This window comes from Barbatula barbatula, assembly GCF_947034865.1.
Source record: "Barbatula barbatula genome assembly, chromosome: 16".
Lineage (NCBI taxonomy): Eukaryota > Metazoa > Chordata > Actinopteri > Cypriniformes > Nemacheilidae > Barbatula > Barbatula barbatula.
In genome coordinates this window covers 4,191,256-4,294,001 of record NC_136779.1, presented here as the reverse complement: position 1 = coordinate 4,294,001, position 102,746 = coordinate 4,191,256, and the positions used below count along the sequence as shown (strand labels likewise).

General features: G+C 38.8%; 2 protein-coding genes across 2 annotated transcripts; both read left to right on the top strand.

Moving 5' to 3' along the window:
• Positions 1 to 37,726: 37,726 nt before the first annotated feature.
• cox10 (cytochrome c oxidase assembly factor heme A:farnesyltransferase COX10) lies at positions 37,727 to 73,901 on the top strand. Its single transcript, XM_079475940.1, has 7 exons — positions 37,727 to 37,891; positions 39,087 to 39,229; positions 39,478 to 39,766; positions 39,862 to 39,986; positions 66,509 to 66,579; positions 70,572 to 70,804; positions 72,567 to 73,901. The coding sequence occupies exons 1-7, from the start codon at positions 37,828 to 37,830 to the stop codon at positions 72,989 to 72,991; spliced, it is 1,350 nt and encodes a 449-aa protein (XP_079332066.1). The 5' UTR covers positions 37,727 to 37,827; the 3' UTR covers positions 72,992 to 73,901.
• A 3,066-nt stretch (positions 73,902 to 76,967) lies between these two features.
• Positions 76,968 to 95,738, top strand: hs3st3b1b (heparan sulfate (glucosamine) 3-O-sulfotransferase 3B1b). The gene is made up of 2 exons (XM_079476692.1): positions 76,968 to 77,872; positions 92,730 to 95,738. Exons 1-2 carry the CDS (start codon positions 77,283 to 77,285, stop codon positions 93,346 to 93,348), a joined length of 1,209 nt encoding a protein of 402 aa, XP_079332818.1. The 5' UTR covers positions 76,968 to 77,282; the 3' UTR covers positions 93,349 to 95,738.
• Positions 95,739 to 102,746: the final 7,008 nt, after the last annotated feature.

The following is a 102,746-nucleotide window of genomic DNA, read 5'->3' as shown; positions in this document are numbered from 1 at the left end:
TTCTTTGCTTTTTTGTGATAGTTCTGAGGTAATGCTCTTTGGGTTTTGGAAAAAGTTAACCAATAAAAATGTATTGCATGTCATCCTTGACAATACAATGTTCAATTTTGCAATGTTTTAATTTTCTGAAAAGTAGCAGTTTTGGAGATACAAGATTTTCACCTTACAGTGATTTATTTTTATTTTGTTCACATAGAATAGTAAAGAGCGCACAGGAGAACAGGAATGAGGGACCAAGACAGACTCGAACCCAGGTCCGCGTAAGCCAATGGCTTAAACACATAACCAGAGCTTGTGTACCGACCACTACACCACAGCTCCAAACCCAACATGCTTCTTGCATGTTCACACAACACACACTGTGTTGGTTATTTTTCCACGTACACGTTTGACCTCTGTCTTTTTCCTGTATTTATAATCACACTCCTTTAAACACATATTTGAATGTTTCATTTCCCTCCTGCCACTCTCGAAGTTTCCTCTGTACTGAGACCGGTGATGTCATGAGCGGCGAACACCTGGGAGTCTCTTGAGCTCATGTCACATTGTGTTTAGATGATACGTATATAGGTGTGTTGGCTGAAAGCCCTCGGCGTAGCAGGAGATGACCTATTTGTTGGAGCTGATTAATGTCCGCTCCCGCTGAAGTCGGGTTTAAATGTGCTGGTTGGTATTGCTGCCTGCTGATAAGTACCGCTCTGCTCTTTTCAAACGACATTAACGTGCCTTCGGTTGACAAATGTTATCCATTGGAAGCAAAACGAGCACAAGATTTTGATCTGCGGGGCATTGGTAATCTGCCTTGATACAATTATTTTGTTAAAGTTTTGCCCCCTGAGTCACCCATAATGGTTGCTTTCACCTTCCCAGTTTTGACAGCTATGTCAAACCACATTGCATAGGATTGTTTCTGAGCAAGAGTGTTGGGTCCTCGTGTCAATCAACCTTAATTGTTGCCGTGACGGGGTCAGAGACCCCCTGCCACGTGGAGGCAGTCAGACTGGTCTGCAAAGACTCCAGCTGAGCAAGAACAACATTAGCTTCATACAAGCACGCTTTCTGTAATACATACCTGTAGCTATGTAGCTTCTAAAGGTGAAATCTCTCTTTTACCTTTATAATGACTTGTCTACTATCTAAACTAGCAGCTAATGCTGTTTATTTATTAAACACGCTCCTTTACACAAATGATAAATGCATGAAATTATCTTACATATTTGCAAACTAGTCACCTACATCTCAAGTTGCACTTTGTTTTTATTCTTATGCATTTAAACCTACAAATAAACTCCTTCTCAGCAAAGCTTTCCATTAAGCGGTCCACCAGACTGTCCCATTCAAGAAAGTCCTGGACTAGCGAGGCCTTTGGAGCACACCCATATCCCAGCTGTCACAGGGTCTTAGTTTTATTTAATGCCCTGTCTGGAGGTATATGGGCCGCCATAATGCCTGGCACTGAAACTTTGGAACAGAAGAGGTGTTATATTGGGGGTCTGGCACAGTCAGGCTGGATTGAAAGCCGTCACCTGCAGCGTGCTCGACTTGTCCATAAAGTAAGTGATGATTGGGTTTTGGATTGGTTGAGCTAGCTGCCAGAGCGGTTTAAGGGGTGGGTTTGGTTTTTATGCCGATTTGAGGTTGCGTTGAAGTGGTTAATACTGGCGTTTTTTTGGGTTGCACTGTTCTTGACATTTTACCGTTACTAGGTGACCGCCGTGCTAACCTGTATAAATATTATACACTCTTAAAAAGAAGGTGCTTCATGATGCCATAGAAGAACCTTATTGGTCTAAATGGTTCCATAACGAACCTTTTACATCCGAAGAACCTTTCTGTTTCACCAACGGTTATTTGGAAATTAAAGATTAGGAAAGAACGAGATGGATCTTAATAAAACCTTTGGGTTAATGGCTCTTGGTGACACCAAAATGGTTCTTCTTTGGGATCGCTGTGAAGAATCTTTTGACCATTTTAATTTTGGAGAGTGTAGGGAGTAGAAGAACAGTTCACAAAGCTTGATATGTGTCAGTGTCAAAGAACCAGAGGCGCGTCTTTGTTTTTCAAATAAGGCATGTTAGCTCCGTAGCCAAACCTTTCTGGTTAGCAGAACCCTGCAATGGTGCCCGATCTGCAATACAAAACTTGTCTTCGAACATTTAAGAACCGTGGCGTTTGAAGTAACGAAAAGCAAAAACAACGCTGGATTGTGAATTCAACAGAGCATAAATCACACCATGAAAGGTAATTTAGAGAACTATACCTAACAATGCCAACTAAAGCACGAGCAGTGACAGGGACACTTTGTTCTGTGGCTTTGAGAAAGTTACGACCGTCATGGATATTGAAGGCACATGTGGTTACTGTAAGTGCTTCTTACCATTGTTAAGCTTGAGGAGGGGAGGGTTGGGACGCATGGCCTTAGATGACCCTTCTTGAGCTTCTCTACCAGGCATTGTGTTAAACATAAAGTCCATGTTTAATACAAACCATTTGTTTGTTTTTTGTTAAGGATTAAAATGATCTTGACAAACATTTTCTTAAATGACATTAACATGTATGTGGATGTCCGTAGATTTTCCTTGTTAGCGTATGCTCTTGTATGAAAAGCGTTCACACCTGTGTTTACATTCGCAATTCGCCTCTTTTGATCTGAGCATAAATGAATGCAGTCATAGACTGATGTGTTTGTATATGAACAAGGCTTTTTTGTTCCCTTGTTTTCTTTAGTTTCTTAAGGAGGGCAGGAGCATTGTATGTTTTAGATTTGGACGCCTTGGAAACTAAGAACCTTTTGTGTGTGTAGGTGAGTATGTTTTTTTGTTAGTACATGTCAGTTTTTAAATGTATAATAGCTTAATCTTGTTGTGCTAAATGACGTATTCCCTTTCCAAAATTTCCACTCCACTACTCTACTTTATCTCCTTTCTTGAGCATCTATGCACTCAGCCAACACCATTCCATGTGTTATGGCACTGGGAAACTTTGATGTCAGCTATTCCTAAACAAAAGTAAAAGCTTTTCCATCACAGGCTTTGTGTTGGGTCCAGCTCTCCTTCATCGCTGTCACTGATAGGAAGACATCTGTCTTCAGAGACTGTAAAAGTATTTTATCGCATAAGCTCATTTATATAGGACACAGACAAAATGAATAGTATTGGCACTTTATGTATTTAATCAGGACAGTTTTTTATTAATTAATGTCTAATACTAGGGAATGGGTTCCGCCGTTGTTGGGTTACCAACATTCTTCAAAATATCTTGTGTAGGTCATGCAGTCATGCAGATTTTACATGACAAGTGGGTGAGTAAATAATGACAGAATATTCATTTTTGGGTGAACTACTGCATCTCTTAAATGACAAACTCATGTGCTTGCAGCTCTATGGCTTATGTCAAAGCACGCAATGCAACATTTGCTGCTCAAGTACAACATAATGAGCTCTAACAATCATCACTCCATCTAATCTCATGCTTTTAAGTATAGTAAGAAATTTGGCAAGAACATATGGAGCCTTTAGTTCTTTCAGAGGTTTCCAAGTCTAAGGTGCATTCTGTCAAATCCAACTGCAACCAAGGAGAGCACGGGTGACCTATCCATCTCTCCATCAGCTCTTAAAACACTTTCCAATTACTACATCACTGTCTTTGATCCGTTGCTGTACTGTAAATTACATTCGTACACCACGTCCAAACCAGCTAATCTCAGACATGTGAATCAGTTCATGTGTTGTTGACCTTCGATCTGTCTGGTTGGGACCCAAACAGCCCTGGTTACATCTGGAGCCCTTTATGACAGGGTGACAACTTGGTCTTTCAATTAGAGACCTGCATTTTATGTTTCCACTAACATGGGAGTTAAAGTAGAGATATGGAAGGATTAATGGCGGGGAAAAATATTGACATTCATCATGGTGAAGGAGAGATCTGGAACACACCTCACGTATTTGTCTGGTGCTGTCATAACTTTTTTACGGTGTTATGATGTTTTTTTTGGACAGCGTGTGGAGGATAGTGTCACAAAGAATGCTTGGTGGGATTGTATGACATTTTGTAGCATAAAGGGATGATTGTAATTCACATGCCATTTTGCTCAAGATGGTTAAAGAGACACAAACAGTTACACACCAGACAAGTCATCCTGATCAGGTCTGGTTCAGCAGATTGGTATTTTTTTTTCTTCGCACTTAGCCTTCCAGAAACAGTAGCTTATTTATCATGCAAGATCCAATTCTGCACACCAATCTCTGGCACACAGTGGCATATCTGGTCGTTATAAGAAGAGATGAGAATAATTTATAAACGCTTGATGAATATGGAAGAGGGGGAGAGGCCTGTCGGTAGAGGATAAATGTTCAACCGTGGCTCAGTCGCAGGGACAGAGAAAGCAATATGAAACCCCTTGAACTCTCTGTTCAGAAAGACAAACTGCCTTCAACCAGGCACATGCTTAGAGATTAACACGCACGCTGCAGATCCAAAGCAACAATTTCATTTCAAAACTCCATCCGCCTGCTTGAGGATTTGCATGGCTAATTAGAGACACTGCCGTTCATTTTCAGTTTCTCATCGTTACAGTTTCTTCTCTTTACTCCTTCATCTTTCCAATTGGGAGATATCCGTTATTGTGACAACACATTGAAAGAGAGACGCGCACTGAATTAAACCTGCATGTTAGATGTGTAAATGATCACATTATGTACTTAACTTACAGGTTCAGGCCCTTCAATGAATGTATTATGCAAAAGTGATGTAAATGGGAAGAGTAGTAGTTATATTCAATTTAATATATTAATAACGGGGACACACAGATTACATCCATTTAGTTAACTTAGCGTAGTCTTTTATTTAAAAGAATTTAATTCATTTTGAGACACATGGATGTTATTTCAAATTAAATAGTTTTGCACTGTTAGTTTGTAAAATGGCATCTTAAGAATGGTACTGTTTAAAATGCTGGTCTTGTGAGGCTTCAGATCTGATGTTTGGCTAGGTTTAAGTCTATTTGTAGCTTCACACTCATCTGTTAGAAGCAACGGTTTAAATCCTGATGCTATAGAAAACTTCCAGACAAATATTTTATTTAATAGGAACACTTGCAACGTGACATCAATATCTTTTCTTTTTGCTCTTTATAAAACTATGGCCACATTTTCCACAATAATGTACTAAAAATGTTGTCCTCAAAGTTTTGTGTACAGAATATTACATTGTCAAATAAAAATGTTAAAACATGTGTGGTAAAACGTGTTTATTTGTTTTATCTGCATTTTTTTATAAGTTATTACTCAAAAAATAATCAAAACAACCCAACTGCAGTTCGATTGATATTACTTTATAAATGCGTATTAAAAATAATGATTTATTTAAACAGACGTAGGCCATGTTCATGTTTCAAGTTTTTTTACTGAAAATGCGCCATTGTCAACTTTTTCTGGTCAAAAAAAGAAGTCAAGTGTGAACACGGCCTTATCTGTTTTACATTTACATTTAGGCATTTCATCCAATTTTATCCAAAGCGACTTACATAGCATTATCCTATACATTTTACAGAGGTATCTGCAATCCCCTCTGATCCAATCCACCTTGAGCTCAAACCACTGAGCTACAGGAAAGCTATTTTATGACCAGAGACTGAACACATAATTTGCGTGCATGATATCATTGCTTTTACAAATTTGTGAGGCAATTACTGTATCATTCTTCAATGCTTGTACTTTGAAACCTTCAAAAGTTTGCATTTGTAGGCCCCCAAATCAACTTTGTCACGTACACGAGAGGCCAAACGTATAGGCTGAGAACTTCTGTTTGGTTCTGTTCTGATGACAAAACTTAAAATGTTTTCGGTTGTATAGTTGAAAATGGTGGAAAAGTGGATAATTCTTTACTTTGAATACATTGTAACGTCAAGCACCACAAGAACCAAGTCTTTTGTTTTTAAGAGTGTAGGCTTTAAAATGGACTTCTCTTTTATATGATCTTCTTTTAAAAAGGGAGAGACATGGTGAGCAAAAGCTCCAGAGACTTGCACCAAAATTACAGTGAGTTTGCATTTACAGTACATACAGTATAACTCTGTAGATAGGATTACCCTCGTACCCTGTCGTCCAATTACATCAGCAATTCACCCTAACCCACCGTTGCAGAATAATGAGTGAGATAATGCTGCAGTATCTCGGGCACAGATGTAATTTATTGCGGAGAGATCAGCGTTTATAGAGAATGTGATTTTCTAGAGGCGAATAATGAGAGTTCGGGAGTTCACTGCAAATGTTACAGGCCCGATGCTTTTGGATGTGCAAACTGTTGCTATATGCCTCGTAAATGCTTTTAGATTAGATTGGCTTTAAAATTGGTTTATTGAAGGAAGGTAATTGCTCAGATCAATCTGGTTGATACAATTCTATTGGACTGAATTTAAATGACCACAGTTGTTAACAAAGTAATTTGCCCTGTTTGTGAAATTATAAGGTCTTGCACGTGCAAGTAAAATATTTTTTGCAAAACACTTATGGTTTGGTAAGAATTCACTATAGTGAGATGGTGTTTGGTGCTCTTATGTGGCTCTTTTTGGCTCATTCTGTCTTTCTTTCTTCCCCTGTCTTTTCTCTTCTTGTCCACTCCTGCTTTCCCGATGTCCTTGGCCGTCTGGCTCCTCCTATAAACAGTGCCGGAATCAAATCTTGGCATTCCTGAATCAACTCTGGATTTGATTTTACAACCCAATTAATGTCGAGCTGTAAATCAGTGAGGCAGTGGAGCCTTTTCCTTTCGTTCTCTTTTTCCTTTTTTCTCTTCCTTTCGCTTAGCACCTCCAGCAGAATTTAGTGTCCCTGAAGGCTGCGAACCAATATGAGGACAGCTTATAAAAGCAACAGGGATGAGAACTGAAGCAGGACTGATGAGGGCGTTTACAGGGCAGCCAAGGATGCCACCCTTGAGGTTCCTAAATCACACAACTGTGATGGCTAGCAAGTGGTTGCATGGCTCTCATCCATGGAGACCTGTATTCTGTCAGTTTTTAGCACTAAATCTTTAGTGGATGCTTGAAACTACATGTAGAAGCACCTAAGCAAAATCCTAAGGAATACCTTTTTCGGGTCTAAGCATTCATTTCAAGCGGGGGCTACAGCTTAAAGTCACCGTGAAACGGAAGCGGCAATTTACTTCTTTTCCATATGGTGACGTTTATCCGAGTGAAACGGCTTTGAAAAATGTAGGGTGGGGCTTTAATTACTTTTTTGTTGTTAGTTGGGTCTATAGGGGAGGGCTAAAAATGCCTGGCCATTGGACAGTCAGTATATACCTATTTATTTTTGCTGAAGTCATGTGGTGAAGAGTTGTTATTGAGGGTGGAGAGGAGGATGTTTTTGATTAAAGATTACAAGTGCAAAAGAATATAGAAAAAATAATGGTGTGTACGAATAAATCGTTTATAATAATCACTGCAACACTGTTATGTAATGTAAAACACATCAAATTTTCCTATTTGATTTCATGGTGACTTTAAACAGCTCTTTATGAGCACTGTTTACTCATATTGCATATTTAAGCGAAACCTGTATTCACTCAAAGCATACACTACTGTCACAAGGCTCACAGAAAATAAAATCGCTGCTTGGCCGATAGTTGTATGCTGACGCAATGACGCTCTCTGTCACGAGAGAGACGAAAGCCAATGATATTTCACTATTAAGGCTGACTCAGTGCCAGATTTGAAAATAGAGAAACACAGCAGAAACCGGAAGTTTGACCTTGGGACACTTGGAATATTTGTACTTTTTAAACATTTGAACTGTTTTGTATCTGTATCATGTGTTTCGTGTGAAATGTGTCATGTTACTTGATAAAAATGCCTGAATATGCGTGTATGTGAAATGTAATACAGCTATCACAACATTTTGAAATTAAAATCAAACCACAACACCTGCTATTATTGTTAAATCATACCCCAAAATGTAAATTTTTTAATGACCGTAGGCGATTGTTTTGAGTGCAGTCGGGAGTGTTTGTCGTATTTGAGGACGGGACAAACGTATGTAAAAATATGTAGATTATTAGCCACTAACCAGACCGATCAACAAACACAGACCAGAAATTAAATTCGGGGCAGGTGTGTGCGTCCAATGAAACACTGTACTCATGTGTATTGTTGATGTGCAGTTTTCTCTAGCACACATCCGTTGGCAGATTAAAACGTCTCACTGTGTGGCAGTTGACTTGACTTTGTTTCCACAACATTTACCACAGTGACAGTAATTGCTTGCCGTAATAAATCAAACAGCGATGTTGGCGATTGTCATTTTTCATAAGCGTGACAACAGGTCAATGCGAGCTCTCGGCTATTAGTCAGAAATTTCCTCTAATGGCATATCAATAATTCTGCGACGCCCCGCACACCCGACTGACTGCATGATTACATTCACTCTTTTTTTTAGTCATTGTCAAGCTTTAAAACTCAGTGTGACATTCGTTCCTGTCAAAAATAAGGCGTGACATGCAGTAAAGGGTTGGAGATGAAAATGTCTTCCTGGCATGCACTTAATTGCAGAGTTTATATAACAGACACAGAAACAAAGGGTGGAATTTAAATTGCTTGAGGTCTGTTTGGGCACCATGTCCTTTATACAATAAGACAAGCACATTTAACTGAAGTTTGGTTATTTTCATGTGGTCATCAATCTTCCACTTGTCATCATAACACACGCATTCACAAACACTCTCATTATGAATCCGCATCTGGTGGATTGTTATTTGTGACGAATGTGAGGTACACCTCAGAGAGACAGAGTGACAAAGTCAATTTGCCTCTAGCAGACGTTCGAGAGAAATTTGGCCAATACAGTCATTCTGTCCACAGTGTTTGTCTTTGAAGCTCAATGAATAGAACCTTGCAGCACTTTTTGGGAGGTTTTGGGTTTTTGTCATGTCATTAGAAGGCCTGCAGATTGAGATATTAGGAAAGACAGCTCTCAGTTCTACTCGCAGTGCCAAGAAACAGCTTTGAGGCTTGGCAAGAAATTATTACAATCCTGCAGATACAGTGGCGGTCTGTCAAGGGAGGAGAGACTCCTTAAAATGTTTTCAAAAATAAAATAGCTTAAATGCTAAAAGTTTCACGCAACAATAATATTCATATATTGTCAAATTGAATGTAAGAATGTCTTGGTGGTAAAATAACTGAATGGATAACGGAATGGATAGTCAAATGATACAGCAATCATGTTATGTTGTAATACCAAGTTAGTCATTTTGTGTCCGTGACTAAACCTGTAGTTTAAAGAAATAGCATCCTTTGTAAAATAATCCATAACTAGCACAATAAAGCTCCAGACAGCACATATGTCCATTATAAAAACATTACTTAAACTACTCTGATGGATTAATGTCTTCTGAAATGAAACAAATGTGTGTGAGATTTTTTAAATTTATTCTACGAACTTTAAGCAAAACTATAGCGCTAAATAAAAATATGGCGGCATGTCAATAACTAAATGGTTCTTGCATGTCTTTGGAAATACAGCCACAAATGTTTTCTGAATTTACAATTTATGTGTTTGTTAAAAAAGTAAAATTATAATTTTTGTTTAATCTGTAGTACTTTGTGTAATACTAACAAGTTTGTCCCGGATTCCGCCCAAAAATATTGGATCTACTTGCATTTATTTTCAAAAATATGAAGAAAATAATGCTCTGTATTTTTTCAGAACTCAAATACTGCAAAGAGAACAAGTTCATATTCACTTTTAAGCAATTCAACAGTAATATGTGTACGTGTACTTAAGAGAAGTTAAAAGAAAGTTAAGTGCTAACCTTGATTTTCATCACAGTTTTCATGTGTGTTGTCTTGCTGTCAGTCTTTCACATTGCTGTTGGATGACTTAATGTCACTCTTGAGGTTTGATCTTCTTAAAATTTAAGAGACACTTGACTTAAAATTTAAATGGCCACAATACATTTTGAATAAATGAACATTTGAAATGGTCTTTTATTTTTTCCGCGGCTGTATATGACATCTAGTCACGAGGCAAGAACCAATAAGATTTGAAGTTATTGATGTGCCACTGATAAATTTTTGAATTAGCGCTACATTTCATTCTTCACTGTTTAGCAGCAACAGGATATATTGGAATGCAGATCAAAATCACACATGATGTCATTCACAATTAACTCCTATTACTTTCTTTTTCCAATCTTCTGTTTAGTAACTTAAGTCATTTAAATTCAAGCACTACTTTATTTATGAGTCACATTCTGGCATTGTTTTTTTCTTAGTTTAACTCTTGATTTGATGTCTTTCACAGACTGACTTAAGCGTGCTCCATCATCAAGTCCTACGTATGACGCTTACTGCTGAAAATCTGCAAATTAGATTTCTGTTATTTCTGACTTGAGTGGACAACTATTGATTGAGGTCTTCTGGGAACTGTAAGTATAACATGTGCACCGTGTCTTTGGTCTCAATCAAGCAACGATTTGCACTTGGCACACCAGGTGAGCTTATTTCGTGTTTAAAAAACGACGACTGTGATTATGGACAAAAGTTGAAAGCAGTCAGCCTCTGCGACCTTTTGGTCCGAATATGACTCCACATTCCTGAGGCTGGAGTTCGAGACCACCTCTCTGGTTGTCTTTCTATAGGTCTGCAGCAGAGATCTCCACACCTGGGTACTGCATACTCGTGACATGTTTATGCAGCTGTGGTTTTGGCGTAGAGTTTTGGATGGCAGGAACACCGCAGTGAACTTCCACCTGTGGGATTGTGGGTAGATGTTCAATCTGTATTCAGAGCCTTTGACAGCTGGTCTATATTCCACTATATTCTGCTCCTGGTTCCGATGTCAAAAGCTGTTGTTGTCAAATGCCACGGGTTTTCCCCCCATACAGTATGTTTAAATGAAACTATGAATACATTAAAATGAATAGTGCACTCTATGCGCTTTCTATGTTTTTTTGGGCAAAGTTAGGGGAGTGGGATCGACAAAGGACCCCTGAGACGTGAATCTAACCCGGGTTGCCATGAGCAAGTTGGTGCTATCGGTGCCAACTATCCATTTTCTATGGTAAAATGCCTACAGTAAAACTTTTATGCATTCAACAGCAACTTACTTCGCATTCAGACAAATAGAAATAATACTGTATTGGAATGATAGTAAAAATATGTTTACTTATGAGATAGGAGTCAATGAAATTCATGTGTTGAGAGCATATGACCAATCACGCCCTGCACTACCAGTACACTGGGAAAAAAAGCATTTTTGTCTTGTTTTCTAAATATCTACAAATTCTTAAATCAAGATGCATTTACTAGACAAGGAAAGTCACCAAAGATGTTTAGTCTTTTTTTATGAAAAAAAAACGCTAGCCAACATAAAGACAAACTTGCTGAGTGCGCTTGTAAAGAGGAAACGGAAAGTTGTTTTGCTCAGAAATTGCTATTTTAAAAACTAAAAACATTAATTAAATCTCCATTATGATGACCCATGAATATGATGGCTCAAAATACAAAATTCAACCAACTCACACCTTTCCTTCTCACTGCTTCAGAGGCCCTGCTAAAGGGATCAGTTCTTAACTGATCTCAGAACAGTAATAACTAAGCAGTGGGGAGGAGGGGAGGTCAGCCCTGAACCCAACAGGAACAAGGCTGATAATGCAGGTACATAAATCACCAAAGCTTTATGCAGGCTCTATGTGAACACATGCTTCCAGTCGCCGGAGCCTCCTGGGATATTGTGATTTGTTCCTCAGCTGTGGCCCTGTACCTGCTGGGTGGCAGGACTCTTTAGCAAATCACGTCGGGGCGATGAGTCATTAGTGGGTGCTTTTCCTCTGTTGCCTACATTATGGGATATTAAACACAGCTACTCCCCTCAGTGGGCGGAGAGGCTGTGCACAACACTGCATTCTCCTGTCATTATGGGCGGTAATGACTCTGCAGCGTTGTGGCATTTTATGGTGTGGCGATATGAAGCAAAGCGCAGACGCTGTTGAGGCGTGTAGATTGATGTGGGCAGGAACGCTGGGATGTGAAGGGTTTTCCAGATTTTGAGAATAAAACTGAAAATGGCATTTTGCCATTACAGGAGTATGTGCAAATTAAATGACAAACTTTAGATTAGTTGTACTAAAATGCGATTTAAAGTATTTTCAAAATAGGTTACAAATTTGAGTCACGCACAGCATACATTAAAAGATGTTTGTCTCTACGCCTTTTTTGGGACTAGTAAAAGATCATTTATTCACCTTTACGTTGTTCAAAACCTGTATTTGACTCTTTATGCTGTGCAACACAAAAGAAGATATTTTGAGAAATGTCTCTGTGGTTTTGTGTCCGTACAATGGAAGTCAATGGTCCGAATGTTAAATGGTCATCAACGTTCTTCAAAATATCTTCTTTTGTGCTCTTCAGAAGAAGGAAGGTCATACATGTTTGGATTTACATGAAGATGGGTAGCTAAATGATGCAAGATATTTAATTTGTGGGTGAACTGTCTCTTTAAAAGTTTACAGTTTTGCAACATCTAAAGTAAAGTATACAATATAGAGAAAATACATTTCCGAAGCTGAGGAATTTATTTAATCAGATAAAGGATAACAAAAATGTTTTTATGGAATATCGTAAGCTATGGTAATGGTCGCAGGGACATGTATTCAGAAAGAGTCTATTTAGATTTCATTTTCTGTTGATTTTAAGTAGACCCCAGAGAATAGAAAGTGACACCACACGTTGGAATCAGGATGCCATCTGTTCCCTGGTCTTCATCTGTGGCAGAGTTTTGTGTTTACTGCAATACAGAACAAAAGCGTTTATGCACTCGTCAATAATGCAGATCTGGGGTCAAGGAGCAATTGGCCTCTAATAAGCCAGATGAGAATCACTGTGACGTCTTCCCCCCTCAGAGAATTAAACAAGCATACTGTGGAGCATGCTTCTCGCTGAATGACATATGTTTGAGAGTCTTTTAAATGTTTATTAAATATAAATTGTGCTCTAAATATTGTTCCCTAGAATTATGCTGTTAGTTTTATTCCTGTTATATATGATGGGACGGCAAATTCCCGCCACCTCAAACTTAACTAAGTTGTGTTGTGTTGTGTTGTGACAGGCAACCCACAGCAAAAGGAGGAAATTAAGCAGAAACACACTGAACTTCTGAGTCTCGTTAAGCTTTGTTTTTACACAGTGCCAGTTTTCTTTGGTCAAAACAGGATTCCTTCTGAGGTTCACCACAGATGCCAGTCTGTGCAGGTCAGCTGCATAAATGACAAAAACGGATGAAAACAATGTGTTTTTCTCCCTGTAATAAATGTTTTGGAGTAAACAGAAAAACAGTTTGTGCTGTAGAGTATGAGGTAAAATGACCATGACTTGAGAAGGATAATAATATAAATAATATGAAACATTGTTCTAATAGTAATCCGATGCTTAGAAAACAGTAGCCCAACATAATCTGTAAGTATTTTCAGAGGTGGCTAATTCGTATGAATTCATACGATCTCATTCATGCATTTTGTACGATTTGCTTTTGCGTTTAGTGATGTCAGGTTTAGGGGCTCCAGTATTACTTTCTCTAGTAATCGTATGTTTTTGTACGATTCACAACGTATGAAGCCACCTGGTTAAATAGTTACAAATTCCTGTGAGATCAGGTTTAGTGTTGTACCATTATTTGAAGTCATTGCTCTGTGCACACATTTATCTAACAAACTAAATTGTAAAAACGTATAAATCATAGGGAGATGAAGAGAAAATTTAGGTTTTTTCATTAGAAAGGATCACCAGTAATTTCACTTAAGTTTAAAAAAATATTCAGAAAATGTCCTACATTGAATTATTTGAGCGATTCCATTCACATTTTTTTAAACTATATTATAAGGATTTCAAAAATAAAGTTGATACTTAAATTTAAATGACTTAAAAATGATAACGCAAAAGGCGTGACCTGTAACATTTTCCCTCGAATGCGCAAAACTGTGTGATGTAAAGCAATATAAAGTGCTGTATTAATACAAGTTTCTGTCTATTAGTGGCATTTACCCTCCAGATTTACGACTAGTCGGCTGCTTTTCATCCTGAAGGTAAATGCAGTGTAGCAGACATGAAAATACCCACTAGGGACATATAAAGTTCCTCAGTCGCAGGGACGTTTGCCAACACACTCACATCCACATGGACAGAGCTGTCCTCCTTGACCACACCCTTGTCCAAGGACACATCTTAAAAGATACAAAAACAACCAACTCCTTCTTGTTCTGTTCTTTGTGCGTCGTCTCCTCTCTTTATCTCTTGTGGTACGGTGCTCTTCTGAGGATAAAGATGAATGTGTTTGCTCTAATTAATATGCGCTAGACAATTAAGAACAAGGAGGTACAGTCCTGTTGGGATTGGGGTTTGTAGGCTAGGAGGGGCACGTGTGCGTGCGTTAGACAGGTGGTGTTGACGGCGATGCCTGATTCAGTGTGCACCTTATTTGCATACACTAGCAGACAGCCATCTGTGCTAATAGCTTCTGAGATGTCTCTATTAGGCTCAGCGCCACGTGCCAGTGCCAGTAGTACCACACCCGGGTCGTGCCAATGTTAAACCGCCACTGAAACCCCTGCAGGGACCATGTGATGTCATAGTGTGAGGCGATGGGTGGAGCTGACATAGACGTCTCATGACAACAACAAATATTTTCGTTCCAAAGTTCGATGGAAATCTGTTCTCAAATTTATAGCAGAAGCTATGGTGGGTATCAACTGTACCCTAAACTGTCTCTTAAACTCAGATTTGGGAAAAAAAAATTCAAGGATTCGTCAGCTATTGCAGGTATACAAAGGTTGCCAAGTATCTCTCAAACTCCCCCATGGAATCATTATTGTTACATAATTTATGATTGGGTCATTTAACTGAAAGGCAGGGCTTCTGTCACTTTTCCCCATTCGTTCTGTTAGACGGTGGCATACTGCTAATATCTACAGTCTTTGATAATATGCAAATCTGAATTTATTTTCTTATTTTAAAGCATTTAAAGAGCCAACATTTTGTAGTTTATTTACTCCTGTTGTATGTTTCGTAGATTTAAGACACTAACTTAAACAATACATTAAAAATATAGTCTTATCTCAACATCCTTTTGGAATAATCTCTATCAACACAGCAAAGAAAACGGTGTTCATCGACCCGGTTCATTGTGACTTCACGTTTAAATAAATGTTAGCCTGGACAGAAAGCCTCTGCCAGACCTTAAAGGGGCCCTCTATCCCTCTCTTTTTGCTAAGGATAGAAAGAAATACCAGTTTCACCACAGAGTTCTTTCTTTTAGTTCATCAAGCAGTAATTAAACCACGTTCATCTTCCCAACTCATAGCATATAGTCCGTTTTGGTCTAATGCATTTCAAAACAATGCAGTCCAGCCAAGAGGAAATTCTTGAAGCCACACCAAACTACAGGAAATTATTCTTATATTTTACAAACATTCTTCCAGTTTCACATGCAATTTGTCAGATGTCACCAGTAGCATGCAGACAGCTTATGTGAACCCATTCAAATGTTGCTCAGAAGTGCATCTGTGCTGCAGTGCCAGCTGTACATTGGCAAGCATCTTTACCTGAGCGACATCTCAGAAATTGTTCAATTAGGTGCAATTATGAACCTGTAAAAACAGAATATGCTGCGAATAAGCTATCCAAATAAATAATGAATCCTGAACAGGAAATGAAGGTTATTAGATGTAATGATGTTTTGAACACTTCTTGGGTCCATTCGTGAATGACAACAACAGTAAGACATGTGGTTGGAAAAAGCGTATTAGTCAGGTGATCGTTTAAATGAGATTAAAGATCTTGTTGTCAAAGTTGTGTTGCTCAAACAGGTCTGAGCACCAAATCTGAAATTTTAAAATAAATTCTAGGACCAAGTTTTCTGAGCTCTGCTATCATTATGTAATTATTTTAATGTATCTGCTTCTATTTTTCCATGTTACATTTAAGATGCTTCAAAAGGCACATCTGAGTCTTAGTTTATTAAATTGGACAAACGTGTAATGGTCATAAAGGACATTTAATGAAATAAAAAGAGGCAAGGCAAGGAGGACTCAAACCAATGTACTGAGCATCATAAATACAATAGTTTAACCCATAAACCACAGTGAGTTTGGATGGGGCCTGCTTTAAGGCTATATTTTGCAAATTATAGCAACGGTATAATGGGAACAGTATCTATCAGCTGAGAATCTTGCTGTCAGATACTGTTCCCCTGAGTTCCATTATATATAAAAGTCATATGTGTCTCAAATTTACTCTGCTGATTTTGAACACCACGAAAACAAGGTTCTCAAAGTTTCGACTGATAATATTTCCAAAGAAAGTAGGAGAACATACAGTATCCTGACTATTAAGAATGTTGCTGTCAGATAAGGTTCCCCTGAGTTTAACAGGACACTGTGCGGAAACCAGTGAATTAATGGAAAACAAAAATGTCTTACGCTTATAAGATTGTTTGTTATAATGTGAAGAGAGTGCAAAAAAGAGATGTTCTGTGAGGGAAGCTTGCCAATATCAGCACAATACTTATCTCTGTATCTGCTTTGTATCTTGGAACAACATTAGAGTTTTAGTACTTAGAGAAGTCTGCAAGTGAGCTTTTCTGTGATTTCAAGCAATCTGATCGTGTATTATCAAAAGAATGTGAACCAGTTTTAGAAAAAGAATTTTAGGCATCCAATTTTCTGTAATTGTTTTTAGGAAATCTTAACTTCTCTGTAGTAGAATCTTGAAAAAAGCAAGCTAAGCTAGCCATTCTGTAAACCAATAATAAAGCTTTCCAGCTTTCTTCCCTTTCTTCTCCTTCATTCCAGCTTTGGGGAAATGTTCTATTGTCTTCTTTTGTCTTGCACTTTCATTTGCAGAGGGGACAGAATGAAAAATGATGGTCAAACACAGAGAGGACACGGGAGAGACAGTCAGCTAAAAGCAATTTCCTGTCACAATCTGTCTGTCAGTTACAGTCAGCTGAAGGGCAAGTCCACAATAAAGCATTAACATTAAACAGACAAGTGGCACTCTGATTAATCTGAGTTCATCCTCTTCACAGGCAGAAGGAATCGCACTGACAAAGCTTGAGATGGCTCAGATGGCTCCAAAAGTGAGGTGAGATTTTAAGGTATTCTAAATTAAGGACAGGAGGTAACATATTTGGAAATACACGAATGACAAATACTGTAAATATATTCATTCAGTATTCAGTTTTTACTCAAATAAAAGCATTGATGTCTAAGTCAATAATTCAACTCTTTTACCAAATATTTTTCATTTGATCAGACATATGTTTTCAAAGTACAAACCAATATTGGTCCCAAACTAACCCAACACTAACATGTGACCAAAGTTTTTCCTCTGTGTCTGAATGTTTGTGTTAGCAAGAATAAACTTCACAGACTCTTCCTTTGTCCATTTCACATAGTCTGAGGTCTGATAGAGTGAATAAACAGCCGTGTCACCAGAGAGAATTCAAACAAAAGAGAAAAGCGTGAGGGTTTCAAGGACAAGAGCTGTTTAATTTTTCAGATGATAATCATCCACCCATTTAGCATATGTCACACAGACCTTTAATCATCAATCACCTTTTAATGAACTTCGCCACATTTCCTCCACTATATAATCCTTATTTATTTCACAAAGCATTGGCTCTTTATTGTTTTTGTGAGTGATATTTAGTGTGTGTATATATGCGTGTGACTGTTGCGAGCCCATGGAGAACAGATCTACCGAGTGTTTAGATTAATTAGACATTGTGGTCCTTCAGTGTCCTCCAAGAGGACGCCTTTTTCCCTTGAAGAATAAGCAATTTAGCTCGAATTAAGAAAGTATGTGAAGGTTGATTTTTTCTCTCTCTTTCTCTTTTCAAGTCATCAAGAGTGCACACTAGAGGTCTTCACGGGTCCACTTAGATCCGAAAAGCCGAGGTCCGGCCCAAGACCCGAGCGGGTTCGGGTCTAAAAGATTCACGGGAGCTTCGGACACGGGTCGGGTATATTATTAGTGTCTTCGGGTCTCGGGTAATATAAAGTAAAAATTATTTTTGCTTAATTAACCCGAGGAAGACCCGAACTATCCTGTACAATAACAGCATGTCGCTTGTGTGTGCGCGTGTAGTTACCAACTCTCCTCCAACCCTCAGCCGATCGGTTGAAAGCCACGCAAGTCTTCCGAAAGTTGCGGTGATCTGAAATCACCTTAGAATTGAAATCCCGAAATTTCCAACGCTGCAGGGGTTTGCACTCGATGTAGTTAACATCGTATTCAGGAAAAACACACTTCCACCAGCCGCAGCAAAACAAGAGGATCAACGTGTTCATTGCCATGTCAATTTCATTAATACACGTCAGTTTACATTCAGGTCTAGTCGGGTTTAAAAAATATATACGATGGGTCGGACTCGGGTCTAACGTTATCGGGTCTGTCTCAGGTCGGGGCTTTAAAATAAAAACGTTATTGGGTCTGTCTCGGGTTCAGGTAAAAAGTGATTCGGGTCATTTCAGGTCGGGTAAAGATCTTTGGACCCGAGAAGACCTCTAGTGCACACTAAAGTAATGAACAATAAAGACCGATTGATTGATTTATTACAGAGGAACAAGGGAAAAGCGGATGCATTAAATGAGAATGAATCTTGGGATTTGGATGTTGAATCTGTACAGAAGCTGATGTAGTGAGAGAACTGACGAGGCTTCATATTATAGTTTGATATGGGAGATTTACTTCATTAAAAAGTAGTTTAACATTTTGGCTCGTATATAAGTATTTTTTTTCTACATTGCAGATTGTCTTTGGCGATAATGCACCAAAAAAACATAATTTCTTACAATAATGACGTTCTTACAAATATAATGTATGGACTTAAATATGGACACACCCAGCCATTAGTTTTATTTAACCAATTGATCCAATTTCAACCAATATTTTCCTCAGGTCAAAGGTCAGTACCACTCATTTTTTATGACCAAGACCAATCAAAGTGACCCCTACTTGTAAAATTCAGGCTAGAAAATCTAATTGTGAGATAACAAGCTCAAAATTGGATTTCAACCATTATTCTTTACTATGATTAAATTTTTACATGATCTTTGACATGACCTTACTCAATCTTACAACAATATTAAATATATCAAGGATATAAATTCACAGAATTATCTTTACATTCTGTAGGATGATTCTATGTAGAAAGCATTAAATCACAAAAATAGCTAGTTTTTCACAGGCAGGGACACATATGAGGTGGTACAGTTACTGTGTTTGCTTTATGGTGTCCAGACCCATAAAGGAGCATCAGAGTCCTCCACCTCTCCTTGCCATCCTGTATGGCATTCATCCTGTTTTATTCGCTCGCATTCATCTTGATATATAGCAGACATTAAACAAGACACCTATGCTGAACGAGCAGTGCTCCACTGTGACGTTTAACCAAAGTCAACCACATTTCTGTTATTCCGTGTTCGTTTAAAGCAGCTGTGATGCCGAGATTACTTTCAGTATGATGTCTCCACATAGGCCATATTCTTAACTCCAGCTAGTTCAAACCATGGAACAAATATTATTATTAACAAGAATACAGTATGACAAAAACTCAAGGATGCTCATTATGATATTCTGAAACAAAACGATTTTATAGTGAGCCGGTAGATATCCAAACATTTTGGCTAAGAACGTTTTATGTTTCAGCTTAGACCACAATTTAAGTTTTTAATAATGGTTTTTGCTTGTTAGTTATGGTTTTGTGGTGGTTTTGCAAAGCCATGTTTTTGATCAGCAAAATTTAGCTGGTGAAGCCGGTTGGCCAGCATCTACAGCTTATTGCTGCTGTCATTATGAAACCTCGTATCTCCATATTTTTGTAATCATATTTTACATAAATCATTAATATTAGTCCCCCTTTATGTCTGTCATTGGGTTTTGCAAATATCTAACCAATAAAAAGTATTCAAAAGTGCTCAATGTTGACAACACAGTTGTGAAGAGTACAGTGTATTTTTCATTTTTGGAAAACTGGGAATTTGGAGATATGTGGTTTCAGAAGGACAGCGACTATATTCAAATAACTAGCTATGCTATTTTCTATGAAGTTATGTATTTATTGTAATAATATTGAAAATCGTTCATATGTTTGTCTTCAGATTTGGTAAGGTAGCAAAGGAGGTACTGATTTTGACTGAGTCTTCCTTTGAACAGAAGACGGCTCCACAGAAATTCCTATGAAGTATCTGACTCAGATCTCTCCTAAGGTCTCTCCAGGATTTCCATGGGAATTCTGGCTGTCAGAAGCATGAAACTCTCGGATTGTCTTGGTGCCACATATGAGTTTCTCACATGGTGCTGTCAACAGAAATCCACCCTCAGACTCCACAGCATCTCTCGTCTGATATCAGCTCAAAGCGTTAAAATAGAAACCACTCTCGTCAGACAGGGAAAGGCTAATCTTACTTTTTTTTATAACTCTCAAAGCTGTCTGCCAGATGCATGTAGTCTCCAGTTTCTATGTAAAGTGTCTCAACATAAGGATGGAATCACCTGTCTGTAACCATGCGGGTACTGTTGGGAATGTCAGGTCACAGTTTGATTATGCTCAAAGAAGCCATTGTTTTTTAGAAAATAAATCCCAGAACATGATGGGTCGTGTCAGGATGGTGGAAATTGGGCATGCAGCTTTTGGGTTTGCTTAGGCATTGTGCCACGCTCCCGGTCCATGCTTTAAAACACTGTGCACGCTATCAATGTTATTCATTCACTCCTCTTGAAAAGCTCTCAAAAGAGTTTTGAAAAAAGCCAGCCCACACAATACTCAGAGAATTCCAGCTCGTCTTTGGAGGAAGAGTTCAGGGGCCAGTGGCCAGTGAGGAGGTGCCATTCACTGTAATCCTTAACCAAAGCAATGTAAGTTTTCAGAAATACTGGTTCTTTGTTTCCTTTCATCATCACCATGTTAACCTTTTATTAAGTTTCTTAAGAGACCCTATTGATGGTAGGTATTTTAAACAAAGAGAGCTTATCAAAGAATGGTCAAGCAGTTTATTGCAAAAGTATAATTGATGTCTTACCCCATAAGAATAAGAAAAATGTATCAATTATTTTTACATGACATCAATGAGATTAAATGGAGAGCAAATGGAACCTTTTACCTTTTTTGACTTCTTTGTCTCCTGCAAAAGATCCAAAAGTATTGGAGACAAATGTCTCCATTGGAGTTTCAGAAAAGATCTCAACAATGTCTCAAACTTATCTCAGATTTGCAATCAAAAGTCAAGATCATTGAAGATTTCAGTATGAATTTAAACATCTCTCATATCCAAACCCAAATTATCTAACTAATTTACATACTGTATATCATATAGTCCAATTTTTATTTCTCCTTTGCCATTTTTGGGAGAAAAAGTTGGAAATAAGTTGATACTTAAAAGAAACACCACAGAAAAGTCTATCAAATCTCCTGATCTCCTGCAATATTTTCCTTCCAAAAACAGTGGACAAAAAGATTTGTTTCATTTGACTTTCTGAAGCTCCTCTTTGCATAAAATTCTATTCTTGCCAAAAACCTCCCACTTCAACAGCAAGAGGCCATTTCTCTTGAATTGTATTTTATTGCATGTATGTATTTATTATATTGATTGATATCCACATACATCAAACTCCTACTTCAGGAACAGATTCCCACTTCAAAATTAACAATTTGCACGATTTATGTGTTCCAAGAAGCAATAAAGCAATTCAAAATCCATAAAAGAAAGTAGCCAAGCATGCAACATTAAACAGTACAGTCTTAAGAATATATGGCTTGTTATATATCCAGAAGTCCCCCAGAGAGAGGAACTGGAAAATGAAGCCTTGGGTGAAGATGTCTTCAGCTCGGAGCGGTGAGCACGTCTCCAGGAATGATTGATACCATCACTCAGAGCAAATGCCAAAAATATAAACTTCGGAGGTGCGAGAAGAGCATTCCTGAAGCTGGAGAAATCAAACAGAGGGACGGCCGGTTGACAGACAGACCTCGTGCAAGCAAGGAGGTAGGAAATGTGTAGGAGTTGGCAGTTATGATTCATTGAATTGTAAACTTTGCTTTAGATGTTTCTCTTAAAATTCATTAGGAGATATTAAAATAGACATAAATGAGGTAATTGACTACGCTATAGTGGAACAAAATCACAATGGTATCAAAAGTGCCCAGAACTGCATATATTCTTCAAAATATCTTCTTTTGTGTTCAACAAAACAGAACTTTAGGTTGATTTTGGGGTGAACTGTTCCTTTAAGAAAAAGTTTATCTTTGGTCTTCATTTAATCTCATAGTCCTATAGAAACGAATCAGATATTCAAAATGTCTTGTATGTGTTCCATTGCGTGGAACTTAGTCCTTTGGGAATGGATAGGCAGAGTAGACTCAACCCTCAGAGAGTGATTTCCCATACACGCCTGTGATGTGTGTCTGTATGGACCACACAGACGGCTAAAAAGCTTGAGTGACTCAAAAAGCCCTTCTCTATTACTGGGAAATTTTCTTGCAGTTCATTTACTTTCATGGTAACATAGGCCACATTTAACCCTTATAGAGAAAAGCTGAATTACAATAATGAGAAAATAAAAAAAATGTGAAAATATTTCGCCACATAGATATTCACAGGTGTCTACCAGGCCTGGCTGCCAGCCGTTTGTAATTTAAGGGTCACAGCATGTTTCCATTTCTGCCTAAATCAAATGAACCCACAGCTATTTATAGCTGCCTCCTTTTGTGAACACGCTGGAAAGAAAAATCTGATCAGCAGAATAACAGCGGACAAGACCAGAACCTGGCAGATGAGGGGAGATAAAGGGATAGTTCACACAAAAATGATTCATTTGATGATCATTTCTTGACTTTATTTCTTCTGCAGACCACAAAAGAAATTTTGAACAATGTTGGTAACCGAGCAGCTGCGGTACCCATTGACTTTATTGTATGGATACAAACCCAATGCAAGTCAATGGGGATCGCCGTGGTTCGGTTACCAACTATTCTTCAAAACATCTTTTGCTTCAAAATATAATGTTTCTTTGGATTTCAGATTTTGCCTCCATTACTGTCTGTGATCAAAGTCAGATACAAATATGAACTTTTCTTTGGAATAAAAGTTATATCTGTGTTCATTTTATGGCTAATACTATTGACTGCGTTTTTAACAATTGTCTTTCGTTTTGGTTTAATCTCTCCTATTTGAGACAAATACTGGATTTCTATTATGTCTCCATGAGCTATTAGAGAGCAACCTCAGAGAGATAAAATCTTTCTCAGAATTGTGGAGAGGCAAAATGAGAGCTCCTCCAGGATTCTAAATGGAAAAGAAGAATGAAAGATGCTAATATTGCCCTTAATCCTAAAGACTGCTTTTGATGCCAGAATGTGTTTTATCACTTCAAAGACTTTCAAAACAATTATCAAAGTCTATATTTTATTATGGGGTTTATCGGGTTTGGGGCTTAAATTATTTTACTTTTCAAGTGATCAAAGTCAAGCAGAAACGTCTGGAATCTAAGCATATAAGAAATGTTTGACTTCACATCACGGTTTTATTTGATTCCAAAGCACTCTTGTGTAGTTTAAACGCCATTAAACGTCAATCTGTACCTTTTTAACAAGAGGTAATAGTTTATCCAACCAGCACAAGATAGTTCTCGGCCACAGGCCAGTTTTCAGGCGTGTAAGTGGGGCACCTATTCATTCACACAGCCTTGCTCTGATACCTTCTGCGTTCACACACTCACACACACTTTCCACGGGCTTGTTTAATATTCTTAAGTTGTAGATAAACACTTGGCATAAGGAAGCTTTTCACTTAACTTGAGAGAAGTAACACTTAATTTCAAGCAAACAGACAGAGGTATGAAAAAGATCCTTCATGAGGATTCTTACGGCTGCCGTATTGAGTTTCAATGCTGACCTCTGACCTCATGCTCTCTCCCTCGCAGCCCGACACACAGTTAAACCGAGTCATGTAAAAATGTTTGACTTCCCGGAGGGGTGCGTCTCTGACAGACTTTGTTTATTATAACAACTGCTGGAATGCAGTCTAATGAAGGTTTTTATTATCTATAAATTAGGTCAACTGGAGCCAAAGCTCAGAGAGGACAACCGACATATGACTGACAGGCGCTGCCGGCTTTCTGACTGTTGTTTTAATGTCTCTGTGTAAGGGCGGGACGACAACCTTCTCTCACAGTTTACTTACCATAGTAATCATAGTGTGATTGTGAATATGTTTTTGACAATTATCTCGATTTATCGCCGTGATTTTATGTTTGCGTGACTAGTTTGACACTTGACACGAAAACATTGCTTTAAAAAATGCACTGTTGAGGTGTCACACATGGTGTTATTATACAGGTTTTGTATTCAACATTAAATGAATGTTCCCTGTTTTTATTTATGTGTCATTCTGGTTTGGAATACCCACATTCCACATTTTCTTGTTGAATGTCATTTTATGTTTAAATTACATGTCTGAATATTAAGCATTGAATATGGATTACGTCTGTCTTAGTTCAAGCATCATTTAATGATACAAATCTTCAGACAAGGTGTTCAAAGTGTTCACACTGCGTGCATCCTTGCATCTAAAACAAGACCACGCAAGACGCAACTCTAAGGAATGTTTTTTAAACACGCAGAGGGTCTCCAGCAAGCTTTTGATAACAAAAATTGCAATGCCAACTTGCTTATGTAAACAAAGGACCGCATCGATTGCTCCGCTTCGGTGTCTTCTGATTGGTCGACTGCTCTGCAAATGACACAGATGAGCTGCTCTGCACATAAAACTAAAATTCTTTAGCTACATATGTTCACACTTGGCGTCTTTTTTGAAGCGGTCAGTGCCTTGTTTACATTATAATTCTATGGAGTAAATATGTTTTAAACGCCCTCCACTGCAACATGTAACCAAAACACTGCTTGCTTTTTTTAACCCAAAAACTGCCCTTGTCAAATGTTTCTTGTCAAAAAAGGCGATAAGTATTACACAGCATGTTAAAAATGCGATGCATATGCGGGAGACGCTGCAAAAGACGTGAACAGCGGTTGTAATGGTCAAATACGTCCATCTAGCGCGTTAACATAGAAAAACAACGGAAGTGTAGTGCACCATCCATATAAAGTTGACGTGTACCTCGGAATCTTATGCTGCATTCAATACACCTCGGATTTACGATATTGTCCATGCCAACAAGGAAATAATTTCAGAAATGGTACTGTTTTAATGTTAATGAATATTTGTAATGTTAAAATGCTACTAATTTATTCAAGACATTAGGATTACGAAATACTTATGAAAATCTAAATCCAGACGTTACTTCCGGGTTTGTGGTGGTAAATATCCCAATTGAGGTGTCTTAAAGCCAGCATTACTACAATAGTATTGCTATTATATTACTCTAGAGTATATTCTAGAAGAAACCTGGTTAACAGCATTTTTCGTTCTTTAAAGACATCACAGGTTTATTCCTCTTGTTAGGAACACTGGGGAGTAGCTGTACTGCCACACTGATATCCATTAGATTCAAAGAGCGACAGTAAGCACAAGATAAATGAGAAAGCAACTTAAAACCATAAGGTCTAATTTCAGCCACCTGTGCCGAGCACATTTTTTCAGTGTGACACGGCGTGTGCAGATAATTCCGGTTATGCAAATGTTTTTTGTTAAAAGGAAATGATTGGGCATGCTTGAGAGAAATGAGACGTAGAACAAAAAGGAGGGAGAGAAGTTTAAATGAGAAAAAGTTGAATGAATTATGCAAGTCTTTTGCATATCCACCTTTTTCCCATTATGCCCGACCGGTGGCCCGATAATTGAAGTCATGCACTGACGGGATTGGTGCGTTCTGTGCCACTGTGCTTCCTTATTGTACTCTGTCATTCTGGCACTTTTTTGACAGGAAGGGGGGCTGGACAAATGAGCGCGGGTCTAGCGAATAGAAAGCGGTAAATAACACAGACCACCAACAATGGCGCTTTCGTGATAGATGGGAATTGTTCTGCTCCTGGTTCAAATAGAGCCCCTGTCTGTGATGATCATTTAGACAGACGTGCTTGGCAATTATTGTGTTTGGATCTTGTGATACTGGCGATTATGGGATAGAGTTATGTTTGCATAAGTATTAGACCATTTCTTTACCAGGCCTTTCCAACTAAAGTTACATTTTCAATGCAAGTTTGTCTCAACCACAACCAGCAGTATTTCTGTCATGCTTTTCTCCCCTTAGATTTATCTTTTGCTTCTCTTTTTACATATTGCTTTTCAAGTATTTTGGATGTTTAGATACACTATTCATTTCTGTAAGCAAACATCTTCTACAGCATATAATGATATTTTAGAGAACTTTTTATTTTATAGCGACAGTTGAGGAGCGTTTTTCTGTTCCAGCGTCACAATGACACTGTGAACAAAGCAAGATTCAGAAAGAAATGATTGATTCAGTCTAGTGTGGAAGAACTTGACTGGTCTGAATAAAACCCAAAGGACTTGTACACAGTGCTACAGTCGATTTAGAACGGAAAAAAGCTCTTTCTAAACAGTTGCAACAAAGATGGAAACTAAATTATTGAATATGGTATTGTATGGTAAACCAATATTGATTGGAATTACTGGAATAGATGTTTATTAGAAATTCCTTTTTTATCCTGTGATTATCATCTTTACTTTATTGTGTCGAATACATTACAAAGTGTCGGAATCTTGGCACAACCTGATTTGTCTAATCAGGGCATGTTCCAGGTTCCTTTGTTGGTCCTGAAACAACTTTCCTATCAGACCCTCTTGGGACAAAGTCTGTATTTAACTCACAGCCTATCTTATATCTTTAAAGGGCTGATGCAACGGTGTGTCATGCATTCTGACTTCTTTACAATGTTAAACGTGCTGTTTTTTCATGCTTAACATGGTCAACTTGTCAAAAAACAAGTTGGACGTATTGCGTAGTGTTTCTGTGTTTTTTTTAAACATGAAAAATCGTTACATAACAACTTTTCTTAGTCCTTTATTGGACAATTCTCCCGGAAAAGCATGCGGCACGCCCACGCATCATCCATGGAGAGCGGGAGATGGAGCATGCGCAGAAGTCCCTTGCCTACTGGGAATTCCTCGTTTGTGGGAAACCGTCTTGATCACAAACGGGGTTCAGTGGTTTACCCACCCATTGTGGCGCGCGTGCAGCCCTAAGGGCATCACAGACCTGTGAATCTGTGTTTTCTTGGCAATGTGTGCGCACGTGCTTTAGGTCCGCTTCCTCTCCCCACGCACGTGTCACATGGTTTCGGAAATATCGTACAGCTGTATCTAAATGTGATGAAACTAAAGACTCTGCAGATATTCGAAGGGTGCGATACTATTCTGTAAGTACTCAAGATTAACATAAGATATACAGAAAGAGATCTTGTCTGAGATCGGCCACTTTAAGATCAAAGGGAAATTATAGGTTGATACGGATGTTGTTATCCCTAATCCTTAAATCTCATTGGCTGATAGAAATGTTATTCTAAGACCAACAAGAACGTTGATCCTACACATTGAAATCACATTATTTCGAGCTTTTAGCTAAGTAGTATCCTTATAAAAGGTTAAAATAAAACATCTAGGCTATTAAAGGGGATGTTAAGGAGAAGAACTGTGTATTTAGTATGCCTGCAAGCCATCACTGTGAGACACATTGTTTAATGTATCCCAGCTGCTGGGAATCACTCCTCACGCACGACAGATAGTGACCTTGATGTCTCATTAGTACACTTGTGTAATGGTCTCAGTCTGTGCGATGATAAACTGTTCTTCGGGGGCCCTTCTGTTCTGTGGATTCATCCAGGATGTTGACTGGATCTAAAAAACACAAGGAACAGTGAGATGAACCTGTCTAGTATGAGACCAACATTACTGAAATGTTTGAGGCTGCTAGAATTTTAAAGTTTTATTTAATTAACATCGCATATAGGAATTTATAGTCTGTCTGATATTTGACCTGTGTTTTGACTTGCATAACCTTATATGTTTTGCTTATAGTCAATGTTTTCTTGTACAGCTGCTTTGTAACAATGAAAATTGTCAAAAGCACTATATAAATAAAGCTGACTGAAATGAGCAAACAGATTATTTAATTTAAAGGTCCAGTGTGTAATTTGTTGGAGGATCTATTGACAGAAATGCAATGTAATATACACAACTATATCTTCAAAGGTGTATAAAGACCTTACATGATGGAGCGTTATGTTACCTTAGAATGAGCTATTTCTATCTGCATACACCGCAGGTCCATGGAATTCGCCATGTTGTTTCTTCAGTAGCCCTAAACGGACAAACTGCTGTACAGAGCGTGTTTCGTAACTACGTTATCTCCTTCAGCAAAGAAGCAAACGCTACGAAATCTTTGTCCTGTGAGGGGCGTAGTGCTTAAAAAGGGAGGGTTGAAGTAAGCCATTGGTTGCAATTCGCAACTTCACCACTAGAGACCAGTAAAATCTACACAAATCTGCTAAGTTTTTTAACTTTTTAAGCGAAACAGACTGAACTATGTCTGTACAAGTTGTAATTGTAATATTTACGTGACAAAAATAAAAACTTAACAGAAAAAAAATGTCTTAGTGATAAGAAAGTTTATTGTCTGTTTTTATTGACAGGAAATTCAAAAGTCATGCGCGTATTTTAAACAGCAGATTTGAGGTTTAAATCTGTGATGATTGCTTTTCAATGTACTTACCATACTGTTACTTGATTCATGACCGGCAACATATGTTTTTCTGCCATGCAATTGAGTAATATTTTAGTTTTCATGCACTTCCTGCTATGCTTGTCATGCTATGTGTCTTTCAGGCGGGTCATTTCCCCAGGACGGGGCATACGAGGAAGTTTATTGGAACATAAACAGGATTATTTTTGGATCCATTTTTTCAAGCTGATTCATTCTAAAGCTTTGTGAATCAGAGCTGCGCTTTGAAAGAAAGTGAGGAGTGAAAAAGAGAGATAATTTACTTTTATCTCCCCACAGGAATATAGATGTGGCACACTTTGCAGCTTGACATCGAAGTCTACAGTTCTGCACTCTTTCTGAATCCACCTGCCCCTCACTTTGAGAAATGCACAGCTGAACTCAAGATTCTACAAGGATGGTTGAGGATTTATGTTGTAGAGGGATATATCCCTATCTGGGACTATGGCCGCTGCCGGACGAGAGATTTACGGGTGCAATGACACCCCTGATTACTTCTGGACACTTAGAACAAAAAATGGACAGTTTGTTTTTCACCCTTTTTATTTTTAAGCACCTGACTAGACCGAAGCTGATCAGCATCGAGTCTCCGTCCCCAGGCGATGGCACAGGGGTGGGCTTATGGACACACACTGGCCAACTTGGACAAGTTCAAGTCAATACATAACATTCGCAGACTGATGGGAAAGCCATACTGTATCTCTGTGGAAGAGAAACATGGAGACGTTGTCGTGACCCCAGAAACCACACTCTCCGTAAGAGCTGCTTGACTCCATCCCTCTCATTCTGACAAATTTGTGAGTCTTCCTGTGCGTTCTGTGGAGGCCAAACCGTGGACATCCAGAGTTCAGCCAAACCCAACACTCTGAAAACCAATGGCAGGGTTCAGGTGACCTCACGATGGACTAAATGAGATCATGTTTTACGGCATTGCACTTTAAAATATTTAGCTGAATTTTTAAAGGGACAGTTAACCCAAAAACTTTTATTCTGTCATAGTTTACTCACTGTCTTGTCTTTTTTAAGCTTTACGAATTTCTTTTGCAGAAAAAATTAAGATATTTTGAAGGACGTTTCGTAACGGAACGGCAATTCACATTGCATTGGTTTTGTTTCCAAACATTATAAGTGAATAGGTTCTACAGAACAAAGAATGTCACACAGGTTTGAAATGACAAAAGGTTTTTATCCCTTTAAGTAGTCGAATTAGCTTTACAAGTCATTTTAACTTAATATTTAAACTTTTGAACAGTTGCTTTAACTTATGGAATAATTTAATTTATTTTGATGTGAAACATTAAACAATATAAAATACAAAGTTGAAATGACTTGTAAAGCCAAGTTGATTGTGCTTTTAGTTTTGTCAGCTATTAAAACAAGTTTTTCTGGCTCCCAACAAATGAGATGCATTTTCGTTTACCAACAAGTTCGCTGAATGCAATAAAGAATCAAGAATAGCTAAATTAGTCAATAAATCTGGCAGAATCACGGAGTGAAAATCAGAAACGTGGACTTGATTGAAGACAGACGGACAGTCGTTTTTCTACACGTGGGAATTCCTAAGACATTTCCAATTTCACGCAGGGCATGGAAACCGTACTAAAGACGTCTGTGTAATATAAGGAGGCAGGAACTCTTTTGATGATGGCACAGGTCTTAGAATACAGTATGTCTGCGTTACACCCAGCTCTTTGCAAACAATGTGCCTGCCTGTCCATCTGCCATACATCCTCAAAGGGACACAAAGTGTCTCATATATTTCTGACACAAAAGAGCTGATTATGTGACATAAACCAGATGGACTTTTCAGTAGGACTCGACATTGTGGTTTCTCACAGACCACAGGCTCACTCGATCGCTCCACCCTATGGCCTGCTCGCTGGCAACTGAGAGGAGGTTTACTTCCATTCATCTTCTCACAACGTAGGGTGAAAGGGGAAGCTTTGTGAGATTGATGAGCCGTGGCCAATTACTGGCTTAGCCTGCGAGTTTCACATCGAAGGCAAGAGCTCGCGATGTAAACATGCGGAAGAAAGACAAGGGGGCTGGGAATACCTGTGGCTTGACAATGTGTAAGTCTTCCTTTCAAAAACATCTATCTAGTCTGCTGAGGTTTAAGCTTTCAGCAGTTCCAAATCTCAGATGAACGTTCCTCTTTTATCTGCATCTCTAAAGATGAGGCTTCTCTTAAAATAATTCCATTCCAGTGACTGATCCTGGTATTTATGGATGATGCCATCCGAGGAAAAAACACAGACGGTCGCATGGTTGACAAGCACCAGGGCGCCAGGCGAAAGCTTGTTAGACAAACTCTTGACAACAAGATGTTGCCCTTGAAAATCAATTATAAACACGAGGGCTTCTTGTATCTGTTTCTGCTCGCAGTTTTGCGGGGCTGTCTGTCTTGGATTTAGATATTATCCTCCCTCTTCGTGTGGATTCCACGGCAGTTCAAACGGCCATGCCGGAAGAGTTTTAAACCAACTGGACAGAGTGTGTAAATCGTGAATTGGTGAGCTGAAGTGTTGACAGGCCATGGCACCCTCCTCTTATTGGGATGACCGGTTTATGGGAGCAGTTGGGATGTTTTCATTGCCATTTGCTTCGCACGACCCCCTGTGCCGAACATGTAAACATTCATAAAAAATGACTTTGACGGGCTAAAAAGGGGTGCAGAAAAGTTGTGGGTTCTCACTCTTTAATGTCCTCTAATGGCCCTTTAGGGTTCGACTTACACAACCCGGGGCCCGTGATTGTTCACAATCGTTTCAGCATGTCACCATTTGGTTGCACCAATACAGCCCTGTGTTTATATTCACAAAAAAGGTGAAGGAGCTACACAACATTAGTTTCAAAGGAAATCTCAGATTACATCCTTCATGACATCAGTTTTGCTAATGACTGTTTTTCCTATTCAGACAAAATCAACGCAGTAATAGTTCATCCAAAAATGAAAATTCTTCCACCACTTACTCATGGTAAAACATCCCCATACGAATCTATTTCTGTGATGTCACAAGACATGTTCTGATTGTTTTGTAGTGCTGTTTTTAATACAATAAGAGGTGAAAGATGTAACAAAAGTCAGGTCCACACTCTAAAAAATGAAGGTCCTTAAACTGAATGGAGCTCTTTGTGGAACCATAAATAGTTCTTCTATGGCATCCCTACGAAGAAGCATTTATTTTTAAGGATGCATATGACAACTTTTATGAACTTTAAGAATTCACTTTCATAGATTCCCTGCATATTAAATGCACCATAAAAACACTTTTACTGCTTTTCATTCTTGATTCTTCCTAAATGAAACCCTATAGACCATTTAGCAATATCTAGAAGCACTTCCTGTTTCGTTTTTGAACGCTACACAAACATTAAAACAAAATACAACCAAAAAAACATTTATAACTAAACAATAATGTAAAAACGAACATATAAATGTGAGAAACAAAACTTAGTGCTTGTGATGTCAAGAAAAAACTTTTTTGTTTAAAAAACCTGTTTAAAAAAAAAAAAAATTATGATCAAAATATTTTTTTACATTACAAAGAACCTTTCATAAAACAAAGTTTCATGTTGGATGTTAAAGGTTCTTTATGCAACCATTCGACCAAAAATGTTTCTTCTTTAGCATCATGAAGAAACTTTTACAATATTTTGCTTGCATCTTGCGTGTCCCAGACACAAACCCTTCAATATATTTAAGTTACAATCTTTTTGTTCCTCATTCCCCTATTCTTTCTTCTTGTCTTGAAAGAATGCTTACAGCCTATCTCAAGATGTTACATTCTGACATGATAAAAGACCACCGCAGAGGATGAGACCTCTGTTTGTGCGTTTTGAAAAGCACCGTGTGTTAAGCAGATCCTCCTAATCAAGCTGTATTGTTCTGAAGGACTTCAGACCATCTGCCGCTCAGATTGGTCAATGCTAAAAACCTCATGGTGAACAGGATGTGGAGGCATGTCTAGCTTTATGACCTCTCCATATCTTTAGTGGTTACCCCGCGAAGCATCTAATTCAATTATCACACGAGTTTTGTATGACAATAGTCACTCTAGGTGTCTATTCTGAAGGTTGAGGGCGGCCCTCAAGGAAAGTCTAAAAGCACAAAGGGCCAGAGCATTCTTCATTAGCATCCCTGGTTACAAATTGACACTTCAGAAGACAAACAGAACCATCACCACATGTTAACCACACTGTCTTGTGTTATTTCATTTATATTGTAACTAACTGCAAATGCGACTTTGAAATGTGAACAAAAAGCATTTTATAGTTAAGTTACATAAAAATATGCCTTTGGACGAAATTATGTATAATAACAAAATGATTTCCTGATCTTATTTTCACCATCCTTGGTTTTCTATTCAATGTATTGTCAACAAGCAGGCAAATTGTGTTATTCTTAGGGAATGAGATTAGTTTAACTGGCGTAAACAGTTGAAGATAAACAACAATTAACATTTCTGTCTTTCATCAAAACCGTTTTTAAATATGTTTGCGAACTCCTGCAAATAGTCTTATGTGCAAAAACACAAAATAAGGCATGATCGTGTTGGCAAAAAATAAAACACTGCATACAGGACTACAAAAACAAGCAATCACACCTAAAAAATAAAACACCTCAGTATTTCCATCTTCCATTTCCGTTTTCCATTAAGCAGATCTAACAATCCCATCTGTATTAGAGTCAAGTCAACTTTTAAAAACACGCTGTTTTTTATTAAAACCTAATGAACATTACTTATGTAATTTTACTTCAAGTAAATATAATTTTTTAGGAATAAGGATTTGGGCAGAGCATTTGGCAAAGCAGGCTCATTCGAAATTCACATACAATGTGATCAGAGGTCAGACAAAACGCATAAACACAAAAGCACCTCAAGTCAAACCTCCCTCAAACATATCACTGCCAAAGCTGAAATCCAGTTATTGCACAACTCCTCATGTCCGTGTGAACTGAAAAAGTCCAGTATCTGTGGCTGTTAGTACATACCGGCAGGCATTGTTGACATTCATCAGGGCTGCATCTGGATAGGGGGGGAGATTAGATCATGTAATCTGCCAGAGGATGGGAGGGCTGGCCAGGAAGCGACCGTAATGTATGAGATGAATCAGGGAAATGGGTTCGGATACCTGGTTAAGAGCATCAGGCCTTTAATACAGGAGGAAGATGTGCGCCTGTGTGCATTTACTGAGGAAGGGAAAATTGATCTGCTCAGATGACATGAGGGGTTATCACATGTGTTGTTGTTTTCATATGCATATTCTCTGTGCGATCCTGGAAAACAAACACAAAAACTTTAGTTTGCTTCTGCACCAGTGGACCCTTAATAGCATGAATGTGAGTTATCAGGTATTGCATGTTACAGTATCAGTAAGTTATGAATCAAGCATCAGCAGATCAATGACAAAGAAGCTCATCGCAGCTCTGGCCATCAGAGTGATTCACAAACATAAATAACAGAGGCTGCGCAGAGGACAGAGAAGGGCATAGATGCAAAGAAGACACTGTGAATCAGATGATAATTCAGAGTTGACAGAATCCCATCTGTCTACCCATTTATTGGTATCAGGTAGTCATTTACAGCATTACAAGATAAGGTAAAGTAAAAAAAAACGTAAGAGTTCAAAATAAAGGGTTAGTGTATATACAGTATATTTGAGTGTGCAATCGTGTCTTTAAAGTTCAGATGCTCATTGTAAACAGTGGAAATTGTGTGTTCAAAGTATGTATTCAAATGTAAGGGACGTAAACAGTGAAAATAAGGAGACACCATAACGTTTTTATTATAAATAAAGCTGTTTATTGTAAGCATATAAATATTGAATTGTTATGGCTCAAGACGGAGGTCACTAAACTCATAAACTTGTGTGACAACATGCCCCAATAGCTTGTCACAATAGAAACTTGTCATTACTCATTACAAGATCTTCAGTGAAATTATGCAACACAACCGATTCAGGAAAAGAAAACGATAGAAATACACAATGTATACATTTTCCTCCATTATTTTGGCAAATACATTTTAAATTATGAATTCTGAAAAATGACACTTTAAAACACACACACATATATACAAGCCCGTAGGCAGGGGGGGTTCGGGTGGTTCGAACGAACCCCCCCTCACTGCCAAAGGTCCAGAATTTAAGTCGTTTTTTTCATGTGATTATTGTCATCATTGTTTTAATCAATGCTTGTGACAAATTTCTGGGTTGCTGTTTCAAATTAATACGATTATTATTGCAGGACGCGTGTATGTGCGTGCACAGACAGAGAGAGTTCTCGCATACACTTTTCAAAGCAACGTGAAGAAGCATCGCCTCTGAATGATGCGAGGGGAGGGGTATATATGAATGTGGTCCGCCCACAGATTTGGACCGGCCCTCTGAACAATGCCTTATAGCGCGAGTGATCTAAGTCAATAGGCTTGTTTGAGATGATCAAAATCTGCGCAGAACGGATCACCGGTGATCACCGCGAGCTGCATGCCGGTTAGAAAAGTGTCCGAGTTACGTCCGCCTTGCTCTGACCTCATGCTGACGTGTGCCCAAAAACTCTCGCGACAGCGAGGCGGCTGTGTCAGATTGAGCAGTGGAGCGCAGTTGCTCTCCACCGACTGCGCTACTCAAAAGCATGATGGGAAACGACTGACTGACGACACAGCTTCGTGCTCATTGGCTGAGAATGTCAGCTGATATTTTTTTCCCCTTAATTCTAAGAAGTCCATTACCTATAGCCTAATACGATTTACTTTTTCTATAGTACTTAGTAATTAGGACATGTTTTATTTTCTTGGTTTGAAGTGAAGTCCTGTTTGTTTTTTATTTTCTCTTTATTGAGAGATGTGTATTCTCTTTATACATTGACATTTTTGTACAACATTATTCCATTAAATAAATGAGTCAATCCATCAATACATGCATACATCTAATGTGACTGTTTTACTATTAGGCCTCATGTTTGTGTTTTATCCGATATCTTTATTTGGATATGTCTGATTCCAGGAGTGCAATAAACAAAACCCACACATGCTCATTTCTTAATTTAGAATGTGTTGTTGTTTCATATTATTTTTTAAGAATAATTTGCAGCACACACTTTTCCTAATCATTAAACATGAATTGAAACTTACATTAAGGTGACAAACAATTGTGTAATATATTTATATGGAATATTTGTCATGTAAAAAAGGGATAGTTCACCCAAATAACTTTAATAATAATAAAAACAATTTTCTTTGGTGCTGAATTATCTGCAGTCAGGACTGTTTATTTTTTACTCGACATTAATTTCATTAGATGCAAGTTGCAATACCACTCTAGATCAGATAGATTTATATCCCTACCATTTACTGAATAAGCCATTATATAAGTAATGAGCACTGTTCACCTTCGGTGATTCTCCTCATCATAACCATCTTCGTGTAAAAACAGTGGTATTTCAACTGCATCAACTTCGTCTGCGATATAGAACGCGAACGCGATCTCTTCCATTGTTGACGTTTGCAGTCCACAACACAGCGAGATTCAGGAAGTGTCCGGCTTGCCTGCACTTTTTTTCACTCCTCCCCTCACTGCAGCCGCCTACTCTCGCCTATATTTCAGGCGAGGCAAGGCGCATCTCAAACAAGCCTAATGCAAAGATGCGATGACCTACTTGCGGCGCGATTCACGCGAATGACGCGCATTGAGCGTTCGCGTGATTCGCGCGAGTTTAAAATCTGAACTTTGGTGAAAATTTGCGCAGCGTTAACCAGTCAGGAGATTGCGCTAGTAGGGCCGTGAGCGAGCGTCAGAATATTGGCTTTCAGACCCAAATTTCTCTAAATTACTCACATAGCCTAATAATTTGTTAAATTCATAACATACCAATGCGATAGAACTGACGCGCGAACCATCGGAAAATTTCAAAGAGACGACAAAATGGCCAAGCGGTTGGGAAAGAGAAAGGTTAATTAATATGCAAAAGAAAATGTTTTGAATTTGAGTAGCACTAAACTATATACTATTAATAAACTATTCTACCATTAGGAGGCATAATAAATACATTTCAAATCATAATTAAATCTCCACAATAATTCAAGTACCTCCGGCCCATGTAATTTTCTGTTACAAACCGACCCGGCCCCCCATTAAAGACAGGGAGAATTATGTGGCCCTTGCAGAAAAAAGTTTGGGGACCCCTGGTCTACAATATAATAGCCATATAAACTTAGCGTAATTATAATAATAAAACATAACAAAGAGGCATTGACAGAGAGTCAAGAAATTATGATGAGTGGAATTATTATTAATATTTCAGTAAAGTTCATTAAATCTGTTCTGTTGTTAGTGTGGTTTTTAAACTTATGAACTGTGTATGGACTGACAAAAGTGTTACTTGAGGAAGCAATTTGACAACAATGCAATAAATATTTTAGGTACATCAAAAAGCGTGCTGGTTAAGATACCAGCAGACAAACTAATCCAGCAGAAATTAGTGCATAAAGGTATTTGAACCTCATAATTAAATACAAAAGGAGGAGAAAAACTGCAAAAAAGGTCCACTTTAAAAAAAAAGAACCTCCCCTTTCAACTGGCTGGCTACGGACCTGATATATATATATATATATATATATATATATATATATATATAAATATGATAATTTATATATATAATGTTCTCTTTTATATCAAACGGCCAACAGTATAAGAGTACAACATCAAGAAATAAAGAAGATTTAAACAGTTTGAAACCAATGCTTTTGACTTCATAAAACCCAGTAGGCTTTTAGAAAGTAATGTTATAGATATACATATATAATAATAAGCATGCCATGTTACGAGCCTACAGGGTAAACGCATATGTGTTTTATTTATTTTTTTGCACTTAATTGTGTTTATTCGTTAACACAACAAGTTCATCTAATCGAAAATGTTGCAGTTCTATGATTAGCTTGCATTACATTGCGGACGCTTCTGCGTGTGATGCAACACACGTGACCGGAAGTATTTCCTTACTCCGGTGAGGTCAAGATGGCGCGCCGCAGCATGTGAAGGGGACTTAATAGTAGCCGGTCGTTCGCCTGAAGAACATGTTTAGAACTTCATGTAACGTTAGCAGGCTGCAGGGAGTTTGGAAATGCCTTCCGCACGATGGTATCATAGATTGTGATATGTTTCATGTATTATGTCGTGACATTTTAAAGGAATGCTAGCCGGTTAGCCTAGCTCCTGATCCGCTACTGCTCAAGAATGACCTTAAAATAGCATGTTACTTAACCCGATTGTCAATAACATGAAACGATGCAATACACCGATATAATAGTACTAGTTTATGTGAATGTAAAGTAATGTAGCATTTTGCTTGTGAATGAGTTATGCGAATGATCTTCTTTGTAACGTTATTTACATTCACCTCCGTGTGATTTGTATTTATAATAAAGAGGAGGCTGGAGGTAACTTAAAGTTAGCTGTCGCATATGTTTTTATAGGCACACTACAAGAAATTTAGTGATTTTAAACGCAATTGAACAGTTTTGCAATTGTTGTGCGGGAATAAAGTTCATTTACAGAAGTTCACTAGCAGGTCTTGTTGTCACATTGCACGGGATGAGCTGTCACACTGTAAACTGACATTAAAGAGGCTATTTTGGCCACTCGGATGTTTTTAAAGTATTCAACGTTTGAGGTTTTAAAAGGATAGACACAAGAGAAGTCAGAAAGATGTTTTTTTGCTTACATTTAACCAGTAAACTAAATATATTAACACAAAACAGCAGAACTCCAAAAGACTAGCGTACATACAAAAACATCAAACCATTGTTTAGTCACAAACACATTCATTATTAAATACAAAGTCAGATTTATGTATACACATTTACACTACTTAAATACTTTCGGCAGCTTCCTGTGACATCATATATACATTGAACTTCACTTAAAGATGATACAATAGACAGCCACAGACAGTTAGTAGTTAATTCAAGCTATTTAAATCGCTTTTATTAAAATACCGTAGCAAAAAAAACATTTATGATGTACGTCTTGAAACAAAACAATGTCACTGACATATTTTAGGAAATGTCAGGTCAAGTTATTTACTGTTAAGACGGCTCAAAATTGAGTTTAGTCTGTGACTAGTCTTAAGCCTTGTCTGTGAAACCGGGGCGATGCGTACTATATTTCGTATTGGTAACTAACATTCAAACATAGGTGGATGATGTGATGACATGCTATGTCTCATAAACAAGAATTAATCTTGTGTGAATATGGTGTTGTGAGGACGTCTTGCCAAATCTTGTTAGGTTGATCTGCTTAAAGAGAGATTGAGTAATGTCTTTTCTTGTTGAAGGTTTGGTTGGTGCCAGCGTGCCGCATAAGCTCACCACAAATGCATCCAGGAGTCACTTGAGTGCCAGAAGTCTGATTCAGCTTTGCAAGAAAAATCGAGCAGAATGGATGACGTTCCAACATCTCTGCTTTCTGAAGAGACAGGTACAAAGAGCAACGTGATGCTGCATAATGTAGAAAATAACCGGTACTGCTGAGATGAGCAAAACGTCATCTCACGGAGAGATGGATTGTTCAGGTCTTTTCTAGCTTTGTGCACCAGAAGTTTGTTAAGCTGCATGTATAAACAGGAGATTTTTAGGTGTGCATTGAATAGCAAAATACTTTCAACCCATTTTATTTATGTGAGCTGGTTTCATGATTACAAATACATGCTTGTATTTCTCTATCAGTATGTGACACACAGCAGTGCTCTCTGTCAAAGAGCAAGACCCAAGCAGGAGACTGTTACCTCTGTCTTGGATGACCGAGAAGATTCGGTGCTCAGACGAGTTGATCAAATTCCAAACATCAAGTCTGAGTCTGGTACCGCAGTGCCGGCATGTGACCCGCAGAACATCCAGAGTGAACCAGAGGCAGTGAGGGCAGCCCGCTTGGAGGCCAGACAGTGGAAAGAGCTGAAGGTCGAGTACAATGATTTACCAGGGATTTACGCACGACTCTCCAAAATTAAACTGACAGGTATGACACAGGAGTGAGGCGATCAAAAAAATTTTTTCTTAATCAATGGACATTGATTGATGCCTTTTGTTCCTTTACTTTTCTTTCCTCCATAGCTCTTGTGGTTACTACAGCAGCTGCTGGCTATGCCATGGCTCCAGTGCCCTTCGACCCTGTCACCTTTATTATGGCTACAGTTGGAACAGGTCTCTCTTCCTGTACAGCAAATTCCATTAATCAGGTCAGTCACCTCATGCAATTTCACAAAACATCTACACTAGAGGTCTTCACGGGTCCACTTAGATCCGAAAACCCGAGGTCCGGCCCGAGACCCGAGCGGGTTCGGGTCTAAAAGATTCACGGGAGCTTCGGACACGGGTCGGGTATATTATTAGTGTCTTCGGGTCTAGGGTAATATAAATGAAAAAATTGTTTTGCTTAATTGACCCGAGGAAGACCCGAACTATCCTGTACAATAACAGCACGTCGCTTGTGTGTGTGCGTGTAGTTACCAACTCTCCTCCAACCCTCAGCCGATCGGTTGAAAGCCAAGCAAATCGAGTGCAAAGGGGTTTGCACTCGATGTAGTTACCATCATATTCAGGAAAAACATACTTCCACCAGGCGACCAGAAGTAGATATTAAAAGACACGCACATTTCAGTACTACGCGGTTTGGAACACATTGTTGAGACAGAATGTCCGCGCGAGTGGTTGCCATGTCGTCATACCTACTTATTTAGATTTGATTCAGATAAAACTGGCACAACCCATTTAGCCTCAGTTTGCGCAATTTGCCAGAGCAAAAAAAGAGGATCAACGTGTTCATTGCCATATCAATTTCATTAATAAACGTCGGTTTACATTCAGGTCTAGTCGGGTTTAAAAAATATATACGATGGGTCGGACTCGGGTCTAATGTTATCGGGTCTGTCTCAGGTCGGGGCTTTAAAATAAAAACGTTATCGGGTCTGTCTCGGGTCGGGGCTTTAAAATAAAAACGTTATCGGGTCTGTCTCTGGTTCGGGTAAAAAGTGATTCGGGTCATTTCAGGTCGGGGAAAGATCTTTGGACCCGACAAGACCTCTAATCTACACACTCAGCTCAATGTGACCGGACCGAGCACATTAGATAATCCAGGCAGTCTGACACCCGGCTGGAAGTGTTAGACTATTTCACTGTTTGTGTATTTGAAGTGGCAAACACTTAAATGTTTCTCGAGATATTTAATAATTAGTTTTTACATTTGTTTTGAAGTTTAAAGTGATTTGGTGATCACCCACTATAACTATTTGTACCATTCACTTGTAGGTCATTTGAAATGTATTACTTTTTTTACGAAACCTCTGCAAAAGCATTCCAGCCGGAGTAACTGCTTGCTTGGCGGTTTGTTGATTTTTCTTTTGTTTTGGATGTGTACAGCTAGATAGATGAAGTCTCATTGCACCGTTGGCTTGACTTCAGATGGCCCCGCAATGCCCAGCAGAGTTTCATTGTGCATTTCACAAATGCGAACACACACTCGCTATACGGGCTCTCATGGTGCGCTTTCTCATTCTTTTAGAGAGCAAAAATAAATTAGCACTAAAGTGAGCCAATTGTATGTCACTGATTCTTTGCATTCCGCTCCTGCTGTGTGTTTTATAAAATACATTAGGACAGATTAGCTTTGCTGCTCTGATGTTTTTGCCAAGTTACAGTTTATAAAGAAACAAAGAGCGAAAGATGCACTTTGTGCACGCTCCGGTTTACTCAGCTAATGGTTTCTGTGCAGGAGTTCCGTTTGTTGTGTACAATAATAGTCAAATTGGTGGCTGTTTGGACTTGAGCTTGACTAAAACGCAGGTGCGGCTTGTAATTTGGAAAAGGTCACGATCACACGCTGTATCAAGCTCCGATTGGCTGTAAGCTCATCTGCCGACCTGTTTTTAAAGATGCACCCAACGTTCTCATACTGTGGCTGCGAGTGCTGTCTAGTACTAATTACTGTGGTTTAAATCGTTCACTTGACCATGTTGTTTCTTGAGGTGGAGTCCTGGATGGTGCAGTAATGAATAAGCAAATATTTGCTTCGCAGGTTGGGCATAAATTACATCATTTATTGTTGGCTATTGGTTCATGACTCAAGGCTGAACTTTCTGTTACGTGCCCAGTTCCACTTGCTTTCCAAGCGTGTGAGGTTGATATGAACCTGTTTAGACATTAGTGCTAAGGTCTTTGGTAAAGTCTTAAGGTTAAAATACGCTTGCTCAGATTTTGCCCGGGTTTTCAGTCTGTACTTGTTGCAAAAAGTCTTTGCCAGTCTGCAGATTTGATCAGTTTCTATCTGAAACTTTGTGTATGATGTTTTTGTAGGAAGTGTATGATGTCTTGTTCAAAAAAAAGTTTTTTAAAAGTTTTGTGTTGTGTTCCAGCCATTAAACAGTAATAAAAGGTAAGGGAATACAATAGCTGCGATTGTGCACTTTTCTTGTCAATCTGCCGTTGACTAGAAATTGCTCTTTCTGACAGAAATCTATGAAATTATTTTAAAAGATCCTTATCCAATTTTATGAATGACAGAATTAAACATTAAACAATACATAGATCAAATTGAGAATGCTGTTGACAGGTTTGCTGTCCATGTATCTACATATTTCATGATTTTTATTTTTGTCATAAATCATTATTATTATTCAGCCTTTATGTTTGTCACTGGGTTTTGCAAATAGTCACATTGGAATTAAAAGGTTCTATCTGCATTCTAAGCAGTTTGAGAGATTGAGCTTCGAAGTTTTTGTTCCATGTGACTCCATTGATTAAATCTTTTTGTTTTCTAAAAAAAAGCCCCACAGAATAAAAATAAATTAACTCAATTTTGACAAATGACACATAGAACCTTTTAATTCCAAGGTGATTCAATATATTGTTAACAATAAGAAGTATTAAAAAGGGCTTGAAAAGCAGTGAATTATTATTTGTTTATTTTTTGTTATAATAATCACAACTTTTGCATGTTTTAGAATAAGCTCTCACCTGCACTCGAAGAGTTTCTAACCCTATTAATACGAGGTCGCTCCATACGGCGCATATGAAGGCGGACAGATGGGTTCTTTGTAAATTTGTTGTTTGAAGTGCTGTCTTTTGATGTTCTAATTGAGCAGAAACAGAGGAGCCATGGAGTACTCGCACCAAGCCCATCAATCACGTGTGCTCCTTTATAGGCCAAAGAAGATGTTGGGCTGCAAATATCAGGCGTTATTCTTATGTAAATCAGTCGTTACAATTGACTTTTGGATGTGTTGAAGTATTTTTATGGAACTTGGTATTTGTGAAGCACACTGCGGCTTGCATCGCAGTGCCGTTTAGATGGCCTTGTGACTTCCGCACGCACTTCTGGAGGATCCGTCTGAAACTAATAGGCTTTCTGTGGCTTCAGAGGACATTTAATCCATATGCTGTGGTACTTGCTTTCTTGTGGCAAGCAGTTGACATTTGGAGGGAAGCTTCACTCCACACATACAGTATGGAAAGAGACCGTCTGCCATCTCTGTCTCGCCCTCTTCTTTATGCTGTTGTTAGATTTTTAGGTGTATTTGTGCACGCTTAGAAATGTAAGGGCAGCGTAAGACCAGAACTTCAATGTTTTGAACAATATAAAACTGATAGTTTGATAGTAACAATACTGATTTGCTGTAAACAGTTGCTATATATACACACCTGCGACTAGATCATAATAAAGTGTTTTGTTTTCCATTTTTTTAAGTTTTATAAATATTTTGTTATTTATGTTTTTAGTTTTCATGTTATTTTTTGTACAAATTTTCTCTCTTTAATTATGTGCCTTTGTGATTATATATTTGTTTATTTAATATATTGCTTTGTAAGTTAAGTCTTTTGCCAAAATATTTATGCCAAAATGTGTTAAACCTGTCCAAATAAACTAGGAACGTGTGCTAGGACTAATTTGACAGTCGTTTAAATGAACGTTTTGTAACCGTGTAGTCGACTAGTCTTAAATGGCCCAGAAGCCAGTCCAAAATGGGAGAAATTTGAGAGCAGATTTTTTCAGAAGTCTTCCCCAGATCTGTGTCTTGACAAAATCTTGTCTCCGGGCTCTACTGTCAGTTCTTTTGACCTTGTGTTGGTTTTTTCTTTGATATGCACTTTCAGCTGTTGCACCTTTTATTGAGAGGTAGGTGCTGCTCCAAATCATACTTATTCAATTGAATTTGCCACAGGTTAACTCCATTTGAAGTGTAGAAACATCAACAAGCACAACTAATGCTTCTGAGCTCAATTTCAAGTGTCCCAGAAAAGGGTATGCATACTACAATATACTTATTTCAGTTTTTAATACATTTGCAAAGTTGTCGTGCATGGAGTGTATATTCATGTAATTTAAAAGTAGTTTAAGATTAGGCAGCATCATAACAAAATGTGATTAAAATGAAGGGGGATCAACCCTTTAACAAGGCCCTGTATAGTGTCTCAAACTTATTTCAGTTCATTTCCGACACCACATTTCAATTTTTATTTAGTTTACGTTTTTTCAATAATTTGTAGGCCAACATTTTATTTATTTTCAAAGTTAAAATTTTGGTAAACTATAAGAGCCTTGGCACTGCGGTATAAAACATTGTTACTTGATGCATTTGTTCTGTTGCTGTATATAAACCATTATACCACCCAGACCCAGTAGCCTGAGGTCACTGGAAAAATGAGCTAATTTGGCAGGACATGCAAAGTTTAATGATGTAACTCGGGTCCTGTAGCTAGTAGACTACACGCAAATGTGATGCCAAGGTCATGGGTTTGATTCACATAGTACATACCCTTTGAATCACTTTTGAGTAAATATTCCAGCAAAAGATGTAAATGAAATGTGAATGTAGAGTGTGTTGTTAAAATTGCAGTTTCTGAATGTACATTGTACTAAGTACTTGAAGGTGGATTTGTTTACGTTAAGACTGTACAAACAATAGACCGTCCAAATCCAGCGCGATACAATAACAGAGACTTTGTGTACAGTCCATCTCTTTGTTCTTGAGGCCTCGAGTGCTTTTTGAAGCTTTAGACGTCTGTGTGCATACAAATACAGTGACGTGATTGTCACTGTATCTGATAGCGGCATGAAGGCAAATTCCTCGTGCACGTACCCTACTGACACAGTTCTCAGGACACATGGCTATCGAAAGTCAATACGCTTGTTTTGTGTTTGTTTACGTTGCCATATGTGCAGATTGGAGTCGTTTTGCAGGACTCTTTGCTAATATTGTCACTTTTAATTTTGAACGTCAATTAAACTAAGTGAATGGAGCGACTGGTTGGGCGATGCCAAAATCACAGCGCGGTCGTCGCAGCAACTCTCTGATCTCATTCTCCAAGTCCTGACTCATCTCGTGTAATGTGACGGCTCTTGGCCGCACCCATACCTGCTAGTTATAGATCCCCACTCTTAACTCATTCTTTTGGTTTTTATAACACCAAAGAGGAAAATAAAAGGCAGGAATGACATCCTTAGATGTGGTGCCAGTTGTTTTTTGCCTTTTTAAAGCTCTCTGTCGCATCTGTGCGGTTTGCCAGGATCAAAGATGAACCTTTTGAAGAGGCCACTAAACATACAACTAAGAATCAAAGTCGAGGTGGATCCTGTTAAGCTTTGCTTTCAGTGGACTGAGCATCAAACGTTGTAAAATGGTTGGTTTATGTAATCGCAGGAGCCAGTCAAGTTCATCGTTGTTTGTTTGTTTGTGACCATGATGGTTTACCTAAAAGCAGACTGGGCAGGGAATCGGTTGCTGTATACGGTCTTCGTGCCTTGGATTATTTCCTGAAGTCACATTGCAATTTTGTGGCTTCTTATTTCAGAGGAAGCTTGTTTGGAAACTGTCAGGAATGTTGCAAAAACTCAGAGCCCATAACAATGGCCAGCCGAAGTTGATACTGCGTTCCACCAAATCCCATCTCTCGATCTCATGTAAAGTCACTTTTTTCGTGAGATTTTGATCACAAACAGATTTGCAAATATTTGACACCAGTACTCTAGGGTGTTTGTGTATGGTTGCTCAAAAAGGTTTTGTTAGCATCATACAAATTACACGCACTTCACTTTTAAAAGGTTGTTTTTTTGTATTCCAGTTTTTTGAAGAAACATTAACCTGTGACGACGAGTCTGGTGTTACGAAAAAGTCTTTTTTTACGGTTCATTTGAAGTCAAGTGCTCAATAGGTCTTGCGTTGATTGCAATCCAAACTTTACCCTGAATTCCACTTAATGAGATAATTGGATCCAACAAGTATTTTTCTCAAGCTGAAGAATGAAAATCAACACTCGGGTTAAAGGGCCAAGGCAAAGAAAACACATTTTACCCAGCTTCTTTTCAACAAGACCACCAGTCACATTTTCCCATCATTTCTCTTTTCATTTTTTTCATTTTTTGTTTAACCAGTTGTCAAATGTGAAGCACACACAGTGTTGTTTTATAAATCCTGTCTTGGTATTCCTGGGGTGATTTTGTGTCATGTCTCCTGATGAGAAAGACAGGCGTGAGTGCTGTTTTCTGCGGTGGGCCGCCTGAGGATGGCATGCGCGTGTGAGCTTAAGCAGCCACTGTCAAACCCAACCAAAATACATCGCGTTTACTTTCCCCCTCTCTACACTTTACCTTTTTAACCTCTCTTTTTTGTGTATTTGCAAAAAATCTTTTTCTATCAAACAGTTGGTCTTGCGCGATCGATTTTTGGTCACGTCCACCAGACTTGTTCCTAATGCAGTGTTTACATTGCACATGTTCGTGATGTAGGGAATGGAACAGAGCGTTTATGTGTGTGCCAAACAAAACATTTTTTTGCAGGCCTTCGGTAATTGTCTTAAAGTTTATATAGTATGCTGACAATGGGTCGATGCTAATACAATATCAGATTTCAGTATTATGATTTGTTTGGACTGTGATTTGATTGCTTAGATCCTTGTATAGATATTTAAAGGTCCAGTCTTTGAAATTTAGCGACATATAGTGCCGATGTTGCGAATTGCAACCCACGGCACACTGCACCGCTCTCCCTTCCCTTTTGAAACACTACGGAGGTTGACACAGAAATAATACAAATACACACCTGACAGCGTGAAATGGCGCACACGCAAGGATAGCGTAACTCAGTATTTCTTTCTCGGAATCTGCCTGACAAATTAATTTGCAGATATGGCCTGTTGAGGCATCTGTGCCTCTGTGAGACACTTTAAAAGTCTAAACCGACTTTGTTAAACATGTAACTTTGTTCTGTTCTAGTTTTCGTTATCTGCTCTGCACTTTTTTTTAACAAGTGTGTATTAATTATCATTTATTTGTTTTTCTTTAATTAAGATTTTTAGACAATGTCTAAATATTCGTAAGAATAAAATGTCCATGTTGAAACAACATGGCAAATTCTATGTAAGGGGAACCGCGGTGTATGTGGATAGAAATAGCTAAGGTAATAAAAACAGAACGCTTCATAATGTTAAATCTTTATACACCTCTGAAGACATTGTTATGTACGTATATTATTTTGCATTTCTGTCAAAAGATCCTTCAAAAAATTACATATTGGACCTTATTGTGTTCACAAACCACCCAGAGAAAGCTCAAACGACTGTTTAAGAATTAGTTTCCTTTAACAGTAACAACGATAATGATGCTTAATTGTCTCATCCTTCTGTCAAACAGGTTGTTGCTTTTGTGAACTTGATGTGAACAGAATGAAACTCGAGTATAATTACATTTAATTATTTCATCTTCATAATGCGCGACTGTTTCATAAAAGCGGTTTACATTTTTGATCTTGAAACTTTAAAAGCATTCAACCATGCGTTTCTGAGTTGTTTCTGTGTTGATGCGATCTTGGAAAGTCTCCACTGGTGCATGGTGATTTAAAACCCTCAGGAGCTTCTTCTCCTTGCATTCATTCCAATGGCGCACGGTATTCAGATGCAAATTTACTAGAGAAGAAGAAGAAGCATATCGGATCACCCTTTGAAGTAATTTACGGCACTGTACGACACATAATTCCTGGTTTGCCATGCTTTTGATCACGGCCGAGCACGTCTCTGTTTCTACTTACCTTAATTTCACAATGTTAATTGTAGTAGTTGGCACGTGGTTGCTGCGTTTTAAATAGAAACAGACTTTATCCATCTGTAATGGTGGTTTTCATCAACATGTCAGTGGGAAATGTTTTTGTACCCGTTCAGACTGATTTCACTTTTCTTAATGATGCATGCTATGAAATTTTAATGTCTAGCGTATGAAGAACACGTCCTGGTTTGGGGGCGATCTAGTGTCATAAATAGGACCCATCACAAGGAGAGCAAGTAATCAGATCTCCATGTCTGACAGCACAGAATGGGGAGTTTCTGGAATTGAAGTTTTCCTCGATCCCATGAGGCTTCTCTTTCTGGCTGCAGGCATCTTACCCTTAATCTTTTTTGACATAGACAGTAGAATTGATTGCAACTTGCTTGTAGCTTCCATGCATTTTTAAAATCCATATTTGCATGCATATGGCGGACGCTTCTGAAGCAGTGTACTCTAACAGAGCAAAAGAGAGTCAATTGAAGGGATTTGTTACAAACATAAAACTTGATTTGCAAGATGAATGAGCAGGTTTATTTATGTTTTGATGACAATCGTTAAAATCGAACAACGTTGCTGTGCATGTCGGAATGAAACCTTATGTGATATTAATAATGTATGATGCCACGTTTTCTCCATCGCCATTACAAAAACGTTTCGTCAAGAATGTGTTTGGTGTGAATATTCCAAAAGAGCAAATATTAAAATACATTTATATTTTAGAAATAAACAATAAATATGTGTCTTTGTTATAAATAAGCAGTTTTTGTCCGTGAAAATGGTTCGTTGACGAATATTTTTCGTCATAGTCTTCGTAAGTGAAATTGACACTGGTGCATAACAATAGAATTTATTGGGTACCGCGGTTTTTTTGGCTGCAACATTCTTCAAAAGATGTTATTTTGTGTTCTGGAGAAGAAAGAAAGTCACGAAAGGACAAGAAATTGAGTAAACGAGGACACAATTGAAAATTTTGGGTGATCTCTCCCTTTAACAGTTGAAGTACGTCTATTGTTTGCCGCCACCTTTCAAATCTTAATTCGGGCCACATGTCTAAAACTGCACCCCTGTGCTGTAATCTCTCCTCAGCACCCATCTGTTAAAGCTCTGGAATCCCTCTCTCTGTCTCTCTGGATGAATGTTAGGGTCCCCCGCTGCTGCAAACAACCTCTGGAGGAGTCATAAGCTGTAACCAGATGCCCCACAAGACACACCGACTCTTCTCATTCTGAAGCCCCATCCTCCAGTTTTATCTGTTCCTCCGTGAGATGCGGTGACAGGTGATACATTTTCAAACGGCTTGGAAATTCCACCAGCATGACGGCATTGTGGTCTGTAGTTTAACAGGGTTGCATCTTGAAAGCAAGACCGGCTGGCGTTCTTTGAAGGCGCCCTTTGCGATCTTTATTCTTTTGTCGCTTTTTGCCTGTCCGATAAGAGCCCAGAGAGACAATGACCGATTTGTTAAGATTGCTCCAAAAAGTGTCAATGGTTTCCGCTAAGGGGTCCCTACTGTACCTTATGATGCCTTTATTGCTGTCAGTAATCACATTAGTTCCACTTCAGTGTGACTGGTGTCCTGAACGTGTTTCGTTACCATCAAAGCGGACGAGTGCTCGAGGCGAGCGTTTCTTGAGGAAGGTATTAACACCAAAGGTGATCCCTCCATTTTGTAGATGCTAAAAAGAAAGCCTGTTTAAGACTTCTACCCTAACAACAGAGATGAATTGCGAGTCGGGAGGGTGGAATGAAAATACTTTTCATCTGGAAAATACTTTCAGCAGGTGATCTCTGATCGTCTGGCACGGTGGCGCACGGGCTGTTCAATGGCCTTTTTCACGGTGTTCATAATAAGAATGAATTTTTAATCAGAGGGAGTCGTTTAATAGTTAATTCCCTCAGTCGTCGCGATCCTCGCGGGTCTCAATCTATGTCAAACTGTACGTGATGGAATATTTCGCTGGAGGCTTCATATGGACTCGTGCAGCTGTATTGTTCTAATAAATGTCAACCACAACACTTGCTATTGTTGAGGTATAATAAAGGGAATTTGATACAGATAAGTATTTGCCGGTTGGGTTTCGTTTCATTTTGTTGTACGTTGTAATTAGTAAACCATACAAAATTGTTCCATCATATTTTTATATTAGTTTTTGACCTTTCCCACTAGTGTTGTTCTGAAAGTAAACAAACAGTACTAGGGCTGGGCAATTAATTGTAATTAAAAAGTAAGGATCTTTTACGTGGATAGTAAGGATCTTTTACTAATAATATTTAACATATATTCACCTGAATGTTCATAAATGCAAAACAAATATGCAAAGTGCATATATTACTACATAAAACAAACTTTTATTCTGGATACGAATAATCATGATTAATCCTTACACAGCCCTACCTACACGCTCAGATGTTGCATCGTATTGGCATCTTGCGTCATGTCATATGATGTTTTTGTGGCATTATGAATATCATAAAATTGTGGTTGGACAGAGGTGCCAAATGAGGGATATGCAACTCGTGAGATCTTTACCATCACTGTTTTTCTGTGGCAATGTGCCAAAGGGTAATCTGCTCCACCGCTGTCAGTTTTGATATCACTTGACCTTATTTAAAGTCGTGGTCAGGTTAAAAAATGATCCTCTACTTGTAGGGTTTTTCTTTTGGTTGTATTGTGTAAAACCTATAGCCTTTCACCTTCAGGCATGTTTGGTTTATGCAGGGTTTTTCTTGCATTCTGATGAAGTGCTAGTCATAGTTGGTTTTGTTTGCTTGAGCAATGAGCAATTTGTGGTCTTTAAGATCTCAAAAGCCCCTTTGGTCACCCTTGGGCTACCTTGTATTTATTTCGAATTTCAACAGATTGTGGCTTCTCTGAGAGCTTTGGTGCTCTTGTGGTTCATGGCTTCTCTCATGGTTTTTGTATTTGTGGTTCAGTCGTTCACCCTTGCGAGACTTCGTTGCATGTCTGTGAGGCTTCATTGACTTCAGATTTCACCAGCCGCGCAGGCAGGTTAAAAACCACACGGTATCAGACAAAGGAAAGCAAACAAACCTTCCCCAGGGGTTTCGCTCCTTGAGGTGGAGTAGCACGGCGTCGGGACGATTGATCAAAGGTGTTTTCACGCTGGGACGGCACTCTTGCACGCGAGGAGTCTTTCTGTGCTCTCATCACTTTATTATCCCTGTATTTACAGTGATCAGATGAGTTCACATCAACACAGATGAGCTTGGCAGGCGGTTTGTGTTCGCGTATTAGCGGAGGGTACAGGTACTAATGTGTTGTCTAGGGGATGCACCGAAATTGAAATTCTTGGCCAAAGCCGAACATGAAGTGAAACACTGAACATGATTTTTGCATTTCTTCTATTTATTTAGCCATTTTTTTCACTATTGCCTAAACTGAATGGTCAAAATGTGCTTTTTATAATTTGTCCTGCTTTTCAATAAAATACAACTTAAAAATAAAATTGACCAAAAGAAAGTAAATTAAAACAAAAAAATGTAGTATTCTCCCTGCGAAAATAATGTAATGTAAGTTACTCTGTACCCCGACAACAAAACAGTTCATTCAAAAGTGCCATTCAACATTAGGCCTATAGGCTAAAAATACGAATAAACGAAAAATTTATTTCTTTAAGATTATTATAGTCTACATTGCAAAATGATTTTAAGAAAAAACAACATCCAATGCAAGCAATTCTGACTGATGCTGACTGAGAACCATATCAGCTATGTCTCTCCTCCAAACCTCGCACACAAAAGATAACTGTTCTCTCAGAAGATGCACTCGTGGTCGAGATTCACAGAACATACTTTGACAAGTTGTTTAGTACAGAGAACTGAGTACACGCGACCACTGTACGATGTCAAAGGATGTCGTGAGCGGCGGGGCTAATGCCAGACCGCCCGTTCCAGTCTAAAGTAAAGTTACCGACCGGTAAAGACACTTTCATTTGGAAATTTACTCCCGCACGCTCAGCTCTCTGACGCTTAAAAATGCTTAACACACTGCCAAAGCCATTTTCACATATTCGGCCGAACATGCCTTTTTGATATTTTCCGCCGCACATGTTCGGATGCCGAACATCCAGTGTATCCCTAGTGTTGACCAATTTCTCATTCATTCAGGCTGTTCAGAGGAAATCAAAATGTATCGCAGTGATCTGTGTCTGGCACCTAGCTAATGCTTTCATTAGTTTTCATTTTTGTATATGATAATAACACTAGAGATTTGACTGTGTTTGATGCTTACTGCATCCTTCCTTTATTTCTTATTGAAAAGTTCTGGTGAATAGTTCAGTGTTAATGGCAGACTTGTCTGGTTTAAATTGTCAATACCGTTCAGATCAATTGGGGGCTGGTTTCATATCGTGTTTGCCATAGAAAACACTATTTGGCCATAGAGTTACAGAACCAAATAACCTTTTTGTTGCATTGAAGTTTCTTTTTAGTGGAAACATTTCTTTAGCCTATAATAAGTAAGAAAGAAGTGGTTATTCTAAGAACATTTAAGTGAATATATCTTAACAGGAACCATAATGGCATTGTTGTAAATATCCTTTTGTAGTACCTTTATTTTTAAAAGGACAGTTCATCCAAAAATAAAAATTCTGGAATTATTTAGATCGTTCCAAAGGATATTAGGAAGAATGTCCGTAACCAAACCGATCTCATCCTGCATTAACTACCATAGTAGGGAAAATGAATACTGTGGGAGTCAATGTGGGATGAGATCTGTTTGGTTACTGACATTCTTCAAAATATCTTCCATTGTCTTTAGCAGAACAAAGAAATGTATACAGGTTTGGAACAATCTGAGGTTGTGTAAATGTTGAGAGAATTTCATTTTTGGGTGAAATATCCCTTTAAGAGTGTAGATGAGTCAGAAACGTTTACTGCATCTGTAAATACAGTCTTTGTGTTCTGGGTGATTCCATGAGTTCTGACTTTAAAAAAAAAAAGAAGAATCCTGTAGTTTGTCAAAGGATCATTCATCCAAAATGTTGTGTCGTTTCATCCCATTACTTTCTTTTGAGTATTGCGAGAAGAACGAAACCAACTTCAGTCTTGAGGGTTTATTAGAACACCATTTGTTTTGTTAGGTGGACTGTCCCTTTCAAGATTTTACACTGCCGTTTGGCTATATGCTCTTGATTCTGTCTGCTGTCCTGTAATATGGAAGATGTTTGAGAGATTCAGATTAGCCACTGCTATTTTTGTCATTTTCATTTGGTGCCAATGTTCTTGGTAAGAACAAAATAATTGTGCAAATAAGTTATTTGTAGGCGTTTCATTTGTAGGCTTTATGTTGGTCTAACCACCTAAACAGAACCACACAAATGACATAATTTAATGTAATAGGCTGCAAAAAAGATTGGAGCGTAGGAAATTAAAGTAGGAATGTCATTTGGGGAATAATGTGTTATTTTAGCAGTCATTTGCCTGTTTACTTTATTGGAGGGTTTATAATGAAACAGTCTTATGTTCTGGTGTGAGATTCTGTTTCTTGTCTTTTCCAATGAAAAGTGGTTTGAAAGTGATGCATTAACAGGAAAGGCAATGCAAACAAAGACGACTTTATAAAGTGTAGATATAACATTCTATAAAAAAACTCATATAGATTATTTTAGTTTATTTCATTTATATTCATGGATATCTTCTGCTTGGTGAACTGGTAAACAGAATGTTTTGGTCTTTTTCAAAATAATACTCAATGTTAGTTGGTTAAAGGTAGATGTAAGTGTACTTTTGTATGAAGGTACCAGTAATGGGGAGACTTTGTTTAGTACTGAAATGCGTAACTAATTAACAAAAGCAGTCCTGTTAGCACCGTGCTGGAGTTGAATGCTAATTTTAACGCCTAAGAGTTAGTTATTTATGAGAAAATCGCCAATGCTGCAGAATTGGAGTGTCCACTACTGTTGGAACACACAAAATAAAGATATTTGGACAAATCTGTGCAACCAGTTCTGGGGCACTATTGATTACTATATTAGGGAAAAGATTTTGCAAGTCAATGGTGCCCCTAAACTTGACTTATTTCCTAAAGGTCCAGTGTATGAAATTTGGCGGCATCTATCGGTGAGGTTGTGAATTGCAACCAACAGCCGACTCCACCCCTCCTTTTCAAAGCACTACAGTGGCTGACACAGAAACTAAGAAGTCATCACGTTTTCACGTCTTTGCTGATGGAGATTTCTCTGTAGAGCAGTTTGTCTGTTTAGGGCTACTGTAGAAACAACATGGCGAATTCTATGCAGGGGGACCCGCAGTATGTGTTGAAATAGCTCTTTCTAAGTAATAAAAACACAACGCTTCATTATGTAAGGTTTTTATACACCTCTGAAGACATAGTTTATTATATTGCACCCTTGTCTATAGATCCGCCAATTTTTTTTTACTTTTATTAAAAAGCAACTACTACAACAGATGTGTGAGATGAGTTTTTTGTGTTCCCCTGGGCGTCCATCTTTTTATCAGAACATTATTGTTATCTGTTGTAATAGTGGATTTAAATGGAAGTTTTAAAAGCAGTTACGTGCCCAAAGAACAAGTGCTTTGATCCTACTCCAATCTTTCATTCAAGGATATTGCATGTTTCGTTGTTAATGGCAGCCTTTTATTACACTTTCTGCACTAGGCAGGTGCCCTCCTTATTCTCGGGTGCATATAAATGTCTAGTGCCTTTTATATACAGGATTGGTAGACTTTGAAGAGCTGTTTGTGTGATGAGCTGTTGGCCTTGAAGTACGAGATGAAAATCAGCTTACATTGGCGTAATTGCACTTTGCTGTCTCTTACGGTTCTGGGCATGTTCTTCAGCACACTCTTTAACAAAAGCATTACTTTTTGACTAATAGCTGCTCTCGACGGTAGGGAGGAACCCGGCCCGCTAATCTTGACCCTATTTTAGAGCCAAGCCATTCATTTATCCTCCCTTAAGAATGGGAATCGTTTTAAAAGTTCTGCTTTAGTTTAAAGTCAAAGTAAGATTCTGTACACTGTTTGGTTAAAAGGCTAAGACTACCTGTATTGCATCCAGTCACGTCTCCCTCACTTCCTCGGCATCTGCTGTTACGTCTCTGGCGATTTGTTGTCATCTCATGTTCCGTCATGAAAGCATGACAGCTTTGATAGCCTGGAATAGTGTAATTGTGGATTACTGTCCGTGTAAGTGGCTTAAATGGAGGGGTTGTGGTTTGTCAGTGCGAAAAGGCCATATTGGTGTAGCGTGTTTGTAACAGCGCATGACTCCGCGGCGGCCCTGTCTGTTGTGGCAATGCTTTGTGAGTCAATGTCTACATCTCGCATGCCACTCTGCTGTATTATTAGCAAGGTTAAATAAGACATTTTAAAGGAAACAAGAACCTTATTCAGGTTATAAGGGATGTGACACTATATTGGGTTTACTGTAATACAAAACATGTAAGCTGTGATGTCGAGAGTTTAGAGCAAATACTTTTTTTCCTATTGGTTGAATTGCTAACATGTGACCTGCGTCAACATATTGAATACGTATAACATTTTTTGACTTTTTTGTTAAGATTCAGTTTGTTTTTATAGTGACAGACCTTAAGATAAAACCTTGAATGTTGCGACAACAAATAATGATTGTACAAACAAAACGTTCTGACAACAAGTCTGTTATTTGAATTTCACTTTTTGTGAATTATGAACTGGGTTTGCTTGTAAAAATTGTGTATCAATGCACTTATTGGTGGAAATGGCCATAGATGCTAACAAAGCCACTATATTTCTGCGTGAAATTTCCATAAAGGCAATTTGAAATTCACTTGCTGCACTTCCCTGGGATTTACAGATCTGCTTGACTGAATATAAAATCATATCATTGACATATTCAACAGGTTATCATGCTATGGACATTGAATTTAAGCGGACAGTGTCTGTGTTATCTAAAGATGTGAAACGTGCCTGCAAGAGTGTTTTTCTTCCACTTTGTTCAACTCTTAGCTGACTTATAGATGTACTAATTCCTTCCTCTGATCTTTGCAGATGTGACATCATGAATCATCTTTGGGATTAAAGGGTGACAGCAGGCTGGATCGGCTTTGTCCTGCTGTATTTGCTGGAAAGTTTGCAGATGTCTTTGCTTTCTTTAGTGGTGTGATAGTGGTCGTTGTGCATTTGTTGTTTTGGAAATTGCCATGTTTTGATCCTATTTTGATTCCCAATTGGTTAAAGGGATTGATGAACCCATCTGTCTTCTATTCTAAGATTACGCTATGGAACCGCCGAACGCTTTTTGCCACATTTTTCAATTACCTGCTTTAGATTCAAGATTCATCTGGTGACTTAAAGGTTTCTTTAGAGTTTAATTAGTTTCACAGCTGTCTTCCTTCCCAAATAAAGGACAGGTTTGGAGCGTTGAGACATTTGTTTTATTTGCTAGTTTTAAAGGATTTCCCGTCGATATGTGTTGTCTGGCTGAATGCAGGGAACACAAAAGCAGTAAACAGGCAGCTGTTGTTGGGCTCAGAGCGCTGCTCTCATTACAGACAGGTGATGAATGCAATGTCTGTTTCTTTATCCATGGAGAGCATCTCTCTTGCAACACTTGCATCTTTGGGATCCCCCAACTGGCATTTCTTCAGCAACATCTCATTGATTTCATGACACTGGTGTGCCCATAGACAACCTAATGTCTGATGAAAATCAGATTGTTGCATAAGACTACAATGCAGATTTCTAGTGTGCAACGATTGGCTAACCATCATTGAAGTTGACGAGTTACTCAGTGTCTTTTCGGTTCATGCTACAATGTTGTTTTTGAGAATATAGTCTGTTCGGCTCATGATATGGCGATTAGCCATTTCCTGTACGTGGTAGAGCTTTCGAGGTTTATGGAGCATGAATTCCTGTCCCAGACCCATTAATTGAGTTCCAGAATAACCCTCAAACGTGGCTAACCTCAGAGCATGTGGGAAGGATGAGCGCTTCCGTTTAGGGTTCATTGTTACAAATCCAATAGCCAATAGTTTATGAATTGTGGTCTGTGTTTGTCATGCATGATTTGTCTGTTCATTTTTAACAGTGTGTTATAACTGGATTTTTATTTATTTTACGTTTTTTGTTTTCATTCTTTCGTCTTTTTGTTCTTTCACTTGTAATATGGACCACAAAACCAGTCAGAAGTCGCATGGGTATATTTGTTGCCAACAATACATTGTACATGTCAAAGATATCTATTATTTTATGGCACAAATCATTAAGATATTAAGTTAAGATCTGGTTCCATTAAGTTTTTTTTGTAAATGTAAACTTTATTTTTGTCAGTGGATGCATCAAAATCCTGAACAATCTTTTTTAATTTTGGCCAGCGTTCCCTTTGCTGGTCCGTTTTCCATTCGTAGCCCTCGAACGCGGCGCCATTCTGTCATCCCCGCTAACCTGCTTTGGCAGGAACCATTTTGCTGCTTTTAATCGCGGCAGATGGTTGAAGACTCACTCTGAGGACCTGACAGAGGAGCTAACAGCCTGACATCGCTCTCGACAAGCCTGACTGGGGGAGGCAAAGAGAAGCGGAAGAGGTCTCGAGGGCCGAAGGCATGAAGCGAGAGAGAACAGGGGTTGTCAGGAACTCTTTACACATAGTCAGGCTCTTCAAAACCATCCTGCTTCCATCGGTTAAAGTGGATGGCACAGTCATGAATAATTCAGTTTTTCCAGCGGTGCCTTGATGGTTTCAGAGTTTCAGAGTTTTTCTTTTTTTACTGAGGTTAATCTGAGGCCCCCATTAAAACAAGACTCGCATCTTTAACTCAATCCATGCTCCATCTGTCAGAAACCTTCAGGCTAATAATAGGCTTGGCTCTCATAGATGCTGTGGCTCGGCACCCTGTCATATAGATTTGAAAAACCACAATTAGTGTCTGCTTTGTAATTACCAACTTTAATGTTGGAGAGGATGCCGATCAGACCCATGTTTGTTCGAGCCAGAGCTTCCCTCTTTACGTGTCCAGATCTGAAGTTTCTATGAGTTTTTATAATGTAGATCGGTGTTGACAGAATACGTGTGTTCTGCTTTCATTTTTTGTCATTTACAGTTTCTTGACCTGTTTTTCTTGTCTACATGCATTAGATCAGACGGGCAAGACAGTGTTGAGCAAGGATTTGTCAAACTTTCCTATCAAAATACAGTAAATTGCTAGTGCTGGAAGCTATAGATGCTTTTATAAGTATACAACGTTTACACTGTTTTTGGCTTGTCTTGTTGTTAAATTAACAAAAAATGTGAACAGAGAAAATTATATTAAGAAGACTTAAATATTTACTTCGGAGGCAGTACTTTATAAGCTATGCATACTTTTCAGAGAATATTTAAATGGGAGTATTTTGTCTTATTACACTGTCTCAATACCCTTTCACTTATTCAACACTTTCTTTTTTTTGTTAAAAAAAAATTCAAACTTCACCCACCATTATTTCGCACCAAACCTTTTTTTCTTCTGTAGAACGCCAAAGAAAGATATTTTGAAGCATGTTGGTAACCAAACAGCATCGGACCGCATTGACTTCCATTGTATGGACAAGAAACCAATGAGACATTTCTCAAAATATCTTCTTTACACTTCCACTTAAGAAAGAATCGTACAATGACATCATGGTGAATAAAAAATGACAGAATGTTTATTTTTGGGTGAACGGTACCTTTAAAGAGTGGGAAAACCTTACATCCTTTGAAAAGTCTGAATTTAATGCAGTGTTGCTTGTCAATTAAATCGATCTTACTTTAAGAATTTTGAGATATATTACTGAAAATAAAAAAACAAAGATTTCTTGTCTGCAATCAGCTCATCCCTTCATCTTCCCTTCCTAGTGTCCCATCTAAGACATGCAGGTAGACAGAAGGATAGGGATGTGAAAAGACATCTTAATTACGGAATGCAAACAGCGTTCAGGGCGTCAGCGTTAGCGGCAGCTTTTGTGGTTTCATAGAGAGACAGATGCGGTTGAGACAGAGAAAACAGACAGCAGGTTCCTGTGACCCGTGCCCTGGCATGTCTCGGGCGCTCACCGCAAACTGTTGATAGAGAAAAGAGGATAAATCAAGCAGATTAGACATTGAAAAGGCTTTCAGGTGAAGTGCCACTAGGAATGCTTGTGTCTGTGGGGCATGTTCAGCGAGTCTTGTATTAATGTGCGTGCGGCTGCGGACGGTGTGAGGTTCAAGTCTTCTAAATAGACGATTGAAAGATTAATCGAGAAACACGTGCAGACTGTTTGTGTATTACAACGACAATATCCGACCTCTCGAGCATGCCGTCTTTGTAAAAAAAACACTTCTACTTAAAAACTATCTTCCTCACGGTTGGACGTAGATGAAGTGGGTGCTGACATTGAAAGACGAGGTTTTATCATCAAAAAGTCAGAGTTTGTTTTTTGAAGAATGTTTAGCCTGATGTCTTCCCACTTACTATGAGGTGGAATGTTAAAAGTTCAATAGCCTGACAAGCAAACCGTGTCCATCTGAAGTGAGCCGGCCTCTTGGGAAGTAAACGTAGACTTGAGTTGGCAGTGTTTAGAGGAAAAGTGCATTTTGCCACAGGTTGTTGATGGCAACATTTTCAACACAATGGAGTTAAGGCGTGGAGTGGAGTTTAACTTATGTGAAGCCATAAACTATAAGTCTGAACGTAAACATTTTAGGATAGTGCATTTACAAGAGTGCTGTTCCCCATGAGCCTTGTGCTGTCACACACAGCTGGAGTCAGCAGATATAATCTAAACACACACTCATGAGATCTTGCATAAACACACTGGCTTACTTGACATCTCTTCTTAGAAGGAAGTTGCACAAACAGTTTTTTTAGGGTCATCCTGCTCTTTTGGCGACATTGTCTTTGCCACCCATGGGGAGAGTTTTGTAATATACAGACTTGGAACAAAATTATGAGACCGCTTTAGTTTTGCCTTTAATAAGTATTTTTTCACGTACAGTATTGTGTACATTACAGTCAAGCGTGTGTTGAATTCCAACTGAAACAAACCTCAGAAGTGACAACGTTACCCAACAGCAACCCAAAAGATCCTAAAGTAAGTGTAAAAACATTAGTTTTATGTGTTCTTTAAAATGGAATACAAACTTCTTTGGGGTATTTGAGATCTGCAAGGCAAGCATAATATTTTTGTCGTCTTGTCCACTTTGTCCTGTTTCGAATTTCTGCAAATACAGCTGTGGAAAAATGTAAGAGACCATTCCAAATATTAATTTAATCATCATTTCTAGATGTATGTGGACATTCCAGTCCAGTGTCTGTTAAATTTCAACAAAATCAAGCCTCGGGAGTGACAAAGCCATCCAACGGAAATGTGAAAGACAATGACAAGACACGTGTAAACTTGAATCCACATGTATGACTTATCGCTTATTGCTCTCCAAACTATTTGTAAGTCGCTATGTAATAAAAGCGTCTGCTAAAAGACTAAATGTAAATTGTGATACAAATCAAGGTTATCGCATAAAAAAATGTGTATTGGAACTTTTTCTAAATACAAATATGACGCTTATACATGACTTGTTTTCTTTGCAGTATTTGAGGTCTTAAAAAGTAAAGAGCATCTTTTCTGTTATTTTGACCAGTTTCTACAGTTTTTATGTCTTCAAATGAATGCGATTAGAAAAATACTTTATTTGAGATTTGGGAGAAACATTGTTGGTAGTTAACAGAAAGAAACAAAAATGATAATTTCACCTAAACACATCCCTATAAAAATAGTCAATAAAAAATATATTTTGTCTTTTCTGCGGCTGTACATGCAATGTAGGGGAAATGTGGGGAAAATGTTGTTCACAAATGAAGCAAAAATAATTTAACTTAAAACATAGCATAAAATTGTTAAGGAGTGTTATGTATGAAACACCAAATATGACCAATATTGAAAGGGTTTCATATTCAGTCCATCAAAAATGCCTTCTGTTTAACTGTAATGTGAAACTTTGATGCAGTAGGAGGCACTTCGTTGTGGAATCCCTCAGATTACAAAACTGTAAACTACAAGCTTACCTTAGTGACGGCTTGGGTTATGTGAACTGACATCAGGCCAAAGATGATGAACTTGCTCCCCTTTCCAACAGGAGGTTCCTGACATCTAGAACAACTAACGTAGCCCCTGTCTTAAACTCCCAACCGACCCAGACAGCGGTCATCTGTCTTATGCCATTGCCATGAAATTCTTTGTAACGTGCACCGTAACTGCCACAAACGTTGCAAAAACATCTGCAAATGGTAGAGATGGAAACAATTAGCGGTGATTGTGGTGCTTTTGTCTTATCTTGGGTGCGAGGAGTAGCTGATCTCATATCCCCCAAAAGTGATTAACAAGGCTGCTTTTAAAACCAAATCTTTGGGTCTTCATGGTTCAGTTCGACTGATCACGCACAGATTTTCTCGTGCTATACCCCTTGTCTTCAGCCTGGGGTAAGAGCATCTAATAGACTAACTATTCCTAGGTTTTCATCTCTTTTTGCACCCGTTGGCGAAAGAACATAATGCATTGATTTGCAGTGAGCCAACGCTCGCGTAGAGCAGAACATTTGTAATTGGCTGATTAGCATGTGGACATTTTAGCACTAAATTTCGCTTCCTACAAGCCGTTCATCATCGTGTCTCCATGCCAGCTGAGCTCCTGCCAGCTCCCTTCGGTGCTCTGTGTCCAGAGAGGCCAAACGAACACATCTCACATACCAGGATAAGACTGAGGTACCGGCATAAATTCCTTGCTCTCTTTTGTCGAGAGAGAAGTGCGTGTGGATGTGAATGTTAATGTAATGCTTGGAATGGATGTGCAGGCACTTATGGCCTTTGTGTGATATTGGCACTGGCGTACGGTCTGATAATATATGATTATCAATTCTGTATCATCGACTCTTATACATTTACATATACATTGAGTCATTATGAAGTCAAAATGCATCCAGATTACTTGAATTAAAAAGGTCGAGTCTTGTTATGATTGTGAGTAGTAAAGCTGTGTTTGTTATTCCAAGGCAAAGTATTTTTTTTATTTCAAGAGATAACGATTTTCACCCAAAAATCATAAACTTACCACCATTAGTCATTCTAAACCAGTTCTTCTTCTGTAGAACACAAAAGATGATATTTTGAAGAAAGTTGATAACTTTCAAAATTGGTTTCCATTGACTTCCATTGTATGGACTCAAAAGACATTTCTCAAATTATCTACTTTTGTGTTTCACAGAAGAAAGAGTCATAAACGGGTTTTAAAGGACATGAGGATAAATAAAAGACAGAATTTGTATTCAATAAAAATCTAATATATATTTAATATATTATGATGTTCAGAATTTCTGTCAGCGTTGAAAAACATCCGATCAATGTTATGTATTGTGTCCAAGGAAGAGTCCGTACACACATTTGAGTTGTGCACCAAACTGTGAAAAAACACAAATATATGCTGCATGTCAAAAGATGGTAAAAACATCATGTTTTTTAAGAAGCCTTCAACCTGTATTTCTGAGATTTACGTCTGGGACATCAAAGTGGTATTCCAATCCTTGTCTGTAAGATTGTTTGTCGGATGTCTTCTACAGGTGCAGCAGTAAGATAAGATGCAGTTTAGTACACCAACATGACTTTATAATTTAAATGATCAGTCAAAACATTCAAAGGTCCATCCTGGAGGAGATGATGTGTTTTTGTAGAAAAGTGGAATGAGGAGGCCTTCCAAAAGGTTCAGAATTCAAGCTTTTGTCCAGTTGTGATGTGGTTGTGTAATCGTGTTGTACGCATTCAATGTGTGCTGAATACTGTGGATTAGGGAACAGATTCTGCAGGTCCCACCAAAACTCAGGTTGAACTTGAACCGCAACAATTTGAGGGTCTCTGTCACTAAAGATTAATCTAGCTCCAACTTCATCCACAAACGCTCGGGATGAATTACAGCTGATGTTCTCTGCTGCTGTTCTTCCACGTTTGGCAGGTAGTTTTGTTTAAATAGATGCGATTATACCATTTCAACTCCCGAACTCTGCTCCTTGCACCTGGACATTGACAGCGTGGAGATTTATCATCCCAAGTGTGTGCTGACAATGTGCATTTGCTGATTGAAAGCTTGGATCGTACCTTTATGTTTTAGACGTGGAGGATAAAAACACAAAGTTGCCAAGGAGATGTTTGCGCAGGTGTTGTTGACTTTAACCTGCTTGAAGGGATCGACGCCAACGTCCTTCTCGTATACAGCAGCTGAACTGTAAACATGTCCAGTATATTTACTGTACATTTGAGTCTTTGTGAGAATTAGTAAAGTACTTTATATCTGAATTTTTTGCTATATAATTTTTTTAGCATGCTATTCTTTTGCATTTTAAAACTAAAAGGTTCAGTCTTTAGATTCATCCTCTTTTGATAACAGCCACACAATTGTAAAGTCAGGTCTAATGCTGTGTTCACACCAAATGGGAATAAAGCAATTTGCGCACTTAAATTACATATTAAGTCAATACAAAGACGTCAATAGACGCGCTCTAGCACAGGGTGACACAATTGACACGAATCGGGTGCTTGCGCAAAAATAGGGGGCTTTCGAAAAATTCAGCTTTAGTAAGAAATCCGTCGCTTATCCGAAGAGCTTATTGACACCTGTTTGTGCGAAGACACTTCCTGTCGCGTGATGTTTTTCGCCTCACTCGTGCAAATATATCCTGCAAGTAATAAAGAGCAAGGAATTCAATGATTCAGGTTTGGTGTGAACACAGCATTACACATTTCGTCTTAGGATTCTGCCACAAAAATGTCATTTTTACTGTTTACCTGTCGTAATAATCCTGTGCATACATACGAGCGGTTTTTAAAGACTTTGCAAGCGGTTTACTAGTCGGTTTCGAAAAGAAAATCTCTAGTTTATTTGTTTACATATTTATGTGTACATGTGTTTGGACTCGAATGCATTTCCCCTTTAGAGTAAATACAGTCAGTGCTGAGAGATCTCAGCTACAGTACAAGTTTCACATCCGTGGTGGTTTGTATGGTCTCATAGTCCAGAGTTTGTTTGTCATGCCGGTGAGACTTTCTACTGACTCCCTCACTGAGTGAACCCAGAGCTTTGCTGCTACGCGTACAGTGAATCTTCAGTATCGCTCAAGAGCCGAGCAAATGAATACGCTTTGTTGAGAAGCACGATTTAGGGGTTAAGTCAATGATTCCTTACACACAATGCAATGCAACTTTGCAGTACACTCGTTGCTTTAGTAATTTTATTTTATACATTACAATATACATAATTTTATTTTATAACAGTTTTGAATTTGCTTTGGGTTGGATTTCAGTCATCAGTTTTCTGAACTAAATGCAAACCAGCACAAAACTGATCTTTAAGTATAACTGTTTTTAAGCCTGCTGTATTTGTTTTGAACAGAATGATAAATGTGTTCTTTCACACAATCCTCGTTTCAAAGCGAAATCAAACAATGCAACACGGAAAAAATATATATATGTACCTTTCAATATTTTCATTTAATAAGCATTTCTAGTGGCCATTCCTGAACAATGTCTGTTGAATTTCAACAAAATCCAACCACAGGAGGGTCACAGTCATCCAACAGAAACGTGACAGACAAGACCAAAACTATCACATAAAAAATTGTGTTTGAACATTTCTTGAATACATTTACAACATACATTTAAATTATTCTGCAAATAAACGCAAAATACAAACCATATTTTATCATAAATCTTTGGAGTTATATTGTTAGTATTTCACAGGATAAAACAAAAATATTTGACCTCAACACATACCTATAAATAGTAAATTCTGAAAAAACTGAAAATGGTCTCTTAATTTGCTTCTCCTGCTGCGGTATATTGTGTATAATGTTATAAGTAATGTGCAATATGTCTATGTAATTTTATGAGTTCCCGTAATTTTCTTCCTTATAATGGTTCTGTCTGAAGTCTCTTAAAATTGAAAGCAGGTTTTCCCTTGCCGTGTTTTGATTCTACAATAGGACAACCCTGAAACCAGTTTATTAAAGAAACAATTTTAACTTGATCCGAGTAATGCAAGTTCTCCAGTGAAACAAAGTATCTGAAGTGGAGATGTGACTGCCCATAATATGTCGATTCCCCATTATAATATTTTATACTCGCTCCTTTTTGTGTGAAGAATGATCTCCACCAGCAATAAACGCACTGAAGCAGAAATGGCAGGGGTCTCTGGGTGTTGATGTGAACCAGATGATGTACCAGTCTGAAAAGGGGAAAAATGTATAAGGATGGACAGACTGTGAAATGAGACGACGGCTAAAAGCCGAAAGCTTCTGACAGGCACTCGAAACATCATGAGAACACGTTTGAATGCCGTTACAGAGCACTGGAAACACTTTCCTCTGGATTTACGATGATGTATTCTGCCCAGACACACTGGGAATCTTTGCTTGCAAACTGGTTTCAAAGATCCACTCTGAAATGGTCTTGTTAGCATCTGGCTGCTGCTTTAGAAACCAGAAAATTTGCTCTGGGTCTCTCTGTGGCCCTCTGACGCGTTTCCTGACCCAGGAAATAGAATTAACACCTCGGCCCTAAAACTGCAGGGCCTCGCTCGAAACCACATCTGTGGCCCTATATCTCATGTGTAATAATGCTGAGGGCAGAGAAAATAAATTTGAGATTTAACAGACGGTCTACTTAACTTTATACAACACACTTTGGGCTTAAACTTCCCCTGCTCTGCGTCGCGCTACTTCATCACTTCGGATGACATTGATCTGAGTGTAAAAACGCTGCCAAAAATTACTGCAACAAAATGAAAAAGTATCAATCTACCATGTTGACCCCCGTTGTCCTCGTGAAGTGGTATTGCCCCTTCTCCAAGGTATCTAACAAAATTTTAATGTACTCTGCGGGAAATGGATTACCCACCACAAGAGCGTTTTAAAGAAGGGACCACTTTCCGATGTCAAATGGACAGTAAATTAAGAAAGGAATAGAAGAAGGGATTATCTGTTTATTAGTTATTTTATGGGGGCCATATTTTAGGAGAAATGGGTCCTGAAATTCTTGGGTTGAAAAGTGAGTTGTCTGTTTTCTTCATTAGACGCACGCATGTGCTCGCTCGCAGACTGAAGAACGGGTTCCTGGCTTTAAATGCTTCACGTGTTTGTATTTTAGTCTCACATTGTGGATTCCCCGGTGAGTTTTGAACAGACTCGCAGAAGGCCATAAAACTACGTTTTTTAAAACCTTAATCGTCCCGTTGCACCTAAGCAACCTCTGCGGTACTTTCTCACACACATGCATGCATATCGATTCGTCTAAGGGTTGGGACGCATTTGTGGATATTGAGCAGATGTTCCTGAGAAAATGTTTGAGAAACCCGTCTTGGAATTTGCAGCATGTTGTAAACAATGCTTTGGTGCCGTTGTTGATCTTCCAAGTGGTTAGAAAACTATTCTGGATGGCACATTTGTACTGGATATAGTTTTAGTGTGTGTTTGTGTGCTGGGAATTAAAATCTAGTCATGCAACATTTTATTTTGTTAAAATTTTAATTAAGATTTGTACCCATGCTTTTCTTTTATTCTTCCTTTTAACAAAATCTCCCTCTCTCTCTCTCTCTCTCTCTCTCTCTCTCTTAAAAAATTAACTTAAAAGGTTGCATTTTGTTAATTTTTATCGTCTCTTTCCTCTACAGTACTTTGAGGTGCCCTTCGACTCGAACATGAATCGTACCAAAAACAGACCTCTGGTCAGAGGACAAATAAGGTGAGCTTCTTCAAAACCATTCTTACACTCTCTGTTTTTGTATTTCCTTTTGATTCTGTTTGAAGCTTCTTAGTACATGTCCCGTCAGTCATTGATTTAACAACATTTTCCTCCGAAAGAAATTGATTATATGCTTCCAAAACCCTTTAAAGGACCTTGCGGTGAGGTCGTGGATTGCAACCAACGGCTCTCTCCACCCCTCCCTTTCGAAGCATTTCGGAGGCTGAGAGAGGACTAGGGTGACATTTTTTATAAAAATGTGTTTGCAAACGCACATTGTAGAGCAGTTTGTCCGTTAAGGGCTGTAGAAACAACATGGTGAATTCCATGTTATGTAGATGGAAAGGTAATAAAAACATAACGCTTCTATATGTAATGTCTTTATACACCTCTATAGACGTAGTTATGTCTATTAAATTACATTACATTACAAATTACACACTGGACCTTTAATGTCACATCTTATGATCAAATCTGATTATCAAAAAACAAATGTTTGTCCATACACTTTTAAACACATCCGTATTGATGTCGGTAAAAAGTCACTGCAGATTAAAATGGCTTCTCTACTCTTGTTATGTAACGTCATTTACTCGACATTGTTCTCAAATAGCCCAGTGTTTGTGTATAGTCGAGCCTGCTGGTATCAGAAACTATACGCCATTGTCTGATATCTGTAGCTCTGGCCAGCCGCTCCCGCACCTGTCCTGCGTAACCTGATCCAGGTGGATGAAGGCGTGTCTTTTTTTTTTACTTCGACCATATTTCTGCTCCTCTCGTCTCATCCTGACGCTCTTACCCTAGCCATGTTTTTGTTTTCATTTGTCAGGCTTTTAGCTTTATTAAATAGATAGGTTGCAGGCTGGGTTCAAACTCAAAAGGTTTTTACTGCTGCACCAAAGCACCAACTTAAATTTGAACGTTTTAGGCCCATTTAATACATCTATTTGTCGTTTACATGCATGTTTTAAAGTCATTGATGTTTGACCTACACCATATTTTTGTGGTCTGTCATCACTTATGTACTCGTAAGTCATTGTCAAGAACAACAGAAACATCATGGCAGCATAGATTTGAATTATAAAGCATTAAATTGGTCTCACAAAAATGCATCATAAGATAATTGTGATCTCTACCTTGGTCAAACCATAATTTAGCTTTTTCTGCTGAAATTCTCATAACCGTAACTCGTCCCGATTTGTCTGAGTGCATTATATGATGTAATTTAAACACAGTTAAATTAAAATATTGTGAAATAAAACAATTGGACTTTCTGTTAGATGTTCCCAAATGACAAAAAATGATTGACAGAATATTCATGTATAAATAAAATTGAGAAATAGTGGAAGTGTCCAGGGCTGAAATTCTCTTTAAAGTCTGTTTAAACACACACAAATATGTTTACATTGAGTTAGATTTTATGCGAAGAAACACATTTACTAGTTCCTTATAAATGAGTAACAAGTGAACAAATTACTTTGTTTTTATAACTTATGAATTTTTTACTTACAACTTAAAAACTTAATATTCTCTTGTCACGCTGTGTACACAACTTTTTCCCTTCTCATTACCGCTACAGGTAGTCTTCCTCATTTAAATTTTACATGTATAATACTCTATTCAAATATAATTCATTACTGTCTTCTTTTTATGTACGATTAGTAAAAACCTGCTTGGGCATTTTAGCAAAACATGTTATGAGATTGACGGTTGTAATGGTTTCGGTAATGAGAATTTTTAAGGCCTTTTTTAAATTGTGTTGAACTGTCAGTCATTTTGAAACGAATGCCTTTAAACATGTCATATCTTGGTTTGTTCATATTTGACATCTTAAAACCAAGATTTCGTGAGAATCACCCTTGCGCTTTTGTGTCCAAACGATTGAAGTCAATGGGGAGCAATGTTGTTTGGTTACTAACATTCTTCAAAATATCATCTTTTGTGTTGTGCAGAAAAAAGAAAGGTCATACAGGTTTGAAATGACACGAGGATGAGTAAATGATGAAAGAATGTTCCCTTGAACATCACTGTAACGCGGTATCAATTCAGCTTTATTTTAGGAGATCTGGGCAGGGGAATTTTAAAGAGCACAGTTCTGAACAGAATTGTTTTTCTGTACATTGACAAACCTTGTGTTAATGACAGGGGGGATCTGTTTGTTGTTTTTGCGTCGTCATAGCATATCTTCACCTGTTCACCTCTAGACCTGTACACAAATACACAGCGTACAAACGCCAGTGTCATCTACCACAACATATCATTACACCCATTAGGTGCATCCCAGTGGAACACGTTTACACCCACACACACACTCGCTTCTGACAGTGTGTTATTACACTCTTTGATGTTTGCGTGCGTGTGGCTGTATTACATCATAAGAATGTGACCGAGGTGTGCGTTGAAAACTGACACGACAAAATCTGTCACGAAACAACCCACAAGCCGTGCAACAAGCATATTTCTTTTCATTTCGTTTCATTATTTTTGCAATAATTATTTTCTTTGAGCTAAATTAGTTGAGCGTTGGGTTAGCATTGCTAATATTGTTTATTAAACATATTTATAAAATAATATGTGATACCAATTTTGAATGCGCTTTAAAGTAATAGTCAGTTCAAACCCGTATAACGTTTTTGCCACAGAACACAAAATAAGATATTTTGAGGAATGCTAGCCGGCGCCTGTTCACTTGCATTGGTTTTATGTCCTTGCAATAGAAGCGAATGGGTGCCGACGCTGTTCGGTTAACAACATTCTTCAACAATCTTCTTTTGTTCTCTGCGGAAGAAAGTAAGTCACACGGGTTTGAAAAGACAAGAGTAGAGAAGAGTAAATGATGACGCAATATTCAATTTTGGGTGAACTGTCGCGAAGTCACTTTGGAAAAAGTTGTCTGCCAAATGCATACATTTAATTGTCGTATATCTATTATCCATTATACTTTATATATACAGTACCTGTTTCATCTTGGGTCTAGACTGGGAAAAATTCATTTCAACTGTCATGGTTTAAGCGTTTTTTTTCTCTTTTGGAAACCCGCCACTCGAGAGCATCACGTCAGACGAGCGTTTGTTTTTATTGCATTACGGAAAATTATTTAGACTTCACTGTATGAATGAACAATAACCTGGAGCCATACCTGGTGTATTTGTGACAGAGTTGTGGAAATTCCAGCGGTTTTGCTCCTAACATTAATAGCTTCAACACCCAAACAGCTGATCTCATGCTTTAAGTTATGGAACACATATAGACTGTAAAACCCCTTAACCACATAAAACAGTCATAACAATGATAATAGCATTTGAATGGAATCTCCTGCTGTCGGCAGAAAATGTACCCCTTTTTTCCTCTCAGCTTTGGTCTCTGTCTCTACCCTCCTCTAATTTATGGAGCAGTTAGCTGTGAATTTGAACCAGACGCCTGCGCAGGACTGGAGGACTGCGTTTAATAAACGGTAAAGGAAGTGGTTGTACGATGGAAGCGTCTGTGGCGAGGAGAGACCTAATCAATAGCAGAGAGGCAGAACGCTTTTGTTTTGATGTGATACTCACAGAACCGCACAACAGCTTATCTTAGAAGCTATTTTACAAGATCTTTATTCCTGCTTTTTTCTTTGTCGCCTTTGTCTTTTTATTGTTATGTTTTGGTTCCATTATAATGTTTTTCATGTCGGTTGTCATTTTATCGGAAAATAAATTCTGGGCCAGTGTTTGGTTTATTTCTACAGGGTTTATATCATGAAACAAAACATTCCTTGATCTTTAGAGGTCATGTGCTATGCAAACATGCTGTAAGTTTTATAACTCATATCCCTTTAAGTACAAGAGATACTGTATCACTCCAAAACTTCAGAAAAGTAAATTGCGTAGCTTAAGTTGATTCAAGTTTGAATGGATCTCATTGCAAAAATAACTCATATTACCACTTTGAACCCCACTTAGAAAAATCTTTATTCATGTTGTGCTTGCCTTCTGCTTTTCTGTTTCTCTCAGCCCACTTCACGCAGTGTCGTTCGCACTGGCGTGTGGGATCCCAGGTGTGGCCCTGTTGACCCTGGCTGTCAATCCTCTAACCGGCTTCCTGGGGGCTCTGAACATCTTCCTGTACACGTGCTGCTACACTCCCCTGAAACGCATCAGCATCACCAACACATGGGTGGGCGCGGTGGTGGGCGCCATCCCACCTGTAATGGGCTGGACTGCAGCCACTGGCTCTCTCGATCCAGGTACAATATACACCCTAACACAATCACACGCGCCAACTAAAGCATGAGGGCTCAAACGGCATCCATTATAATTTATACATAGATTCTATATATTGTGCGTACACGCTGTGTCAGCGTGGGTTTCTTCCAGTTTACTCCAAAGACATAGATGCTGGTATGGCGTTAAGAATGAAACAATACATAAATATACATATTGTGCAGCAAACATTGTGATGTTTTTACAATATATTGTCTGTTGAACCCTATTGGATGAGCTTCAACACAAGTTTTAATGTTTAGTTTTTTTTTTGTGGCCTACTTTGTTCTTTTAATGTTTATGCTTAAAAGTCTGTGACACACATATTCAAGGTTTATACATTTACATGCAAAAGATTCAGTTAAACCTTGTATTTAAAACAAAAATATATGTTTTAATGGTTTATAGTAAACAGCTTTCCTGTAGTTCAGTGGTTAGAGCATGGCGCTAACAACGGCAAGGTCATGGGTTCGATCCCAGGGATTTGCACATACTTGGAAACAAATGTATAGTACAATGCAATGTAAGTAGCTTTGGATAAAAGCGTCTGCCAAATGCATAAATTTAAATGTTTTTTATTTAGTTCGAAATATGATCATCATACTATAAACGTAGTGTAGTGTAGCGTATTGTATGGAATCATGAGCTGAGTTTATTGTTTTACCTATAGTTCACATTCTTAGATTCTCACTTCTCAGACCTTTTCTGACTTCTTTATTGTTTTCCTTATAGCACTATATATATATATATATATATATATATATATATATATATATATATATATATAGCATTGTCCGTGTTGTAGGCCATTTTCACATTTCTTGTTAAGCTAATGTAGGGTACACTTTTATTGAGGTCAATTTTTTCACTCCCGTTTGCTCCAACGATGAATCAAAAGATCCACTGTTGCATTCCCTCGAAGGTCATGTGAGATCTTCCCCGTTGCCACTGAATCGGATGTTTGTGATTTGAGCAGGACCTTCATATCAGGCTCATTCTGAAATGTGTCCTTGGTCCTAACAGCCCTCTGGTTTCAGCACTATTACAGTCTGTTGGTTAAACTTGGTTATGCAGTCACCGTCCACTTACGAGTGTTGTAGTTACATATACACTCAACATCCTGTGTTATTCCAAAGATACTTCTTGCATGAAATCAAGTGTTTGTAGAACTCAGCAAGGGGTCTGTGGCTTGTTTTGCAATCTTATAACAGTGTGTTGTTGAGACAACCATGAGATCTGTTTTTCAAAGCGACTGTGAGTGAACTATAAATCTAAGTGCTGGTTATTAAGTGTCCTAGCGGCAGGAAAGACAACCTAAAAGTTTCAGATTTTCGTCATGCCGTTGCGTGCTGCGTTTCCAAGAGGATCGTAAGATCACTCGCGCAAAGGGAGCGCGACTTGTCATGCTCCGTTACCCCTGCACGGGCCACTGTTTGTGCGATATCAACTTTCCACTCTTCCTCCGAGTTCTGAACCCAAGTGAACAAAGTTTGTTTTCTGCCCAGCAGGATGGGACAGATCTTCTGTGATGGGAGGGAAAGCACATAAAATGTTCGGCTGATTTTAATCACTAAATAGGCTAAGAAACTTTTACTTTCACAAACTGTCCCGGTTTATTGTTAAAGACAGTTGTTTTTTTCAAAGTAGAATATTATATATTTTTTGGTTTTTGCTTGTACACATGCACATCCTTCCTCCAGTTGTTTGTTCATTCACTTCTTTCGCTCTCTCTCTCTTCCTCTCCAGGAGCAATCTTGTTGGGAGCGTTCCTGTTCTGTTGGCAGTTTCCTCACTTTAACGCTCTGAGCTGGAACCTGAAGGAGGACTACTCGCGCGGCGGGTACCGAATGATGTCCGTCACCCATCCCGCCCTTTGTAAGCGCGTGGCCCTCCGCCACAGCGTGGGCCTGATCGGGCTCTCTGCCTTGGGTCCTGTCCTGGACGTCACCACGTGGACTTTCCCCTTAGTCTCACTGCCCATTAACCTTTACATCAGCTACCTGGCCTTTCGGTTCTATCGCCATGGTGACAGGCAGAATGCCCGCAAGCTGTTTTTCTGTAGCCTCTGGCATCTGCCCATGCTGCTTCTGTTGGCACTCACCTGCAAGAAGAGCCGTATGACACGGGACGAGGGAGATGTAGCCGCCGGTATGACATCTTTGGCTGTGTAGAGCAAACACAAACACCTGTATGGCCGTGGTTGATCCTGACTTGATGTCAGCCTCAATATCTTGGAGTTAAGAAAGGATACCAAAGGTTATTCAACTTGGAAAGGGAACGACAAAATTGAAAACACGCATATCGGACATAAGCTCTGCATCCATCAGGGAAGAATTCTGATTCATCTGTGAATGAACAGCAGTCATTTAAAAATCAGATTTCACTCAGGTGCACAAATCAAATATCGTGTGTGTAAATATATAATATATTTATTGGATGTAGTCCTGTTGTTGTCTATAAACATTGACACTAGCCAATATGATTATAGACAATTAATATACAAAACGAATGACTAACTTCATGGTGTATAAACAAAGAATCAACCCATCACATGTTGGCAATTTGGTGTGATGTGCTCTTTGCTCTGGACATTTTGGTTTGATGCAATATAGGCTTTATAAAGAACGGTTTGTTATAATGCAAATAGAAACACAGGAATGCTGGGAGTAAGAAAGTTATTCGTTTGTCTATTTACTTGTTAAATATAAATTATAATATTGACAAAAAAAACGAATTTAATATATAAATTTGGTCTGCCTGTTAGCCAAGTCCATATTTTGTCTACTTGTTTAAAACTTAATCTAAGTTCATTGAATAATCACTTTGAAGAGCCCTTTTTCCAATATTGCTGTATTTCAGTGTATCAAACTCTGTTAGCTCGGTCAGAACTATTTGTTGTACCCAGGATTTTATTGTGAATAAACATAACAAAGGAACGAGTTTGCTCAGACCGAATAATGCAGTGCCCGACGTGTTCATTCTGCATTCAGCACCTTCATGGTTTACCCAAATCTTGACCTCACTGTTCAAATGACTTTGAATGAAAATTGTTCTTTTAAATAAAAAGTCATGTGATCAGACGTTCGTGTTTTGAATTGAAATGTTCAATATATAATTCAATAACAGGTTGCATTGTTCTTTCACAGTTCCAGAAGAAGCTGAATCGCTCGGAGTTTACAGGGTTAGGATTCTTTGGGGTAGTTATATACATTTTAGCTGTTTGATAATGCTTTTTTGTTCACGAATTTCAGCTTAATTTAGTCGTTTTGCTGTAATTGCTGCAATTTTTGCTGCAGATACTGCAGTTGATTCACAGCAGCAATGAGATGCATGGCTAAATTCGCTTTCAGAATTCCGCGTATCTCCACGGTACGCCTGCAAACAAATGTCTGGCGACTCTGGACACATTTGGCTAAGATATCCTTCCATATAATCTCTTAAGTATCGACCTCTGCACCTGTCCGGCTGCAACACTTGATACCTCTTTGCCGTTTCCTTCCCAGTTGTGCTCTGTGGTTCCACTTCTCTCACCACCTTCATTAGACGCCTGTGCACTGCTATCCAACCGGGGAGATTTAGCCAGCGCGGCAGGGCAAGGCATTCCACCCTCGTAAAGGTCCGGTCTGGATGCGGCCAGTGCTAGTGCATTTCACATCAGAGGGGGGAAAAGAGAAACAGCTGTTCCCAACATGTCAATAGATTAAATAGCAGTTTCAGCCCTCCAGGGGTCCGTAGACTCGCCCACCATGATTTTACAGCTTCCGCCGTGTAGGCTTGTGGAGGTGGGCACCCTGTGTGGGATGGAGGATAGACGTCCCATAGCCGAGCTTTATAATAGACAGGTATAGTTGTATTTATTCATATTTTACTTTTTCTTTCAGGGTGTTTTGCTCATTTAGTTGGCCAGACAGAGAGCAGTCTTGATTAATGCAGTATAGAGGATATGGAGGAATCATTTTTTTCATGACAAATAATGTTTGACTCAGTCATGGAGAGTTTCTCACCGTGCGTTCATTCATTATGAGCTCTGTGAACCCTCAGGACATTTCACATAATGATCTTTGGCTTTCTGTGGTTTTTCTCATCCAGCTTGGATTCTCATTACAGCTTTAACAGCCTCTCAGACCTTCATTTGTTACAACGACAACAGGTGGATTTCTCCTCTCTTTTCATTCACAGTCAACAAAATGCTTTGAATTTGAAAACTGAGATGCAGGATGATTTCAGTTTTTAATAGCTGGAAAAGTTAACTTCAGTTAGTTTGGATATCAAAGATAATAAGGTTCGAATATTTATTCTCTTTGCTTTTATAGTTTCTATAAAACAACATTTTTAAGAGTGTCTAAAATACTCCTAAATGCCCTCTTTGCATGTTAGGCAGGAGGGCAACATTTTGACAAACCTGGCACTTCATCACGTCTAGGTTTCTTGGCATAAATGCAGACAGGTATAAGGCTTTTGTAATTGATTTATACTCGCCACTTGCTTGAGATCAGTCATGGGGTGGACTGTTTCTTAAGCAAAATACTCTTTAAAGCTCACACTGATATATTTTTCTTAAGGGAGTCGCTCGTTCTCTAACCCACGAAGTGACATCAATCTTAGAAATGCGGTCTACTTGATACATTATAGTCGCGAAACGCGACAGCAGAGTTGAAGGTTTGTGCCAAAGTCAATAGTGATGTAGAAATATGCATTATTATACGTGGAAAATACTGCACTGGTTTTAAAGATTTTAGCATGTTTTTCTTTTCTTTCCACCTTGTTTAATATCGGTTAGTAAGGGAAAGGGCTCAATTTAATGTAGAATTCTGCCTTTAAAATTTCGGGACTGTAGTTTGTGCTCATTCAAATTCTGGAAAATTTCACATACTAATTTTTAAATGCAAAAAATGGGTTTTAATGTTTTGTGGTCTTTTTAACATTAAGACAGCAATAAATCACTTGCATATACGATTTATTTTCCTTTCAAACGTTTTTTTTTCTGTGGGCCGTCCAATATAAATCATAATGAAGTTTGCTTTCAATACCTCATATGGCCAAGTTTAGAAACACTTTCTAATATTCAGTGATAACGCTGACATAATAAAATTGCGTTTTAAAATGCCGTGAAATATAGCACGTGTCAAGGATTTTTTTAGGCTTTATTCAATTTACGTTATCCGACATGGGGTGTCGCTTTTAATTGTGAAGCATAATCTTCTTAAACAATATCACACGCGGGTTGCATTTTAACTCTTATTGTGGCAAAGAAAATATCAGATTGCTGTGAAAGCTTCGTGAGATTTAAGCTGTTTTTTTTCCCTTAAACATCCTTTAGTAATGGGCAGATAAAATAAATAAACTATTGATTGATTGATTGAACCGTTAGGCTAAACTTGCACATGCCAGTAAAATAACTGTACATTAATATAGACCAGTAAGTTAGGTAATACAAATAAAAAGTGTAGGATTCATTATATTAAATCCCGTTTTTAAAGCAGCTTGCTTTATTTTAAAAGATTTGATAAATCGACACATTGAAAAAGCCATGCTCATGCTCAAAACTATTTATTTATTACATTTTTTTGAAATATTGTAACTTTTCCTGAACTTATTCTTTTACTTTTTAAAGCCTACTAAGTTTAATCGCAAATGAATCAAACCTCTGAACTAAATTCACATAATAAGTAGGCTACACAGCAGTTTTACTCACGTATAAGCCATCTTAATCTTACTCTTTTTATTTCACCTAAGTCCACCAAAAGTGAATTAATTGTAAACTTTTATACCCTTTTTAAATACAAATAATATCAAGTCATTCAAACCTGTCTTTAGGATATCTGACGTTGGTTTGTGTTATTTAAACTATGTTAGTGGTCTATAATTAATAATAAACACATTAACGTTGACCTTTTTAATTAAGTTACTTTTCTTAAGTGTTCACGTGTGCACAACGTTGATCAAACTTTAAAAAATATTCCCGTCTACCAAATAAGAGAGTTCCGTCAACTCCGCGTCGGAATGTCTTTTCTAAAATAATGTCGCTTTCTGATTGGCAGACTGCTCCGCCATTATTCAAATCGCTGTGCGTTGGTAGGCTGGCCCAGTTGTCACTCACCCGCATCAGCGCTCTATAAGGTCTAGTACTCCGTTCAGTGCGCTCATACTCTCTCACGGAGGAGGACGGGACGGGGATGCGACCGGGAGCTGCTTCCGCGGCTCGGTATCGAACAGGGAATCGGTCGCTCTCGCCAGTTTCTCGTTTATATACGTAACTATGACAGAGCATCACAAAACGAATTCCTAGACGTTCCGTCCACTTTGGGGTAGTTTACTCAATTTCCGTGGATTGGTGTTTATTTTACTGTGCGCTCATGGCTCGTAAAGACAGCGGGGATTCCTGAAGCCGGACCTTGACAGAATCGTGCGCACCCGTCAATATGTCCAGCTGGAGCGCGAAGGTCTTTACGCACAGGGCTTATGGAATATAGCCCGTTCTGTCACCATCTTTACGCGCTCTCCGTCAGTCCCGTGAAGAAGAAACTCGGGCTCTTGTTCATCATGCTGCTCCTTTGGGTTTACATGCTGTACTCCTGCGTGGGCTTCTGTGCCACCGTGCCACGAAGTTTACTCGCGGACAATAGTGACAATAATCGAGCGAGGGAGACCGAGTTCGTCGGGAAATACGCAGAAGCCGAAAGTGGCCGACCGGACCCGGTGATGTCCAAACTGCTGCCCAGGGCGCAGAGCTCGTGGACGGACATAGAGTCAGATTATGATGAACCTACTTTTAGAAGGGCTCCCAGAGGCTTCTCCAAAAATGACGTGGAAGTGGACCGAGCGGACGACTGGGAGGACGGGCAAGGAGGAGACCCGAGAGTCTCTTCGCTGTCGAGTTTCTCCAACGGCTCGGGCAGTAAGAAGCTGCCGCAGGCGATCATCATCGGCGTAAAGAAGGGAGGCACGCGCGCGTTGCTGGAGTTTCTACGCGTGCATCCAGATATCCGCGCTGTCGGAGCGGAGCCGCACTTCTTCGACCGCAACTATGACAACGGACTGGACTGGTACAGGTAAAAACTCCAATGATTTTCCTAGGAAACTTGAATACTTTCCATTGTTGTTAACTGATTGAATTATTCACCAAATCTCTCTCTAAAACTAAAAGACAAAATAACTGTGCCGCTTTTGTTTAGCTTATAAGTCATTTAAAATATTTAGGTTCGTTTGAAAGCTTTTGTAAAAACGTGAAATGGGTCTTTGCAAGTATAACGAAGCGAGCTACACACACACTCGCACAGAAGTTAGTTTTCACCAAAAAAAACAAGATTGTCTATTAAACTGGCTTAGAATCGTTTAGAAAAATATTGTGAATTGTATATTCTTATTAGCACCCTGTCTTTGAGTTTTATCCTTCTGTACGGTATTTTGTGATTTCATCTACGGGAGGTTTAATTTTTAAAGCCTAATAATTGTATCTCATTTGCCATAAAAAGTCAAAATGTTCAACAAATATTTTCTTATTTCCTCGTCGCTTTTTTGTCTGGCAGATATCTTCCTTGCATGCTGAATTCTGGCTTGATCTCAAGCGTTGTTTTTATTGGAGCCTATGCTTTATGTGTTACCTTTCCACACCAAATTGAATAATGTGCGACGATTAAACGATCAGGTGGAATGGTCTGGAAACCCTCTGGAAAAGCATCGACTCAAAAAGTTACAGTCAGTTGCTGGTTTTCACAATCCAGCTTATTAAACGTTTACTTTGGTTTGGTCGTTGCTGCTGTCAAAGTATTAGACTTTGCCCGGTTATTCGAATTGGAGAATGCTCGGAAATGTTGAACACGGTCCTTTAAATACACATTAATTCATATCGATATTATTCAAATAAACACACCGGGTCTTGAACGGTCGGTGGTTATAGATTTTGTGATTGTAGCAGTTTGAGAGACGAAGCGTATCCGACCACAGATGTTGCGCAGTGGTCTCTGTTGGACACACCGGATCATTGCAGGTTAACGGACCTGTACTTTTCCTTTCGCTTTTATAACTTTTTAAATGTATTGTCTGTCGTGTGTTTTATGTGATATAGGCCTATTAGCCTTGCTCTTTAATTTCCGAAATACCAAACAAAATCAAAGCAATTCAATATAATGTATTCGACGTGTTGGGTTCGTTTGGTTATAATAGTTTGGTTAGTTATCGACGACGTGGTTTCTACTAAAGTTTTTATGGTCGTTGGAATTGAGAGAAATAAATAAATAATACAGAATACACGGGATGGGTCAATAAAACGAGCGCCTTGTGAATTGAACGCTCGTTTATAATGTTCTCATTTCAAGTTTAGCTTCACGGATGCCGTTGTTTTCATCTTTTTGGAGTGTTTCAAACTATAAAATTTTGCAGTAAAATGTGTTAAATCAATTCTTTTTCTTTATTCTGCTTTATTTGGGATACAGCGTATTTTAAGCGTTTATTGGGTAAGTTTAAAAAACTATTAATGTGCTTATTCGTTTTATCTAGGTTATAGTTTTAGGACGCGTAACAGAATAGCACTTAATAGCACTTATTTCACAAAGACCTTCTTGTGCATTTCAAACGAACCTAAGATCGAGGAAAAAAAATCGAAGTTTTGACTTCCTATTAAAATGTGATGATATTTTGATCATCTTCATGTTCGAATTCGACAAATAATAAAACATTTAATGTTCCACGGTAAAATGTGATGATATGAATCGATTGTTTTAAAATGAAACTGAAGAGCGAAAGGGGGATTTATTGGCCGGGTGTCTGTGTACGGTTACCCCGGGCCCCGAGCGAAAAACTTCTGAACTGAACGCCTGTCTCTCTAAAAGGATATGCAAAGCTTTAAAAACGCTTTAAAATACATGCGACGTTAGAAAAAAGGACAGATTAGAGAATGGCGATTTAGTGAAAGCTCGGTTCTTCAGTTTTTATAATAAAGACAATTATGTTCACGCATGTTGAGACAAACTGTTTATTTCATTAATTATTTAAATGTCAAGGAGTCAGTGTAATAAAATTCATCCATATATATATATATATCTCACTGTACGATATACCGCGATATAAAGTCCACGGTAACATTTAAAATTATAAATTATGATTTGGAAAAGCGCCATAAGGATCCTCTTTTCTCTATCCTTTAATCATAACTGTTGCTTATAGTTATGAGATATAGTATGAGATGGGTCAAATTGCCTTAAATTCCCTTTTAAAGAATAAAATAATTATGTCAGACCATGCCAAAGGTAACATCTATTATTTTTTCTAACATTCTCTATGTTAGGCCCAGAAGACCTATCTTTCATAAAGTCATGTGAACATGATATTGAGATTGTTTGCTGTTGGATAACATGATATATCGATCATTTTGCTACATCCCTACTTGTTAGTTTTAAACCTGGACTGTGGGCAAGTGTTTTGAAGACTCATCTCCAAAGTTTTATCCTCGAGCAATGTAAATGTCAGTTATGCAGTTGATCGAAAGTGACTTCTCAAAGACCAATTAGCAGATTCATTGCATACAAAAAGTGAAATGAAAGTGATAGGGTAGAATGTAGGTTTCCACTCATCATAAGATTTTCTGCGTCTCGGATTTGACGAGATTCGCATATAATAGCATTGCTGCTGGTTTTAGTTGCACATGGGATGCCACAACGAAATTCTATATCTGGGCACTGCTGTTTGGGATACGGATACTGCACAAATGCAGACTTTTTATTGTTTCTGTGTGTCTAACTCAAGTGACCTGTTTACAGAGAATTAAATGTAGTTTTCGAGTCAGTGTGTTGTTTAAGCTGGTTGGCTCTTACAAAAACTGTATGGAAGGGAAAATGCCTGTGCATGGAAAGCATGCAAGCTGTCTTAAATGAGGTCAGGTCAAGTTACATTTATTTGTACACATTTGATCACAATATGCATTGTTAAAAGCGGTTTCACAGGAAACGGTGCCTTAATGCTCTCAATGTGCAAGACAACTGTGACAAAGAAAAAATGAGCAACGTGTCGTCTGCGTTTAACAAACGAATGGTGATAGATCTTCAAAAGATAGATGTCGGATATTGTGCAACAGGTGGGGTGATAGTGAAAAAGTGATGGCAGATAAGCTTTTGTTCTAGAATACATGTTCAGCTGGTTCGTACAGAGTTAGATACTATATAAAATTAATATACATCTATGAACCAGTATTATCTGCAGATATGACACTTTTCCATTTACATTGTTTTATTGTAATGAGCTTTTCCCAAGAACACCTGGTCTGAGTTAATCGCAGCTGTTGGTAAATTCATAAAATATATTACTGTACGAACAAACTGAAAGCTTTCCAAGAAACAATTTTTCAGATTTTTGAGGTCTCACAAAAGTCTTTGGTTTTGCTGCTTTAAGTTTATTTAATTTTAAGGGGCTCTAATGATTTCATAAGTGGTTCAGTTGGCTTCTCAAAAATCCCACCCACCCAGGCAGACAGGGTCGGACCGGCGAGCGTTGCGGAAGCTCTGGTGTTGTGTGTGACTTGTAGTTACGTAACATTTAAACCTACCAGCAGTTTAGAAAGCCAAACATCTCTTCCAAGAATGGAACATTGGAGTATGCAACCTTTTCAGTGTGTTACTGGAGGTTACTTATTCTTGCTTCTGGGGTGTAGTTGTGAATAATGCTATTCTTTATTCTACACTTCATGCTCTTTAGTGTGCAATCCCCGAGTCCATCCTGAGATTACAGGCAAGTTTTTTGATTAGCAGTTCTTGACACAATCCGTAACCGCAGACTTACAAAGAGCAAAGCGGAGCATTGTTCCATGAGAGGGAAAGGCTCCACTAAAAAACAATCCTGTTCCGAGAATGCTCTCGGAGGTCTGTCACTTGAAAGTTCTTATCTTTGAAGCTGCTACGACCCCCTGCCACCTCGTCCAGATGAGGACTCCCATCCGTGGAATGGTCAGTTCTGGATGGATGCACCTGCTTTTGTACCCACACTCCAGGGGAGTTTACGCTACCATGTAGGTGACCCATACGGACGCTGTGGCCAGTGACCTCCTCTTTCCGGCTTCTACAAAGCATCTTAAGTGGCACTGTGAGAGATCAAACCAAAGATCAAAGTTTAGCTGTGCCTATTGGGTGTGTTGGAAAACAGAAAGCTCTATATGACTGGGATGGGTGTATGGGTGGATTTTGTTTTTGTAATGAGTGTGTAGCGGTGGTAGTTGGTTGGCTGGTTGACTGAAACATTCACTCTCACACATAGATAAGCACAAAGAAATTACTAATGCCAGTTCAGATCCTGTGGGACTGGATGTATCGATTAGTTTACGCTGTGTCGGGTTCTGTGTGGTGTAGGGTTAAAGGTCTTTGTGGCTTGGGTTATCTAAGAATCTGTTGGGCAACATTGCCTATGATAAGACCATCTGCACTGCAGGTGAGACCCGATCAACCCCTCTTCGTTCCTAAAACACATGCGCGCACACATACACACACACACACACACACACACACACACACACACACACAGTGTACAATACGGTACTCGTGGTACAATACACTTTCTCTGCTTAGCTGATTCTGAACTTTAACCAGTCATCGATTCAGCAGTCAGCACGTTCACGTCCTCTGTTGAGAGTCTGATCAGTCCCGGCTGAGGATGTTCAAAGGGCCGCCTCCAAACGGTGCTTTGGTGTTGTATAAACTGCACAGCGTCCTTTAGGCCAAAGGTTCAGTGTTCATCCACAGCTCCATTTCCTTCACCTCTCCCAAACTTATTTCAAAAACGAGCAACTCTGCTGATCTGTGGTCTATTTTTCCATTCACTGTGCTCCTCTTGTTTCCCCTAAACTGCAATTAACAGGTGAACTCACTCAACCGATGCGTCATTGTGTCTCGAATATAATGGTGAGAGTTTATTGGAATTGTGGCTACAAGATCGAATCTAACGTACACTGCCTGAATTGTTTTCGCATGGTTTAAAAATAGAAACATGCTTCAATGTTTGAATGCTTTAATATTGATGAATTGTTAAAATATGGATAAAATGCCAAAGGCACATTTTTGCCAATTCTGGGCAAAGCATTTTCTTTAAAGTGATAGTGACACCCCAAACATTTTACTCATTCAAACCTGTATGACTTTCTTTCTTCTGCTGAACACAAAATAAAATATTTTAAAGAATGTTGGTAATCGAACAACGATGTATCCATTGACGTCTATTGTACAGACACAAAACCAATGCAAGTCAATGGGTACTGCATTTTGGTTACCAACATTCTTCAAAATTCCTACTTTTATATTCTGCAGAAGAAAGTCACACAGGTTTGAAATGACAAGAGGTTGAGTAAATGATGACAGAACTGTCAGTTTTGGGTGAACTATCACACTTCAATTTCTGTAATTCTATAATAAATTTGTGTTAAATAAAGAAATAACTGATCCAGAACTTTTGACCGGTAGTGTACCTCTCATAACAACATACCCATGTATGTGTCTAATACTCTTTGCACGCCAGGCCCCACATCAAGCTCCGCTTCACCCGGTCAGAGGCGGGGCGTTTGTAGGCCTCAGTGCCCACAAGAAGCCACCCCAACCAGGCACATTGGTCAGGACAGAGAGGAAGAGAGCAGGGGCCTCCAGTGTCCCCCGCTTGAGCTGGCATGGCTTTACCAGTGGGATAAACCAAGCAGGGAGGGTCTGAGAATAAAGAAAGGGGCTTTCATTCACCAAATTATCACTGGCTAATTGTGAAAGGGGTGGCCTGGGGAGAGGCAGACAGTAGAGGGCCATTGTGGTGGTCTTCCATTCATACTACCGTCCCCCTCGGAGAAAGAAAAATAACATGGCCACCTTATGCAGGATCCTCCTATTGGATGATAGAATAGAGGCGGACAGTGGCCAACAGGAACTTGATGGCACCCACTTGTGTTTCTGACCTTCAAATTGCCATAGTTAGATGCAATGTATACGAACAATGAATGAGGGCAGGGGGCGTTGTATATGCAGATAAAGCGTAGAAACAGACAATAGTTTTCTTCTGCTACATCCTGAACCAAGATGCATTGAAATATCATTTGCGTATTCCCGACTGCCAAAAACAAGAGATTTGACCTCTTTAATTTAGTTGCCTCCATCTGAGCTTGCCATGAATTAGTCCTTTTTTAAACGAGGTGATAATTTGGATGTTGGATGTCAGAATAATGCTAGCCTTTCTCCTTCAGCCAGTAAATGCTCATTTACTGTAGATAAATAAACAGTCTTTGCAACGTACAAGGAAGCCTTTGGGCTACAGAACTCTGTGGTTCAGTAATCGCTGTCTCATGTCTCCAACATGCTCTGTCCTCTACAGTGTGAGATCATCAAACTCATTCCGTAAAAGTCTGACACCCTAAGGAGGATTATTAGTAGATGGAGTGACATGTGAGAAAGCAGGGAGCGCTGGGAAGGAATGTGACTCACATTTACGGTATAATAGAAAACATTGAGTGTAGATGATTTTTAGGGGCACCGTGTTTGTGTGTCTGTCTGTCTCTCAGTGTAGAAAGTGAAAGCACAGCATTAGGGGAAGTAGAGACCCCCGAGGTTTCCATTAACCTCAGCCCGAAAAGAGCAGACAATTAAAGGAACACACACTCTGCTGATGTGCCCACAGGAGCACAGCGTGAACCGAGCTCCAGGGCAACAGAGCCTGTGTCTCCAGCGTCCAGTAGCTGTCACCTCTTTTGTCCTCACACTTTCTCTTGTAGCTTTTCATATTGTTGTCTTTCTCACTTTTCGAAGGAGAGGGACCGGCTATTAGGGAGAGTAAAATCACTTTTTTTATTTTATATAGACCACTTTCGGAAGACGTAAACAATGCTGATGTAGAAGAACTTCCTGGCTTCAGTTTTTTAACACTCTTTAAACAAAACCAACATTTATAACCGAATCAAACTTATTATAGTATGTTTCTCAAACGTCAAATCTCAATTGTGATTTCAAAGGCATTTTCTGTTGAAATGGAGTACCTTGATTTTTTTCTTGCAGAATTGGAACGCAAACAGAAAGCAAAAACATCTCAATCTACCTGAAAATCCCTGAAATCATAACTGCACCTGACATCCGCACTCGGCTGTTTACCGTCAGCAGAAAGGTTCAACAGTGATCTCTCTGTTTTTCACGGCAGTTATCATTTTCTCAATGGGCCTTGTGATACTAAAGCTAGGCCGTCGTCCAAAAGGTTTCTCAGGGTCTTTCCATAGAAGGAGCCAGGCTGTCCTTATAGTCTTCCTGTATCTGTGCAGTTTTATCCACATGGGTTCTATCACCACATAATAAAGCTAATTACAGGTTAGCGATGGAGAATAGTCGACAGGAATTTGTAAACCATTACCTGCAGCGTCAAAGTAATGCAGCTGTGTTGTAGGCCTCTGATGTAACGGCTTGACAGACACGGAGGAAATTCCCAGACCTTAAAGCTCACCTGTCTTCAAAAGCTTCTCCGTTAGAGAGGACCGTGTGCCAAGCAAAACAGGATGTAATGGTGCTTGCCTGTGTGTGCTTGTGTCTCTGTTTAGGCTTTGAAAAGTGGAAAAGCATTGACTTTGAAGGTCTTTGAAGACTGTCTGTGCCAGTTGTATAACAATTCAGTAAGATATCATATTCTCTACAGAGATGATCTTTATGGCACTCCAGAATATTTTTAAGACACTGCCCATTCTTGTTAGTTATAGAATATTTAATTTACTTTTATATTGAAATATTGTATAAATAAGACATATTTTTCTAAGTATAAGTTTACCAGTGGCATTATTGACATCACGTGTTCACGATCCCATTGCTGATCTACAGTACAAACGGTTTGTTTTTTGTAGCTTCTTGCAAATGCTAAGCCTTGGTCAACAAGCTCATCATCAGTAGTGACACTAAACACATCACAGTCTATAGACCGGTTGTGTTATTGAGTGAAAATGTAAATGAAGTGTGAGACCGCCTTAACAAACATCCAAGGTAAACAAGCTTATCACTAAGGATTAACAACAGCAAGTCAAACATTGGGGTGCAAGCATGATCGGTGCTTATAACTCAAGAGAGGATTAAATGAAAGAGCTAATGTTTGTGGAACGTACATGGGTCACTCAGCATATGAATACTGTTAAACGTTTATAGTAATATGCAGTGAGGTGAGCTACTTTATTAGGGACAGAGATGTTTTTATAACATACAAATTGTTTGGATATTTGGGTTTGCATTTCTCAGAGTTCTGTGTGCAGAATGGTTTTAAACATTTTCACGTTTGAATAATGTATTAAATGACCTTAAGCATTACATAAATTTGACCCAATCTGTGAAAACTCAGCTAAAGTCATTATATGTGATTACTGTTGTCTACATAATATCATTGTACATCATGCAAAAGATCCGTAAAAAAATAACGAAGTAAAACCATGTCAAAAACTGAAATCAATCTTTATCTCTTATGATCATTATCTCATAGCTCGCATTTACAGACCGGGTCACAAATGAATATCTGGTTCTTGCCAAAGCAAGAAATACTAACTTAAAGTATATCACCTTGTAACTTGGCTTGGATAAATTGTATTATGAATGGATTCATTTGTGAAAAGTGTACTGTACTTTTCGAATATTGGCAAGCAGAAAGTGAATCTTTTTTCAGAAAGTGAATTGTAGTTTCTACCACAAAAAAATCTGTTTTGCATATAAAAAGGCATCCTACATTATTTAAATATGGCCCAAATGGCAGAAATTGTAGGTACAGTATGCCACCAGTCTAGTCAAAGTGTCCAGTTCTGTTGTACACCCTGAAAACCTCTCTTTTCATCAGTAAGCACTATAGCTCTTTAAAATGCACAAGCGAGCAAGAAAGAGAGCGACACACTTTATTACCTCCCTTCATGCCTCCATCTTTTATTCAGGGCTGATGGAAGCCTCTTCACGCACAGTCTGGTTGCTAACGCAGAGTAATTCCACTCAGCTGGCACGACTGTGTGGCTGTAATTCAATGTGCAACTCAGAGCAGCGGACAGACACCCAAGTCTTGATTTAAAGAGATTTTGGTAGCCGTTGAATGGCAGCAAATAATGCTTAAACGGAGTCTGGGCAGATTGCGACTTACATAGACTGAGTTCTCAGTGATTTATGGGTGTTCTGCCCTTTTCAGAGGCCACTGTGGTTTAGAATGAGTTTGAGGGCGAGACGGTGCGCAAGAAAAGAAGAAAGAAAACGGGGCTGAAATTGTGGTTGGCAAAGTACAGTCTATGATTTTTCAGCAGATACCCTCTCCTCTCTCACGACACAGATGTTGAACGTCTTTATAAATACAGCGCTGCTGGGAGGTTTAGATATATTTTTCTGCCCTTGACACCCTAAAGAAGCCAATCTTCAACCCAAAACCAAAGCCCCCCACTCTGAGAGAAAACATACAGAAACATTTCTTTTTAGTGTTTTCGGGGGGTACTTTTTGACCACTCAAGGTCTATTTCATGTAGCTGTTTTAACCTCAAACCAACGATGAAGTATTTTTCCGAATGTCTGCCTGACTGCAGGCTCGGACATAATAATTTAATGAGCAACTAGATCAGCATTAAGGTGTAACCGTCTTTAGAGACGTCTCTGAAGGAAAAGCGTGTCTATTCTCAGAGAAAGGCAGGTCACAAGTGTCTGCAATCCTCCCCGTTCCTTCATTATTAATCTGCGGTCGCTTCACGTGAGAGCCTTTCTCTCCCCGTCTAATACAGATCCAGTGACGGCATCTGTCAACGAGAACGTCGGGACGTCAAGCTAAGACGCACTAACACCTTACACGGGTCCTGCGGAGACGGACGTTTACACCTCTTTATGTTCACGTCAAGGTTACATGGCGAAGATCTAAGGCTGAGGAGAAACCTGAGAAACTTAGACAGAATTAGAGAGGTTAGGTGGGGAAAGGTAAAACAAAGCAGTTGCGTTCATAAAACACACTTGTCTGTGGTATCTACGGTCCCTTCACTTTAAACTGTTAAGACCTCTGGCAATTCTCATTTAGGAAATAAACTGTCAGGAGTCTCTAAGTGGCTCTCAAAATACAGCAGTGAGCTTCTACACACATCCTCATCTTGGCGCTGTGTCGTGCTATTTTTCTTGTAGTTTCTCCTCTTGCCATCACATTACCATTCTCCCGTTGCCTGTGCTATAAAAGCCAGTTTTGCTCCCTAGATTTACGGCTGCAGTTTTGCTCTGCGGTTAAATATAATGTCAAGGTTCCTGCAGGGCGCATTTGAAATCTACAGCTTCACTTGGGTCTCTATGATGACAACGCTCAGAAAATATTGTGTAGGCTGTGAGGTGGCTGGACGACCAGATGTATCCGCAGAGTGCCCCGTCTATCCATATTTCTTCGTAGGCTTTCCAGACGCAGTAAAGAACAGACCCTTATCTCACAAAGATATGTCATAATTTACATAATTTAAGCATCCAATGAATACTTTTAAACCATAAGTAGTTCAAGAATGCAATTGATAAAACACCAATGTGTGACCAAGAAGACCAAAGCAGTGCCATGTGAACTGATGGCGATCGCTCAGTCAAACAAGAAGATCTATATTATTTGTGAGTATTAGCCCTTTGTTAGTTCATGAATGTCACATCTGTTTTTCCGCTCTCCTCTTCTGATAGTTAGCAGTGCATGGGGGTGAGAGTGACCCTGCCGGAAAGGCGGCCCTGTAGCCTTTGGTCGGGTGAAGTGTCACTCAAACGCTTAGATCACTATGACACCGGTAGTATGGGGTTCAAGCATTGTAATCAATAGTCTGACTATGAAAAACTAGAGTGTGTTTTACAGAACATTTACTATATAGTGTAGAAGAAAAACAATGAGGTTTATAGTAACAGTGTTGAGTAAAAGTAAAATGTTTCTTTTTGGGGAAACTATACCTTTAAGAGCCACACATTACATGCCCAGGCTTTAAACTTGCCCTCACACAACCACTTCAGCATGGGTACTGCCGTTTTACATCAACGTAAGTGCTGTAAGCCTGGACTTTGTCTTTTTGGCTTTCTGAGTGCCAAGCTGTTAAACTCATTGGCAATTCATTAAGGTTTATTTGACTGCTGAGACTTTATTATACTGCAGCTTATTTAAACAGCTTCTCAACTCTCTGTGAAGCAGCGGCGAGGCTCAGGAGATGTCCATCAAAGATACACGCGTGCACATGCAGGTGCTCAGAGATTGGGTCTGTTTTGACTCTCTCTTCAAAACCAACCTGCAGGTATGTCTGTGCGTTTCTGATCCTTGCGAGACTTTAAAGCTTTGGATGCGTGTTTCTACTTCATATCAGTTTGCACATACAGAAAAAAAGAAAGAGAAAAAGAACAAAAGTGAGCCAAAACATAACCCAAAACAATACTAGAGCTGAAAGACAGATATACTGTGGCTTTTGACTTGAAAGCTGTAAGATTATAGATACGGCAGGCTTGGGGGATTTTTGGGGGCTACTGTGTCTGTAGTAAGCCAAACAGGCTCTTCTCAACCCTGTTTGATGGGAAGAACAAAGCATATCTATTAAAAAGTCCTTCCTCTTGTTCGTTGTCCTTTTCTTATCTTTCTGTCTCTTCCTTGCTGTTTTTTTCTCTACTAAGACAAAACTTGTTTTATCATAGCCCACTTTTTTAGCAGCATTTTATATTTCCTGTTTTGGAGATTTCCAAAAGTTGCTTCACAACAGCGATGTCCACTAGCAAGCCAGGCCATATAGCTCTTTTAGAAAACTTTGGCCAGAAGGTCCCAGGCTCATCACTTGAGAGTACTTGCTCTTTTTATCAGCAGAATCTTTCATAGCACTCATCTCCACTTTCTAATGGCAGCTTCAATAATTAACACGAGCGTATCTTTACCTGTAACAGCGTGTGCCGCGTGTTGTAGAGGCACTCGAGGCACACGTTCAACTCAAGGGCTCTCCACAACCTGCTCTTGTCCAGCCCTGAGAGAGCCACAGAAGTGCTCTCCACTCATCCTTCAATAATGTCCCTCCCCCTTACTCCATGCCCCTTCACGGCCCTTGCTCTTTAAGATCAGTGAAGGACAATGATCCGTTTTCAAAGAAAAGAGGAAAAAAGAGGGCTTGGGTGTCAAAGCATTGGCTGTTTGCTGGCGGAATGTCTAAAAAGAAGCGCCTCATAAATCAAAACGGGCAAGAAAGCCTATTGTTCCTCCAAGAGCTTGCCTACTTGTCTTTTTTAACCCCCTTTTCCCTGCCTTTCTGATCGTGGATGGCTTCTTTTGCAAGTTTCTCACAACTGTTTTATTTTCACTCTTTCAGGATTCCTTCCCCCACATCTTTGAAACAAAATGAAGACCCTTTTCACACTTTGTTGTATTGTTTAGTCTGAACCTGATTATCTTTTTACACTATTATTTAAGATGTTTTTGCATCATTACTGTAGGTGGCAGCACAAAGGGATACTCCACCCAAAAATTCTGTCATCATTTACTTACCCTAAAGTTGTCTCAAACATGTATAATTTTCTTTGCTCTGGTGAACACAAAGAAATATATTTGGAAATACTGACATTTCTGGGACATCAGTTGGAAAGATTGTTGTTTAATATCATTTATTTTGTTCTGTTGAACAAAATATTTGATATTTTGAAGAACAAAGCAAGTGGTTTGACTGCATTGTAATTTTTCCAACTATGATAGTCAATGATGTCCCAGAAATGTCACTTGCTAACATTTTGCTATCTTTCTTTGTGTTCTACAGAACAAGACATTTATACAGTTTAGGAACAACTTTGGGGCTGGGGGAGTTATTCATGACAGAATTAAGTGTGGGTGGAGTATCCCTTTAAGATAAGACTAACAACAGTTTTATTCATGTTTTGTCAAAAAAACACATACAGGTCTGTTCTTGCGTACTTGTGCTCGCTTGCTTAAAATTGTATCATGATGTGTAGAATTCAACCTCTTGTTTATGTTTTGACTGGTTAAAGTTAAATTAAGATCATATGTGAAATTTGAAATAGAATTTGCATATTTTGGCGTGTATTCGTGTGCATTTGTGTAATTTATTTCCTCAGTGCAGTAAATGTGGGTGGTTCATTTAACAGTAAAATGACAAAAGCCTGCATTATCTCGCACACACGTGCACTTACAGCTGGTTTGCACCTTATGTGCAATAATTTGTAAATAAACACTTTTTTTTAACCACACACTTTCAGACTAAGTATTTGTAAGCCAACACATTTATACACATTTCCTCTAGACTAGTAATAAACGGTTAAACTGTGAAGATGGTGTGTGTTTGCCGCGTTGCGTAAAAAGGCACTAGCATAATCTGTTTTCATTTAACATAGATTAATGAGGGTTTTTTTCACTCCAATATTCTGACAGAGCAGTAATCAAACTGATATTATCATAATTGGATCTGTGGCAAGCTCTTTAGTGAAGCCATGTAACCATACATATCTGCCAACAGTTTTCCATCAAATAAACCAGCGTTACCTCCTGAAGCCCTGGGCTGTTTTCTGATACCGATTTGATTGATGTTGGATTTTCACTTGCAACATGGGGATTTCTTCACTACAAAGTTTGCTGTTCCAGTTATGTGATCCGGGAAAATCCTTTAGAACGGAGGGTTGTGTGCAGGTTAGGGATCATGGTCGAGTGTAAACACATGGAGCGGGACTAAACTAGATGCTGACATTGCAGTTTACAATGTGTCAGTATGTTTAGCCCAGATGCACAACACAGATACTGCAGAGACAACAGACCAACAAGAGTCTTATCTGTGCATACGCTGATACCCTAAGGAGGCTTTTACTGTCGATTCCGTTGATGTCAAAGTGGAGCTTCACACTTACCACAAACACAAAAAAACTTACTTGTTTGCTTACCAGCAGGTGCACATTGGGTTATTTTGACTCAACTGTAGTTGACTATATGTGATCCTTTAAAGAAATTTAATTGTATGTATGTATATGTATACTATATATGTTAGATTAGTTTATCTCAACCAATTTCATGCCTGGTCGGATGCCAGTGCAGACGTAAACGTTCATGCATTTGTTTTCTTTAACATTAACGTGATATACCCGGGTTTTCTTCTGTCAAGAGCGTGCGCCAATGAAATAGGATACATACACCCATATGTTCATCAAAGTCTTCTGTTATCACCTCTCTCGCTGTAATACAGTACGCTCCTCCTGTTTGGATCGGACTATAAACCCAAGCATGTTTGCTGTTAACATTGCTGGTTGCTGTTGACTTTTTATTTAGAAAGCCTCTTCTCGAATGGCCCTTGTTTGTGGTTCTGCACATAGCCTATTCATTTCACTCAGTAAGTGCCCCTGAAAGCTGCCTGCAACAGATTGCTCACTTTAAACAAGGCTGAGGAACTTTCATGTGGAAAGCACATACGTTTTGAAGGCCTTTGCTATGAGTGTGGCCTTTTGCATTAGCCTCGGTTGCTTTGAAGTATAAATTGTTGTTTAGATCTATGTGGTGAGTACTATTGCTGAGGTCATACATTGGAAACTCTATGGGAGACGATTTTTTCCATAGCTGACCGTGATCCAAATCAATTGACCAATTATTTGTACCTTCTGATCGTAATATTAGCAATGCGAAAGCTATTTAATGGAAAATGTATTTATATGTTTTAGATAACTAGCTCTATAGGGTTTAAGCACGGATGCATTTTTAAGTTAAAAAGTGAGTTTATGAAAGTAGTACATCAGAATACTTCTACGCTCTCAGGAACCCCATTTGGTGTTTTTGTGCATCTGCACATTAATGCATTGTGTTGTTTAGCAACCAGTGCTAATGGCATTAAAATCATGGTCTTGAAGTGGCTCATTGATTGAAGAGCACCATATGTTCCATCTGTTTGATTGCATTATGCAACATTTTGTTTTCATTACACCTCCATTATAACCCCCTTCTCTTTTTCCATAGGGACCTGATGCCTAAGACCCTAGAGGGCCAGATCACCATGGAGAAAACCCCAAGCTACTTTGTGACGCGTGAGGCTCCGGCCCGGATCTACGCCATGTCCCGTGACACCAAGCTGATCGTGGTGGTCCGGGACCCCGTCACACGAGCCATCTCCGACTACACACAGACATTGTCCAAGAAGCCTGACATTCCCACCTTTGAGAGCCTGACGTTCAAAAACAGGACTACTGGGTTGATCGACACCTCGTGGAGCGCCATTCAGATCGGCATTTACGCCAAGCACCTGGACAACTGGCTGCAGTTTTTCCCAATGGGACAGATTTTGTTTGTCAGCGGAGAGCGTCTGATCACCGACCCTGCCGGAGAGTTGGGCCGCGTGCAGGACTTCCTGGGCCTGAAACGAATAATCACAGACAAACACTTTTACTTCAATCAGACCAAGGGCTTCCCTTGTCTTAAGAAGGCCGAGGGCAGCAGCAAACCCCATTGCCTGGGCAAAACCAAAGGGCGGACCCACCCAAACATTGACCCTGAGGTGGTGCAAAGACTTCGAGACTTCTATAGACCTTTTAACATGAAGTTCTACCAGATGACGGGGCATAATTTTGGTTGGGATTAACGCTGAGTGGAGGACACATTATAATTTTTCATTTATTTTCTGTGTATTTTAAATGGCATTGAGATGATTGCTATATATATGTAAAATGTACAGAAATCTATTTTATAATAATTTATTTTTAATTTCTAAGCAATTAATTCACTAAGCTGCCTAACCATATTGTACATACCATCTGGCCCTCAAGTGTCACGACCAACATTTCACACTAAGATTTTTCCCATACACACTGAATAATGGTGCTTCCAAATTTAGAAAGACTGAACTCAAATGGTTTGACAACAAAAAACTGTTTGTTACGGGTATATTGCATTTACAAACCAACAGCGAGAGCCATTTGCGATTCACTAAATTCTGAACATCCACTGAAATGTACCAGAAAGGAACAGACTGTATTTCAATTTAAAGCGTGTTCTCTTGACTGCATTTCACGTTTCATTACACTCCATACTGGCATGAGTCCTGCTATGTTAAGCAGAAAAGCTGATCTAATGTCCGTCTTCATTCAATAACATGAGAATCAATATCCCTAATTGCTACCTACAGTATCACTCATGTTTAGAGTTGACCGCCGGTCCCTGTAATGAATGGCCAATCCATTGATGGCTAAATAGTATCTCGGACAACAGCGAGGCTGCATGTCAACATTATGCTAATCGTGTAACTCGTCTGAATGGATCGATTAGGTTTCTCCAGCTTTATGGCCCTCTTAGAAAAAGACCTGGCTTGGGCTACTGCCCTATCTGAAAGGTTCAAAGGTCAAGTAAAGCCTCAATAACATTTCAATGAATGGAATTGAATTGGTGAAAATGCTGTTAGTAGGAACCGAATGTCATAAGCCTCATTGAAAGCAGATAGGCTTCATCCTTTCCTTATCTTTATGTAGAAGATTGTCAAAAACTTTGTGAGTTCATGCCAGTACTGACTCACACTAGAAAAGCAAGGCTCATTTCTTTTCGTCCCATCCAAACACAGTTTTCACCATATATCGTTTCTATGCTTCTTGCCAAATTTTAACAAGCTTATGAACTCGCATAAAGACGCCTCATTGTTTTATTTCTTGGTTTCATGTCGCCTCCATGTACTTCTGTTTGTCTTTCTACTTGAATTTTTGTAATGCAAAGGAGAGCAACAGTCAGCCTTCGTTATCTGTGATATTCACCCCATGACCCCATAGATGGCGGCTGTGTCACGGCAAGATAAATTATTTTGGCATAATGCAGCTCTAGTTACTGTTCTCTCAGAGCACCTGATCCTGGATCAGATCTCATTACCTCAGCATTGGGTTAAGGTGTAGGGTTTTAAGGAGGGGTCGAGTCACTTTCTACAACTTAGCTTTAACATTGGGCTGAGAGATACTGATATTACACCAGGCAAAAATTAGAGGGAGAGATTTTAAAGCAGATTATTGGAGGACCATTACGAATGTACCTTAGCTTCATGTTATCTCACCCTTATTTAATATTGTGGAAATTAAATGCAGAGGGAAAGGTTTGTCTATTTGTTTGGTTTTGGATGAATGCAAATGAAAATACAAAAAGAAAAGCTGCCTGAATTGGCTCGATGGTTTTTGTTTGGTTTTAGAACATGCTATGCCTCAAACCATCACTGTGCGGATTGTAATATTTATCAGCCGTGTGGACACAGCGATACAAATCTTGCTGGCGCTTCAAGACCGAACTAAATGGGGAAGCGGGGGACATGTCCCAGGGCATTTTTCCTACTTGATCCAATTCATCAAGTAATCAAATGTTCCGGGGAGGCCAAAAAAGAACAATGCAAAGTTTATCCTCTAACTCTAATAAAATCATAAAAGTTTGTTGCATTCGCATTGCAATTGCAAACAAATCCAATCGGCGGTGGCAGTGAAATAAGGTCTAGCAAGTTTTCATCAAATGTTTGTTCTTAGGGCCGCCTGCGATATTACGTGGGGAATTGGATTTTAGGTTTTGTTTAACAGAAAGTCACAGAGGACCTTATCGTTCAAGTATTTTCTGAGTACTATACGTGAACTTCGTCTCTCACTGATTACATGTGAACTGCATATGAATTCTGATCTCTCAAACTTTGGTACGAGCAAGGTTTCATACATTCGCTTGTGGTCAATCTAGGCAATCTATGATGCATTTGTTTGATGGTTGAGTTTTATTCAACCTTATAAAACATTGAGATTTTTGAAATGTTTGTCTTGAGTATAACACAATAAATAGACTAGAAATTATCTTTATGTACAAATGATGAGGAAGACATGTAAACCGAGTATTTTGTGGTCTCAAAAATAATTAATTTTACACCATGGAAGATCAAAATGGAACAGATGTTTCTAGATAATAAAATACTGAACATTCATACTTTTGCTTTGTATGAAGAAAAAATAAAATATATATTTTACCAAACTGCTGTATTCTGTCTTTATGATTCACATATTCAATTATTGATGCTGTTCTCCACACAGTAAATGTATAATCCAATAAACAAAACGTAACATAAAATCATAATAAAAATCAACCTATTTAGATCCGTAATACTTAACAATTTTTTTTTTGCGCATTAAATGACACCGTAATTTTCTCTCGACAAGGACCGCCCACCAAAACTTGAAGAATAGTGATTGTTATGAAAACCGACCAATCGGTAAGAAGGTCGTAAAATCCAGCCAATGAAACTACAATGTTTTAAATTATTTAGATCCGTTGCTTCCGGTTGTAGGTTCTCCGCGTTTTGGTGTATGTGAGTAAACATTTACTTTTAAGCATTTGGCTGACGCTTTTATTGTTATCTATCAGGCGTATACCGAAGCAATTTACCCTGGAGGCAATTTTAAAATGTACGTTTTAAAATGAAAGCCTTCTTTAACAGCAAGGTGCAGATGCTTTAGGTATTAACATGACTGCATATGTAACGTTAAAGGCCAATAACACCGACCGCTTTTTTTCACTGAACAGCAATGTCACTATAACGATTTCATAGTTGTATTTTATTGTCAGTCCTAAAAATAGTTTTTTATTTGCATACGAGAGATTAAAAGGTAGCCAATCAACCACCTGAGTAGCAGCGGCAGTCTCGCGACAAATACAGGAACGCGCATTCATTTACAATGATGTACGTGGCCTGGATTTGTTCGTGTTTAAAACGTATGCACGTGTTTGTATATAGTACGATATCTAAAGACTTGTTAAGCTTATGTGCTCATGTTTTGTTTTTAAATATAACCAATTTAAATGTTTGGTATTTACACTATTTTGTTCCTACTTTTTTGTTCATTGACATAATAAGATGTTGACGTCATGTAGGCTATATGGATCTGTAGGTTGTAAAAATGTGTATAATGAGTTTACAAATAGTGGGCAGTTTAAAACCCAATGGTGGGGTAATACGTATAGGGTCTGAATAAAGCAGATATGTGAACATTAATACATTTATATATAATTTGACTTGCTTTTATGGTTAATGCGTCATATAAATAAAAGACAAATATGTGTAGAATGATTCTTGCAGCATCTAGTTCAGCATCTCAGAACAGCCTATTTCTCCATAGTGCCACATATAGGCTATACTGTATAAAGAAGTATATCAGTGGATGCATTCTTGTAGCCCACCCACTGACTCTCAGATGAAAGAAAATCTCTGTGCAGGTACCTGTGATGAGATCCAGAAGCACACTATCAGACAAGAGTGGAGTTCTTCTTTCGAAGGCAGAGCCGTCTCTTGAGACCGGTGATTTGCACCTGGGATAGAAAGTGTGGTAGGGCAGCATCTGCTATGGACAATAAAGCCTTGCGGAGCCCTATGCGGGTCACCTGAGGATGATGAGGGATCTTTTCTGTTCTGCTGCTTGCACGGGTTGCCTCTATTCCTTAAAAAAAAAAAAAACAGTTCGCACAGAAAAAATGCTAAAATTTAGAAAAGGAATAGTGCGTCACAGACGCTTCTCAAAGTTCAAAGTAGGAAATGTAATTTAATTATGTGGTAAGTGTACTATGCATATTATGCTAAAGATTGTATGTCTTTAGTGTACTATGCATATTAATTTTGTATTTCTACAGACATATTATGTGAACACAAACTATTATTCTGAATGCGACAGCCTAGTGATATTAAATTGACATAAAGTAATATCAATTCATATAAGGACCAGTTCGTCTCATCACTGCTCTGAATTCTTAAAGTAAATATTTTGTGATTTATTTTTATTTTTTAAAAGGTCATTCTTTGGCCTATGGAGTTTACGTACACACAAGGTGTAAAAACACTTTCATTTTCTAATAATCAGCAGTTATTATTACCTTACTTCTTGACTGACTCTCAAATTATTCGTTCGGCTTTACATCTTGGTAGACTGCTCACATTCGCACATGGTAACATTACACATTGCACGTAATTCGTAATCTTCATCTAAAGTAATTTTAGGGACATTATAATAGTCACTTTTTTAAAAATTATTCATTTCTTTTGTAGCTATTTTTTTACTAGATAGTTTGATCAGAATAGTTTATCTATTTGGTGGGCTGCCCCAGAAGTAGCAAGAATAATAATCTTGGCAGCAGAAAAGATTGTTAAACCCAAAACTAAAACGAATCTTCCCAGTTACAGTAGAGCGACTATTGCCATAGAATGTCCTTTCAACTGAAGCTTTTTCCACCCTAAAGGCCGGCTGACACTCTGTAGGTTTGACACACACTGAAAACACAGCTGGCCCAAGGGACTCCCTGTGGGGCTGAGGTGTTACCCGATCTTAGAGATCCTTGGCAGTGATGGAGCAAAGGCGAGCTTTGGGTTCTTCAGGGAGTATGGCATTCTAGGGAACAGAGACGGGGGCAGAAAACATATGCTCTACTGTAAACAAAAGGGAGTTTGCTGCCCGCACGACACACATTATCATGTTGTTTGCGTTCTTCTGCGACAAAGGTAATTTAATCCCTAAACCACATCCATACGTATTGTTTCAGTAATTGGCTCGCTGGTTGAAAGTTTCTTGGAGATTAACATTAAATCATTCTTGATAGCTTGCCACGCATTTAGCCAATTGACACAGGTTGTTATAGATAGCTGTAAATGACTCCACGAGGGAACGAATCTGACCCCTAACCACACAGACAACAAGATGAGTCTTGGCACATAGTTTTTCTCAGGGCTGCCATAATTGTTTCCCTCCCATCAAAATCACAGACAACACTGTGTCTGGGACGAGATAATTGCTTACCACAAGTAAATGTGCTTTGCCATATGAATATTCTTTAACTCTATGTCGCTTTCTAGTGCTTTATTTTATGAATCGGTGTATTGCAAAGATGAATTTTGACAGTAATCTTAAAATAATGACTAAAAACACTTACTGCATGAAAAAATTGTCTCATTGGGTCTAGTTTAATTTTTTTCTACCAAACTCTGAGATGATAATAAATGAAACATAAGAGCAATTTCATATTCCTTTAGGTGCTACCGAACTAGAATCTGACATACCCTTTGCTCTCAGCATATTCCTTTTGGCCTGTTTACATCATTTCAACAACGCTGGCCGGCATCCAAAGTCTCATTCTGTTGGCATGGCCCGTTCCAATAAATGATAACCCTGATTAGGCAGTTTACAGGTGAATGAGGGTGAATAACATGCCTGTTCCCTAAAGACATGAAGGCACAGAGCCAGGACACCTTCAAAAGACATGTTTATACTCCTGCAGTTAAGCTCTGTGCATTGAATGGCATCCAGTAATTGCTACTTTATGTGAAACCGATGACTCGCTGTCGTCACGGCCGCCGTGGGGCTGTTGTGAGTATGGCTGCTGTTGTTTTCGAGGTTTGGATGGGCGCAGACACCTGGCTTTTCAAGACACGCGAAGTCCCATACCACATTCATAACCCCCCTCTGTTCTCTGCGGTTGGTAGCTGAATTTCATCCGACTGCTGTCAAAGAGCAAAATTGTATTTTAATGATTCGAGCTGTCACGTTACCAAGAAGAAAAATGTGACTATCTGAAAGGAGGGACGCAATCAATAATTCAGCCGCTCTGCCCCTAGATACCACATTAAAGTTACGTTCTGATTGGCTGGTGTTGCACAATTTCCATAAGTCAGAGAGCACAGGTTTTTATCAGTCTTGTGTTTATGTAAGCATAAGTTTATCTTTATTTAAAGAGTAACTATTGCAATATCCTTCAAATTGGTTTTCATGCAGTGTGTGAATGTAAGAAGTCTTTCAAGTTTTAAAACTGAAAGTGAACGAATAACAAAGTTTTTGAGAAAACAGCATCACGTGAACGAGTCGCCTCTGTTGGCTTGCAGGGTTTGTCCAGTTTCAGATTTACTCAAAAACATTTCCTTCATCCAGAATAGCTGCTTTGTGGACAAGAAACTATCACCTTACCCCGATTCACAACAGTAAGCTCATAATAATGATTTACGTGTTGAACGTTTGGGAAAGTGTAGATTTCATGTCACCTGACTTCACCGTATCGATAAGTACATAAAGGAGCCTGCGATTTTAATTTTTTGTATTTATTTTTTCAAACTGAGATGGCAATGTAGAGTCAAATGTTGGAATTACAGCTTGTAGACCCATGAAAAAATGTCAACTATGCTACACGCCTGTGTGTGCCCTGAAAAGACATTTAGGGAGCACAAGACATATCCTCTCATCATGCCATCCGAGCCCTTCACAGGTGCTTCCGAAAGCTGTCTCAGGGTGTGCGTTACTCACAGCAGCATGTTCGCACGCTTTCTTTCGCAGACTAAAATCTGTACCAGGTCCTTGTAAAATTAAATGTTTCAACCAGATTAATTTCATCAGTATTCCATGTAAACGCATCTATGAAGACCATTTGGCCCACTCTGCCCTTTTTGCACCTTGAGGTATTATTACAGGATTCAAAGTGACAGATAAGACTGTATGTTACCTGCACGGGACCCCGCCGACGCCTAGGAAAGGGTAACTATCGCAGGAAACAACATGCTGGATCATACAGGTGTCTTTCATATGGTGGTGTTGACTTTAGTGCAGCACATATGAGAGGAAATGTAAATATAGTGTGCAGGCAGGTGGGAGCAGAGAGACAAAGGATTTGAAAGACGTGTGGACGATGGAGGTGCTGTTTTTAGTACAGATGAGGACTGAACCATGCAATTGTACAATTCAGTAAGAATAGTGCTGTTAAATATGTTTTACTCAAAATGATGTTAAAAATGCAAAATGCAATAACAATAATAGCCGAATGCCACTCGCTGAATTAACCGTATAATGTTAAGTTGTGTTATTGCATTGAATATCACGTAGACCATTTTTCAAGACGTAAACGAAACTGGTTCGATTTCAAATTTCGCATATACCATAAAGTATTGACACACACTGTGTGTGCGATTAGGGTTTTATTAGATTAAGCTGCCATACATAAGTACGTGTCAAATACAAGTTTAATTTCATATCCTACTGGCTTACATCAATAGCTACGAGTAGCGTGAAGTCATAACAAAAGACGCCTGAAGATAGCTAAATGACCAGCTGTGCAGATATGTGTGTGTGGTTGCGCATGTTTTGATTGCTTTTGGACCCCCTGTGGAAACGCTTAAATGTGGTCAGACACACCGACTGACGTCCATCAATAATGCAGAGAGCGGGAACATCTAGGTTGCACGCGTGTGTGGGGGACAATTGGCCCGCATCCCTGCAGGAAGTCCCTCGCTCGCTCAGACGAATGGATGAGTCTAATTTGGTGTCTGATGAGACTCAAGCTTTTCTGAAAGGGCCCGAGGCTCAGCAAAGCCCTAATGAGCGGATCGGTTCACTTACTGTGTGATTATGTCCTGAGCGCGATGCACGCTGTGCGTGTGTGTGTGGATGTACGTTTAATAACGGAAAAAACATTCATAGGTATTAGACAGTCTATCGAGCACATTATCTGGTGCTGATGCATTTTAGCGTGTGTTTTTGTGTGCGCTTTGTGAATGTGTGTGTGCGATGATGGGTAAGGAAACCCTGCAATTTCATCAGTAACTTTTCCATTATTTTGTTCGGTTTTCAGTGGATTTCTCACTGTAATGATGATCACACTATACGCATCACAATCAGATTTAAAGTGAAATCTAGTTAACACAAAAGTAAATATTTTGAAAAATGTTGCTAACCAAAAACTGTTGCTCCCCATTACTTCCGTTGTATGGACACAAAACCAATGCAAGTCAATTGGGACCAACGGTCAAATATATCTTTTGTGTTCTGCAGAAGAAAGTCATACAGTTTTGTAAATAATGACAGAATATTCATTTTGAAGGTTAACTATCTATTGTTTTATTGCCTGAAGAAGTTTATCTTATCATCGGCGAGCTCTAACAATGTTCAACAAGTTTTTATCATTGCATGTCTGTTGGATTTGGATATTCACTGGGAATTATGTAAATAATGTTGTTTTGGTGCACTTGGCACAACTATTGGTGGCCGTTTATTATTTGCAGTATAACCAGTTTGTGTCCTTGAACTATTCTCTGTTATCCTTTTATATGTAATCTTTTTTTCGTGTGATACATTTGAATTTAGGCAATTTTTACCTCCACCGTTGATAACTATTACATCAACAGATGTTCTCATCTGAGAATGAATGCCTCAAACAGTTTTAAGGTCATTGCATGTGCAATATAAATTTATTCATTTATTCTTTGCCTACAGGGCTGGTCCCCCCTTTATTAAGATACTGGCATCTGACTATCGGGATTGCCAGCCGTGAATCTTTACTGCTGCAAATAGGGTCCAAACCTGTGTGTGCTGATGTCTGATTGGATATGTCTGGATGTGCAAGCATTGTGCGTGTGTGTCATACCGCTCCTCATGTTAGGACCATGGCATGCCTCTGCACCATCAAAATGTCATTTCCGGACAGAATGATGTCGATATATTACCTCCAGCTATTTAACATCTGCATTTCCCTTTATTGACCATACTACTTTAAGCAACGAGACGACAGTCGCTGATTTCTACAAAATGTTGAAATGTTGTATTCAGTAACATGTAGTAGGTGTGCGAATATTGTAAAACTGACATGTTATCACTCAAGCAGAACCAGTTCAGGCATGCAACATTACATGCACCCCATAACTATAACACACTACTAACCGTCTGTGTTGAGTCAGTTTAGATATGCATAAACATGTCGAAGTCATTTCATTTCAAGTTTCCATGGCGACAGGATTTCATTCATGCAAAAATTGACATCTTCCCTGCATAAATAACCTATAGATAATATTAAGTCACCTAAAGATTTAAAAAATGTATCGCCAGAGATTAGTGGTAGGAAATATTACAATGGTAGTTAAAAGTGCCTCAAAACTGTTTGGTTACTGACATTCTTCTAAATATCTTTCATTTAGCAGACGCTTGACCTTTCTATGTGTTCATCAGAACAAAGGAATTTATT

Coding starts and splice junctions, on each gene's coding strand:
- hs3st3b1b (XM_079476692.1), top strand. CDS start 77,283: ATGGAATATAGCCCGTTCTGTCACCATCTTTACGCGCTCTCCGTCAGT. Junction 77,873..92,729: donor AACGGACTGGACTGGTACAG/GTAAAAACTCCA, acceptor CTTTTTCCATAG/GGACCTGATGCCTAAGACCC.
- cox10 (XM_079475940.1), top strand. CDS start 37,828: ATGTTTAGAACTTCATGTAACGTTAGCAGGCTGCAGGGAGTTTGGAAA. Junction 37,892..39,086: donor GAAATGCCTTCCGCACGATG/GTATCATAGATT, acceptor TTCTTGTTGAAG/GTTTGGTTGGTGCCAGCGTG. Junction 66,580..70,571: donor CTGGTCAGAGGACAAATAAG/GTGAGCTTCTTC, acceptor TGTTTCTCTCAG/CCCACTTCACGCAGTGTCGT.